At 41.5% G+C, this 118,252-nt stretch overlaps 6 protein-coding genes and 1 pseudogene across 6 annotated transcripts; 6 read left to right on the forward strand and 1 right to left on the reverse strand.

Moving 5' to 3' along the window:
• Positions 1 to 15,539: 15,539 nt before the first annotated feature.
• On the forward strand, positions 15,540 to 24,654 carry LOC139394571 (zinc finger protein 180-like). Its single transcript, XM_071142668.1, has 2 exons — positions 15,540 to 16,025; positions 22,929 to 24,654. The coding sequence occupies exons 1-2, from the start codon at positions 15,776 to 15,778 to the stop codon at positions 23,732 to 23,734; spliced, it is 1,056 nt and encodes a 351-aa protein (XP_070998769.1). The 5' UTR covers positions 15,540 to 15,775; the 3' UTR covers positions 23,735 to 24,654.
• A 24,422-nt stretch (positions 24,655 to 49,076) lies between these two features.
• LOC139394569 (zinc finger protein 664-like) lies at positions 49,077 to 53,355 on the forward strand. The gene is made up of 2 exons (XM_071142665.1): positions 49,077 to 49,657; positions 52,413 to 53,355. The coding sequence occupies exons 1-2, from the start codon at positions 49,174 to 49,176 to the stop codon at positions 53,120 to 53,122; spliced, it is 1,194 nt and encodes a 397-aa protein (XP_070998766.1). The 5' UTR covers positions 49,077 to 49,173; the 3' UTR covers positions 53,123 to 53,355.
• Positions 53,356 to 58,632: 5,277 nt separating this feature from the next.
• LOC139394564 (zinc finger protein 664-like) lies at positions 58,633 to 66,221 on the forward strand. The gene is made up of 3 exons (XM_071142661.1): positions 58,633 to 59,119; positions 65,594 to 65,767; positions 65,842 to 66,221. Exons 1-3 carry the CDS (start codon positions 58,711 to 58,713, stop codon positions 66,219 to 66,221), a joined length of 963 nt encoding a protein of 320 aa, XP_070998762.1. The 5' UTR covers positions 58,633 to 58,710.
• Positions 66,222 to 68,205: 1,984 nt separating this feature from the next.
• Positions 68,206 to 73,387, forward strand: LOC139394568 (zinc finger protein ZFP2-like). Its single transcript, XM_071142664.1, has 2 exons — positions 68,206 to 68,602; positions 72,417 to 73,387. Exons 1-2 carry the CDS (start codon positions 68,206 to 68,208, stop codon positions 73,385 to 73,387), a joined length of 1,368 nt encoding a protein of 455 aa, XP_070998765.1.
• Positions 73,388 to 79,710: 6,323 nt separating this feature from the next.
• Positions 79,711 to 88,106, forward strand: LOC139394565 (zinc finger protein 180-like; annotated as a pseudogene).
• Positions 88,107 to 92,904: 4,798 nt separating this feature from the next.
• Positions 92,905 to 96,173, forward strand: LOC139394566 (zinc finger protein 3-like). The gene is made up of 2 exons (XM_071142662.1): positions 92,905 to 93,552; positions 95,575 to 96,173. The coding sequence occupies exons 1-2, from the start codon at positions 93,147 to 93,149 to the stop codon at positions 96,171 to 96,173; spliced, it is 1,005 nt and encodes a 334-aa protein (XP_070998763.1). The 5' UTR covers positions 92,905 to 93,146.
• Positions 96,174 to 104,462: 8,289 nt separating this feature from the next.
• On the reverse strand, positions 104,463 to 116,223 carry LOC139394572 (zinc finger protein 180-like). Its single transcript, XM_071142669.1, has 2 exons — positions 115,685 to 116,223; positions 104,463 to 105,765 (listed from the first exon to the last, which is right to left on the reverse strand). The coding sequence occupies exons 1-2, from the start codon at positions 116,052 to 116,054 to the stop codon at positions 104,909 to 104,911; spliced, it is 1,227 nt and encodes a 408-aa protein (XP_070998770.1). The 5' UTR covers positions 116,055 to 116,223; the 3' UTR covers positions 104,463 to 104,908.
• Between the last annotated feature and the right edge of the window lie 2,029 nt (positions 116,224 to 118,252).

A 118,252-nucleotide genomic window follows, 5' to 3' on the forward strand; every position in this document is an offset into this window, starting at 1 on the left:
CTTGTCACTAGTTACTACAGCCACAATGTCAACATTGGCCATCATAAAAAATATATATAAAAAAAAAAAAAAAACATGACATGTTTTTGTCTTCATTTAAGGTTAGACACAAGGTTAGGTTTAAACATCTGATTTTAATAAGAGAAGTTGTAGAATTGAGAATTGGGCGAGGTTTAACCATAATTATGACTTTGTGACTTGGGTAACTAGTGACGACCGACTTGCTGTTGTTGTTTAAAGAAGAGTCCAGTTCACCTCCACGTCACATTCTGGCAGACTGGCCTGAAAGACTCACAGCGCCCTCTGCTGACTGGAGGGGGAAACGCAGTTGAGGGAATGTTTTATTTTATTTTCTGACTACAAGTTAAAACAATTTCAACGATTGGTTTTATTTTATTTCCAATAATAATGTTATATCACATTATATGAAAGGAACCTCAAAGTTCGTATTAATCATTTGAAACATTTAGGCTGTATCTGCTAAATATCATCCTATATTCCTCTCTGTCTCTCTTTGACCCTCTCTATCCATCTCTCTCTCTTTGACCCTCTCTATCCATCTCTCTCTCTCTGACCCTCTCTCAGAAGGAGAGGGAGAGAGGGTCAAAGAGAGAGGGCCAAATAATGTTATTCTTGAAAATTATTAACTTTTTGTCTGAAATAAAAATAAAATAAAATCCCTCAACTGCGTTACAAACTCGTCAGCAGATGGCGACGTGGATCTTTCATGGAAGTCTGCCACAGTCTGACGTGTTAGCAAAGATTGTTATAACTAAACCAAGATAGACCACAACCCGTCGTTTCAAACCGGAACAAATTATTAAATAGTGGGCAGAACAAGCAAGGAGGTGGGCAGAGCCAAACACAAGCAACCAAGATCCTATTGGCCCGTTCTAGCGTACATGCGCATGTTTCCGTTATGGAACGCCGACTCTATGAAGAGCGTGTGCGTAACAACCCAATTCGCCATTGCACTCCTTCTAAACAACGCATTTTGTTTAAAAACGTTGACAAAGGGTAACGTCTATAAAACTTATTCCACGATGTTTCATCGATTAGAAAATTAGCATATTATCGACCACAATCCATCTCGTTCCATATTTTCCCACTGCCGACCACATCAATTCAATTCAATTAAAGGGGCTTTATTGGCAAGGGAAAAATATTGTAATGAAACGGCAGGGAGCAGGTCTCGAACCCTCGACCATCAAGCCCGAAGTCCAGGGCGCCATCGATTGTCCCGTAAAAGCTTGCTCCAGCGGCAGAGTCGATATCCGCGCTTATAAAGCCAGGGTCGTTTCAATATGTTAACATTGCCAAAGCAAGTGAAGTAGATTATATACATAGATTATATACACAAGTGACATAAACAATAAAAATGAACAGTAAACATTACACGCACAGAATTTATAAAATAATAAAAAACATTACACTATTTTGTAGTGAGTGGAAACGCCAAGCGGATGCTTCATATTTATACATCCGGTGAATGATCTGTCTCATTGTTCTTTGGTGATAGTGGAAGGACCGCTTCTTACCACAGTCATAAAGTCATAATTATGGCAAACCCCTATCCATTTATATAACTTCTCTTCTTAAAATCTGTTTTTTAAACCTAACCTTAATCACACTGCTAAGATTATGCCTAACCCTAATCTTAAATGAAGAACAAAAAGTAGATTTCTGTTTTCATAAATGTTTTGCCAATGTTGACATTGTGGCTGTGGTAACTAGTGACAAGCCAACTAGTCAGCCATGTTCTTTTATAGTTAAGTGATAATGGTCAGCCACCTCGGTAGCTTGCTAGCTGAAACATCTAAGCTCTTTAGACTCGTTCATGTATATTATCCACTGTGTTTTAAACTCACTTCTGTCGTCTAGCTAGTTATCCCATTTAATTTCATATGTACTTTGTTGTTATTAGTCAGCTATAGTAGCTGGCTGGTTACGTTAGCATTAGCCTAGCTAGCTAACATCTCCGACCATGAGTTCACTAAGCTACTCTCCTCCTGATAAAGAAGAGGAGGTCTGCTGGACGGAGAAAGAGGGTCTGTGGCTGAACGTTGTTGTGAAAGAGGAGAAGGAAGAGGAGGATGTTACAGTAACAAAAGTAGAGGATGAGGATGTTGCAGTGAAAGAGGAGAAAGAGGAGGATCCCGTTTTTGAAGTGAAGGAGGAGGGAGAGATAACTGTCATATTGGAAGAAGAAGAGGAGGATACTGGACATCTGATTAACCCCAGTAAGTAACTTACTGTCTAACAACAGAAACACCCACTGCAGTTGTTGAACTAAAGGTAAAAGTCGCGCTCTCACTATCAAAACGGCCATATCTCTGAACCCTTATTCAAGTTCATGTGACTTTTCGTCAGACTAGATGTTGTTTTGCTGCCGGTCGGAGGACAGTTTTGTGTATTTTGGTCTGACAAAAATAAAAGGGGAATGACAACATTTAAAATTGCACCACCATCTTACCCTGTACCTATACACTCTACTATCTAACCCTGTACCTATACACTATCTAACCCTGTACCTATACACTCCACTATCTAACCCTGTACCTATACACTATCTAACCCTGTACCTATACACTATCTAACCCTGTACCTATACACTATCTAACCCTGTACCTATACACTCCACTATCTAACCCTGTACCTATACACTATCTAACCCTGTACCTATACACTATCTAACCCTGTACCTATACACTCCACTATCTAACCCTGTACCTATACACTCCACTATCTAACCCTGTACCTATACACTATCTAACCCTGTACCTATACACTCCACTATCTAACCCTGTACCTATACACTATCTAACCCTGTACCTATACACTATCTAACCCTGTACCTATACACTATCTAACCCTGTACCTATACACTATCTAACCCTGTACCTATACACTATCTAACCCTGTACCTATACACTATCTAACCCTGTACCTATACACTATCTAACCCTGTACCTATACACTCTACCATCTAACCCTGTACCTATACACTCTACCATCTAACCCTGTACCTATACACTCTACCATCTAACCCTGTACCTATACACTATCTAACCCTGTACCTATACACTCCACTATCTAACCCTGTACCTATACACTCCACTATCTAACCCTGTACCTATACACTATCTAACCCTGTACCTATACACTATCTAACCCTGTACCTATACACTATCTAACCCTGTACCTATACACTATCTAACCCTGTACCTATACACTATCTAACCCTGTACCTATACACTCTACCATCTAACCCTGTACCTATACACTCTACCATCTAACCCTGTACCTATACACTCTACCATCTAACCCTGTACCTATACACTCTACTATCTAACCCTGTACCTATACACTCTACCATCTAACCCTGTACCTATACACTCTACTATCTAACCCTGTACCTATACACTCTACTATCTAACCCTGTACCTATACACTCTACCATCTAACCCTGTACCTATACACTCTACTATCTAACCCTGTACCTATACACTCTACTATCTAACCCTGTACCTATACACTATCTAACCCTGTACCTATACACTATCTAACCCTGTACCTATACACTATCTAACCCTGTACCTATACACTATCTAACCCTGTGCCTATACACTATCTAACCCTGTACCTATACACTCTACCATCTAACCCTGTACCTATACACTCTACCATCTAACCCTGTACCTATACACTCTACCATCTAACCCTGTACCTATACACTCTACCATCTAACCCTGTACCTATACACTCTACCATCTAACCCTGTACCTATACACTCTACCATCTAACCCTGTACCTATACACTCTACTATCTAACCCTGTACCTATACACCCCATCTTTACATTCTGTCCCCCCTGCGTGTAGTAACCCCATCTTTACATTCTGTCCCCCTGCGTGTAGTAACCCCATCTTTACATTCTGTCCCCCCTGCGTGTAGTAACCCCATCTTTACATTCTGTCCCCCTGCGTGTAGTAACCCCATCTTTACATTCTGTCCCCCTGCGTGTAGTAACCCCATCTTTACATTCTGTCCCCCCTGCGTGTAGTAACCCCATCTTTACATTCTGTCCCCCCTGCGTGTAGTAACCACATCTTTACATTCTGGCCCCCTGCGTGTAGTAACCCCATCTTTACATTCTGTCCCCCCTGCGTGTAGTAACCCCATCTTTACATTCTGTCCCCCTGCGTGTAGTAACCCCATCTTTACATTCTGTCCCCCCTGCGTGTAGTAACCCCATCTTTACATTCTGTCCCCCTGCGTGTAGTAACCCCATCTTTACATTCTGTCCCCCTGCGTGTAGTAACCCCATCTTTACATTCTGTCCCCCTGCGTGTAGTAACCCCATCTTTACATTCTGTCCCCCTGCGTGTAGTAACCCCATCTTTACATTCTGTCCCCCTGCGTGTAGTAACCCCATCTTTACATTCTGTCCCCCTGCGTGTAGTAACCCCATCTTAATGGCATTAGATCTTTTACATTCTGTAAAAGTGGAGAAGAAATTAGAAACACATCAATTCTGGATCTGACAATAAAAAGGCTGCTCTAAAATCTGCAGTTTTGTCACACAACACAATGCCACAGATGTATCTAGTTTTGAGGGAGCGTGCAATTGGCATGCTGACTGCAGGAATTTCCACCACAGCTGTTGCCCGAGAGTTGAATGTTCATTTCTCTACAATAAGCCGCCTCCAACATCAGTTTAGAGAATTTGGTGTTGAATATTTATGACTGTCATTAAGCCCTTTTCTGGGGGGAAACTCATTCGGATTGGCTGGGCCTGGCTCCCCCAGTGGGTTGACCTTTGCCCTCCCAGGCCCACCCATTTTTACGGCCCTGCCCAGTCATGTAAAATCCATAGGTCAGGGCCTAATTCATTTATTTCAATTGACTGATTTCCTTATGGCACGTTTTGTTTATATTTTGTTCAGTAAATGTAGTAGATATCTAGCTAAGTGGTTAGCTTCTTCCAAGATCAAGCGTTGCTTGGTAACAGCAGAGAAACCTCTCCTGGATCAAGAGCCCTGCTGTCTAATATTTGTTTTGTGCAGCAAACTATGAGTGGCATTTTTTAGTTACTTATATAACTCTATGATCTGGGATATCTGTCCTCCAGATAGTTTAGTTACTTATATAACTCTATGAGCTGGGATATCTGTCCTCCAAATAGTTTAGTTACTTATAATTTTAGGATCTGGAATATCTGGCCTGGTCTTAAGACAATTGTTAAATAAATTTGTACACAACATCATGGGCATCACCTTTCAGCTAAAATAAACAGTGAATTTCTGCTGTTTGTGGGCCTTTAACCGTCTGTCTGACTTTGTTGTTCACACAGGAGAGAGACGTAACTATTGTGGATCCTCTAGAGAGCCTCAACAACATCATGAAGCAGAGAAGAGACTCTCCACATCAGAACACCTCAAGAATCCCCAACGGAAACCCACAGGGAAGAAACTTCATCGCTGCTCTGACTGTGGGAAGAGTTACTCCAGATCAGATTCACTTAAAGTACACCAGAAAATTCACACTGGCGATAAATCTCACCGCTGCCCTGACTGTGGGAAGAGTTACTCCAGATCAGATTCCCTCAAAGTACACCAGAGAATACACACGGCAGAGAAAACGTATAGCTGTGATCAATGTGGGAAGAGTTTTACTTCACCTAGCCAGCTGACTATACACCAGAGAACACACACAGGAGAGAAGCCTTTCCGTTGCTCTGACTGTGGGAAGAGTTTTGTTATCGCAGGAAATTTAAAATCACACCAGAGAACACACACAGGAGAGAAGCCTTATAACTGTAATCAATGTGGGAAGAATTTTGCTTACTCAAGCAGCCTGATAGCACATTTAAAAACACACACATGAGAGAATCTACTGCGTTGAATGTGGGGAGACCTTTTCAAAATCATCTACATTACAATCACACCAGAGAATTCACACAGGACAGACATCTTATAGTATTTTAATGATGTCACAATGTAGAATCCTAAACGTTTGTCCCCCTGTTCTATTGATTTCAGCATAATATGGATATTAGGGGGAAAATCCAGGCTCTGATTTGAAGGAGTACTATTTATGTGATTTAACAAAAAGTGACTAACAAAAGAAAGAGTTGCGTTACACTTACCATGTTACGTTGGTGACCCACTTGAATCAAAATGCAACACTTCAAAATGTAGCGAGCTGTTTTTCTACAAATTGTCCTCTAACTAATGATGTACACATTATTCCCAGATTCTGTGTGATATTTGATTTGAGTGATGCCAAGTAAGTGTTGCATTTCTCTTCGTTCTGGGGACTCCTAAATTTAAATGCATCACTCCAAAGTGAGGTAAAAGATATCTCCCATTTCCATGTTTTTTTTTTAGTTGTGTTAGTTTCAACAGCAACCTACAACCTGATTTTTTTTTATCCGATTGATGTCCGTAATTTATTGCCACTTTGTTAAAAGTGTTTTTGGTGCTCCTTTAAAAAATAATTCAAGGAATGTGATTATTATTGTGTTTGTGTAAATAGCACATTTTATGTTTAGGTTTTGAATATATCAAACTGTTCCTGCATATTGGTGATCGATTTGGACGCGTTAAAACTGTGTTTTCACTTTGGGGATATCCCCACTAGCGACGTTGGAAGAAAAACCGAAGTTCAATCTACGCGTTTGTTTTTTGTTTTTTTAAGTATTAAAGACTTATTTTTTTTCAACGTTTTTAACTTTAAGTTAGTTATTGCCAATACATATTAACAAAGGGGTATTTCATCATATTTACATTTCATGTAACATTTTAGTAATCATAATTATTTACGCAACCAACTGACAATTTGTTTTACTATCATATTGTTTTACTAAAATAAAACGAGATTATATTTCCGGTTGGATATTTGGTTTTGATATTTCATATTACATAAATGTAATTTAACATTTCGTAATCATAATTATTTACGCAACTAACTTACAATTTATTTTTGTATAATTATATTGTTTACTAACAATGTCGTAAATCAAGCTTATAGTTTGTGCCAGGAGTCAATACAACCTATTCTTACTATTTTAATCAATGGTCTTTTCCTTAGAATGATCATTAGTCTTTCAGTTTTTATTGTTATTCTTTAGTTTTTTTGTCCTCATTGTTGTACATATTTCAGTTTTTATTTTTTTATTTTTTTTTAATGATTTTTTTTTATTTGAAGCGCATTGATTTGCTTCCATGTCTAAAATGTGCATAAATATGTGTGTAAATAAAGCTTGATTCGATTTGAATCAACAGACTTTTTGCCAAACCAATGAACAAATATGTGTAAAAGCAACACATCTTGGTCCATCTTAGTATGAAAACACTCAATTCTGTTTCTATGTCTAAAATTGTGCATGGTATGTAAATGTATCACTTTCAATCAATCCAGTGCATTTTTCAAAGGATTCAACTACTGAAACAAACACATGGATCAAACAGATCAATCCCACTTTTCCAGCCTGCTGAAGGCGTGGTGGAGTGGTAAACACCACCCCCGGCTCTACCAAGGGCTTGAGGTGGTCTCCCACAGCTCTGCTTATGTCATGTTCTGTGGCCTTGCTGTTCTATTTCTTGACTGCCCCTGCAACACAGAAAGAAACACATTTAGTCATATTATATAAAACACTCAAGGTAATGGATATGGAGCATCTACAGCCTCAGTTACACCTGGCACCTCAATGTGACTTCTGTCATCTGATCACTCCAAGCTGCATTAGGTTCAGCACAGAAAGAAACACATTTAGTCATATTATACTGAACAAATAGAAACGCAACATGTAAAGTGTTGGTCCCATGTTTCATGAGCTGAAATAAAAGATCCCAGAAACTTTCCATACGAACAAAAAGCTTCTCTCAAATGTTGTGCACAAATTTGTTTATATTCCTCTTGGTGAGCATTTCTCCTTTACAAAGACAATCCATCCACCTGACGGGTGTGGCATATCAAGAAGCTGATTAAACAGCATGATCATTACAAAGGTGCACCTTGTGCTGGGGACAATAAAAGGACACTATGCCACAGATGTCTCAAGTTTTGAGGGGTTGTACAATTGGCATGCTGACTGTAGGAATGTCCACCAGAGCTGTTGTCAGAGAATTTAATGTTCATGCCTCTACCATAAGCCGCCTCCAACTTCGTTTTAGAGAATTTGGCAGTACGTCCAACTGGCCTCACACAACCACAGGCCACTTGCATTGCGTCGTGTGGTATATTCTAGAATTCATCCATGATGTCATAATGACAGTTTAACCAGGTTTATAGGATATATGGTATATTCTAGAATTCATCCATGATGTCATAATGACAGTGCGTCAGGTGGGCGAGAGGTTGTGAACAGAGTGCCCCATGGTGGCGGTGGGGTTATGGTATGTGCAGGCTTAAGCTAAGGACAATGAACACAATTGCATTTTATCAATGGCAATTTGAATACACAGAGATACCGTGACTAGATCCTGAGGCCCGTTGTCGTGCCATTCATCTGCCGCCATCACCTCATGTTTCAGCATGATAATGCACAGCCCCATGTTGCAAGGATCTGTACACAATTCCTGGAAGCTGAAGAGGTCCCAGTTCTTCCAAGGCCTGCATAATCACCCGACATGTCACCCATTGAGCATGTTTGGGATGCTCTGGATGGACGTGTGCAACATTGTGTTCCAGTTCCCACCAATATTCAGCAACTTTGCACAGCTATTGAAGAGGAGTGGGACAACATTCCCCAGGCCACAATCAACAACCTGATCAACTCTATGCGAATGAGATGTGTGACACATGGTGGTCACACCAGATACTGACTGGTTTTCTGATCCACAACCCTACTTTTTCTTTAGGTATCTGTGACCAACAGATGCATATCTGTATTCCCAGTCATGTGAAACCCATAGATTAGGGCCTAATGTGAATGAATGCATGTATTTTAATTGGCTGATTTCCTTCTATGAAATGTAACTCAGTAAAATCTTTGAAATTGTTGCATGTTGCATTTTATATTTTTGTTCAGATGTATTTTTGTTTGTTTGACCTGTTTTTGTTTTGATATTTATTTGTATTTCTGTATTCTTCTTCTTTGTATTTCTGTATTCTTCTTCTTTGTATTTCTGTATTCTTCTTCTTTGTATTTCTGTATTCTTCTTCTTTGTATTTCTGTATTCTTCTTCTTTGTATTTCTGTATTCTTCTTCTTTGTATTTCTGTATTCTTCTTCTTTGTATTTCTGTATTCTTCGTTGTATTTCTGTATTCTTCTTCTTTGTATTTCTGTATTCTTCTTCGTTGTAATTTCTGTATTCTTCTTCGTTGTATTTCTGTATTCTTCTTCTTTGTATTTCTGTATTCTTCTTCGTTGTATTTCTGTATTCTTCTTCGTTGTATTTCTGTATTCTTCTTCGTTGTATTTCTGTATTCTTCTTTGTATTTCTGTATTCTTCTTCTTTGTATTTCTGTATTCTTCGTTGTATTTCTGTATTCTTCTTCTTTGTATTTCTGTATTCTTCGTTGTATTTCTGTATTCTTCTTCTTTGTATTTCTGTATTCTTCTTCGTTGTAATTTGTATTTCTATTGCAAGATAAATCAATGTTGGAGTTTACATAAACTGGCCATAAATGGATGTTGCATGAGTTTTTTAATTTGATTTATTTGGGGCTTCTTCTAACCCAATGCTTTCTACTACAGATAATAATAGGATTCAGTATCTTTAGGCCTACAGAATAAACTGTCTGTCAGATTTCCAGTCTTCAAGAATAGGAAGTATTTGTATTTATTATGGATCTCCATTAGTTCCTGTCAAGGCAGCAGCTACTCTTCCTGGGGTTTATTATGGATCCCCATTAGTTCCTGCCAAGGCAGCAGCTACTCTTCCTGGGGTTTATTATGGATCCCCATTAGTTCCTGTCAAGGCAGCAGCTACTCTTCCTGAGGTTTATTATGGATCCCCATTAGTTCCTGCCAAGGCAGCAGCTACTCTTCCTGGGGTTTATTATGGATCCCCATTAGTTCCTGCCAAGGCAGCAGCTACTCTTCCTGGGGTTTATTATGGATCCCCATTAGTTCCTGTCAAGGCAGCAGCTACTCTTCCTGAGGTTTATTATGGATCCCCATTAGTTCCTGCCAAGGCAGCAACTACTCTTCCTGGGGTTTATTATGGATCCCCATTAGTTCCTGTCAAGGCAGCAGCTACTCTTCCTGGTGTTTATTATGGATCCCCATTAGTTCCTGTCAAGGCAGCAGCTACTCTTCCTGAGGTTTATTATGGATCCCCATTAGTTCCTGTCAAGGCAGCAGCTACTCTTCCTGAGGTTTATTATGGATCCCCATTAGTTCCTGCCAAGGCAGCAGCTACTCTTCCTGGGGTTTATTATGGATCCCCATTAGTTCCTGCCAAGGCAGCAGCTACTCTTCCTGGGGTTTATTATGGATCCCCATTAGTTCCTGTCAAGGCAGCAGCTAGTCTTCCTGGGGTTTATTATGGATCCCCATTAGTTCCTGCCAAGGCAGCAGCTACTCTTCCTGGGGTTTATTATGGATCCCCATTAGTTCCTGTCAAGGCAGCAGCTACTCTACCTGGAGTTTATTATGGATACCCATTAGTTCCTGCCAAGGCAGCAACTACTCTTCCTGAGGTTTATTATGGATCCCCAATCGTTCCTGCCAAGGCAGTAGCTACTCTTCCTGGGGTTTATTATGGATTCCCATTAGTTCCTGCCAAGGCAGTAGCTACTCTTCCTGGGGTTTATTATGGATTCCCATTAGTTCCTGCCAAGGCAGCAGCTACTCTTCCTGGGGTTTATTATGGATCCCCATTAGTTCCTGCCAAGGCAGCAGCTACTCTTCCTGGGGTTAAATATTGGTCCCCATTAGTTCCTGCCAAGGCAGTAGCTACTCTTCCTGGGGTTTATTATGGATCCCCATTAGTTCCTGCCAAGGCAGCAGCTACTCTTCCTGGGGTTTATTATGGATCCCCATTAGTTCCTGCCAAGGCAGCAGCTACTCTTCCTGGGGTTTATTATGGATCCCCATTAGTTCCTGCCAAGGAAACAGCTACTCTTCCTGGGATTTATTATGGATCCCTATTAGTTCCTGCTAAGGCAGCAACTCCTCTTCCTGAGGTTCAGTAAAACTAAGGGAGTTATACAATTTTAAAATATTACAATACATTCACAACAGATTTCACAACACAGGCCCCTAATCCACTACCACAGTGCTAAATCCATGTGTACTTGTGTGTTCAGTGCTTATGTTATTCTGTGTGTGTATGCATGTGTCTTGTGATTGTGTTGCTTCACAGCCCCTGCTGTTCCATACGAGGTATTTTTATCTGTTTTTTTAAATCTGATTCTACTGATTGCCTCAGTTACCTGATTTGGAATAGAGTTCCATGTAGTCATGTCTCTATGTAGTACTGTGGAATAGAGTTCCAAGTCGCACATTGACTCTGTACTAGTACCCCCTGTATATAGCCTCCACGTTGACTCTGTACCGTAATACCCTGTATATAGCCTCCACATTGACTCTGTACCGGTACCACACTCAGTTCAAAAGATGATGTTTTCCCTTTGTATCCCCTACTGAGGATCACCCCGCCCAGGCTGATGTCCCTTAACTTTAATACCATATAAGCTCATAATTAATAGTTGCTAATACAAAGATGTCTCTGCTAGGCGGAGTTCAGTTTATTGTTATTGGCAGTTAGTTTCCCAATCCTTCTTCCTCTTATTGCTGTCATGTGCTAGGCAGAAGTGAGAGGAACATAGTTTAAACAGGAATTGAAAGTATAGTTCCAACACACAGACCTCTGACTTTTGTACAGTTGACCTCTTCATGCACTTTACAAGATGTCTACCACTGATTCTTCATCTCAAAGCTAAAGCAAAACATTCATCATTGTACTTTTGTCACGCCCTGACCTTAGTTATCTTTGTTTTCTTTATATTTTGGTTAGGTCAGGGTGTGACTAGGGTGGGTATGCTCGTTTTTGTATTGTCTAGGGTTTTTGTATGTCTAGGGTTGTTGTATGTCTAGGGTTGTTGTATGTCTAGGGGTTTTGTATGTCTAGGGGTTTTGTAGGTCTAGGTGTTTTGTAGGTCTAGGCAATATGCATGTCTATGGTGGCCTGATATGGTTCCCAATCAGAGGCACCTGTATGTCATTGTCTCTGATTGTGGATCATATTTAGGTAGTAATTTTTCCTTTTGTGTTCGTGGGTTCTTGTCTATGTGTAGTTGCCTGTCAGCACTAATTTGTATAGCGTCACAGTTTGTTATTTTGTTTAAGTGTTCATTCGTTAAATAACTAAGAATGTACGCTTACCACGCTGCGCCTTGGTCCAATCATTATGACGGACGTGACAACTTTTGTAATTACAGGTGTTCGTATGGGACTCCCAATCACAGCCGGTTGTGATACAGCCTGTGCTGTAAGTGCCAGCTGTGCTGCCCTGTTCTGAGCCAATTGTACTTTTCCTAAGTCCCCTCTTCATGGCACCTGACCACACGACTGAACAGTAGTCCAGGTGGGACAAAACTAGGGCCTGTAGGACCTGCCTTGTTGATAGTGTTGTTTAAGAAGGTAGAAACTAGGGCCTGTAGGACCTGCCTTGTTGATAGTGTTGTTTAAGAAGGTAGAAACTAGGGCCTGTAGGACCTGCCTTGTTGATAGTGTTGTTTAAGAAGGTAGAAACGAGGGCCTGTAGGACCTGCCTTGTTGATAGTGTTGTTTAAGAAGGTAGAAACGAGGGCCTGTAGGACCTGCCTTGTTGATAGTGTTGTTTAAGAAGGTAGAAACTAGGGCCTGTAGGACCTGCCTTGTTGATAGTGTTGTTTAAGAAGGTAGAAACGAGGGCCTGTAGGACCTGCCTTGTTGATAGTGTTGTTTAAGAAGGTAGAAACTAGGGCCTGTAGGACCTGCCTTGTTGATAGTGATGTTTAAGAAGGTAGAAACTAAGGCCTGTAGGACCTGCCTTGTTTATAGTGTTGTTTAAGAAGGTAGAAACTAGGGCCTGTAGGACCTGCCTTGTTGATAGTGTTGTTTAAGAAGGTAGAGTAGTGCTTTATTATGGACAGACTTCTCCCCATCTTAGCTACTGTTGTGTCAATATGTTTTGACCATGACAGTTAACAACAATCTAAGGGTTACTCCAAGCAGTTTAGTCACCTCAACTTGCTCAATTTCCAAATGATTCATTACAAGATTTACCTGAGGTTTAGGCTTTAGTGAATGATATGTCCCAAATACAATGATTTTAGTTTTTTAAACATTTAGGAGTATAAATTAGCCAAATGGTTTTACCTAGTTAAATGGTTTTACCTAAGGTTTTACCTAAGTCAAATGGTTTTACCTAAGGTTTTACCAAGTCAAAAACGAAGGCTGTTTTAGCACGTCATGTAAATACATGTTACCGTGGAAACGATATCAACTCCTGCAGGTTGAATGCTCTGGCTTCAGTCAGCTCAGCTGTCCTACAACACAATATTCTATAACGGGCTAGTTTTGTCTTTTCGCTTCACCAGAGAGATGGAAGAGGAAGTGAGACATCCCACTCCCTCATTTCTTGTCTGTTTCAATGAAAAGTCAATGAACTTTGTAGACCATACCCAGCTGCTATCGCATTGGTGTCTATGGGAGAGCCACTCCCTTAAGTAGACAATGGTAAACGACCTGAGTGAGCTATCTTCATTTATCCACTAGTTTTATGTTGAGATATGTGGATCAATAGGCTGTAAGGCACATAGACTATACTAATATATTATATGCCACAGGACTATATATATATATATATATATACAGTACAAGTCAAAAGTTACTCATTCAAGGGTTTTTCTTTATTTTTACTATGTTCTACATTGTAGAATACATCATAACTATGAAATAACACATATGGAATAATGTAGGAAACAAAGCAAAAGTGTTAAACAAATCAAAATATATTTTAGATTCTTCAAAGTAGCCACCCTTTGCCTTGATGACAGCTTTACACACTTTGATCGTGTTAGGATATATATATTTTTATTTTATTTTATTTATTTATTTATTTTAATAATTGTATTTTGTCTCTATTTTATCTCTAGGACCCTCTGGGTGACAAATCGGAGCAGGATTACTAAATGATCAAAATCTAGAAAAGAGCCGTTAAATTCTACAACCACCTAAAAGGAAGCGATTCCCAAACCTTCCATAACGAAGCCATCACCTACAGAGATATGAACCTGGAGAAGAGCCCCCTAAGCAAGCTGGTCCTGGGGCTCTGTTCACAAACACAAACACACCCCACAGAGCCCCAGGACAGCAGCACAATTAGACCCAACCAAATCATGAGAAAACAAAAAGATAATTACTTGACATATTGGAAAAAATTAACAAAAAACTGAGAAAACTAGAATGCTATTTGGCCCTACACAGAGAGTACACAGAGGCAGAATACCTGACCACTGTGACTGACCCAAACTTAAGGAAATCTTGTACAGACTCAGTGAGCATAGCCTTGCTATCAAGAAAGGCCGCCGAAGGCAGACATGGCTCTCAAGAGAAGATAGGCTATGTGCACACTGCTCAAAAAATGAGGTGGAAACTGAGCTGCACTTCCTAACCTCCTGCCAAATGTATGACCATATTAGAGACACATATTTCCATCAGATTACACAGACCCACAAAGAATTTGAAAACAAATCCAATTTTGAAAAACTTGCATATCTATTGGGTGAAATACCAGTGTGACATCACAGCAGCAAGATGTGTGACCTGTTGCCACAAGAACAGGACAACCAGTGAAGAACAAACACCATTGTAAATACAACCTGTTTATGTTTATTTATTTTCCCTTTTGCACTTTAACTATCATTACAACACTGAATATAGACATAATATGACATTTGAAATGTCTTTATTCTTTTGGAACTTTTGTGAGTGTAATGTTTGATGTTCATTTGTAATTGTTTATTTCACTTTTGTTTATTATCTACTTCACTTGCTTTGGCAATATGTTTCGCATGCCAATAAAGCCCCTTATTTAAATTGAGATGGTCAAATAGAGAGGGAGAGAAAAGGTCAAATAGAGAGGGAGAGAAAAGGTCAAAGTCAGAAAGAGAGAGAGGGGGTCAGAGAGTGAGAAATGAAAATTAAATAAAACCAATCGTTGAAATTGTTTTAACTTGTAGTCAGAAAATAAAATAAAACATTCCCTCAACTGCGTTTCCCCCTCCAGTCAGCAGAGGGCGCTGTGAGTCTTTCAGGCCAGTCTGCCAGAATGTGACGTGGAGGTGAACTGGACTCTCCTTTAAACAACATCAGCTAGTCGGTCGTCACTAGTTACCACAGTCACAAAGTAATAATTATGGCTAAACCTCGCCTAATTCTCAACTTCTCTTATTAAAATCAGATTTTTAAACCTAACATAATGCCCAACCTTAAATGAAGACAAAAAAAATGTAATATTTGTTTTCATATATTGTTTTTACGATAGCCAATGTTGACTTTGTGGCTGTAGTAACTAGTGACAAGCCAACTAGTCAGCCATGTTCTTTTATAGTTAAATGATAATGGTCAGCCACCTCGGTAGCTTGCTAGCTGAAACATTGAAGCTCTTTAGACTCGTTCATGTATATTATCCACTGTGTTTTAAACTCACTTCTGTCGTCTAGCTAGTTATCCCATTTAATTTAATATTTACATTGTTGTTATTAGTCAGCGAACGTAGCTGTCTGGTTAAGTTCACTAGCCTAGATAGCTAACTGTTAGCTAACATCCCCGACCATGAGTTCACTGAGCTACTCTCCTTCTAAAGAAGAGGAGGTCTGCTGGACGGAGAAAGAGGGTCTGTGGCTGAACGTTGTTGTGAAAGAAGAAGAGGAAGAGGAGGATGTTACAGTAACAAAAGTAGAGGATGAGGATGTTGCAGTGAAAGAAGAAGAGGACGAGAAAGAGGAGGATTCAGATTTTGGAGAGGAGGGAGAGATAACTGGTATATTGGAAGAAGAAGAGGAGGAGGATCTGATTAACCCCAGTAAGTAACATACTGTCTTAAAACAGAAGCACAATGCAGTTGTTGAACTAAAGGGAAAAGTCACACGGTAAAGGAGTCACACTCCCACTATCAAATCTGCCATTTTTTGTTGTTGTTACAATCAGGGCCAAGTCTTGGTCTTTGGTGTCATAAGTGATCGGACCTCGCATCCACGACAGTGCGTGTGCTTGGCCAGTGAGCGCGTTCCTGTAAGACGTAGAGCCGCAAGGAGGGAGTAGTGTAACGTCACAACGACGTTGTATTGCTGCCTTTCGGGGGGAAGGGACAATTTGCACAATTTGACAACTGAAAAGGGGGGAAGGGAGAAAATGTTAAATTGCACCACCATCCCCCAAAACCCATCACCCAATCCCAATAAATTAACATTTTTATTTATGTATGATTTATGTAACCTTTATTTAACAAGTCAGTTAAGAACAAGTTATTATTTACAACGACGGCCACACCCGGATGATGTTGGGCCAATTGTGCGTCGCCTATGGTACTCTCGATCACGGCTGGTTGTGATACAGCCTGGAATCGACCCAGGGTCTGTAGGGTCACCTCTATCACTGAGATGCAGTGTCTTAGACCGCTGCACCACTTGGAAGCCAACCCATCCCACTACTTTAACCCTATAGGATCCTACACCATCCCACTACTTTAACCCTATAGGATCCTACACCATCCCACTACTTTAACCCTAAAGGATCCTACACCATCCCACTACTTTAACCCTAAAGGATCCTACACCATCCCACTACTTTAACCCTAAAGGATCCTACACCATCCCACTACTTTAACCCTAAAGGATCCTACACCATCCCACTACTTTAACCCTAAAGGATCCTACACCATCCCACTACTTTAACCCTAAAGGATCCTACACCATCCCATCCCACTACTTTAACCCTAAAGGATCCTACACCATCCAATCCCACTACTTTAACCCTAAAGGATCCTACACCATCCCACTACTTTAACCCTATAGGATCCTACACCATTCCGCTACTTTAACCCTATAGGATCCTACACCATCCCACTACTTTAACCCTATAGGATCCTACTCCATCCCACTACTTTAACCCTAAAGGATCCTACACCATCCCATCCCACTACTTTAACCCTATAGGATCCTACACCATCCCACTACTTTAACCCTATAGGATCCTACACCATCCCACTACTTTAACCCTAAAGGATCCTACACCATCCCATCCCACTACTTTAACCCTATAGGATCCTACACCATCCCACTACTTTAACCCTAAAGGATCCTACACCATCCCACTACTTTAACCCTATAGGATCCTACACCATCCCACTACTTTAACCCTAAAGGATCCTACACCATCCCACTACTTTGGCCCTAAAGGATCCTACACCATCCCACTACTTTAACCCTATAGGATCCTACACCACCCCACTACTTTAACCCTATAGGATCCTACACCATCCCATCCCACTACTTTAACCCTATAGGATCCTACACCATCCCACTACTTTAACCCTATAGGATCCTACACCATCCCACTACTTTAACCCTAAAGGATCCTACACCATCCCACTACTTTGGCCCTATAGGATCCTACACCATCCCACTACTTTGGCCCTATAGGATCCTTCACCATCCCACTACTTTAACCCTAAAGGATCCTACACCATCCCACTACTTTAACCCTAAAGGATCATACACCATCCCACTACTTTAACCCTAAAGGATCCTACACCATCCCACTACTTTGGCCCTATAGGATCCTACACCATCCCACTACTTTAACCCTAAAGGATCCTACACCATCCCACTACTTTGGCCCTATAGGATCCTACACCACCCCACTACTTTAACCCTATAGGATCCTACACCATCCCACCCCACTACTTTAACCCTAAAGGATCCAACACCATCCCACTACTTTAACCCTAAAGGATCCTACACCATCCCACTACTTTAACCCTAAAGGATCCAACACCATCCCACTACTTTAACCCTAAAGGATCCTACACCATCCCACTACTTTAACCCTAAAGGATCCTACACCATCCCACTACTTTAACCCTAAAGGATCCTACACCATCCCATCTACCTGGGAGGATGGAACCCCGTCTCTCCAAACAATAAATAACGTTTAGGGTAGAGAGCATCTTTCAGCTGTCCTTTTGCATTTATTGGTGGAAAGAAGAATGGATTGCCCGGACGTCAAGTGAATGTCTCAGTCTGACTTGAGAGTACTGACTGACTTAAACGCTGTGTTCTCAGGTATATTGCTACAATCAATTGACATTGATGTGGTCCTACTCTTTCTAAGTCAAATGAAAACACTACCAGTTCGCTAAATTACTCCTAACTCCATTGTCATTATTACATTCACACTGTTTTCTATCACCAGGTTCTTAAATGTTGTGAAAATGGGTTCATCATATTGATCACAACTACCTCGGTTTACAGCCTGGTCTCACAGACTAGACGTAACAGAGTAAAAATACATTCGGGACACTTAAATACTGAACAAAAATATAAACTTGCAAGAATTTTACCGATCTTACTGAGCTACAGTTCATATAAAGAAATCAGTCAATTGAAATAAATTCATTAGGCCATAATCTAGGATTTCACATGACTGGGCAGCCAATCAGAATACGTTTTCCCCCCACAAAATGTCTTTATTACTGATGAAAGTTCAGTTTCATCAGTTGTCTGGGTGGCTGGTCTCAAACGAATGTGGAGGTCCTGAGTCTGTGGTTGTGAAGCCTGTTGGAAATTCTACCAAATTCGCTAAAATGACGTTGGAAGCGGCATATGGTAGAGAAATTAACATTAGATTCTCTGGCAACAGCTCTGGTGGGCATACAGTATATATTTAACCAGTTATTCATATCAATGTATTTTGGTTTTCTTTTTTTTGTCATTTAGCAGATGCTCTTATGCATTTACAGGAGCACCATCTGGGACCATTCAACAGTCTAGATTTACCAGGATATTACTAAATAAACTGTTCACCATCTGGGACCATTCAACAGTCTAGATTTATCAGGATATTACTAAATAAACTGTTCACCATCTGGGACCATTCAACAGTCTAGATTTACCAGGTTATTACTAAATAAACTGTTCACCATCTGGGACCATTCAACAGTCTAGATTTATCAGGTTATTACTAAATAAACTGTTCACCATCTGGGACCATTCAACAGTCTAGATTTACCAGGTTATTACTAAATAAACTGTTCACCATCTGGGACCATTCAACAGTCTAGATTTACCAGGTTATTACTAAATGAACTGTTCACCATCTGGGACCATTCAACAGTCTAGATTTACCAGGTTATTACTAAATAAACTGTTCACCATCTGGGACCATTCAACAGTCTAGATTTACCAGGTTATTACTTCTAAATAAACTGTTCACCATCTGGGACCATTCAACAGTCTATATTTACCAGGTTATTACTAAATAAACTGTTCACCATCTGGGACCATTCAACAGTCTAGATTTACCAGTTTATTACTTCTAAATAAACTGTTCACCATCTGGGACCATTCAACAGTCTAGATTCACCAGGTTATTACTAAATAAACTGTTCACCATCTGGGACCATTCAACAGTCTAGATTTATCAGGTTATTACTAAATAAACTGTTCACCATCTGGGACCATTCAACAGTCTAGATTTACCAGGTTATTACTTCTAAATAAACTGTTCACCATCTGGGACCATTCAACAGTCTAGATTTACCAGGTTATTACTAAATAAACTGTTCACCATCTGGGACCATTCAGCAGTCTAGATTTACCAGGTTATTACTTCTAAATAAACTGTTCACCATCTGGGACCATTCAACAGTCTAGATTTACCAGGTTATTACTAAATAAACTGTTCACCATCTGGGACCATTCAACAGTCTAGATTTACCAGGTTATTACTAAATAAACTGTTCACCATCTGGGACCATTCAACAGTCTAGATTTACCAGGCTATTACTAAATAAACTGTTCACCATCTGGGACCATTCAACAGTCTAGATTTACCAGGTTATTACTAAATAAACTGTTCACCATCTGGGACCATTCAACAGTCTAGATTTACCAGGTTATTACTAAATAAACTGTTCACCATCTGAGACCATTCAACAGTCTAGATTTACCAGGATATTACTAAATAAACTGTTCACCATCTGGGACCATTCAACAGTCTAGATTTACCAGGTTATTACTAAATAAACTGTTCAGCATCTGGGACCATTCTACAGCCTAGATTTACCAGGTTTGTACTTCTAAATAAACTGTTCACCATCTGGGGCCATTCAGCAGTCTAGATTTACCAGGTTATTACTTCTAAATAAACTGTTCAGCATCTGGGACCATTCAACAGTCTAGATTTACCAGGTTACTACTAAATAAACTGTTCAGCATCTGGGACCATTCAACAGCCTAGATTTATCAGGTTTGTACTTCTAACCAAAAACACTATTTGGGGTTCTCAAAATGCTTACAATTGTTGTTTTGATTATTGCTTGAACAGTCTATAAGATAATTGCTAGCAAAATACCTGTTTTGGATGCAGCACTTGTTAGCTTGAATGCTAAATGCTCACTGTCAGGCTGATGGAAAAGCCACAGAGCATTTTACTGGTTGTAGTTAGTATTTTTTAAAGTCTAAAGCGGTTTATTTGAGACGATGGCACAAACGTTATATTAAGCAGGTGATTCAAACAAGCCTTACAATTATAATCCAAAAGTAGTGTGAACTGTACTCATAAGCAACCTTTAAATGGAGGCTGTTTTTTCTGTCAACCTATGAGAACTTCCCTGAGTTTTCCCCCACGATGGTGAATTAGTGAATAGCGACACAGAGCTTAACGGTAGCTGGAAATGGTTAACCTTCTCTGGGATATTCTGGACGGTAGCGTCCCACCCAGCCAACGACCAGTGAAAGTGCAGGGCGCCAAATTCAAAACAACAAGAATCTCATAATTAAAATTCCTCAAGCATACAAGTATTTTACACCATTTTAAAGATAAAATTCTCGTCAAAAAGGCTTTACAGTGAAAGCACCACAAACGATTATGTTAGGTCACCACCAAGTCACAGAAAAACACAGCCAAAGCAGAAATATAGATAAAATGAATCACTAACCTTTGATGATCTTCATCAGATGACACTCATAGGACTTCATGTTACACAATACATGTATGTTCTGCTCGATAAAGTGCATATTTATATCCAAAAATCTTATTTTACATTGGCGTGTTATGTTCAGTATTTCCAAAACATGCAACGATTTTGCAGAGAGCCACATCAATTTACAGAAATACTCATTGCCAAGTCAAAAAAACACAGACATTTTTCCAGCCAAAGATAGGAGTCACAAAAATGTTACACGATACATGTATGTTTTGTTCGATAATTTCAAAAAGGCTTTACGGCGAAAGCATACATTGTGATTATCTGAGAACAGCGCCTAGTCACAAAAAAACATACAGCCATTTTCCAGACAAAGAGAGGAGTCACAAAAAGCAGAAATAGAGATAAAATGAATCACTAACCTTTGATGATCTTCATCAGATGACACTCATAGGACTTCATGTTACACAATACATGTATGTTTTGTTCGATAATGTGCATATTAATATCCAAAAATCTCAGTTTAAATTGGCGCGTACAGTGCAGTAATGTTTTGATTCCAAAACATCCGGTGATTTTGCAGAAATATTCATAATAAACATTGATAAAAGATACAACTGTTATACATGGAACTTTAGATAAACTTCTCCTTAATGCAACCGCTGTGTCAGATTTTTTTTTAAACTTTACGGAAAAAGCATACCATGCAATAATCTGAGTACGGCGCTCAGAGACCAAAACAGCCAAGCAGATATCTGCCATGTTGTGCAGTCAACATTAGTCAGAAATAGCATTATAAATATTCACTTACCTTTGATGATCTTCATCAGAATGCACTCCCAGGAATCCCAGTTCCACAATAAATGTTTGATTTGTTTGATAAAGTTCATAATTTATGTCCAAATAACCCCTTTTGTTAGGGCGTTTGGTAAACAAATCCAAACGCGCGTGCAAGTCCACAAACAAGGTTCTAAAGACTGTTGACATCTAGTGGAAGCCTAGGAAGTGCAAGATGACCAATATCCCACTGTATCTTCAATAGGGGCTGAGTTGGAAAACCTACAAGCCTCAGATTTCCCACTTCCTGGTTGGATTTTTCTTAGGTTTTTGCCTGCCATATGAGTTCTGTTATACTCACAGACATCTTTCAAACGGTTTTAGTTACTTCAGAGTGTTTTCTATCCAAATATACTAATTATATGCATATTCTAGCTTTTATGTCTGAGTAGCAGGCAGTTTACTCTGGGCACCTTATTCTTCCAAGCTACTCAATACTGCCCCCCATGTCACCAAGAAGTTAAAGTGAGTTTCCTTGAGTAGCACTCCCGATCTTGCTCTAAAAGTCTGTGTAGTTTTTTCACAATGTATTCTGAATATTACCAATCTCGCCAATTTCTTTGCTATAGGCAGATATACTACATCCATAACTAAAGGTTTCTGCATTCTCAGGGAGGAGTTTCTGCATCCAAATTGCGTGCGCTTTGCACTCGTGCTGAAAGTTTAGTAAACACAGAAAGGGGCCAATATTGATGACCAAAAGTGGTCTGCTACACTGCTTTGAGTTTCTGTAATAACTTGTTTTTTTTAGCCTAGAATCATAAATGTTACTTCTGAAGTGAGAGAAAAATAAGACAATATTACTGTTGTTGAACCGACTGTCATATTATTTTAAACATTCATTACAGATGTAAATTGTTGTACTATAACAAGGGGCATCACCTTTCAGCTAAAATAAACAGTGGCCCTTTAATCATCTGTCTGAGTTTGTTGTTCACACAGGAGAGAGACGTGACTATTGTGGATCCTCTGGGGAGCCTCAACAACAGCACGATGCTGACGAGGCAGAGAAGAGTCTCTTCACATCAGAACACCTCAAGAAACACCAACGGAAACCCACAGGGAAGAAACTTCACCACTGCTCTGACTGTGGGAAGAGTTATTCAAGATCAGATTCACTAAAAGTACACCAGAGAATTCACACTGGAGAGACATCTCACTGCTGCTCTGACTGTGGGAAGAGGTTTACCTCTTCAGCAGACCTCAAAAGACATCAGAGAATCCATACAGGAGAGAAACCTTATAGCTGTGATCAATGTGGAAAGAGTTTTAATGTTCCAAGCAGCCTAAAAACACACCAGAGAACACACACAGGGGAGAAACCTTATAGCTGCGCTGACTGTGGGAAGAGTTTCTCAAAATTATATACATTACAATCACACCAGAGAATTCACACTGGAGAGAAACTTTATAGCTGCTCTGACTGTGGGAAGAGTTTTTCAAAATTATATACATTACAATTACACCAGAGAATTCACACTGGAGAGAAACTTTTTAGCTGTGATCAATGTGGGAAAAGGTTTACTCACTCAAGCTGCCTGAAGGTACATCAGAGAACACACACAGGAGAGAAACCTTATAGCTGTGATCAGTGTGAGAAGAAATTTGTTACATCTAGCAGTCTGACTATACACCGGAGATCTCACACAGGAGAGAAACCTTATAGCTGTGGTCAATGTGTGAAAAGTTTTACTTCATCTAGCCATCTGACTATTCACCAGCGGACACACAAGAGAGAAACCTCATAGCTGTAATCAATGTGGGAAGAGTTTTAGCCAAACATCCTGATATCACACCAGAGAACACACACAGGAGAGAATTCTTATAGCTGTGATCAATATGGAAAGAGATATGCTGGTAAAATTTTGAAAATACATACATGAAGTTGTTTCATGATATCAATAAAATGTCATAATGTAGAATGTTATTACCATTGTAGTAGGAGTATTATAACGATGTCACAATGTAGAATCGTAAACGTTTGACCCCCTGTCCTATTGATTTCAGCGTGATATAGATATTAGCCTCGGGATGAATCCAGGCCTCATCAGGGGAAGTAATGAGTACTATTTATTTGATTAACAAGAAAAATAGTTGTTACACTTGGCGCCCCAAGTGAATGAGAATGCAGCACTTCAAAATGTAGCCAGCTGTTTTCTACAGGTTGTCCTCTAACCAGTGATGTACACATTATTCCCAGATTCTGTGGGGTGTTTGAGCTGTTCGTTTTAACAGGATGTGCAACCTCATCTCCCTCCTTTCGTGCAATTTATTTCCAACTGATATTGATATGAGTGATGACGAATAAGTGTTGCATTTCTCTTCATTTTGGGGACCTCTACATTTAAATGCATCACTCCAACATGTAGCTGACTGTCTTCTGCAGGTTGTCCTTTAACCAGGGAGGTAAAATATATCTCCCACTTCCGTGTGTTTTTTTAGTTGTGTTAGATTCAACAGCACATACAACCTGATTTCCCCCCTAATAGATGTATTGCCAGTTGTCAAAACAACAGCGTAATTAATATACTTACTTACTTACTGACTTTATTATGGGGAGATTTACACATTTAAAGTGGTGTTTAAATACAAAACAAGATTGACAATACAACTTTCATAACAGTTACACACCTATAAAAATAATAATAGTAAGAAATAAGAAATAAAACTTTTTTTTTTATAGAAGAAAAGACTAGCCTGCTGGCCTTACAGGGTCAATGGGAACATTCACCCGAGCTATTTAGGAGGGATATCACACCTGGCATAAATTATTGTCTCGTTCTGTTTTTCCTGCTGAGGCCCTATACCTGCGCCCAGAGGGGAGTAATTCAAAGTCTTGGGGGTAGGCTTGGGGGTAGGCTTGGATCTAAAATGATGATATGATATGATTACTACTGTGGAACATGTTTGTGTAGATAGTACATTGTATGTTTAACTTTTCAATATCACAAACTGTTTCTACATATTGGTTATTGATTTGACCAGGTTATAACTTCTGATTTGGGCTCCTCCAAAATAGCAACAAACAAAAAAGTTAGATTTTTAAATTAATTATTAATTAATTTTAATTTTTTTAAATTAGGACTATGCCCGATGTCTAATTATTATTATTTATTTTTTTAAGTGAAAGTTTAAAATACTAGTGCATTATTGTCAATACATATTAAAAGGGGTGTGTGTTCGGTTTGATATTTCAACATATTTACATTTCATGTAACATTTAGTCATCAGAATTATTTGACAATTTTTCGGCACAATTATATTGCTTACTAACAATGTTGTAAAACAAGCTTATATTTTGGGTTGGATATTACATCCTATTCTTACTATTTTAATCAATGGATTTTCCTTAGAATGATCATTAGTCTTTAATTTTGTTTTGTTATTCTTTAGTTTTTTTTATCCTCGTATGTTGTGTAGTAAATATTAATTTTATATATATATTTTTTTTTGCGACGCAAAATTTCTGAAATGTGTTTATATAAATAAAGCTTGATTTGATTTGAACTTATTGCAAAAACAAATGAACCCAATGACTGACCAATCAAAACAAATGAACCCAATGACTGACCAATCAACACTCTTGCAAAACCAACAAAAAAATATGTGCTTGAGGCGTCACTGGTTCGAATCTAGGCTGTATCACAACAGGCCGTGATAGTGAGTCCCATAGGGCGGCGCACAATGGGCCCAGCGTCGTCCAGGTTTGGCTGTTGTTGGCAGTCTTTGTAAATAATAATTTGTTCATAACTGACTTGCCTAGTTCAAAAAAGGTTCAATTGAAAAAAAATAAATGTTTTTTTAAATGAAAAATAGTATCAATTCAGTATATCTTACACTATGTCAAAATAGTGCAAACTGTAAATTGTATCACTTTTCAACCAATCCAGTACATTTTTGTTGAAAATTTAGAAATTGTAGTGTAATATACACTGCTCCAAAAAATAAAGGGAACACTTAAACAACACAATGTAACTCCAAGTCAATCCCACTTCTGTGAAATCAAACTGTCCACTTAGGAAGCAACACTGATTGACAATACATTTCACATGCTGTTGTGCAAATGGAATAGACAACAGTTGGAAATTATAGGCAATTAGCAAGACACCCCCAATAAAGGAGTGGTTCTGCAGGTGGTGACCACAGACCACTTCTCGGTTCCTATGCTTCCTGGCTGATGTTTTGGTCACTTTTGAATGCTGGCGGTGCTTTCACTCTAGTGGTAGCATGAGACGGAGTCTACAACCCACACAAGTGGCTCAAGTAGTGCAGCTCATCCAGGATGGCACATCAATGCGAGCTGTGGCAAGAAGGTTTGCTGTGTCTGTCAGCGTAGTGTCCATAGCATGGAGGCGCTACCAGGAGACAGGCCAGTACATCAGAAAACGTGGAGGAGGCCGTAGGAGGGCAACAACCCAGCAGCAGGACCGCTACCTCCGCCTTTGTGCAAGGAGGAGCAAGAGGAGCACTGCCAGAGCCCTGCAAAATGACCTCCAGCAGGCCACAAATGTGCATGTTGTGACGGCCCTGAATTATTTTGAGCCGTCTCAGTGCTTATCCTTCCAATAGGGTGCTTTCCCTTTAATTCCCAATTAAATAGCCAGCATCAGCTGCGCAAAAGGGGCGTTTGTGATGGAGACGTGACTGAGGATGTGTTCCCGAAGCTTCTCTATTCCGGTTGTTTTGTTGCTGTTAAACGTGTGTTTTGTAGCCTGAGAGTTTACCCAGGATCGGATCCACTCTTTGCGTCCGTGGACTACTCCTCTCTATTCTTCGTGGCCTTTCTCCGCTGGAGATCTGTTGGCGGATTGGATTGTCTGACTGACCGACTGACTACCACCTTTTTTGTATACGGTATTTCATTTGTTTTGATATGATGTATACGGTGATGATTTATGTAGTTAGATGTAGTTGAGGAATTAGTAAGAGCAGATACGCTTTAAAGTTCTGTGGTAAAATGGTTATATTGATTGTATGATTTAATACTGGGTTTACGCTACACGGAATGAACGGACCAACATTGCGTGACAAAAGTCACTTGAGTTCACTGAACTCCTTTACCGGGCGGGACTCTTTTTAGGCCCGAGGTACAGGACATTTCTGGAGGAACCAGAACTCATTGTGTTATATTATTATGTGTGTGTAATCCATTGATGTTGCTAATACAACCCACGCAAAAGAATAGTTGTTTTTGAAGTTCTTTCAATGTTTTAAGGGTTTATGAAAAGTTGATTTCCCTTCTGACGTTTACATAAGTCCTTTGTAATGGTGTAGACTTGACGGACCAGATGGGACTCATTCCCTCCCAAACTAAAAGGAGAAACCAATGTTTTCTCTGGTAGGCACAACCTACCTGGCACCCCTATAAAAAAATAACCTCAAGTCAAAACCGTTACATAAAAAATGGCACCCCAGATGGGACAGCTCAACATTGAGAACTAACCAAAGCAAATATTTTGTGTGGAATTAAAACAATGGATTCACCCCAAGATAATGTGCTCATCCATGTCATACCTGTCAATGGGAATATACAGGGCCATTCTGACCATCAAGCTGACAATACAAATCATAATGTGAATGGAGATAATGGAGTTGATTTGGGCCAGAGCCCTGGGAATCTGAATGCTCGGTCTGAACCACAGGCCACAGGAGGTCTAACCAGTTACTCACTTATTGACATGGATCTGTGTGGAAGTACTGAGCTAGCCCTCCCTCTGACACCCAACCTTCTTCCATTGTCTGGTTTATCTCCAGAGGTGGGAGTCTTACAACTTCAAGGTGACATCCTTGATATTCGTCGGACTCAACAACATCTCCAAACTCTTATCCACGATAAATTTAAATGTCTGAGGGAAGAGCAACAACAGAGTGCCATGGAATTCAGAAACTCACTGAGCACTCTAACCCACACACTGACAGAGCTCAGTGAGAGTGGAAGATGGGAAATTACTGGTGCCATGGACAGGCAGTTTGACTACCAACGAAACCAACTCACTGCCACTCTCCAATGGCGCCTGCAACATCATCACACTGAGGTCCTCAAGGACGTTAATTCAGTTTTTTCTCCCATGGTTAACACTGTAGACCACTTGCAAACAGAGCTCTCTAATTGTGTTAAAATGTTGGATGACGTGTCTGTGGACATGGCCTCCATTAAACACAACTCCTTACACAGAGTTTCTCTAGTGTCCACTTCTGTTCAGACCACTGAGGGCCAAGCTGGCACCTCTGAAGAGCCAAGACAAGGCCATGCTACAGCCACCCCTTGCAGGATGCAATCCACCATGCATCCTGGTGTTCATTTTCATTGTCCGATAACTCCCTTCCCCTCTACTTCCTCAATCCCTCCTAGCTCGTTTGTTCATGGTGATTTGAGTAGACGTCATGTGGGGGCGATGCCCATTAAATTGCAATTTCCCACCTTTGGGAAAAAAGATGACAGTCCTGATCCGCTAATGTACCTAGAAAGATGTCGTGACTTTCTTGCCCTCAATCCCCTGGCTGACGAAGAACTCCTTGCCACATTGAGGAATGTGTTGCATGGGACAGCTCGAGACTGGTGGGATGTGGCACGTCTCACCACTACCTCCTGGGCTGACTTTGAGGCCAAGTTTTCCTCTGCATTTCTGTCTGAGGACTACACAGATGAGTTGGCAGACAGAGTCAGGAATCGAGTACAAAGAGAGAAAGAGAGTATCCGTGACTTTGCATACGGTTACCACTCCCTGTGCAGAAGGTGGAAACCTGGCATTGAGGAGGAAGAGGTCATTAAATTGATTTTGAAGAACATCAACCCACTACTAGCCAGTCAACTCCGAGAACGAGTCACCACTGTCGATGGACTGGTTCGCTTGGGACAGCAGTTTGAGAGGGACAGAGAATGCCAACAGCAATATGACCAAAGAAAGAAACAGACACCCAAACCGTTACCCAAGACAGACCATCAACAACAGCTAGAGTCTCCAGCCAAGACCCCTCTCATGTTCTGTTGGAGATGTAATCAAAAGGGACATTCTTCAGCTACATGTCCCAGACCGTATCAAGAAAACCCTTCCAGAAACCACAAATCACAACAGGCCAACACGCCTAACTCTCTTCGCAGGAATGACCATCCTTCTCTGGGTGCTTTAACCAGAGCTGAAATCCCAAGAGTCACTGCCTACGCCCCCCCATCGACATCCCCTTCCTTTCAGTTCATACCGCACCAACTGGTGTTACCCCTGTCCATAGGCCCATGGACAGGAAGAGCCATCCTGGACACCGGGTCATCCTACACACTGCTCAATGAGAAACTGTGGAAGGAGGTTAAAGGTCCGCAATACAACTTGAAGCCGTGGACAGAAGGTCCACTCTATCTGGCTGATGGTGAGGCTAAACGACCACTTGGATGGAGTGAGGTAGAGTTCCGCCTGTGTAACCGCTCCTATATGATTCCTTCAGTTATCCTACAAACCAAGAACCTTGCTTTTCCTGTCGTGTTGGGAATTGATTTCATGTACTTCAGTGGTGTCCAGATTGATATCGCACACAATTGCTACTGGTTTCCATACAATCCGAGCAAGAAGCATTTCTTCCAATCAGAAGCTACGAAGTTACATGATTGGGGTTCAAATGTGGCAGTCTTCTCTGCCGTTGCTCCGTTACCACTAACCCTTGATAATCCTTCTGACGATCTCCTTTTACAGGCTGTAAGAAGAGCTCAGCTGGAACATCCAGAGGAGTTAAGGCTGTTGGAACAGCTGCAGAATAATGCTGATGTATGTACTTCAAGGCTAGGACGCACCGGGCTCCTGAAGCACAAAATATTCCTTACACAGGAAATGCCGATCAAGCAAAAGCCATATCGTTTGTCCCCAGCGAAGCTAATCATCCAAAAGGGACTCATTAATGATATGCTAACACAAGATATAATAGAACGTTCCTCCTCTCCTTGGGCTGCTCCTGTTGTCCTCATCCCAAAAAAGACTGGTGGTCTTAGATTTTGTGTGGACTATAGGAAGACCAACAATGTTTCCCAGACTGATGCCTATCCTTTTCCTACCATCCACGAGATCCTGGAGTCATTGTCTGGCGCTGTTGTGTTCACTACCCTTGACCTCAATAGTGGTTATTGGCAAGTTGAGATGGACCAGGAAAGCAAGGACAAGACTGCTTTTGTCTGTGCTGAGGGCTTGTTTTCCTTTAAGGTGATGCCTTTTGGATTAAAGAATGCACCTGCCACTTTCCAAAGACTGATGGAGATTGCGTTAGGTGAGCTCAAAGGGAAGATCTGTTTCGTCTACCTGGACGATATAATTATCTACTCCCAGAACAGAGAACAACACTTTCAAGATCTTCAAGCAGTGTTGGACAAGCTAAGAGAAGCTGGTCTGACCGTGAATATGAAGAAGAGCAACTTCTGCCAAACTTCCCTGAAGTTCCTTGGCCATATTGTGTCTTTCGACGGCATTCATGTGGATCCTGAAAAGACCAAGGCGGTACAAGATTTTCCTGTGCCAACCACACTCAAGGCCCTTCAACGGTTCCTTGGGATGGCTGGATGGTACCATCGGTTTGTGTCGAACTTCTCCCAGGTGGCAGAACCCCTCAACGCGTTGAAGCGAAAAGGAGTGAAATTCCTATGGACGGCAGAGTGCCAGACATCCTTTGAAACCCTGAAACGACACCTCGTCACACCTCCCATTTTAGGTCATCCCAACTTTGATTCCCCTTTTGTTGTTTACACTGATGCAAGTGATGTTGGACTTGGTGCTGTCCTAGTCCAACAGACTGGACTTGGCACTGAAGAAGTGCTAGCGTTCGCCAGTCGGACATTGAATGGAGCAGAACGGAACTACTCCACAACCGAGCAAGAGTGCCTTGCAGTTGTCTGGGCTTTGGAAAAGTGGAGGTACTACCTGGAGGGAAGACACTTCACTGTGGTCACTGACCATTCCTCCCTTGTGTGGGTGTTCAAGACCAACAAACCAAGCACCAGACTCATAAGATGGGCTCTACGGTTGCAAGAGTTCACCTTTGCAGTAGAATACAGGAAAGGAAAATACAACACTGTTCCAGATGCCTTATCCAGGGCTCCTGCTTGTGATAACGGTGGCCCTCATTTTACATGTGCTACTGTCCTGTCAAGCAGTCGAGACTCGCCCAAAACAGACTTTCCCATCTCTGATGAGACCATATGGAAAGCCCAACAGGATGATCCAGAAGTACAGGCTTTGTACCAGACTATCCTGGAAGATGGAGAAAAGATGGTCAATCCTACCACAAAGCTGACCATCCTGGAAGACAAAGTCTACCGTGTTGTACAACTACCACACAGAACCCTCTACCAATTGTACATACCTGAAACTCTACGCCTACAACTGCTTCAACATTTCCATGAAGACCCATTAGCTGGTCATTTGGGCAGGTTCAAAACCTACAAGCGGTTGCAAGCGTTACTGTACTGGCCACATCTGAGCATGGATGTGAAGTCACACATCCGAAACTGTCAGGTTTGTCAAATGTACAAACCAGAAGGTAGAAAGCCTGCTGGCAAGTTGCAGCAAACGGTGGTTACCCGACCTTGGGAAATGCTAGGAGTGGATTTGATGGGTCCATTTCCTAGAAGCTCCAATCAGAATGTGTACATGCTTGTGTTTGTTGATTATTATTCAAAGTGGGTGGAACTCTTTTCCCTGCGTCAGGCCACAGCAAGGACCGTCTCTAACATCCTTACGAAAGAGATCCTGACTCGCTGGGGAGTGCCTGATTACATCCTGTCTGATCGAGGTTCCCAATTTGTCTCTGATCTCTTTGAGGAGACCTGCCAAAGATGGAACCTGAGACAGAAGTTGACCACGGCCTATCACCCACAGACCAATCTCACTGAGAGAGTAAATCGAACCTTGAAGACAATGATTGCTTCCTATGTAGGGACCCAGCACAAACACTGGGACAAGCACCTTCACGAGTTTCGATTTGCCCTGAATTCTGCTGTGCAAGAGTCCACTGGAGTCACACCTGCAGAGCTGAACCTAAGTCGTCCCCTCCGAGGACCCTTGGATATGGTGCTACAGCCCCAGCAGATTACTCCAGACGCTGCTTGCTATGACCAGGTAGTCCATCTCCATGACTTGAGAGCTCTTGTCTCAAAGAACATGACCCAGGCTCGACTCAAGCAGAAGAGAAATTATGATAAGAACAGACGAGACATGCAGTTTCAGCTTCGTGATCGGGTGTGGCTTCGCTCTCATCCTTACTCGAAAGCTGAACAATTCTTCTCTGCCAAGCTCGCTCCTAAATGGCAAGGACCATATAGGATTGTGGAGCAGATGGGCCCTTTGAACTACCGAGTGGTGAAAGAGGACACAGGTGAAGATATGCGCGTTGTCCATGTCTCACGCCTTAAGGCCTGTTACCCCTCGGCTGAGGAATTGGAGGCGATTGAGCGCCGCAAGATCTTGGATATCTTTGAAGAGGAAAGTGAGGAGACTTTTCTCGGATTCCCAGACCCAGAAGTCTCACACCTTAAGGCCTGTGACCCCTCAGCTGAGGAGCGTGAGCTCCAAAAAGTCATGAGAATTTTTGTAGAGGAAAGTGATGAGGAGACCTTTCTCGGTTACCCCGACCAAGATGTGCCTTCCAGGGCAATGGTCGGCTTTTTCCAGGGGAGGGGGTGTGTGACGGCCCTGAATTATTTTGAGCCGTCTCAGTGCTTCTCCTTCCAATAGGGTGCTTTCCCTTTAATTCCCAATTAAATAGCCAGCATCAGCTGCGCAAAAGGGGCGTTTGTGATGGAGACGTGACTGAGGATGTGTTCCCGAAGCTTCTCTATTCCGGTTGTTTTGTTGCTGTTAAACGTGTGTTTTGTAGCCTGAGAGTTTACCCAGGATCGGATCCACTCTTTGCGTCCGTGGACTACTCCTCTCTATTCTTCGTGGCCTTTCTCCGCTGGAGATCTGTTGGCGGATTGGATTGTCTGACTGACCGACTGACTACCACCTTTTTTGTATACGGTATTTCATTTGTTTTGATATGATGTATACGGTGATGATTTATGTAGTTAGATGTAGTTGAGGAATTAGTAAGAGCAGATACGCTTTAAAGTTCTGTGGTAAAATGGTTATATTGATTGTATGATTTAATACTGGGTTTACGCTACACGGAATGAACGGACCAACATTGCGTGACAAAAGTCACTTGAGTTCACTGAACTCCTTTACCGGGCGGGACTCTTTTTAGGCCCGAGGTACAGGACATTTCTGGAGGAACCAGAACTCATTGTGTTATATTATTATGTGTGTGTAATCCATTGATGTTGCTAATACAACCCACGCAAAAGAATAGTTGTTTTTGAAGTTCTTTCAATGTTTTAAGGGTTTATGAAAAGTTGATTTCCCTTCTGACGTTTACATAAGTCCTTTGTAATGGTGTAGACTTGACGGACCAGATGGGACTCATTCCCTCCCAAACTAAAAGGAGAAACCAATGTTTTCTCTGGTAGGCACAACCTACCTGGCACCCCTATAAAAAAATAACCTCAAGTCAAAACCGTTACATAAAAAATGGCACCCCAGATGGGACAGCTCAACATTGAGAACTAACCAAAGCAAATATTTTGTGTGGAATTAAAACAATGGATTCACCCCAAGATAATGTGCTCATCCATGTCATACCTGTCAATGGGAATATACAGGGCCATTCTGACCATCAAGCTGACAATACAAATCATAATGTGAATGGAGATAATGGAGTTGATTTGGGCCAGAGCCCTGGGAATCTGAATGCTCGGTCTGAACCACAGGCCACAGGAGGTCTAACCAGTTACTCACTTATTGACATGGATCTGTGTGGAAGTACTGAGCTAGCCCTCCCTCTGACACCCAACCTTCTTCCATTGTCTGGTTTATCTCCAGAGGTGGGAGTCTTACAACTTCAAGGTGACATCCTTGATATTCGTCGGACTCAACAACATCTCCAAACTCTTATCCACGATAAATTTAAATGTCTGAGGGAAGAGCAACAACAGAGTGCCATGGAATTCAGAAACTCACTGAGCACTCTAACCCACACACTGACAGAGCTCAGTGAGAGTGGAAGACGGGAAATTACTGGTGCCATGGACAGGCAGTTTGACTACCAACGAAACCAACTCACTGCCACTCTCCAATGGCGCCTGCAACATCATCACACTGAGGTCCTCAAGGACGTTAATTCAGTTTTTTCTCCCATGGTTAACACTGTAGACCACTTGCAAACAGAGCTCTCTAATTGTGTTAAAATGTTGGATGACGTGTCTGTGGACATGGCCTCCATTAAACACAACTCCTTACACAGAGTTTCTCTAGTGTCCACTTCTGTTCAGACCACTGAGGGCCAAGCTGGCACCTCTGAAGAGCCAAGACAAGGCCATGCTACAGCCACCCCTTGCAGGATGCAATCCACCATGCATCCTGGTGTTCATTTTCATTGTCCGATAACTCCCTTCCCCTCTACTTCCTCAATCCCTCCTAGCTCGTTTGTTCATGGTGATTTGAGTAGACGTCATGTGGGGGCGATGCCCATTAAATTGCAATTTCCCACCTTTGGGAAAAAAGATGACAGTCCTGATCCGCTAATGTACCTAGAAAGATGTCGTGACTTTCTTGCCCTCAATCCCCTGGCTGACGAAGAACTCCTTGCCACATTGAGGAATGTGTTGCATGGGACAGCTCGAGACTGGTGGGATGTGGCACGTCTCACCACTACCTCCTGGGCTGACTTTGAGGCCAAGTTTTCCTCTGCATTTCTGTCTGAGGACTACACAGATGAGTTGGCAGACAGAGTCAGGAATCGAGTACAAAGAGAGAAAGAGAGTATCCGTGACTTTGCATACGGTTACCACTCCCTGTGCAGAAGGTGGAAACCTGGCATTGAGGAGGAAGAGGTCATTAAATTGATTTTGAAGAACATCAACCCACTACTAGCCAGTCAACTCCGAGAACGAGTCACCACTGTCGATGGACTGGTTCGCTTGGGACAGCAGTTTGAGAGGGACAGAGAATGCCAACAGCAATATGACCAAAGAAAGAAACAGACACCCAAACCGTTACCCAAGACAGACCATCAACAACAGCTAGAGTCTCCAGCCAAGACCCCTCTCATGTTCTGTTGGAGATGTAATCAAAAGGGACATTCTTCAGCTACATGTCCCAGACCGTATCAAGAAAACCCTTCCAGAAACCACAAATCACAACAGGCCAACACGCCTAACTCTCTTCGCAGGAATGACCATCCTTCTCTGGGTGCTTTAACCAGAGCTGAAATCCCAAGAGTCACTGCCTACGCCCCCCCATCGACATCCCCTTCCTTTCAGTTCATACCGCACCAACTGGTGTTACCCCTGTCCATAGGCCCATGGACAGGAAGAGCCATCCTGGACACCGGGTCATCCTACACACTGCTCAATGAGAAACTGTGGAAGGAGGTTAAAGGTCCGCAATACAACTTGAAGCCGTGGACAGAAGGTCCACTCTATCTGGCTGATGGTGAGGCTAAACGACCACTTGGATGGAGTGAGGTAGAGTTCCGCCTGTGTAACCGCTCCTATATGATTCCTTCAGTTATCCTACAAACCAAGAACCTTGCTTTTCCTGTCGTGTTGGGAATTGATTTCATGTACTTCAGTGGTGTCCAGATTGATATCGCACACAATTGCTACTGGTTTCCATACAATCCGAGCAAGAAGCATTTCTTCCAATCAGAAGCTACGAAGTTACATGATTGGGGTTCAAATGTGGCAGTCTTCTCTGCCGTTGCTCCGTTACCACTAACCCTTGATAATCCTTCTGACGATCTCCTTTTACAGGCTGTAAGAAGAGCTCAGCTGGAACATCCAGAGGAGTTAAGGCTGTTGGAACAGCTGCAGAATAATGCTGATGTATGTACTTCAAGGCTAGGACGCACCGGGCTCCTGAAGCACAAAATATTCCTTACACAGGAAATGCCGATCAAGCAAAAGCCATATCGTTTGTCCCCAGCGAAGCTAATCATCCAAAAGGGACTCATTAATGATATGCTAACACAAGATATAATAGAACGTTCCTCCTCTCCTTGGGCTGCTCCTGTTGTCCTCATCCCAAAAAAGACTGGTGGTCTTAGATTTTGTGTGGACTATAGGAAGACCAACAATGTTTCCCAGACTGATGCCTATCCTTTTCCTACCATCCACGAGATCCTGGAGTCATTGTCTGGCGCTGTTGTGTTCACTACCCTTGACCTCAATAGTGGTTATTGGCAAGTTGAGATGGACCAGGAAAGCAAGGACAAGACTGCTTTTGTCTGTGCTGAGGGCTTGTTTTCCTTTAAGGTGATGCCTTTTGGATTAAAGAATGCACCTGCCACTTTCCAAAGACTGATGGAGATTGCGTTAGGTGAGCTCAAAGGGAAGATCTGTTTCGTCTACCTGGACGATATAATTATCTACTCCCAGAACAGAGAACAACACTTTCAAGATCTTCAAGCAGTGTTGGACAAGCTAAGAGAAGCTGGTCTGACCGTGAATATGAAGAAGAGCAACTTCTGCCAAACTTCCCTGAAGTTCCTTGGCCATATTGTGTCTTTCGACGGCATTCATGTGGATCCTGAAAAGACCAAGGCGGTACAAGATTTTCCTGTGCCAACCACACTCAAGGCCCTTCAACGGTTCCTTGGGATGGCTGGATGGTACCATCGGTTTGTGTCGAACTTCTCCCAGGTGGCAGAACCCCTCAACGCGTTGAAGCGAAAAGGAGTGAAATTCCTATGGACGGCAGAGTGCCAGACATCCTTTGAAACCCTGAAACGACACCTCGTCACACCTCCCATTTTAGGTCATCCCAACTTTGATTCCCCTTTTGTTGTTTACACTGATGCAAGTGATGTTGGACTTGGTGCTGTCCTAGTCCAACAGACTGGACTTGGCACTGAAGAAGTGCTAGCGTTCGCCAGTCGGACATTGAATGGAGCAGAACGGAACTACTCCACAACCGAGCAAGAGTGCCTTGCAGTTGTCTGGGCTTTGGAAAAGTGGAGGTACTACCTGGAGGGAAGACACTTCACTGTGGTCACTGACCATTCCTCCCTTGTGTGGGTGTTCAAGACCAACAAACCAAGCACCAGACTCATAAGATGGGCTCTACGGTTGCAAGAGTTCACCTTTGCAGTAGAATACAGGAAAGGAAAATACAACACTGTTCCAGATGCCTTATCCAGGGCTCCTGCTTGTGATAACGGTGGCCCTCATTTTACATGTGCTACTGTCCTGTCAAGCAGTCGAGACTCGCCCAAAACAGACTTTCCCATCTCTGATGAGACCATATGGAAAGCCCAACAGGATGATCCAGAAGTACAGGCTTTGTACCAGACTATCCTGGAAGATGGAGAAAAGATGGTGAATCCTACCACAAAGCTGACCATCCTGGAAGACAAAGTCTACCGTGTTGTACAACTACCACACAGAACCCTCTACCAATTGTACATACCTGAAACTCTACGCCTACAACTGCTTCAACATTTCCATGAAGACCCATTAGCTGGTCATTTGGGCAGGTTCAAAACCTACAAGCGGTTGCAAGCGTTACTGTACTGGCCACATCTGAGCATGGATGTGAAGTCACACATCCGAAACTGTCAGGTTTGTCAAATGTACAAACCAGAAGGTAGAAAGCCTGCTGGCAAGTTGCAGCAAACGGTGGTTACCCGACCTTGGGAAATGCTAGGAGTGGATTTGATGGGTCCATTTCCTAGAAGCTCCAATCAGAATGTGTACATGCTTGTGTTTGTTGATTATTATTCAAAGTGGGTGGAACTCTTTTCCCTGCGTCAGGCCACAGCAAGGACCGTCTCTAACATCCTTACGAAAGAGATCCTGACTCGCTGGGGAGTGCCTGATTACATCCTGTCTGATCGAGGTTCCCAATTTGTCTCTGATCTCTTTGAGGAGACCTGCCAAAGATGGAACCTGAGACAGAAGTTGACCACGGCCTATCACCCACAGACCAATCTCACTGAGAGAGTAAATCGAACCTTGAAGACAATGATTGCTTCCTATGTAGGGACCCAGCACAAACACTGGGACAAGCACCTTCACGAGTTTCGATTTGCCCTGAATTCTGCTGTGCAAGAGTCCACTGGAGTCACACCTGCAGAGCTGAACCTAAGTCGTCCCCTCCGAGGACCCTTGGATATGGTGCTACAGCCCCAGCAGATTACTCCAGACGCTGCTTGCTATGACCAGGTAGTCCATCTCCATGACTTGAGAGCTCTTGTCTCAAAGAACATGACCCAGGCTCGACTCAAGCAGAAGAGAAATTATGATAAGAACAGACGAGACATGCAGTTTCAGCTTCGTGATCGGGTGTGGCTTCGCTCTCATCCTTACTCGAAAGCTGAACAATTCTTCTCTGCCAAGCTCGCTCCTAAATGGCAAGGACCATATAGGATTGTGGAGCAGATGGGCCCTTTGAACTACCGAGTGGTGAAAGAGGACACAGGTGAAGATATGCGCGTTGTCCATGTCTCACGCCTTAAGGCCTGTTACCCCTCGGCTGAGGAATTGGAGGCGATTGAGCGCCGCAAGATCTTGGATATCTTTGAAGAGGAAAGTGAGGAGACTTTTCTCGGATTCCCAGACCCAGAAGTCTCACACCTTAAGGCCTGTGACCCCTCAGCTGAGGAGCGTGAGCTCCAAAAAGTCATGAGAATTTTTGTAGAGGAAAGTGATGAGGAGACCTTTCTCGGTTACCCCGACCAAGATGTGCCTTCCAGGGCAATGGTCGGCTTTTTCCAGGGGAGGGGGTGTGTGACGGCCCTGAATTATTTTGAGCCGTCTCAGTGCTTCTCCTTCCAATAGGGTGCTTTCCCTTTAATTCCCAATTAAATAGCCAGCATCAGCTGCGCAAAAGGGGCGTTTGTGATGGAGACGTGACTGAGGATGTGTTCCCGAAGCTTCTCTATTCCGGTTGTTTTGTTGCTGTTAAACGTGTGTTTTGTAGCCTGAGAGTTTACCCAGGATCGGATCCACTCTTTGCGTCCGTGGACTACTCCTCTCTATTCTTCGTGGCCTTTCTCCGCTGGAGATCTGTTGGCGGATTGGATTGTCTGACTGACCGACTGACTACCACCTTTTTTGTATACGGTATTTCATTTGTTTTGATATGATGTATACGGTGATGATTTATGTAGTTAGATGTAGTTGAGGAATTAGTAAGAGCAGATACGCTTTAAAGTTCTGTGGTAAAATGGTTATATTGATTGTATGATTTAATACTGGGTTTACGCTACAAGGAATGAACGGACCAACATTGCGTGACAAAAGTCACTTGAGTTCACTGAACTCCTTTACCGGGCGGGACTCTTTTTAGGCCCGAGGTACAGGACATTTCTGGAGGAACCAGAACTCATTGTGTTATATTATTATGTGTGTGTAATCCATTGATGTTGCTAATACAACCCACGCAAAAGAATAGTTGTTTTTGAAGTTCTTTCAATGTTTTAAGGGTTTATGAAAAGTTGATTTCCCTTCTGACGTTTACATAAGTCCTTTGTAATGGTGTAGACTTGACGGACCAGATGGGACTCATTCCCTCCCAAACTAAAAGGAGAAACCAATGTTTTCTCTGGTAGGCACAACCTACCTGGCACCCCTATAAAAAAATAACCTCAAGTCAAAACCGTTACATAAAAAATGGCACCCCAGATGGGACAGCTCAACATTGAGAACTAACCAAAGCAAATATTTTGTGTGGAATTAAAACAATGGATTCACCCCAAGATAATGTGCTCATCCATGTCATACCTGTCAATGGGAATATACAGGGCCATTCTGACCATCAAGCTGACAATACAAATCATAATGTGAATGGAGATAATGGAGTTGATTTGGGCCAGAGCCCTGGGAATCTGAATGCTCGGTCTGAACCACAGGCCACAGGAGGTCTAACCAGTTACTCACTTATTGACATGGATCTGTGTGGAAGTACTGAGCTAGCCCTCCCTCTGACACCCAACCTTCTTCCATTGTCTGGTTTATCTCCAGAGGTGGGAGTCTTACAACTTCAAGGTGACATCCTTGATATTCGTCGGACTCAACAACATCTCCAAACTCTTATCCACGATAAATTTAAATGTCTGAGGGAAGAGCAACAACAGAGTGCCATGGAATTCAGAAACTCACTGAGCACTCTAACCCACACACTGACAGAGCTCAGTGAGAGTGGAAGACGGGAAATTACTGGTGCCATGGACAGGCAGTTTGACTACCAACGAAACCAACTCACTGCCACTCTCCAATGGCGCCTGCAACATCATCACACTGAGGTCCTCAAGGACGTTAATTCAGTTTTTTCTCCCATGGTTAACACTGTAGACCACTTGCAAACAGAGCTCTCTAATTGTGTTAAAATGTTGGATGACGTGTCTGTGGACATGGCCTCCATTAAACACAACTCCTTACACAGAGTTTCTCTAGTGTCCACTTCTGTTCAGACCACTGAGGGCCAAGCTGGCACCTCTGAAGAGCCAAGACAAGGCCATGCTACAGCCACCCCTTGCAGGATGCAATCCACCATGCATCCTGGTGTTCATTTTCATTGTCCGATAACTCCCTTCCCCTCTACTTCCTCAATCCCTCCTAGCTCGTTTGTTCATGGTGATTTGAGTAGACGTCATGTGGGGGCGATGCCCATTAAATTGCAATTTCCCACCTTTGGGAAAAAAGATGACAGTCCTGATCCGCTAATGTACCTAGAAAGATGTCGTGACTTTCTTGCCCTCAATCCCCTGGCTGACGAAGAACTCCTTGCCACATTGAGGAATGTGTTGCATGGGACAGCTCGAGACTGGTGGGATGTGGCACGTCTCACCACTACCTCCTGGGCTGACTTTGAGGCCAAGTTTTCCTCTGCATTTCTGTCTGAGGACTACACAGATGAGTTGGCAGACAGAGTCAGGAATCGAGTACAAAGAGAGAAAGAGAGTATCCGTGACTTTGCATACGGTTACCACTCCCTGTGCAGAAGGTGGAAACCTGGCATTGAGGAGGAAGAGGTCATTAAATTGATTTTGAAGAACATCAACCCACTACTAGCCAGTCAACTCCGAGAACGAGTCACCACTGTCGATGGACTGGTTCGCTTGGGACAGCAGTTTGAGAGGGACAGAGAATGCCAACAGCAATATGACCAAAGAAAGAAACAGACACCCAAACCGTTACCCAAGACAGACCATCAACAACAGCTAGAGTCTCCAGCCAAGACCCCTCTCATGTTCTGTTGGAGATGTAATCAAAAGGGACATTCTTCAGCTACATGTCCCAGACCGTATCAAGAAAACCCTTCCAGAAACCACAAATCACAACAGGCCAACACGCCTAACTCTCTTCGCAGGAATGACCATCCTTCTCTGGGTGCTTTAACCAGAGCTGAAATCCCAAGAGTCACTGCCTACGCCCCCCCATCGACATCCCCTTCCTTTCAGTTCATACCGCACCAACTGGTGTTACCCCTGTCCATAGGCCCATGGACAGGAAGAGCCATCCTGGACACCGGGTCATCCTACACACTGCTCAATGAGAAACTGTGGAAGGAGGTTAAAGGTCCGCAATACAACTTGAAGCCGTGGACAGAAGGTCCACTCTATCTGGCTGATGGTGAGGCTAAACGACCACTTGGATGGAGTGAGGTAGAGTTCCGCCTGTGTAACCGCTCCTATATGATTCCTTCAGTTATCCTACAAACCAAGAACCTTGCTTTTCCTGTCGTGTTGGGAATTGATTTCATGTACTTCAGTGGTGTCCAGATTGATATCGCACACAATTGCTACTGGTTTCCATACAATCCGAGCAAGAAGCATTTCTTCCAATCAGAAGCTACGAAGTTACATGATTGGGGTTCAAATGTGGCAGTCTTCTCTGCCGTTGCTCCGTTACCACTAACCCTTGATAATCCTTCTGACGATCTCCTTTTACAGGCTGTAAGAAGAGCTCAGCTGGAACATCCAGAGGAGTTAAGGCTGTTGGAACAGCTGCAGAATAATGCTGATGTATGTACTTCAAGGCTAGGACGCACCGGGCTCCTGAAGCACAAAATATTCCTTACACAGGAAATGCCGATCAAGCAAAAGCCATATCGTTTGTCCCCAGCGAAGCTAATCATCCAAAAGGGACTCATTAATGATATGCTAACACAAGATATAATAGAACGTTCCTCCTCTCCTTGGGCTGCTCCTGTTGTCCTCATCCCAAAAAAGACTGGTGGTCTTAGATTTTGTGTGGACTATAGGAAGACCAACAATGTTTCCCAGACTGATGCCTATCCTTTTCCTACCATCCACGAGATCCTGGAGTCATTGTCTGGCGCTGTTGTGTTCACTACCCTTGACCTCAATAGTGGTTATTGGCAAGTTGAGATGGACCAGGAAAGCAAGGACAAGACTGCTTTTGTCTGTGCTGAGGGCTTGTTTTCCTTTAAGGTGATGCCTTTTGGATTAAAGAATGCACCTGCCACTTTCCAAAGACTGATGGAGATTGCGTTAGGTGAGCTCAAAGGGAAGATCTGTTTCGTCTACCTGGACGATATAATTATCTACTCCCAGAACAGAGAACAACACTTTCAAGATCTTCAAGCAGTGTTGGACAAGCTAAGAGAAGCTGGTCTGACCGTGAATATGAAGAAGAGCAACTTCTGCCAAACTTCCCTGAAGTTCCTTGGCCATATTGTGTCTTTCGACGGCATTCATGTGGATCCTGAAAAGACCAAGGCGGTACAAGATTTTCCTGTGCCAACCACACTCAAGGCCCTTCAACGGTTCCTTGGGATGGCTGGATGGTACCATCGGTTTGTGTCGAACTTCTCCCAGGTGGCAGAACCCCTCAACGCGTTGAAGCGAAAAGGAGTGAAATTCCTATGGACGGCAGAGTGCCAGACATCCTTTGAAACCCTGAAACGACACCTCGTCACACCTCCCATTTTAGGTCATCCCAACTTTGATTCCCCTTTTGTTGTTTACACTGATGCAAGTGATGTTGGACTTGGTGCTGTCCTAGTCCAACAGACTGGACTTGGCACTGAAGAAGTGCTAGCGTTCGCCAGTCGGACATTGAATGGAGCAGAACGGAACTACTCCACAACCGAGCAAGAGTGCCTTGCAGTTGTCTGGGCTTTGGAAAAGTGGAGGTACTACCTGGAGGGAAGACACTTCACTGTGGTCACTGACCATTCCTCCCTTGTGTGGGTGTTCAAGACCAACAAACCAAGCACCAGACTCATAAGATGGGCTCTACGGTTGCAAGAGTTCACCTTTGCAGTAGAATACAGGAAAGGAAAATACAACACTGTTCCAGATGCCTTATCCAGGGCTCCTGCTTGTGATAACGGTGGCCCTCATTTTACATGTGCTACTGTCCTGTCAAGCAGTCGAGACTCGCCCAAAACAGACTTTCCCATCTCTGATGAGACCATATGGAAAGCCCAACAGGATGATCCAGAAGTACAGGCTTTGTACCAGACTATCCTGGAAGATGGAGAAAAGATGGTCAATCCTACCACAAAGCTGACCATCCTGGAAGACAAAGTCTACCGTGTTGTACAACTACCACACAGAACCCTCTACCAATTGTACATACCTGAAACTCTACGCCTACAACTGCTTCAACATTTCCATGAAGACCCATTAGCTGGTCATTTGGGCAGGTTCAAAACCTACAAGCGGTTGCAAGCGTTACTGTACTGGCCACATCTGAGCATGGATGTGAAGTCACACATCCGAAACTGTCAGGTTTGTCAAATGTACAAACCAGAAGGTAGAAAGCCTGCTGGCAAGTTGCAGCAAACGGTGGTTACCCGACCTTGGGAAATGCTAGGAGTGGATTTGATGGGTCCATTTCCTAGAAGCTCCAATCAGAATGTGTACATGCTTGTGTTTGTTGATTATTATTCAAAGTGGGTGGAACTCTTTTCCCTGCGTCAGGCCACAGCAAGGACCGTCTCTAACATCCTTACGAAAGAGATCCTGACTCGCTGGGGAGTGCCTGATTACATCCTGTCTGATCGAGGTTCCCAATTTGTCTCTGATCTCTTTGAGGAGACCTGCCAAAGATGGAACCTGAGACAGAAGTTGACCACGGCCTATCACCCACAGACCAATCTCACTGAGAGAGTAAATCGAACCTTGAAGACAATGATTGCTTCCTATGTAGGGACCCAGCACAAACACTGGGACAAGCACCTTCACGAGTTTCGATTTGCCCTGAATTCTGCTGTGCAAGAGTCCACTGGAGTCACACCTGCAGAGCTGAACCTAAGTCGTCCCCTCCGAGGACCCTTGGATATGGTGCTACAGCCCCAGCAGATTACTCCAGACGCTGCTTGCTATGACCAGGTAGTCCATCTCCATGACTTGAGAGCTCTTGTCTCAAAGAACATGACCCAGGCTCGACTCAAGCAGAAGAGAAATTATGATAAGAACAGACGAGACATGCAGTTTCAGCTTCGTGATCGGGTGTGGCTTCGCTCTCATCCTTACTCGAAAGCTGAACAATTCTTCTCTGCCAAGCTCGCTCCTAAATGGCAAGGACCATATAGGATTGTGGAGCAGATGGGCCCTTTGAACTACCGAGTGGTGAAAGAGGACACAGGTGAAGATATGCGCGTTGTCCATGTCTCACGCCTTAAGGCCTGTTACCCCTCGGCTGAGGAATTGGAGGCGATTGAGCGCCGCAAGATCTTGGATATCTTTGAAGAGGAAAGTGAGGAGACTTTTCTCGGATTCCCAGACCCAGAAGTCTCACACCTTAAGGCCTGTGACCCCTCAGCTGAGGAGCGTGAGCTCCAAAAAGTCATGAGAATTTTTGTAGAGGAAAGTGATGAGGAGACCTTTCTCGGTTACCCCGACCAAGATGTGCCTTCCAGGGCAATGGTCGGCTTTTTCCAGGGGAGGGGGTGTGTGACGGCCCTGAATTATTTTGAGCCGTCTCAGTGCTTCTCCTTCCAATAGGGTGCTTTCCCTTTAATTCCCAATTAAATAGCCAGCATCAGCTGCGCAAAAGGGGCGTTTGTGATGGAGACGTGACTGAGGATGTGTTCCCGAAGCTTCTCTATTCCGGTTGTTTTGTTGCTGTTAAACGTGTGTTTTGTAGCCTGAGAGTTTACCCAGGATCGGATCCACTCTTTGCGTCCGTGGACTACTCCTCTCTATTCTTCGTGGCCTTTCTCCGCTGGAGATCTGTTGGCGGATTGGATTGTCTGACTGACCGACTGACTACCACCTTTTTTGTATACGGTATTTCATTTGTTTTGATATGATGTATACGGTGATGATTTATGTAGTTAGATGTAGTTGAGGAATTAGTAAGAGCAGATACGCTTTAAAGTTCTGTGGTAAAATGGTTATATTGATTGTATGATTTAATACTGGGTTTACGCTACACGGAATGAACGGACCAACATTGCGTGACAAAAGTCACTTGAGTTCACTGAACTCCTTTACCGGGCGGGACTCTTTTTAGGCCCGAGGTACAGGACATTTCTGGAGGAACCAGAACTCATTGTGTTATATTATTATGTGTGTGTAATCCATTGATGTTGCTAATACAACCCACGCAAAAGAATAGTTGTTTTTGAAGTTCTTTCAATGTTTTAAGGGTTTATGAAAAGTTGATTTCCCTTCTGACGTTTACATAAGTCCTTTGTAATGGTGTAGACTTGACGGACCAGATGGGACTCATTCCCTCCCAAACTAAAAGGAGAAACCAATGTTTTCTCTGGTAGGCACAACCTACCTGGCACCCCTATAAAAAAATAACATCAAGTCAAAACCGTTACAATGTGTCTACACAAACGGTCAGAAACAGACTCTATGAGGGTGGCATGAGGGCCCGAAGTCCACAGGTGGGGGTTGTGCTTACAGCCCAACACCGTGCAGGACGTTTGGCATTTGCCAGAGAACACCAAGATTGGCAAATTCGCCATTGGCGCCCTCTGCTGGGTTCCTCCTAATGCAAGACAATGCTAGACCTCATGTGGTTGGAGTGTGTCAGCAGTTCCTGCAAGAGGAAGGCATTGATGCTATGGACTGGCCCGCCCGTTCCCCAGACCTGAATCTAATTGAGCACATCTGGGACATCATGTCTCGCTCCATCCACCAACGCCACAGACTGTCCAGGAGTTGGTGGATGCTTTAGTCCTGGTCTGGGAGAAGATCCCTCACGAGTCCATCCGCCACCTCATCAGGAGCATGCCCAGGAGTTGTAGGGAGGTCATACAGGCACGTGGAGGCCACACACACTACTGAGCCTCATTTTGACTTGTTTTAAGGACATTACATCAAAGTTGGATCAGCCTGTAGTGTGGTTTTCCACTTTAATTTTGAGTGTGACTCCAAATCCAGACCTCAATGAGTTGATAAATTTGATTTCCATTGATAATTTTTGTGTGATTTTGTTGTCAGCACATTCAACTATGTAAAGAAAAAAGTATTTAATAAGAATATTTCATTAATTCAGATCTAGGATGTGTTATTTTAGTGTTCCCTTTATTTTTTTGAGCAGTGTACAAATCCCCATCGACTGGCTGAGTCACCATTTAGTTTGGAAATGATCCAACCATTATGTAGGTTGGTAGAAATGATCCAACCATTATGTAGGTTGGTAGAAATGATCCAACCATTATGTAGGTTGGTGGAAATGATCCAACCATTATGTAGGTTGGTAGAAATGATCCAACCATTATGTAGGTTGGTGGAAATGATCCAACCATTATGTAGGTTGGTGGAAATGATCCAACCATTATGTAGGTTGGTGGAAATGATCCAACCATTATGTAGGTTGGTAGAAATGATCCAACCATTATGTAGGTTGGTGGAAATGATCCAACCATTATGTAGGTTGGTGGAAATGATCCAACCATTATGTAGGTTGATGGAAATTATCCAACCATTGTGTAGGTTGGTGGAAATCCCCATCGACTGAGGATGAGGGGTCTCCATTTTGCAGTGTAATAATGATGTTGAATAATAATAAACTACAATCATCAATCTGACTCCATTACCATGTGAATGCTATAGGGCCCGTAATAGAATCCAGTGGGTATAGCCAAGGTTGTGAGTCTATCGTCACCACTCAGAATACTATAAGATGCAAGTGTCCAGGTTTACCATTATGCAACTATTATTAAGGCTGAGGAACAAGGAGCTAATATTGATGTCTTAGCATTAAATTATTGAGTTAACCTTAGCTCAGAGATGCACCGTTAGAGAATACGTTCTAATATGTGCTACTTTTTGGACAGTGCCTTCTGAAAGTATTCAGACCCCTTGACTTTTTCCACTTTTTGTTATGTTACAGCCTTTCTCTAAAATGTATTAAAACATTTTTTTTAAATCCTCATCAATCTACACACAATACCCCATAATGACAAAGCAAAAACAGATTTGTAGATCGTTTTGCAAATTTATATTTTAAAAATGTTTTATACTTTATCACATTTTTATATAGTACCAGTCAAAAGTTTGGACACGCACTCATTCCAGGGTTTTTCTTTATTTATACTATTTTCTACATTGTAGAATAATAATAATAATAGTGAAGACATCAAAACTATGAAATAACACATGGAATCATGTAGTAACGAAAAAGTGTTAAACAAATCTAAATATGACTCAAAATGTAATTCACTGAATGAGAGCTAGCTATTGAAACACTAATTGATATTTACAGTAGCTAGCTAGGCTATATATCAAGATAATTCTTATTGCAACTTTAATATTTCAAGTGCACTGTAAAACATATATTTATCTCATTTCAGTCTTTGGGAGCTAGATATATCTGTTTCTCTTCATCAGACAGCAGATCACGTTTTCACAAGAGGCTGTAGTTACATCGTAGATAAAAGCGGGCCATTGGCTGCCTACATCACCAGGGGTCTGTACGGGACCTCTGATTGGTTCCAAGTTTAGGAGTTCGGTAAGGTTGCCTGAGCAGACAGACAGACAGACCGTGTTAAAATATTATTTTTTATGAGAAGATGTGCAAGAATTGCAGGTGCCAACAAATGTTATAGTCATCATAACAATATTTGACTGTGCTATACAAAAAATCAGGATCCTCTCTCGACTGGGACCGATTAACTTCACTCTTTTTAGCTTCGGCCCACCACCTAATAATAAAAACTACAGAACAATGAGCCAGATGTTTCACCTGACGTATAAATGTGAGGCATCCGGTTGACGGTTTTCACTCCCAACAAATGTGGTGATGAGAGGAAGCCCAGTGGTAGAAGATAGAGCAAGATGGATTCTGGCCGACATTCTGCTGATTTTCCCATCGATGAAACGTTTGATCTCAATACAGTTTTCTGTTTCCATAACTAGAACCTGTAACTAACAGAGTGGACTACGTTTTGAAGACATGACGTTTTGCCAAAGTTTCAAAGTAATTGCATTGTTTAGAAGGAGTGCAAGGGAGTATTGAGTTATTTCACACCGGTAAACTTCACAGAGTAGGCGTTCCCTAAAGGAAATATGCAAATAAATACTAGAATGCGCCAATAGGATCTCTCTTGCTCGTCCTTGTCTCTGCCCACTAGGATTAATTTGCTCCCATTGGAAACGACAGGCTCTGGTCTATCTGGGTTAGTTACACAAATCTTTGGACACACAGTCGGTGAAGAGCATGATGTGTTGCTGACGTTAGCCACCGAGCTAGTATAAGACCTACATATTATATTATTATATATATTATAGGTAACCAGATCGTGACTACAACTAAGTTACTAAGTCTTTAACCACAATGTGTTGTTACATTGGTGAGTAAAAACTCATGCTTCCTACCGTTTAACATGTCTGAAAATATAATAGATACATTTTTCTCAACTACGTTACCCACTCCAGTCAGCAGATGGCGGTTTGAGACTTTAAGGCGATGCTGTTGGTGTGACGTATAATGTAGTGGACGGAACGCTTCTTTCAGCAGCAGCAACAGTTAGTCAGACACCTCCGTAGCTTGCTAGACAAAATAGACGAACCAATAAAGATCTTTAGACGCTTTAGTGTATGTTAGCCACTGTGTTTTAAACCCACTTCTGTCGTCTACTAAGTTATCCGATTTAATTTCATATTTACGGTGTTGTTATTGGTCATCTAGTTAAGTTTTATTAAGTTAAGTTAGCATTAGCCTAGCTAGCTAACATCTCCGACCATGAGTTCACTGAGCTACTCTCCTCCCGTTAAAGAAGAGGAGGTCTCCTGGACGGAGAAAGAAGCTCTGGTGAAAGAGGAGGCTGTTACACTAGAAAAACAAGTAGATGGTGAGGCTGTTTCAGTGAAAGAAGAGGAAGACTCGTTCAGAGTGAAAAAGGAGGCTGAAGAGGGGGATGTTACAATAGAAAAACAAGTAGAGGATGAGGCTGTTACAGTGAAAGAAGAAGAGAAAGACGTTTCAGTGAAAGAAGAGGAAGACGCGTTCAGAGTGAAAGAGGAGGAGGAAGAGAAAGAGGATGCAGTTTATGGAGTGAAAGAGGAGGAGGAGGAGATGACTGTTACATCGAAAAAGGAGGAGGAAGAAGAGGAGGAAACTGGATATCTGGGCCCGGTTTCCCAAAGCCATCTTAATGCATCCAGTGGTTCTAACAATGAAGTTAGCCGTGAAATGGTTTTGAGAAACCGGGCCGTGATTACCACTAGTAAGTATTGTCTTAAATACAGAGGCACAAACTGCAGTTGTTGAACTGATGTCTGGTGTTAAAGGGGAAATCTGTAGTTTCTACATCCATATTTGGACTTTTAAATTATTTATTTATAGCCATTGATTCTTGAAGAATATAACCCATGCCTTATTAGCTTAGTTCAACTGTTTACCACATCAGAACCCCAAATAAGCTTTTTTACTCCAATGTTTAGAAACAATGTAAATCAACACTGTATATCCTCAACATGGTTAAAACTATAATGTTGATATCATGGATGGTCAGTCCTTGCATCCATAGGTCTGTCTATGAATTTGAGAGTAGTTACATTTCTCCAGTCCCATCCATCATCTTATTACCTAAACAATGGCGGAATGACAACTTTGTTATTGTTTCAACTGCAGATTGATGGATGTGGCTTTTTTAGAGGGACAGGTTTTAAATAGAAAAAAATGTCAGCCCAGAGACTTGGTAAACAGCTGAGGGATGGGGGATGGAGAAATGTAACCACTCTCACATTCATAGAAAAAGCTATTGTAGGAACCATAACCCAACACCTAGTGACCTCATCAAGAAGTTCAGACATCTTGGCGTAACAGTTATAAGGTGTTGACTTGACAGTCGCTGGACCCAGGTTTGAGTTCAGCTCAGGGCCTCACCCTGAATTCACTACACTATGAATACAAGGACTGGCTGGCTATCCATGATGTCATAATGATAGTTTAACCAGGTTTCTAGGCTATATAGTATATTCTAGAATTCATCTATGATGTCATAATGACAGTTTAACCAGGTTTCTAGGCTGTATAGTATATTCTAGAATTAATCCATGATGTCATAATGACAGTTTAACCAGGTTTCTAGGCTATATAGTATATTCTAGAATTCATCCATGATGTCATAATGAGGCTATACAGTATTAGTTTACCAACAGTGGCGTTATACAAGCTCATGTTTAGGTTTCTGATGGGGAAATAGAGTTGAATCATTTGAGGCATTTATAAGTTCTGTTCTCTTCAAGAATCAACGGTTATATAGTAAATGGGTCTTTCTATAACTGACCCCATTCAGTCGACTAGACACATTTTCTTACGTTACAGCCGTATTCTAAAATTGATTAAATCCATTTTTACCCCATTTTTATCAATCTCCATAAAATACCTGATATATCACATTAACAGTATTCAGACCCTTTACTCAATACTGTTTTGAAGCACATTTGGCAGCGATTACAGCCTTGCGTTTTCTAGCCCTGAGTCTCTACTTTTATCCAATGTTAAAAACACCATTCCTAATGTCTCTACATAAGACAGAATCGAGCCAGTCGGTCACGTGTGTGATCCATTACAGAAAGCTGGGTGTTTGTCGCACGCCACTACTTCACAGGAGAGGCATTTGAACATAAAAAAAACGATAAAAAAATTATCAAAATGTCTCTTTTTTTGTCAGAAATTCCTCCTTGAACATGTGAACTTTCATGTGCTTTAATAACAAAGTCTTATGTTATCTGGAAATATAAATAAAATGTGATTTCACAAAGCTGTTTAGACATAGAGAAAATACAGAATGTATTATAGCCATGATTGGTGGAGATGATGAGGGGGCTGGGACATTCACTAGAAAGAGAGTCCATTCTGTGATTGGTGGAGATGATGAGGGGGCTGGGACATTCACGAGAAAGAGTCCATTCTGTGATTGGTGGAGATGATGAGGGGGCTGGGACATTCACTAGAAAGAGAGTCCATTCTGTGATTGGTGGAGATGATGAGGGGGCTGGGACATTCACTAGAAAGAGAGTCCATTCTGTGATTGGTGGAGATGATGAGGGGACTGGGACATTCACTAGAAAGAGAGTCCATTCTGTGATTGGTGGAGATGATGAGGGGGCTGGGACATTCACGAGAAAGAGTCCATTCTGTGATTGGTGGAGATGATGAGGGGGCTGGGACATTCATTAGAAAGAGAGTCCATTCTGTGATTGGTGGAGATGATGAGGGGGCTGGAACATTCACGAGAAAGAGAGTCCATTCTGTGACTGGTGGAGATGATGAGGGGGCTGGGACATTCATGAGAAAGAGTCCATTCTGTGATTGGTGGAGATGATGAGGGGGCTGGGACATTCACGAGAAAGAGAGTCCATTCTGTGACTGGTGGAGATGATGAGGGGGCTGGGACATTCACTAGAAAGAGAGTCCATTCTGTGATTGGTGGAGATGATGAGGGGACTGGGACATTCACTAGAAAGAGAGTCCATTCTGTGACTGGTGGAGATGATGAGGGGGCTGGGACATTCACGAGAAAGAGAGTCCATTCTGTGATTGGTGGAGATGATGAGGGGGCTGGGACATGGTGAGATAAATACTGTTAATGGTTTTCCTAATGGGGGAACCTGGTGATATAATGTTCAGAGAATCCATTTAGACAATTTGGTGAAAGTATTCCCTTTCTAAATAATAAAAGACCAAAAGTAATCTGACACACTGCTTCGTGTTTCAGCAACTGTAATAATGTATTTATAGCCTAGAATCATCCACTATACTACTGTGGAAACAATAATACAAAATAAGTCTATTGTTGCTCACTTGACTGTCTTTTTAAGATAATTGTCAAATAAGTTTGTAAAAGCATTTAAACATTCATTAAGGATGTAAATTGTTGTACAACATCATGGGGATCACCTTTTAAGCTCAAAACAGTGGATTTCTGCTGTTGTGGGCCTTTAACCATCTGTCTGACTTTGTTGTTCACACAGGAGAGAGACATGACAAACGTAGATCCTCTGGGGAGCCTCAACAACATCATGAAGCTGACGAGGCAGAGAAGAGTCTCTCCACATCAGAACACCTCAAGAAACACCAGCGGAAACCCACAGGGAAGAAATCTCACCGCTGCTCTGACTGTGGGAAGAGTTACTCAAGATCAGATTCACTGAAGGCACACCAGAGAATTCACACAGGGAAGAAGTCTCACCACTGCTCTGACTGTGGGAAGACTTACTCAAGATCAGATTCACTAAAAGTACACCAGAAAAAACACATTGGAGAGAAACCTCACTGCTGCTCTAATTGTGGGAAGAGTTGCACCTCTTTAGCAACCCTAAAAATACATCAGAGAATCCATAGAAGAGAAAAACCTTATAGTTGCTCTGATTGTGGGAAGTGTTTTGTTTTGTCAGGACATTTAAAATCACACCAGAGAACACACACAGGACAGAAACCTTATAGTTGTCATCTATGTGGGAGGAGTTTTAGGCACTTAAGCAGCCTGATAGTACACCAGAGAATACACACAGGAGAGAAACCTTACCAATGCTCTGACTGCGGGAAGAGTTTTGTTTCCTCAGGACTTTTAAAATCACACCAGAGAACACACACAGGAGAGAAACCTCATAGCTGTGATCAATGTGACAAGAGATACTCTGATAAAAGATCACTGATTAAACATCAGACAATTCATACATGAAGGAGTTGTTCAATGTGAGAAGAGTTTTACTGAATCTAGAGAGCTGACTTTGCACCAGAGAAAACACACGGGAAATAAACTTTAACACTAGCTCTGACTGTGGGAAGAGTTTTGTTTAATCAGGACTTTTTAAAACTACACCAGAGAACACACACAGGAGAGAAACACCATAGCTGTGCTCAATGTGACAAGAGATACGTTATATCAATGAAAAAAAAATGTCACAATGCAATAGGAGTAAGATAATGATGTCATAGTGAAGAACCCCTAAATGTTTGTCCTGTTCTATTGATTTCAGCTGTGGATTGAAATGAAAGAGTTTACCAAAAAGTGTTGCGTTATGAAAAGAAAACTACGTTGTAGTTGAAAATATTTCGTTTTTTTCAATGACTTGAAAACATCGTAATTTCAACGTACTTGCAGCCTATACACATGGACGAAGTATAATACATTAGTTTATAATCCATTTTTATTAACAATCTGACATCACTCCAGTATTTCTTGACAACATTCAAGCGCTAATTGTCTTTATTCCACTACTGAAGAAGCATGACTCAAATCACCTCATATTTCAAACATTCAGCCTGACAAAATATACATGTTTTATTATTCCATGCCTCACCATTAAGTGAAATATTGCCACTACATATTAACAAAGGGGTGTACATTCGGTTTTGATATTTCGTAATATTAGCATTTTTGTAACACTTAGTTGCGTAAATAATTATGATTAATAACTGAGTTTTTATTGGTACAATTATATTGTTTACTAACATTGTAGTAAAACAAGCTTATATTTCTGGTTGGATGTTACATCCTATTCTTACTATTTTAATCAATGTCTTTTCCTTAGAATGATCATTAGTCTTTTCAGTTTTTATTGTTATTCTTTATTTATCCTTATGATTGTTGTGTAGTAAATATTACAGTTATTGTTCATTAGTCTTTCAGTTTTTATTGTTATTTTTTTTCCTGTTTGTTTGGTTGGAAATATTGTTATTTTTATTGTCATCGTTTTTTTCATAGTTTTTTCCTCTGAAGCCCATTGTGTTGTATTCCATGTCTGAAATGTGCTGTATAAATAAAGCTTGATTTGATTTGAATATATTACCAAACAAATTAACCCAATTTCCAACTTTAACCAATCCAGTGCATTTTTTGTTGAATATGAAAAATGTTGAAATCAACAATACGTCAAAGGATTCAACTACTGGATCAAACAGATCAATCCCACTTTTCCAGCCTGCTGAAGGCGTGGTGGAGTGGTAAACACCACCCCCGGCTCTACCAGGGGCTTGAGGTGGTCTCCCACTGATCTGCTTATGTCATGTTCTGTGGCCTTGCCATTCCATTTCTTGACTGCCCCTGCAACACAGAAAGAAACACATATGGAGCATCTATGGCCTCAGTTACGCCTGGCACCTAAATGTGACTTCTGTCATCTGATCATTCCAAGCTGCATTAGCTCTGGATGCACAAAAATCACGATGTGCTGCATTAGGTTTAGATCTGCCAGGATGGGCATTGTGTTCGGAATTGCCAGAGTATCTGTGACCAACAGATCTGTATTCCCAAGGGGACATAAATATTTACCATCTAAACCATGTGTGACCTCTCACACCTCTGGCTGTAGAAGTGTCCTTCCTAACCAGTCCCTCAAAAGCTCTCAGACTGAGCTCCGCCCTCACTGGGTCAGAGGAGAGGAAGGCTGAGGATGGAAGGATGAATGGATCAATCAGTCAACAAGTCAGTAATATAAAGAGATTGTTGATCATCGGAAATGTCCATCTCCCACCCATGGAGAGACCTTTATACTGTATCCAGGGTTGGGTAGGCTACTTTCTAAATGTAATCTGTTAGTTACTAGTTACCTGTCTAAAAGTCTCATCAGTAATCTGTTAGTTACTAGTTACCTGTCTAAAAGTGTCATCAGTAACATAACTGTTGGATTCCCCAAACTCACTAACGTAATCGGATTACTTTTAGATGACTTTCTCCTCAAGAGGTTCAACTTAGTACCACAGTCATAAAATCTATAACCTTAACCACACTGCTAACCCTAATGGCTAACTGCTAACCCTAATGGCTAACTGCTAACCCTAATGGCTAACTGCTAACCCTAATGCCTACCTTGTCCCGGACTTTACCTTAAATAACCCTAACCTTTACCACACTGCTAACCCTAATGGCTAACTAACCCTTACCTTAAATAACCTTAACCATAACCACACTGCTAACCTTAATGGCTAACTGCTAACCCTAATGGCTAACTGCTAACCTTAATGCCTACCTTGTCCCAGACCTTACCTTATATTCATCATTGTGCTTTTGTAATTACAGGTGTTGCTATAATGTACAGATATTATAAAATTCCTTTCAGGATCAGTCAACAAGTCAGTTGATCAGTTTCAATGTCCATCTCCCATTAATGGAGAAGACCTGCAGTGCATTCGGAAAGTATTCAGACCCCTTGACTTTTTCCATATTTTGTTACATTACAGCCTTATTCTAAATTTGATTTAATAAAACATTTTCCTCATCAATCTACACACAATACCCCATCGTGACAAAGTGAAAACATGTTCTAGAAATGTTTGCAAATGTATTAAAAATAAAAAACAGAAAAAACTTATTTACATAAGTATTCAGACCCTTTTCTAAGAGACCTGAAATTGAGCTCAGGTGCATCTTGTTTCTATTGATCATCCTTGAGATGTTTCTACAACTTAATTGGAGTCCACCTGAGGTAAAGTCAATTGATTGGAAATTATTTAGAAAGGCACACACCTGTGCCACAGTTGAGAGTGCATGTCAGAGCAAAAAACCAAGCCATGCTAGGAGGAATCGTCCGTAAAGCTCTGAGACAGGATTGTGTCGAGGCACAGATCTGAAGAGGGTACCAACATACTCCCAGTGGATCAGAAGTTTACATACACTCAATTAGTATTTGGTAGCATTGCCTTTAAATTGTTTAACTTGGGTCAAATGTTTCGGGTAGCCTTCACAAGTTTCCCACAATAAGTTGGGTGAATTTTGGCCTATTCCTCCTGACAGAGCTGGTGTAACTGAGTCAGGTTTGTAGGCCTCCATGCTCGCACATGCTTTTTCGGTTCTGCCGACAAAATTTCTATAGGATTGAGGTAAGGGCTTTGTGATGGCCACTCCAACACCTTGACTTTGTTGTCCTTAAGCCATTTTACCACAACTTTGGAAGTATGCTTGGGGTCACTGTCCATTTGGAAGACCCTTTTGCGATCAAGCTTTAACTTCCTGACTGATGTCTTGAGATGTTGCTTCAATATATCCACATAATTTTCCTTCCTCGCGATGCCATCTATTTTGTGAAGTGCACCAGTCCTCCTGCAGCAAAGCACCCCCACAACATGATGCTGCCACCCCCGTGCTTCACGGTTGGGATGGTGTTCTTCGGCTTGCAAGCATCCCCCTTTTTCCTCCAAACATAACGATGGTCATTATGACCAAACAGTTCTATTTTTGTTTCATCAGACCAGGGGACATTTCTCCAAAAAGTACAATCTGTGTCCCCATGTGCAGTTGCAAACCATAGTCTGGCTTTTTTTGTGGTGGTTTTGGAGCCGTGGCTTCTTCCTTGTCGAGCGGCCTTTCAGGTTATGTTGATATAGGACTTGTTTTACTGTGGATATAGATTATTTTATACCTGTTTCCTCCAGCATCTTCACTAGGTCTTTTGATGTTGTTCTGGGAATGATTTGCACTTTTCGCACCAAAGTACGTTCATCTCTGGGAGACAGAACGCGTCTCCTTCCTGAGCGGTATGACAGCTGCATGGTCCCATGGTGTTTATACTTGCGGACTATTGTTTGTACAGATGAACGTGGTACCTTCAGGCGTTTGGAAATTGTTCCCAAGGATGAACCAGACTTGTGAAGGTCTACAATCTTTTTTCTGAGGTCTTGGCTGATTTCTTTTGATTTTCCCATGATGTCAAGCAAAGAAGCACTGAATTTGAAGGTAGGCCTTGAAATACATCCACAGATACACCTCCAATTGAATCAAATTATGTAAATTAGTCTATCAGATGCTTCTAAAGCCATGACATAATTTTCTGGAATTTTCCAAGCTGTTTAATGGCACAGTCAACTTAGTGTATGTAAACTTCTGACCCACAGGAATTGTGATACAGGGAATTACAAGTGAAATAATCTGTCTGTAAAGAATTGTTGGACAAATTACGTGTCATGCACAAAGTAGATGTCCTAACTGACTTGCCAAAAACTATAGTTTGTTAACAAGAAATTTGTGGAGTGGTTGAAACATGAGTTTTAATGACTCCTAAGTGCATGTGTAACAGACGTGAAACGGCTAGCTTGTTAGCGGTGGTGCGCGCTAAATAGCGTTTCAATCGATGACGTAACAATGCTTCGTGGGAGACTGTTGTTGATGTGTGCAGAGGGTCTCTGGTTCGCGCCCGGGTATGGGCGAGGGGACGGTCTAAAGTTATACTGTTACACTGGTATCGAGCATGGTGGCAACACAGTAAAGAGGTTGACATGTGACCAGGCACCAATTACTTATAAATGTTTCAACTGTTTTACCAACATCACAAAAAAACATTCTGCACTTGTCTCTCCACATCGGTCAGCTACATTGGTGAGCATAGTTAGTAGAATAATGAATGGTTTGGATGGTTTGGTAAGATTTTGGCACGTGTACTTTTAGAAGGTTAGTTTATATCCCAGGACAATTGAGCTAGCCACAGCAACAGCAAGCTATCTAAATTGCCATGAATGTTTAATGTTTTTCGACCAGTCCCACAATTAATATAGTTGGTTCATTTTGATATTTCAAAATGCTGATCGAGTCTGGATGGACAAAATTAACATGCTCGTGACAAACGCGCCAGGTCTTGTCAGCATGTAAAACGTTAGCATACAAACTCGGTAGCACAGAGTAAATCAAATTTACTGTTTATATATAGTAGATCAATATGACGTTGTGCCTTGTAGGTAGTTTAGAAGATATCGGAAGTTAATAAATATGTAGTGTAATGAAACAACAGGACGCAGGTCTCGAACCCTCGACCTTCTAGCCCGAGCGCGCTACCGACTGTGCCGCAAACCGCTCTCGAGAAAACACAACAGTTTGCACATATAGGTAACCAGATTGTGACTGCTTCTACGTTACTAAGTCTTTAACCACACTGTGTTGTTACATTGGTGGGTAAAAACTCATGCTTCCTACCGATTAACTTTTTGTCTGAATATAAACTCGACATTTTACTCATCTGCGTTACCCACTCCAGTCAGCAGATGGCGGTCTGAGACTTTAAGGCGATGCTGCTGGTGTGACGTATAATCTAGTGGACGGAACGCTTCTTTCGAAAGCAGCAACAGTTGGTCAGAAACCTCGGTAGCTTGCTAGACAAAATAAACGAACCAATAAAGCTCTTTTGACGCTTTAGTGTATGTTAGCCACTGTGTTTTAAACCCACTTCTGTCGTCTAGTTAGTTATCCGATTTAATTTCATATTTACGATGTTATTGGTCTGCTCATGGCAATTTAGATTGCTGTTCATTCATTAGCCTAGCTAGCTAACATCCACGACCATGAGTTCACTAAGCTACTCTCCTCCTGCTAAAGAAGAGGAGGTCTGCTGGACGGAGAAAGAGGATATGTGGCTGAACGTCGTCGTAAAAGAGGAGAAAGAAGAGGAAGCTGTTACCGTGAAAGAAGAAGAGAAAGACGTTTCAGTGAAAGAAAAGGAAGACGCGTTCAGAGTGAAAGAGGAGGAGGATGTTACAGTAAAAGAAGAGGAGGAAGAGAAAGAGAAGGATGTCGTTTTTGGAGTGAAAGAGGAGGAGGGGGGGATGACTGTCACATCCAGAAAGGCGGAGGAAGAAGATGAGGGAACTGGATATCTGGGCCCTGTTTCCCAAACGCATCTTACGGCATCCAATGGTAACGATGAACTTAGCCATAAAATGGTTTTGGGAAACCGGGCCCTAATTAACACTAGTAAGTACTGTCTTAAATACAGAGGCACAAACTCTGCAGTTGTTGAACTGATGTGTGGCTATAAATGAGTAAATCTACAACTGCCTCATCCATATGTGGACGTTTAAATGATTCAGACCCATTGGCTTTTCCCTCATTATGTTACAGCCTTATTTTAAAACGGTTTAAATATATAGATATATTCCAACATCAATCTACACACAATGACAAAACAAAAACAGATTTTTAGACAGTTTAGCAATTTTGCAAAAAACAATAACAACTAAAATCAGATTTAATAAGTATTCAGACCCTTTCCTCAGTACTTTTATGGCAGCAATTACAGCCTTAAGGCTTCTTGGGTATGACACTACAAGCTTGGCACACTTTGGGGACTGTCTCCCATTGTTCTCTGCATAGAAAAAAGTATTCAGAGTCTTGTCCCAGAGCCACTCCTGCGTTGTCTTGGCTGTGTGCTTAGAGTCTTTGTCTTGTTGGAAGGTGAACCTTCACCCCAGTCTGAGGTTCTGAGCGCTCTGGAGAAGATTTTCATCAAGGATCTCTCTGTACTCTGTACTTGCTCTGTTCATCTTACCCTCAATGCTGACTAGTTCCCTCAAGCCTGACGAGTCCTCCAGTCCCTGCCTCCGTAGGGATGGTGCCAGGTTTCCTCTAGACGTGATGCTTGGCATTCAGGCCAAAGAGTTTAATCTAGGTTTCAACAGATCAGAGAATTTAGTTTCTCATGGTCTGAGAGTCAGGAAACAGGATGCACCTGATCTCAATTTAGGGTCTAAATACTTATGTAAATAAGGTATTCATGTTTTTTTATTTTAATAAATGTGCAAAAAAAAGTTTTTCATGTTATCATTAGAGTGTATTGTGTGTAGATTAATGAGGAAAACATTTTATTTAATCGATTTTAGAATAAGGATGTAACGTAGCAAAATGTGGAAAAAGTGGGTCTGAATACTTTCCAAATGCACTGTATATATTTATAGAAACAATGTGAACCAACACTGTATTTGTAAATTATTTATGTATAGCCATTGATTCTTCAAGAACATAACACATGCCTTATGAGCTTAGTTCAACTGTTGTACCCCATCAGAACCCCAAATAAACTTGTTTTACTCCAATGTTTAGAAACAATGTAAACCAACACTGTTTCGCCTCAACATGGTTAAAACTATAATGTTGATATCATGGATGGTCAGTCCTTGCATCCATCGGTCTGTCTATGAATTTGAGAGTAGTTACATTTCTCCAGCCCCATCCATCATCTTATTACCAAAACAGTGGTGGAATTACAGCTTTATTATTGTTACAACTGCAGATTGGTTAATTGTGGCTTTTTTTAAAGGGAAAACCTTGGATTTAAACAGCAACAAAATGTCAGCCATGAGACATGGTTTGGTAAACAGCTGAGGGATGGGGGCTGGAGAAATGTACAGTGAGGGAAAAATGCATTTGATCCCCTGCTGATTTAGTACATTTGCCCACTGACAAAGAAATGATCAGACTATAATTTTAATGGTAGGTTTATTTGAACAGTGAGAGACAGAATAACAACAAAAAAATCCAGAAAAACACATGTCAAAAATGTTATAAATTGATTTTAATGAGGGAAATAAGTATTTGACTCCCTCACAATCAGAAAGATTTCTGGCTCCCAGGTGTCTTTTATACAGGTAACGAGCTGAGATTAGGAGCACACACTTAAAGGGAGTGCTCCTAATCTCAGTTTGTTACCTGTATAAAAGACACCTGTCCACAGAAGCAATCAATCAATCAGATTCCAAACTCTCCACCATGGCCAAAACCAAAGAGCTCTCCAAGGATATCAGGGACAAGATTGTGGACCTACACAAGGCTGGAATGGGCTACAAGACCATCGCTAAGCAGCTTGGTGAGAAGGTGAGAACAGTTGGTGCGATTATTCGCAAATGGAAGAAACACAAAATAACTGTCAATCTCCCTCGGCCTGGGGCTCCATGCAAGATCTCACCTCGTGGAGTTGCAATGATCATGAGAAAGGTGAGGAATCAGCCCAGAACTACACGGGAGGATCTTGTCAATGATCTCAAGGCAGCTGGGACCATAGTCACCAAGAAAACAATTGGTAACACACTGAAATCCTGCAGCGCACGCAAAGGTCCCCCTGCTCAAGAAAGCACATATACATGCCCGTCTGAAGTTTGCCAATGAACATCTGAATGATTCAGAGGACAACTGGGTGAAAGTGTTGTGGTCAGTTGAGACCAAAATGGAGCTCTATGGCATCAACACAACTCGCCGTGTTTGGAGGAGGAGGAATGCTGCCTATGACCCCCAAGAACACCATCCCCACCGTCAAACATGGAGGTGGAAACATTATGCTTTGTGGGTGTTTTCTGCTAAGGGGGCAGGACATCTTCACCGCATCAAAGGGACGATGGACGGGGCCATGTACCGTCAAATCTTGGGTGAGAACCTCCTTCCCTCAGCCAGGGCATTGAAAATGGATCTTGGATGGATATTCCAGCATGACAATGACCCAAAACACACGGCCAAGGCAACAAAGGAGTGGCTCAAGAAGAAGCACATTAAGGTCCTGGAGTGGCCTAGCCAGTCTCCAGACCTTAATCACATAGAAAATCTGTGGAGGGAGCTGAAGGTTTGAGTTGCCAAACGTCAGCCTCGAAACCTTAATGACTTGGAGAAAATCTGCAAAGAGGAGTGGGAACAAATCCCTCCTGAGATGTGTGCAAACCTGGTGGCCAACTACAAGAAATGTCTGACCTCTGTGATTGCCAACAAGGGTTTTGCCACCAAGTACTAAGTCATGTTTTGCAGAGGGGTCAAATACTTATTTCACTCATTAAAATGCAAATAAATTTTTTAAATTTTTTGACATTCGTTTTTTCTGGATATTTTTGTTGTTATTCTGTTTCTCACTGTTCAAATAAACCTACCATTAAAATTATAGACTGATCATTTCTTCGTCAGTGGGCAAACGTACAAAATCAGCAGGGGATCAAATACTTTTTTCCCTCACTGTAACCACTCTCAAATTCATAGAGAAAGCTACTGTAGCAACCTTAACCCAAACCTAGCGACCTCGTTAAGAAGTTCAGACATCTTGCGTAACGGTTTTAAGGTGTTGGCGTGACAACAATACTACTACTACTACTCCAGTAGGAGAGATGACTACTAGTATGAGTTTGTAGTTGCCTTTAACCAAAGCCAGTGTGAAATAGTTACACCTTTAAAGTTCACATGTAATGTTATATATATCTATTTTTTAAATGTATGGCACAAGAGGCCTGTCTGACACACGCCTGTCTCAGAGCTTCTCAAATATATATATTTCACCTCAAACAGGAAGTAAACAAAGTGTGTTTTTACATCCATTGAGAATGACAATAGTTCCTCAATGGAGCAGATTGGAAACATCTTTCCAGCTCTCTCCCTTTGATAACCACTCAGCATGATTTTAACATTTTAATTAATCCTCTGATCCAATGGAAACGTCATAAAATAGCCCTACCATGTCTGACATAAGTCTTTTTTTTTTTTTAAAGCCCTACCTAATTACTAATTATCCCTTGGCCTTCAGCTGTGTCTGTCTGTCCAGAGCTCACTGGGGCAGGAAACTCTGACGGCCCAGAATATTTAATACAATGTTGTGAGTTCACCATCTTCTGGGCCAGACCAAGTTAATCCAATGTTTCCAGTTCCTAGCAGACAGGCCATGTGTAGCCAATGTTTCCAGTTCCTAGCAGACAGGCCATGTGTAGCCAATGTTTCCAGTTCCTAGCAGACAGGCCATGTGTAGCCAATGTTTCCAGTTCCTAGCAGACAGGCCATGTGTAGCCAATGTTTCCAGCTACTAGCAGATAGGCCATGTGTAGCCAATGTTTCCAGCTCCTAGCAGACAGGCCATGTGTAGGCAATGTGATTTATAGGAGATTTATTTTTATCAGGATATTTTCTAACTGCAGTCTGCAATGTTTTTATTTGTTGGCTTTATGTAGGTTATTTTTACATAGTTGGCAATGGCAATAAAAGTTACTTTAAAATTGGTAGAATTTTCATTTAGATATAATATAGATTAACCACAAACAATGATGTTAAGATATAAGGACTAAACTCAGCAAAAAAAGAAACATCCTCTCACTGTCAACTGCGTTTATTTTCAGCAAACTTAACATGTGTAAATATTTGTATGAACATAACAAGATTCAACAACTGATAGATAAACTGAACAAGTTCCACAGACATGTGACTAACAGAAATGCAATAAAGTGTCCCTGAACAAAGGGGGGGTCAAAATCAAAAGTAACAGTCAGTATCTGGTGTGGCCTCCAGCTGCATTAAGTACTGCAGTGCATCTCCTCCTCATGGACTGCACCAGATTTGCCAGTTCTTGCTGTGAGATGTTACCCCACTCTTCCACCAAGGCACCTGCAAGTTCCCTGACATTTCTGTGGGGGAATGGCCCTAGCCCTCACCCTCGATCCAACAGGTTCCAGACGTGCTCAATGGGATTGAGATCCGGGCTCTTCGCTGGCCATGGCAGAACACTAACATTCCTGTCTTGCAGGAATTCACGCACAGTACGAGCAGTATGGCTGGTGGCATTGTCATGCTGGAGGGTCATGTCAGGATGAGCCTGCAGGAAGGGTACCACATGAGGGAGGAGGAAGTCTTCTCTGTAATGCACAGTGTTGATATTGTCTGCAATGACAACAAGCTCAGTCCAATGATGCTGTGACACGCCGCCCCAGACCATGACGGACCCTCCACCTCCAAATCGATCCTGCTCCAGAGTACAGGCCTCGGTGTAACGCCCATTCCTTCGATGATAAACGCAAATCCGACCATCACCCCTGGTGAGACAAAACCGCGACTCGTCAGCGAAGAGCACTTTTTGCCAGTCGTGCCTGGTCCAGCGACGGTGGGTTTCTTCCCATAGGCGACGTTGTTGCCGGTGATGTCTTGTGAGGACCTGCCTTACAACATGCGTACAAGCCCTCAGTCCAGCCTCTCTCAGCCTATTGCGGACAGTCTGAGCACTGATGGAGGGATTGTGCATTCCTGGTGTAACTCGGGCAGTTGTTGTTTCCATCCTGTACCTGTCCCGCGGGTGTGATATTCGGATGTACTGATCCTGTGCAGGTGTTGTCACATGTGGTCTGCCACTGCGAGGACGATCAGCTGTCTGTCCCGTCTCCCTGTAGAGCTGTCTTAGGCGTCTCACAGTACGGACATTGTGATTTATTGCGCTGGCCACATCTGCAGTCCTCATGCCTCCTTGCAGCATGCCTAAGGCACAATCATGCAGATGAGCAGAGACCCTGGGCATCTTTATTTTAGTGTTTTTCAGAGTCAGTAGAATGGCCTCTTTAGTGTCCTAAGTTTTCATAACTGTGACCTTAATTGTCTACCGTCTCTAAGCTGTTAGTGTCTTAACGACCGTTCCACAGGTGCATGTTCATTAATTGTTTACGGTTCATTGGACAAGCATGGGAAACCCTTTACAATGAAGATCCGTGAAGTTATTTGGATTTTTATCTTTAAATAATCTTTAAAAACAAATTATCTTTGAAAGACAAAGTCCTGAAAAGGGGACGTTTCTTTTTTTTTCCTGAATTTATTATAAATGTTGGTTAACAATGTAATTAGAGCAGTCTGATATACCACGGCTGTCAGCCAATCAGCATTCGGGGCTCGAACCACCCAGTTTATAATGTAAATTAACCACAGAGAATGATGTTGTATCTCAATATTTGTTAGCTTGAATGCTAATGCTCCTTGACAGACGGGTAGCAAAACTAACCAAAGAGCATTTTACTGGTGTTTTTAAGTATAAAGCAGTTGAATTGCGATGATGACACAAACAATTATATTAACCAGGACTTTCAAACGAACCGTACAATTATAATCCAAAAGTAGTGTGAAAGGCAATCATAAGCAACCTGTAAATGGAGGCTATTTTTGCTGTCAGTCTATGAGAACTCCCCTGAGTTTTCCCCCACGGTGGTGAATTAGTGAATAGACACAGAGCTTAATGTGAGTTTCCTTCAGTAGCATCCTGATCTGTGATGATAATGTGTGGTAATATTCAAAATACATTATGAAAAACTAAAATCTTCATTCACCATTTTTGCTCCAGGCAGATATACTACATCCATACCTAGTCGTTTCCTCATTAGCAGATATACTACATCCATAACTAGTGGTTTCCTCATTACCAGATATGCTACATCCATAACTAGTGGTTTCCTCATTAGCAGGGAGGAGTTTCTGCAACCAAATTGTGTGTGCATCGGCCCTCGTGGCGAAATTTTAGCGAACACAGAATGGGGCCTATATTGGTGATCAAAGTCGTCTGGCACACTGCTTAGGATTTCAGCAACTTTAAAAACGTATTTCTAGCCTACAATCATCCACTTTACTACTAAGGTGAAGAAAAAAATATTCTGTCTGACTTTGTTTTTGTTGTTCACACAGGAGAGAGACATGACGATCGTGGATCCTCTGGGGAGCCTCAACAACATCATGAAGCTGAAGAGGCAGAGGAGGGTTTTTCCGCATCAGAACATCTCAAGAAACAGAAGCGGAAACGCACAGGGAAGAAACCTCACCGCTGCTCTGACTGTGGGAAGAGATTCACCTCTTCAGCAGACCTCAGAGAATCCATACAGGAGAGAAACCTTATAGCTGTGATCAATGTGGGAAGAGATTTACTGACCTAAGCAGCCTGAAAAGACACCAGAGAATTCACACTGGAGAGAAACCTTATAGCTGCACTGACTGTGGGAAGAGTTTTAATGTTCCAAGCAGCCTGAAAACGCACCAAAGAATTCACACGGGAGAGAAACCTTATAGCTGTGATCAATGTGGGAAGAGCTTTGTTTCATCTAGCCAGCTGACTGTACACCAGAGAACACACACAGGAGAGAAATGTTATAGCTGTGATCAATGTGGGAAGAGTTTTGTTTCATCTAGCCAGCTGACTGCACACCAGAGAACACACACAGGAGAGAAATCGTATAGCTGTGATCAATGTGGGAAGAGATACTCTGGTAAAAGATCTCTGATTAGACATCAGAAAATACATGAAGGAGTTGTTCCATGATATCAATAAAATGTCACAATGTAGAACCCTAAACGTTTGCCCCCTGATCTATTGATTTCATCATGATGTGGATATTAGCCTCATCAGGTGAAAAGTCCAGGTTCTGAAATGAAAGAGTACTATTTATGTGATTAACAAAAAGTGTTGCGTTACACTTATCTCGTAGGTGATCCACTTGAATCAAAATGCAACTCTTCAAAATGTAGCTAGCTGTTTACCACAAGTTGTCCTCTAACCAGTGATGTACACATTAAACCCAGATTCCATGTGGTTTTAGAGCTGTTCGTTTAATCAGGATGTGCAACCTCATCTCCTCCCTCTCGCGCAATTGATTTCAACGTGATTTCGATATGAGTGATGACAAATAAGTGTTGCATTTCTCTTCGTTCTGGGGACCGCTACATTTAAATGCATCACTCCGAAATGTAGCTGACTGTCTTCTGCAGATTATCTAACCAGTGAGATAAAAGATTTTAAAATTCCAAAAGATATCTCCCATTTCCATGTGGTATTTTAGTTGTTAGTTTCAACAGTAGTTTCAACCTTATTTCCCCCCAATATATTTATTGCCAGTTGTCAAAACAGCGTTTTTGGTGCTTATAAGGAGCTCGTTTAAAAAAAAAAAAGATTTGTTTCACACTTTGTTGGTTACTACATTCCATATGCGTTATTTCATAGTTGTGATGTCTTAATTATTATTCTACAATGTAGAAAATAGTTAAAATTAAGAAAAACCCTTGAATGAGTAGTGAGTGTGTCCAACGTTTGACTGGTACTGTATGTCTGAACTATCAAATCAAATGGTATTATGTTTATTTGTCACATGCGCCGAATACAACAGTGAAATGCTTATATTTCGATGCACTCAAAACATTCAGACATTTGTGTTACTGTCGTCAATAAAAAGTCCTCACAAACAGGCATCTTCTCCCTTCGGACAACGACAACACTGACCTGAGTGGGCGGGTGTAGTGTCCAGATGCGCATTTCGAAGCGCTCTGATTGGTTGGGAATTGCAGGGCTATGATGGGTGAAGGATTAGGTAGGCTGAGCAGCCAATCTAACGGGACTGTGAGGGGACGTTAGGGGAAATTGAAGGGACTGTGAGGGGACGTTAGGTAGAGCGGAGAGGAGCAGGATGTACTTTTTACTCACTACCAAATATGGCGATGAGAGGAAGCCCAGTGAAAGGTGAGTGGGAGATGATAAAGTGAAATGCATTTTGTCCAACATTCTGCACATTTTCTCATCGATGAAACGTTTGATCTCAATACAGTTTTCTGTTTCCATAACTAGAATCTGCAACAAACGGAGTGTCCTACGTTTTGCGTTAAAATGGCGTTAAAAGGAGGGCAAGGGCGAATTGAGTTGTTGCACGACCACACTTCACGCAGTGGGAGAAGTTATGAGATGGATTCTGGCCATATGAACTCGGTAGCACAGAGTATATCAATTTGACATTGCAAAATTGTGCATTGTGGGTAGTTTAGAAGATATCCGGAAATAAATGAATAAATATGTAATAACTCAAAAACATAACTTTGTACTTAATAGGTAACCAGATCGTGGCAACAACTAAGTTACTAACTCTTTAACCACACTGTGTTGTTTCATTTGCTTCCTACCCTTCAACTTGTCTGAAATCAAATAGATACATTTTACTCCACTGCGTTACCCACTCCAGTCAGCAGATGGCGGTCTGAGACTTTAAGGTTATGCTGTTGGTGTGACGTATAATGTAGTGGACGGAACGCTTCTTTCAAAAGCAGCAACAGTTGGTCAGACACCTCCGTAGCTTGTTAGACAAAATAGACGAACCAATAAAGCTCTTTAGACGCTTTAGTGTATATTAGCCACTGTGTTTTAAACCCACTTCTGTCGTCTAGTTAGTTATCCGATTTAATGTCATATTTGCGGTGTTGTTATCAGTCAGCTAGCGGGCTGGTTAAGTTAACATTAGCCTAGCTAGCTAACATCTCCGACCATGTGTTCACTAAGCTACTCTCCTCCTGATAAAGAAGAGGATGTCTGCTGGACGGAGAAAGAGGGTCCGGTGAAAGAGGAGGGGGAAGAGGAGGCTGTTACAATACAAAAACAAGTAGAGGGTGAGGTTGTTACCGTTAAAGAAGAGGAAGACTCGTTCAGGGTGAAAGAGGAGGATAATGTTACAGTAAAAGAAGAGGAAGAGAAAGAGGAGGATGCCGTTTTTGATGTGAAAGAGGAGGAGGGAGAGATGACTGTCACACTGAAAAAGGAGGAAGAAGAGGAGGAAACTGGATATCTGGGCCCGGTTTCCCAAACGCATCTTAAGGTGTCCGATGGTTCTAATGATGAAGTTAGCCGTAAAATGGTTTTGAGAAACCGTTCCTCGATTTACACTAGTAAGTACTGTCTTAAAAACAGAGGCACAAACTTTGCAGTTGTTGAACTGATGAGTGGTGTTAAAGGGGAAATATGCAATTGCTACATCCATATTTTCACTTTTAAATTATTGATGTATAGCCAGTGGTCAGTCCTTGCATCCATAGGTTCAAACATCTTGGCATAACAGTTATAAGGCGTTGGCTTGACAGTCGCTGGGCCCAGGTTTGTGTTCAGCTCAGGGCCTCACCCTGAATTCACTACACTATGAATACAAGGACTGGCCATCCATGATGTCATAATGATATTTTAACCAGGTTTCTAGGCTATATAGTATATTCTAGAATTCATCTATGATGTCATAATGATAGTTTAACCAGGTTTCTAGGATATATAGTATAACCCTAGAATTCATCCATGATGTCATAATGAGGCTATACAGTGTTAGTTTACAAACAATGGAGTTATACAAGCTTATGTTTTGGTTTCTGATGGGGGCAATACAGTTGAAACATTTTGAGGCATTTCTAAGTTCTATTCTTCAGTAGTCAATGGCTATTATGATGTCATAATGATATAATGTCTGACCCCATTTAGGCGACTGGTCGATTGTTTGGTCGACAGGCTGTTGGTTGACCAAGATTGTTTTTGTCCCAACAGCATCAAATATGTCCAGTATGTACGTACGGTCACTGTTACGACGCCGTCGATGCACTTATTAATGAAGCCGTTGACTGATGTGGTAAACTCCTAAAGGCCACCGGATGAATCCCTGAACATATTGCATTCTGTGCTAGTGAACCAGTCATGTCGCTTAGCAACCGCTTCATCGGATCGCTTCCTTATTGAACCTGTACTTCCTGTTTCCGTTTTGACTTATAATCAGGAGGATACAGTTATGTTGCTATTTACCAGATGGAGGCTGAGGGAGGGGCTTTGTATGTGTCTCTGTGTGTGGAGTAAAGGTCGATCTAGAGGTTTTTGCCCTCCTCTAGTTGCACAGGCAGAAATAACATGAAATCACCTGAGTGGCCTCTGGATGACTGTTTTCTTGTTTGCTTTTGGCCCTATACAACGCGTTGAGTGTGGTGTTAGTGCCAGCATTAGTTTGTGGCGGTAAATAGACAGCTAAGAAAAATACAGATGTAAACTCTCTTGGTTTATAGTCTGGTCTACACATACAATGAGGTATTCAACTCAGGTGAGCAGAACCTCAAGAGGTTATAATAATAGTAGAGATGGTCCACCATACAAATTAAATTCAGGTGAGCAGAACCTCAAGAGGTTATAATAATAGTAGAGATGGTCCACCATACAAATTAAATTCAGGTGAGCAGAACCTCAAGAGGTTATAATAATAGTGGAGATGGTACACCATACACATACAACTCAGAATAATAAATACACAACACTTAAAAAAAAAAACTTTATTTAACTAGGCAAGATGTTTACCTTGTCAGCTCGGTGATTCGATCTAGCAACCTTTCGGTTACTGGCCCAACGCTCTAACCACTAGGCTACCTGCCGCCCCATCAGATCCTTTGAGTAACTTTGGTTATGATATGAACAAATTCATCTAACCCGAAAGCATATTTTTTCTGCCCTTTGGACCAGGACATTTAATGTCCGTGGTCTCTTCATTTAATGTCCGTGGTCTCTTCATTTAATGTCCATGGGCTCTTCATTTAATGTCCGTGGTCTCTTCATGTAATGTCCGTGGTCTCTTCATTTAATGTCCATGGTCTCTTCATTTAATGTCCGTGGTCTCTTCATTTAATGTCCATGGTCTCTTCATTTAATGTCCGTGGTCTCTTCATGTAATGTCCATGGTCTCTTCATGTAATGTCCATGGTCTCTTCATTTAATGTCTGTGGTCTCTTCATTGCAAAAGTCCTGATCTTAAAAACTGGGGCGGCAGGGTAGCCTAGTGGTTAGAGCGTTGGACTAGTAACCGGAAGGCTGCAAATTCAAATCACCCATCCTGACAAGGTTCAAATCTGTCGTTCTGCCCCTGAACAGGCAGTTAACCCACTGTTCCTAGGCCGTCATTGACAATAAGAATCTGTAACTGACTTGCCAAGTTAAATAAAGGTAAAATAAAGAATATATAAGCCTAGGTCTAGATATTGTTTTGACCTTCTTGTGTTCTAGGTTTTTCCTAATTGTAATATACTTGAAGTTAATAAAGTATTTTATTGTTGACATCTTTGTTTTTTTAGGCCTCACTGCTTCATTCTCATGTTCCAATGTGAACTCTTTGAGAGAAGGGCGGGTCTAAGGCTCTAGAGGGTGTGAAGGATGATAAATGGGCGTGAACAAAGAGCAGCACTGAAGATATACAACAATAGACAATGTAGTAATGATAATGGTTTGCCTAATGGGGGAACCTGGTGAGATAAATACTGTTAATGGTTTGCCTAATGGGGGAACCTGGTGATATAATGTTCAGAGAATCCATTTAGGCAATTTGGTGAAAGTATTCCTTTTCTAAATATATGTTTCTCAATGATTAATGTAGAGCAAGTGTGAAAACCACAGAAACATTTGGAATGCCCTTTTGTCCTGAATGGGATTCTAAGTGTAATTAAAAAAAAAAAAATCTACATTACTTCCTCATGTTTCCTCCAATCACAGTGTATGATACCATGTAGAAGCTCTGAGTCATTACTTCCTCATGTTTTCCTCCAATCACAGTGTTTGATACCATGTAGAAGCTCTGAGTCATTACTTCCTCATGTTTTCCTCCAATCACAGTGTTTGATACCATTTAGAAGCTCTGAGTCATTACTTCCTCATGTTTTCCTCCAATCACAGTGTTTGATACCATGTAGAAGCTCTGAGTCATTACTTCCTCATGTTTTCCTCCAATCACAGTGTTTGATACCATGTAGAAGCTCTGAGTCATTACTTCCTCATGTTTTCCTCCAATCACAGTGTTTGATACCATGTAGAAGCTCTGAGTCATTACTTCCTCATGTTTCCTCCAATCACAGTGTTTGATACCATGTAGAAGCTCTGAGTCATTACTTCCTCATGTTTCCTCCAATCACAGTGTTTGATACGCTATTTAGAAGCTCTGAGTCATTACTTCCTCATGTTTTCCTCCAATCACAGTGTTTGATACCATGTAGAAGCTCTGAGTCATTACTTCCTCATGTTTTCCTCCAATCACAGTGTTTGATACGCTATGTAGAAGCTCTGAGTCATTACTTCCTCATGTTTTCCTCCAATCACAGTGTTTGATACCATGTAGAAGCTCTGAGTCATTACTTCCTCATGTTTTCCTCCAATCACAGTGTTTGATACCATGTAGAAGCTCTGAGTCATTACTTCCTCATGTTTTCCTCCAATCACAGTGTTTGATACCATGTAGAAGCTCAGTCTGTACTTTTATCCAATGTATAAAATAAACACCATTGAAAAGGTTGCTACATAAGACTGAATAGAGACGGCGGGTCACATATTTGGTTGTGAAAGTTGTAAAATACCTATTTTGGATGCAGCAGTTGTTAGCTTGAATGCTAAACGCTCATTGACAGGCTGGTAGCAAAGCTGTTAGCTTGAATGCTAAACGTTAATGTTATGTATAAACGCTCATTGACAGGCTGGTAGCAAAGCTAGCCAATGAGAATTTTACTGGATGAAGTTGAAGTGTTTTTTTAAAAGTATAAAGCAGTTGATTTGCAACAATGACACAAACATTATTATTATATATATATATATATATATTATATATATATATTATATACCTTAACATTACCTTAGCTCAAATAAACAATGGATTTCTGCTGTTGTGGGCCTTTAACCATCTGTCTGATTTTGTTGTTCACACAGGAGAGAGACAGAACTACCGTGGATCCTCTGGGGAGCCCCAACTACATCGTGAAGCTGACGAGGCAGAGAAGAGTCTCTCCACTTCAGAACATCTCAAATTCCAGCAGAGACCCACAGGAATGAAACCTCACCACTGCTCTGTCTGTGGGAAGAGTTACTCAAGATCAGATTCACTAAAAGCACACCAGAGAATTCACACTGGAGAGAAACCTTATAGCTGTTCTCAATGTGGGAAGAGTTTTACTACATCTAGCCGTCTGACTATACACCAGAGAACACACACAGGAGATAAATCTTTCCACTGCTCTGACTGTGGGAAGAGTTACTCAAGATCAGAGTCACTAAACACACACCAGAGAATTCACACTGGAGAGAAACCTTATAGCTGTTATCAATGTGGGAATGGTTTTACTACATCTAGCAAGCTGACTATACACCAGAGAACACACACAGGAGAGAAATCTTTCCACTGCGCAGACTGTGGGAAGTGTTTTCTGATATCAGGACATTTAAAATCACACCAGAGAATACACACAGGAGAGAAGCCTTATAGCTGTGATCAATGTGGGAAGAGTTTTAGTCACTTAAGCAGCCTGATAGTTCACCAGAGAACACACACAGGAGAGAAGCCTTATAGCTGTGATCAATGTGGGAAGAGTTTTACTCAGTCTAGTCAGCTGACTAGGCACCAGAGAACACACACAGGAGAGAAATATTTTAGCTGTGATCAATGTGGGAAGACTTTTACTGAGCCTGGTAACTTGACTAAGCATCAGAGAACACACACAGGAGAGAAACCATATAGCTGTGATCAATGTGGGAAGAGTTTTACTGAGTCTGGTAACTTGACTAAGCACCAGAGAAGACACACAGGAGAGAAGTCACATAGTTGTGATCAATGTGACAAGAGATACTCTGATAATCGATCTCTTATTAAACATCAGAAAATACATGAAGGAGTTGTTTCATGATATCAATGAAATAATGTCACAATGTAGAATGTTTTAACATTGTAGTAGGAGTGTTCTAATGATGTCACAATGTACAATGTTTTAACATTGTAGTAGGAGTGTTCTAATGATGTCACAATGTACAATGTTTTAACATTGTAGTAGAAGTATTTTAATGATGTCACAATGTAGAATGTTTTAACATTGTAGTAGGAGTGTTCTAATGATGTCACAATGTAGAATGTTTTAACATTGTAGTAGGAGTATCTTAATGATGTCACAATGTAGAATGTTTTAACATTGTAGTAGGAGTATCTTAATGATGTCACAATGTAGAACCCTAAACGTTTGTCCCCTGTTCTATTGATTTCAGCATGATATGGATATTAGACTCATCGGGGGAAAAATCCAGGTTCTGAATTGAAAGAGTATTATTTATTTGATTAACAAAAAAAGGAGTTGTTACCACATTGGCATCACACTATTTTAGTTTTTTAAATCATCTTATGTTTGTTGTGTAGTAAATATTTCAGTTTTTATTTCCATTGTTTTTATTCGTACATGTCTGAAATGTGCTGTATAAATAAATCTTGATATATATTTTCAAATTGCAAAACAAATTAACCCAATGACCGACTTCAACGAATCCAGTGGATTTTTTGTTGAAAAGGAAAAATGTTGAAATCAACCACATGTCAAAGGATTCAACTCCTGAAAAACTGAATCAAACAGATCAATCCCACTTTTCCAGCCTGCTGAAGGCGTGGTGGAGTGGTAAACACCACCCCCAGCTCTACCAGGGGCTTGAGGTGGTCTCCCACAGCTCTGCTTATGTCATGATCTGTGTCCTTGCCGTTCCATTTCTTGACTGCCCCTGACACACAGAAAGAAATACATTTAGTAATATTATATAAAACTCTCAAAGTAATGGATATGGAGCATCTATGGCCTCAGTTACACCTGGCACCTAAATGTGACTTCTGTCATCCGATCACTCCAAGCTGCATTAGGTTCAGATCTACTAGGATGGGCCTTTGACATAGTCTGGATGCAGTCAGGCGTTGTGTTCGGAATTTGAGTCTGGCCACTGAATATGACAGTCTGGACGCAGTCAGGCCACCATGTCAGCATAACCAATGTAAAGAGATGGGGTGAATGAGTGGCGGAAAAGTATGTTTTACACCAATATCAGTGGACAATTTGTACTAATGTAAATAAACATGGATGATGGAACATATTGCCTTTTGCTGACGTGATGAACCGCTAAGGGGACATAAATATTTACCATCTGTGACCTCTCACCTCTCTGGCTGTAGAAGTGTTCTTCCTAACCAGTCCCTCAACAGCTCTCTGACTGAGCTCCAACCTCACTGGGTCTTCAGAGGAGAGGAAGGCTGAGGAGGGATGGAAGGATGAATGGATCAATCAGTCAACAAGTCAGTAATATAAAGAGAGTGTTGATCATCTTAAATGTCCATCTCCCACCCATGGAGAGACCTTTATACTGTATCCAGGGTTGGGTAGGTTACTTTCTAAATGTAATCCGTTAGTTACTAGTTACATGTCTAAAAGTGTCATCAGTAATCTGTTAGTTACTAGTTACCTGTCTAAAAGAGTCATCAGTAACATAACTGTTGGGTTCCCCAAACTCACTAATGTAATCAGATTACTTTGAATTACTTTCTCCTTAAGAGGCACAGGTTTGTACCTCCAACAAATCTGATTTGCTAACCCTAATGCCTAACCCTAACCTTAACCATAATGCCTAAACCTTACCTTAAATAACCCTAACTTTAACAACACTGCTAACCCTAATGCCTAAACCTAACCTTAACCATACTGCTAACCCTAATGCCTAACCCTAACCTTAACCATACTGCTAACCCTAATGCCTAAACCTAACCTTAACCATACTGCTAACCCTAATGCCTAAACCTAACCTTAACCATACTGCTAACCCTAATGCCTAAACCTAACCTTAACCATACTGCTAACCCTAATGCCTAAACCTAACCTTAACCATACTGCTAACCTTAATGCCTAAACCTAACCTTAACCATACTGCTAACCCTAATGCCTAAACCTAACCTTACATTGTTGTGTTTTCGTGAATTGAATGCAAGAGTGTGCAGAGCTGTCATCAAGGGAAAATGAAAAGTCTCAAATATAAAATATATATATTTTGATTTGTTTAACACTTTTTTGGTTACTACATGATTCCATATGTGTTATTTCATAGTTTTGATGCCTTCATTATTATTCTACAATGTAGAAAACAGTAAAAATTAAGAAAAACCCTTAAATGAGTAGGTGTGTCCAAACTTTTGACTGGTACTGTATGTCTGAAAGCTATCAAATCACATTTTTACTTGCTTACTTACGAGCCCCAAACCAACAATGCAGTTTAAAAAAATACAGATAAGAATAAGAAATAAAAGTAACATGTAATTAAAGAGCAGCAGTAAAATAGAACTGTCTATGACTGGGGTGGCTGGAGTTTTTGACAATTTTTCGGGCCTTCCTCTGACACCGCCTGGTATAGAGGTCCTGGATGGCAGGAAGCTAGGCCCCAGTGATGTACTGGGCCGTTCGCACTACCCTCTGTAGTGTATTGCGGTCAGAGGCCGAGCAGTTACCATACCAGGCAGTGATGCAACCAGGATGCTCTCGATGGTGCAGCTGTAGAACCTTTTGAGGATCTGAGGACCCATGACAATTGTTTTCAGTCTCCTGAGGGGGAATAGGTTTTGTTGTGCCCTCTCCACGACTGTCTTAGTGTCTTTGTGCTTGGACCATGTTAGTTTGTTGGTGATGTGAACAATAAGGAACTTGAAGCTCTCAACCTGCTCCACTAAATCCCCGTCGATGAGAATGGGGGCGTGTTCGGTCCTGTAGTCCACAATCATCTATTTTGTCTTATCACCTTGAGGGAGAGGTTGTTGTCCAGGCACCACACGGCCAGGTCTCTGACCTCCTCCCTATAGGCTGTCTCGGGCACTATGGTGTTGAACGCTGAGCTGTAGTCAATGAATAGCATTCTCACATAGGTGTTCCTTTTGTCCAGGTGGGAAAAGGCAGTGTGGAGTGCAATAGAGATTGCAACATCTGTGGATCTGTTGGGGTGGTATGCAAATTGGAGTGGGTCTAGGGTTTCTGGGATAATGGTGTTGATGTGAGCCATGACCAGCCTTTCAAAGCACTTTATGGCTACAGACGTGAGTGCTACGGGTCGGTAGTCATTTAGGCAGGTTACCTTAGTGTTCTTGGGCACAGGAATTATGGTGGTCAGCTTAAAACTTGTTAGTATTACAGACGTGGACAGGGAGAAGTTAAAAATGTCAGTGAAGACACTTGCCAGTTGGTCAGCGCATGCTCGCAGTACATGTCCTGCTGATCCGTCTGGCCCTGCGGCCTTGTGAATGTTGACTTGTTTAAAAGCCTTACTCACATCGGCTGCCGATAGCGTGATCACACAGTCTTTCAGAATAGCTGGTGCTCTCATGCATGTTTCAGTGTTATTTGCCTCGATGAGAGCATAGAAGTAGTTTAGCTCGTCTGGTAGGCTCGTGTCACTAGGCAGCTCTCGGCTGTGCTTCCCTTTGTAGTCTGTAATGGTTTGCAGGCCCTGCCACATCCGACAAGTCCTGAAGCTTAGCATCTGATTTAAGTTTCCCTGCATTAAAGTCCTTGGCTACTAGGAGCGCCACCTCTGGGTGAGCATTTTCTTGTCTGCTTATGGCGGAATACAGCTCATTCAATGCTCTTAGTGCCAGCCTCTAACTGTGGTGGTATGTAAACAGCTACAACAAATACAGATGAAAACTCTCTAGGTAGATAGTGTGGCGAGAAATAGCTCTAGACTTCCTTAGATATCGTGCACCAGCAAAAATACATAGTCCCCCACCAGATGCTGCATAGTCTTACCAGATGCTGCTGTTCTATCCTGCCGGTACAGCGTATAACCAGCTGTATGTTGATAGAATTTGTTCTTAACTGACTTGCCAGGTTAAATTAAAAAAAATACAAAATAAAATATTTTTTACACTTTCAGTCAGCTGAAAGCTTAGATGCAGCAGGTCTCACGCAAATTATAATTGATTGCCTTGAAAAACATGGTCTGGACTACAGAAATAATATTGTGGGGCAAGGCTATGACGGTGCATCCGTTGTGAGCAGGAAAGCATTCTGGTGTGTCTGCACGGATTAAAAACAGTGCAAGATTTGCAATTTATGTGCACTGTAATGCACGTTGTTTGAACGTGGTTCTTGTCGATGCTGTAAAATCAGTGCTTGAGGCAGTTCACTTTTTTTTGCTCTCCTGCAGAAGCTTTATAACTTTGTGTCAAGTGGCTTGCAGTTCAGAAAGAGTTGTATCCACAACAGCAGCCTGGGGAACTACGGAGACTTACGGATGGAAGGTGTGCATGCAGATACATGGCATGCCGTAATCTGAGGGACAGGCTTCCAGCAGTTTCTTAGAGTGATACAGGATATCACACTTGAAAATAGTGGTGATAGATCAGTGGAGGCAAGGAGCCTTCTTTCTCAGATTTACATTTCATAGGGCTTTTGGTTACCTTTTGGTTACTTTTTGGTTTCCTTTTGGTTTTCTTTTGGTTACCTTTTGGTTACCTTTTGGTTACCTTTTGGTTTCCTTTTGGTTTCCTTTTGGTTACCTTTTGGTTACCTTTTGGTTACCTTTTGGTTACCTTTTGGTTTCCTTTTGGTTTCCTTTTGGTTTCCTTTTGGTTACCTTTTGGTTACCTTTTGGTTACCTTTTGGTTACCTTTTGGTTTCCTTTTGGTTTCCTTTTGGTTACCTTTTGGTTACCTTTTTGTAAAGTGCTTGGTGACGCCAAATGTCTTTCTGACATGCTCCAATCAAGCTCTCTTGAACTAGCAAGGGCTGTGGATCTAGTAGGTGCCCTTACAGACACATTACAGGACTATAGAAGTGAGGGTTACTATGGAGAACTATGGGAAAAAGGTTGAAGACATTGCAGAGCACTGCAAAAATAAGTGTACAAACAGTGTATAAAAGACAGGCTAAAACAAGCTTGTGATTTCACAACTCATTGATGATGAGCACTGTAGGACAGAAACATAGTGACCAAAGGGATGGTGAGAGCTTCCAAAAGAGCTGTCTTTTATCAGGTGCTTGACAGTCTCACCGTTGAGCTGCAGAGGTGTTTTTCATAGAAGAATTGTGAGATAATGCAAAGGGGTCCAGTCTCTCAACCCAAAGAGGACAACATTCTTGAATGAGGAGCCTCTGTTTTGCCTTTGCTCAGACCTTTGAGTCAGATTTAGAGGACCTCAAAACACGAGGTTCATCAAAACCAAGCGGCTTCTTGATAGGAGAGAGAAAAGTGGAAGGGACAGACCGTCTCCTCTCCTTGACTTTGCTGTGTTTCTAGAACCTTCTAAAAAGGTCTCCCATTTTGACTCCAGTCCGCAGTGCTTCCTGCGAGAGAAGCTTCTCAGCTTTAAAACGGATTAAAACCCATCTTAGGACAACAATGGTTGAAGACAGGTTAAGTCAGCTCAGAATTCTCCGTGTTGAGTCAAGGAGGACACGCTCCCGTCAACATGGATGAGGTTGTGAAACATTTTGCCAGTTCTCACCAGAACCGCAGAATTGTGCTGTTTTTAAATCTACTCTGTTCATGGATCCCTCTGTTCGTGATTAAAACCTGCACTGTGTACTAGCTAGTACACTGACATTCTGAAATGATACATCCAAAGGATATCACAGATTGCCAGCGTCAGCATACGCCCTCGGTAGCACAGAGTAAATCAATATGACGTTGAAAAATAGTGTATTGTGGGTAGTTTAGAAGATATCCGGAAATAAGTTAATAAATATGTAATAACGCAAAAAAACATAACTGTTTGTACTTATAGGTAACCATATCGTGACGACAACTAGCTTACTAAGTATTTAACCACACTGTATTGTTACACTGGTGAGTAAAAACTCATGCTTCCTACACTTTAACTTGTTATCTGAAGATAAAATATACATTTTTACTCGACTGCGTTTCCACTCCAGTCAGCAGATGGCGGTCTGAGACTTTAAGGCGATGCTGTTGGTGTGACGTATAATGTAGTGGACGGAACGCTTCTTTCAACAGTAGCAACAGTTAGTCAGACACCTCCGTAGCTTGCTAGACAACATAGACGAACCGATAAAGCTTTAGATGCTTCCGTAGAGCCACTGTGTTTTAAACCCACTTCTGTTGTCTAGTTAGTTATCCAATTTAATGTCATATTTACGTTGTTGTTATTAGTCAGCTAGCTGGCTTCTTAAGTTAGCACTAGCCTAGCTATCTAACATCCCCAACCATGAGTTCACTAAGCTACTCTCTTGCTAAAGAAGAGGAGGTCTGCTGGACGGAGAAAGAAGCTCTCGTGAAAGAGGAGGAAGAAGAGGAGGCTGTTACCGTGAAAGAAGAAGAGAACTACGTTTCAGTGAAAGATGTGTTCGGAGTGAAAGATGAGGAAGATGATACAGTAAAAGAAGAGGAGGAAGAGAAAGACCAGGATGTAGGGGAGGAGGGGGAGGTGACTGTCACATCGAAAAAGGAGGAGGAAACGGGATATCTGGGCCCAGTTTCCCTAATGCATCTTAAGGCATCCAATGGTTCTAACGATGAACTTAGCAATACGATGGTTTTGAGAAACCGTTCCCTGATTAACACTAGTAAGTACTGTCTTAAAAACAGAGGCACAGTTGTTGAACTGATGTGGTGTTTGGTGTTTAAGGGACAATCTGCAATGCTACATCCGTATTGGGACTTTTAAATGATATATTTCTAGCCATTAATTCTTGAAGAATATAACACATGCTTCATGCTCTGAGTTCAACTGGTGTACCCCATCAGAACCTCTAATGTTTAGAAACAATGTAAATGAACACTGTATCGCCTCAACATGGTTAAAACTATAATGTTGATATCATGGATGGTCAGTCCTTGCATCCATAGGTCTGTCTATGAATTTGAGAGTAGTTACATTTCTCCAGCCCCATCCATCATCTAATTACCAAAACAGTGGTGGAATGACAGATTTGTTATTGTTTGAACTGCAGATTGGTTTATATATTTTTTTTTTAAAGGACAACCTAGGTTTTAAATAGCAACAAAATGGCTGCCCTTAGACTTGGTTTGGTAAACAACTGAGGGATGGGGGCTGGAGAAATGTAACCACTCTCAAATTCATAGAGAAAGTTATTGTAGCAACCTCGTCAAGAAGTTCAGACATCTTGGCATAACAGGTATAAGGTGTTGGCTTGACAGTCGCTGGACCCATGTTTGATTCTCGCTCAGTGCCTCCCCCTGAATTCACTACACTATGAATACAAGGACTGGCCATCCATAAGGTCAAAATTATAGTTTTAACCAGATTTTGAGGCTATATAGTATATTCTAGAATTCATCCATGAGGTCATAATGATAGTTTAACCAGGTGTCTAGGCTATATAGGATATTCTAGAATTCATCCATGATGTCATAATGATAGTTTAACCAGGTTTCTAGGATATATAGTATATTCTAGAATTCATCCATGATGTCATAATGATGGTTTAAACCAGATTTCGAGGATATACAGTATATTCTAGAATTCATCCATGATGTCATAACTGATGGGGAAATAGAGTTGAAACATTTGAGGCATTTATAAGTTATATTCTTCAGGGTGGCTATAAGGGCTGAGCCTGAGTGGTAGGTCGATAGGCTGTTGTAGAAGTCTTTATCCAAATCAAGGTTAGTGAAAACTGTTCTGATGTCTATAAGCTCTCTTTGGTCATAGGAAATGATGGTGGAAACATTATGTACCAAAAAAAAGTTATGATCAGTGTAATATACATATTTTTTAAAACACAAAATACCACAATTGGTCAGGAGTCCTTAAAACGTCTGCTTTCCAATGTAGCACCATTCTAGATAACATTCTAAATAACATTCTAAATACCATTATAGATAACGTTATAATAACATTCTAGATAAAATTCTAAATAACACTCTAAATAACATTCTAAATAACATTAGCATGAATTAGCCTACGTGAACAAGAAGCACAACATATTTTCAGAGATGTGTGATAATTAACTCCTCTGTAATATAGTAAAGCTTTGCAATCGTGACATTATGTACTTTCGAGGAAAATAGGCTGATTTTTCTTGACTGGTTTTTAGAAGGGATTTCGTGACTATTAGCTTAGCAACCACGTGACGCAGCAAGGTGAACCCGATTGGTCAACAGTCTGTTAGTCGTTTGAAAAGTTTTTCCTTTTAAAACATTTTTGTTTACTAGCCTGTTTAATTTGGATCCCGTGATGCGGTTAGCCTCAGTCCTGTGCTTGTGGATATTTAAATCTCTTCTGTTTGATGCGGTTTCCATCGGCTTTACGAGCTGTGCCTGCTGGAAAAGTGTGGTGTACCAGCGTTAGTCTACGTCGCATCCATCATGCCGCCCAAAGTTAAAGAAGGGTTGGAGGAATGTAGAGGACGGTGTTTAACTATGACAGGTACATGATCTTTTACATCAACACAAAAATGTCTAGAAGCATTTGTTACAGCAACAGGAAAATAGCTTCAAGAGCCTTTGTCCAAATACTGGTGGATTGAACTAACAAAAGATTGGCCGATCTGACCAGAGAGGTTTAAGACCTAAAGAACAGTTTGCAGTTCTCCCAGGGAGAGGTGGATGTCCTGAAAGAGACTTGCAGCAAGATGGCAACAAAGTCCCTGTGAGATGACATCATCACTGTCTGTGAATTATTATTATTACAGATGACTGGGGAAGCAGACTATCTAGATCACGTCCCCGTGAGATGACATCATCACTGTCTGTGAATTATTATTATTACAGATGACTGGGGAAGCAGACTATCTAGAGCACGTCCCCATGAGATGACATCATCACTGTCTGTGAATTATTATTACAGATCACTGGGGTAACAGACTATCTAGATCACGTCCCCGTGAGATGACATCATCACTGTCTGTGAATTATTATTACAGATCACTGGGGAAACAGACTATCTAGAGCGCGTGTCAAACACGAGGCCCGCAGGCCCAATCCGACCCGTGACACATTTCTATCCAACCCGCGCAATTATTTGGGTTGTCAATTCAGTTTGGTTCAGCTTCAGCTTGTAGTCCGCGATGCGCTGCACTACAAGTCCCAGCAAGCACTGCCAACGTGCTACACGCCAAACATCAGTGGATTGCCACAGACACACCCCTCTTCCCAGATCCACACACAGACCCACACACGAACCAGCCAGTGTGCTGTATCATATATACAGTTGAAGTCGGAAGTTTACATACACTTAGGTTGGAATCATTACAACTCGTTTTTCAACCACTCCATACATTTCTTGTTAACAAACTATAGTTTTGGCAAGTCTACTTCTACTTTGTGCATGACACACTACATTTTTCCAACAATTCTTTACAGACAGATTAGTTCACTTATATTCACTGTATCACAATTCCAGTGGGTCAGAAGTTTACATACACTAAGTTGACTGTGCCTTTAAACAGCTTGGAAAATTCCAGAAAATTATGTCATGCTTTAGAAGCTTATGATAGGCTAATTGACATCATTAAGACCTCAGAAAAAAATTGTGGACCTCCACAAGTCTGGTTCATCCTTGGGAGCAATTTCCAAACGCCTGAAGGTACCACGTTCATCTGTACAAATAGTACGCAAGTATAAACACAGTGGGACCACGCAACCGTCATACTGCTACGGAAAGAGAAGCGTTCTTTCTCCTAGGGATGAACATACTTTGGTGTGAAAAGTTCAAATCAATCCCAGAACAACAGCTAAGGACCTTGTGAAGATGCTGGAGGAAACAGGTACAAAAGTATCTATATCCACAGTAAAACGAGTCCTATATAAGCTAAAAGGCCACTCAGCAAGGAAGAAGCCACTGCTCCAAAACCGCCATAAAAAAAGACAGACTACGGTTTGCAACTGCACATGGGGACAAAGATTGTACTTTTTAGAGAAATGTCCTCTGGTCTGATGAAAACCAAATAGAACGGACCATCGTTATGTTTGGAGGAGAAAAGGGGAGGCTTGCAAGCCGAAGAACACCATCCCAACCGTGAAACATGGAGGTGGCAGCATTATGTTTGGAGGAGAAAGGGGGAGGCTTGCAAGCCGAAGAACACCATCCCACCTGTGAAGCACGGGGGTGGCAGCATTATGTTGTGGGGGTGCTTTGCTGCAGGAGGGACTGGTGCACTTTACAAAATAGATGGCATCATGAGGAAAGAAAATTATGTGGATATATTGAAGCAACATCTCAAGACATCAGTTAAAGCTTGGTCACAAATGGGTCTTCCAAATGGACAATGACCCCAAGCATACTTCCAAAGTTGTGGCAAAATGGTATAAGGACAACAAAGTCAAGGTATTGGAGTGGCCATCGCAAAGCCCTGACCTCAATTCCATAGAAAATTTGTGGGCAGAACTGACAAAAAGCGTGAGCGAGCAAGGAGGCCTACAAACCCGACTCAGTTACACCAGCTCTGTCAGGAGGAATGGGCCAAAATTCACCCAACCTATTGTGGAAGGCTACACGAAATGTTTGACCCAAGTGAAACAATTAAAAGGCAATGCTACCAAATACTAATTGAGTGTCTGTACACTTCTGGCCCACTGGGAATGTGATGCAAGAAATAAACCCTGAAATAAATAATTCTCTCTGCTATTATTCTGACATTTCACATTCTTAAAATAAAGTGGTGATCCTAACTGACCTAAAACAGGGAAATACATGTCAGGAATTGTGAAAAACTGAGTTTAAATGTATTTGGCTAAGGTGTATGTTAACTTTAGACTTCAAATGAATATATATATACACTATACGACTAATGTCTACCAGACCGAAAGTTTAAACATGTTGTAGGCTTAACAATGAATAACCAAAAAACTGAAAACTAAACTATTTTATTTTACATATTAAACCTGTTTTTTAGGCACCAAACAACTTCTAAATACTGTAGACTTCCATTAATTTATTAGACTGGTACCAAACTACCTTCAGACCAGTCTTGTCTGGCTTCTGGGCCTCCTAGAGCAAAACAATGTAGGTGTTGATGAGAGACTCCTCCTCCTTTCAACAGAGGGGTCATATTAGTGTTGTAGTCACCAGAGACTCCTCCTCCTTTAGGCACCAAACAACTTCTAAATACTGTAGACTTCCATTAATTTATTAGACTGGTACCAAACTACCTTCAGACCAGTCTTGTCTGGCTTCTGAGCAATCGACATTTACCAGTCAAAAGGTTGGACACACCTACTCAGTGCAGGGTTTATTATTATTATTTATTTTTACTATTTTCTCCATGTAGAGTAATAGTGAAGACATCAAAACTATGAAATAACACAAATGGAATCATGTAGTAACCAAAAAAAGTGTTAAACAAATCTAAATATATCTGAGATTCTTCAAAGTTGACACCCTTTGCCTTGATGACAGCTTTGCGCACTCTTGGCATTCTCTCAACCAGCTTCATGAGGTAACACAATGGAATGCATGTCAATTAACAGGTGTGCCTTGTTAAAAGCGAATTTGTGGAATTGATTTCCTTCTTAATGTGTTTGAGCCAATCAGTTGTGTTGTGACAAGGTAGGGGTGGTATACAGAAGATAGCCCCATTTAGTGAAAGGCCAAGTCAACATGGCAAGAACAGCTCAAATAAGCAAAGAGAAACAACATTCCATCATGATCTATGATGAAACTGGCTCTCACGAGATCCGCCACAGGAAAGGAAGACCCAGAGTTACCTCTGCTGCAGAGGATAAGTTCATTAGAGTTACCAGTCTCAGAAATTGCAGCACAAATTAATGCTTAAGAGTTCAAATAACAGACACATCTCAACATCAACTGTTCAGAGGAGACTGTGTGAATCAGGCCTTCATGGTCGAATTGCTGCAAAGAAACCACTACTAAAGGACACCAATAAGAAGAAGAGACTTGCTTGGGCCAAGAAACACTGGACATGAGACCGGTGGAAATCTGTCCTTTGGGTCCGAATTGGAGATTTTTGATTCCATTTGATTTCACTACGTGAATCAGGCCTTCATGGATGAATTTATGAAAAGAAACCACTTCTAATGGACACCAATAATAAGAAGAGACCTGCTGGGTTTAAGAGACTTGAGCAATGGACATTAGACCGGTGAAAATCTATGTTTTGGTCTGATGAGTCCAAATTTGCGATTTTTGGTTCCAATCGCTGTGTCTTTGTGAGACACAGAGTAGGTGAATGGATGATCTTCTCATGTGTAGTTACCACCGTGAAGCATGGAGGAGGAGATGTGATGGTGTGGGGGTGCTTTGCTGGTGACACTATCTGTGATTTATTTAGAATTCAAGGCACACTTTACCAGCATTCTGAAGGGATATGCCATCCCATCTGGTTTGCGCAACACAACAATGACCCAACACACCTCTTGGCTGTGTAAGGGCTATTTGACCAAGAAGGAGAGTGATGGAGTGCTGCATCAGATGACCTGGCCTCCACAATCACCCGACCTCAACCCAATTGAGATGGTTTGGGATGAGCTGGACTGCAGAGTGAAGGAAAAGCAGCCTGCAAGTGCTCAGCATATGTGGGAACTCTTTCAAGACCGTTGGAAGAGCATTCCAGGTGAAGCTGGTTGAGAGAATACCAAGAGTGTGCAAAGCTGTCGTGAAAGGCAAAGGGTGGCTACTTTGAATAATCTAAAATATAAAATCTATTTTGATTTAATACTTTTATTTACTATATGTTTCCACATGTGTTATTTCATAGTTTTGATGTCTTCTACAATGTAGAAAATAGTAAAAAAAAAAATAAATAATTAAAAAGCCCTTAAATGAGTGTGTCCAAACGTTTTACTGGTACTATATATATATTATTATATACATGGCTTAATGCATCATTACATTAGCCATTTAGCCCCAGTATGAAACTCAACTAGTCTCTCACTGTTTAACTAGAATAACATCAGTTGTGTCCTTCAAACTGTTAGACTGTTAGTCCATAATCAACTGATAAGTGGTACTTTTTTGGTGCTGTACGTGTTGGTGAGAGGGATGATATTAGAGGGTTCAGGGTATGGAGATTGGGCCATGAGAGGGTCTTGAGCTGGTGGTCCTCCATCCACACCTTGATTGACCTGGCTGTGTGACATGGAGCATAATTGTCCTGCTGGAAAAAAACAATCCTCAAGAGTTTTGGTGAACATTGTCAGAACAGAAGGAAGCAAGTTTTCTTCCAGGACGACCTTGTACGTGGCTTGATTCATGCGTCCTTCACAAAAGACAAATCTGCCCCGATTCCAGCCTTGCTGAAGCACCCCCAGATCATCACCGATCCTCCACCAAATTTCACAGTGGGTGCAAGACCTGGAGAGGCCTACAAGCCACAGTGTCTCGCACCCACTGAAATTTTGTGGAAGATTGGTGATGATCTGGGGGTGCTTCTGGAAGGCTTGAATCGGGGCAGATTTGTCTTAAGACAATTGTCAAATAAGTTTATCAAAGCATTTAAATGTCATTACAGACGTGAATTGTTGCACAACATCATGGGCATCACCTTTTTAGCTCAAATAAACAGTTTCTGATTTCTGCTGTTGTGGGCCTATAACCATCTGCCTGACTTTGTTGTTCACACAGGAGAGAGATATGACTATTGTGGATCCTCTGGGGAGCCTCAACAACATCATGAAGCTGATGAGGCAAAGAAGAGTCTCTCCACATCAGAAACCCTCAAAAAACACCAGCAGATATCCACAGAGAAGAAATCTCAACGCTGCTCTGACTGTGGGAAGACCTTTTCAAGATTATATACATTACAATCACACCAGAGAATTCACACTGGAGAGAAACCTTTCAGCTGCGATCAATGTGGGAATAGTTTTGTTACATCTGGCTGTCTGACTATACACCAGAGAACACACACAGGAGAGAAACCGTATAGCTGTGATCAATGTAAAAAGAGTTTTGTTACTTCGAGCTCTCTGACTAAACACCAGAGAACACACACAGGAGAGAAACCTTATTGCTGTAATCAATGTGGGAAAAGTTTTGTTTCATCTAGCCGTCTGACAATACACCAGAGAACACACACAGGAGAGAAATCTTATAGCTGTGATCAATGTGGGAAGAGTTTTGTTTCATCTAGCCATCTGACTATACACCAGAGAATACACACAGGAGAGAAAGCTTACCACTGCTCTGACTGTGGAAAGAGTTTTTCTATCTCAGGAAATTTTAAATCACACCAGAGAACACACACAGGAGAGAAACCTTATAGCTGTAATCAATGTGGGAAGAGTTTTGCTCAATCAAGCAACCTGATAGGACACCTGAGAATACACACTGGAGAGAAACCTCACTGCTGCTCTGAGTGTGGGAAGACCTTCTCAAAATTATATACATTACAATCACACCAGAGAATTCACACTGGAGAGAAACCTTATAGCTGCTCTGAATGTGGAAAGATATTTTCAAAATTATATACATTACTATCACACCAGAGAACACACACTGGAGAGAGGCCTCATAGCTGTAAGCAATGTGGGAAGAGTTTTATTCGCTCAAGCTGCCTGATGGTACATCTGAAAAAACACACAGGAGAAAAATAATTTAGCTGTGATCAATGTGGGAAGAGATACTCTGATAAAAGATCTCTGATTAAACATCAGAAAATACATGAAGGAGTTGTTTCATGATTTCAATGAAATAATGTCACAATGTAGAATGTTTGTAACGTTGTGGAAGGCGTATTTTAATTAATAATGTGACAATGTAGAACCCTAATATTTTGCCCCTGTTCTATTGATTTCAGTGTGATGTGGATATTAGCCTCATCAGGGGAATCCAGGTTCTGAAATGAAAGAGTACTATTTATATGATTAACAAGAACTTGTTGCGTTACACTTACCTCGTTGGCGACCCACTTGAATCAAAATGCAACACTTCAAAATGTAGCGAGCTGTCTTCTACATGTTGTCCTCTAAACAGTGATGTACACATTATTCCTAGATTCCGTGTGTTTTTTGAGCTGTTAGTTTTATCAGGTCGTGCAACCTCATCTCCCCCTCTTGTGCAATTGATTTCAACGTGATATTGATGTGAGTGATGCTAAATATGTGTACTGTTTCTCTTCGTTTTGGGGACCCCGAAATTTCAACACGTCACTCCAAAATGTAGCTGACTGTCTTCTGCAGGTTGTCCTCTAACCTGTGAGGTAAAATATGTCTCCCATTTCCATGTTTTTTTTGTTAGTTTCAACAGCACCTACAACCTGATTTCCCCCTTAATCGATATCAGTGATTTATTGCCAGTTGTCAAAACAAGTGTTTTAGTTTTTTATTTTTTTATTAATTTATTCAACCTTTATTTAACTTTGCAGGTCATTTAAGAACAAATGTTTATTTTCAATGACGGCCTAGGAACAGTGGGTTAACTGATTTGTACTTTGTCAGCTGTATTTCTGTTTGTAAATATGCTAATTGTCTTTATCCCACTACTGAAGAAGCATGAATCAAATCACCTCATATTTCAAACATTCAGCCTGACAAAAGATACATGTTTTATTATTCCATGCCTCACCATTAAGTTCTCCAATACATATTGGAGATCATTTGGTTTTACATTTGGTTTTGATCATAATGTCAATGTAATGTAACATGTGACATAGTAATCACAATTATTTATGCAACCAACTGACTATTTCTTGGTACAATATATTTTGGACGGCATATCTATCGTATCCTATTCTTACTCAAATGAAATCAAATGTATTTATAAAGCCCTTCTTACATCAGCTGATATCTCAAAGTGCTGTACAGAAACCCAGCCTAAAACCCCAAACAGCAAGCAATGCAGGTGTAGAAGCACGGTGGCTAGGAGAAACTCCCTAGAAAGGCCAGAACCTAGGAAGAAACCTAGAGAGGAACCAGGCTATGAGGGGTGGCCAGTCCTCTTCTGGCTGTGCCGGGTGGATTTTTATAACAGAACATGGCCAAAGATGTTCAAATGTTCATTAATTTCAACCTGAAAGGATGTCAGTCCTGTCTGGTCTTACTATTTTATTCAATGCCATTTTCTTAGAATGCTCATTAGTCTTTCAGGTTTTATTATGTTTGTGTTTTTTATTAGTATTTTCCTGTGAAGTCATTACATTCATGTCTGAAATGTGCTGTATAAATAAAACATGATTTGATTGAAACATATTAACCAATTCAGTGCCGGGGTAGTGCGGGCGGCAGCAAAACTCAGCAAAAAAAGAAACGTCCTCTCACTGTCAACTGCGTTTATTTTCAGCAAACTTAACATGTGTAAATGTTTGTATGAACATAACAAGATTCAACAACTGAACAAGTTCCACAGAAATGTGACTAACAGAAAATGCAATAATGTGTCCCTGAAAAAAGGGGGTCAAAATCAAAAGTCACAGTCAGTATCCGGTGTGGCCACCAGCTGCATTAAGTACTGCAGTGCATCTCCTCTTCATGGACTGCACCATATTTGCCAGTTCTTGCTGTGAGATGTTACCCCACTCTTCCACCAAGGCACCTGCAAGTTCCCTGACATTTCTGGGGGGGAATGGCCCTAGCCCTCACCCTCCGATCCCTCCAACAGGTCCCAGACGTGCTCAATGGGATTGAGATCCGGGCTCTTCTCTGGCCATGGCAGAACACTGACATTCCTGTCTTGCAGGAAATCACACACAGAATGAGCAGTATGGCTGGGGGCATTGTCATGCTGGAGGGTCATGTCAGGATGAGCCTGCAGGAAGGGTACCACATGAGGGAGGAGGATCCTGTCAGTCCTGTCTGGTCCAGCGACGGTGGGTTTGTGCCCATAGGCGACGTAGTTGCAGGTGATGTCTGGTGAGGACCTGCCTTACAACAGGCCTGCAGGCCCTCTGTCTAGCCTTTCTCAGCCTGTTGCGGACAGTCTGAGCACTGTTAGAGGGATGGTGCGTTCCTGGTGTAACTCGGGCAGTTGTTGTTGCCATCCTGTACTTGGAATGTATCCTGCCGAGAGTAAGGACACCATATTGGAGTGATCCAATAGCTCACATAACCATGGTTACATAAGTAATCATCGTTGGTAGTTTACAGAAATGGCAGAAGACATGGCAAACGACCCAGCAGCAGTAATGGAGTAATGGAGTCCGGGCCAAGAGGAGAACCTCAGATTTTCCTACATCACAGTAGAGAGAACAAAGGGAGTTAAAGTGATTCAAACGACCTGACCCAGCAGCAGTAATAGACTCCGGGCCAAGAGGAGAGAGTGAACCTCTGTTCACTCTACTGTGTGTAGGGAAATCTAAGGGAGTTAACAGTGATTCAAACGGCCTGACCCAGCAGCAGTAATAGACTCCGGGCCAAGAGGAGAGAGTGAACCTCTGTTCTCTCTACTGTGTGTAGGGAAATCTAAGGGAGTTAACAGTGATTCAAAACCGACCCATAATTAGCCTTTATTCTGCTGAGACGGTAAGACATAACCTTTGTCACGATGCTGGCCTGGGGGTAGGTTTATGACAGTCATAAATACCTCTCCCCCCTTTTTCCTCTCTCTACCCAACTGATGTGACATTTGAAAATCCCTTGGTTAACATAGAGATTCTGGGAACATCAGAAGGTGGGGGGAAATTAAACATATTTTGGTAATACAATCAGTTGGTACTTAAGGAATATTAAGCCATCTGAGACATTCTCATCAATGATAAGGTGACATAACTTGTACAGTGGAAAGTCTACACATTATAGTATCAGATTCACATGGAATTGTTGTGCAATTTAAATGTTTGAATATGAAATTATTTGTGAGGGGATGAAATGTGATTTTAGCTTCTAAAATGTGAGAATTGGGTTTTCATGAGTGAATTAGGCCCGACTCAGTGTCCCGCCCACGTGAAGAGACATTGGTTATAAACTATGAGACACGCCCTCCTAACCCTTCCTATATAAAGCCTTGACGACAATATAACCTCCTGTTCCGGGTACATTACGATGACGATCCGATGTCCAGAAGGGTTCAGATAATAACTACAGAATGAAGCCAACCTCAGCGTGAGCTTTGGTTGCGAATGGTATGAACTTTGAACTCTTATTCGCTACAGAAGTGATACCTCCTAGCCGTTGAGTTAGTAACAGCAGCTGCAAACGTGGGCTAGGAAAGAACAGACAGAGTAACCTGTCTACCACACAACGACGTTACTACAACGTATCCAATTTACCACCAGAGACATTCTTCCGAGGATAGGAAGATCTCTGTTGGCCAACACGAACAGCATCTACGACCAACCTAACGAAGCGCCGCTCAGAGAAAATATTTATTGCATTTTCCTTTTCCAAATGGGCGGTAATTTAGAATGCATAAGATTCTGTATTTACGATAGAGTAGCTGCCTACGGCCCAATAGAGACATCGCTTCTCCCTTTGTTCTTCAGTCTTCCCGCTCTTTCACTCAAACCCAGCCCCCTTTTCTTTGTGTAACCAGCTGTCATATCTGTTCCGCCCGCTAGGGACATTTTCCTTTATGACATAATTTGTAATCAAGGTATGATTAATTCTGTGTATATGTAATTCTGTGTGATTAGTTAGGTATTTAGTAAATAAATAATTAAACCCAATTTTGTATTGCTGATTCAACTTGTTAGCCAGGGTTCATGAAGATAACCAAGAATTTACAACTTTCAGATGAGACTGAATTAAGGTGACGATTAATATTGACTGCTATTGATGTAAAATATTACTAGGTCTTTAAGAGTTTATTCGGAAGATAACAGCTCTATAAATATTATTTCGTGGTGCCCGACTCTCTAGTTAATTACATTTACATGATTAGCTCAATCAGCTAATATTAATTACAGAGAAAGGATTTTATAGAATAGCGTGTCATATCACTTAATCCGACATAGCCAAAGACACGACACTTAGTTAGATAATATATCTGACTAGGTATAAAGTGTAATGTTCCTTTAGTTGTAGATATGTATGCAAGTGCTATATTTTTGATGACTTGTTTTGATTGTGTTACAGCCGTGCATAGTTCATATTAGCTAACTAGCTAGCTAGCTTGTTAACTAACTGCAACATTGGACTGTTTTATGTGAATGTACATTGTGGCTTCACTAGTTAATCGTAACTATCTAATTCATGTGTATAAAATGACTTGACCTTGTGTTATATTTCTGTTTGTGCTCTGAAAACCACGCTGATTTTGACTAACTACTTCAGTTCCAGTGTACTGCCACAGAATAGACGAAAAGCTCAGTTCAGATGTCATTTTTCACCCCATCCATTGTATAAGACTGGTTGTGTTGTTGATACGGTATATTATTTAATAGTTGAGAATTTAAATAAAAAAATTCCTCAACTGCTTTATCCACTCCAGACAGCAGATGGCGATATGTGTATTTCAGGCCATGCTGCTACTGTGACGTATAATCTAGTGGACGGAACGCTTCTTCAACAACTGCAGCCACCTCGGTAGCTCGCTGGACAACAACGTCGGAACATTCAAGTTCTTTGGGACAATTTCGTTGTTTATATGCCGCTATGTTTTGAAAACACTTCTATGCCTAAAAAGAACACACTCAGTTACCCCATTTAATGTCATATTGACGTTGTTATTCAGCTAGCTGGCTATTTAAGTTAGCACTAGTCTAGTCGCTAATGCTAACTAGCTAGCTAACATCCCCGACCATTAGTTCACGAAGCTACTCCCCCCCTGCTAAAGAGGAGGTCTGTTGGATGGAGAAAGGAACTCTCTTAAAAGAGGAGGGAGAGGAGGCTGTACCAGTGAAAGAAAAAGAGGAAGAAGCTTACAGAGTGAAAGAAGAAGAGGATGATGTTACTGTGAAAGAAGAGGAGGATGGAGTTTTGGGGGTTGAAGAGGGGGAGATGCCTGTCGCAGTGAAAGAAGAGGAAGACTGTTTTGGCGTGACGGAGATGCCTGTCGCAGTGAAAGAAGAGGAAGACTGTTTTGGCGTGATGGAGATGACTGTCGCAGTGAAAGAAGAGGAAGACTGTTTTGGCGTGACGGAGATGACTGTCGCAGTGAAAGAAGAGGAAGACTGTTTTGGCGTGACGGAGATGACGGTCACATTGGAAGAAGAGGAAGAGCAGGCTGGAGATCTGATGAACACCGGTACATACAGTAAGTACCATGTTAAACAGCGGTGTTTTTTGTTGTTGTAGCGCTCCTGTCAATATTTAGTAAGGACGCGCAACCATAGAATTACAATGCTGCACCAACCAACCAAAACTATGAATCAATTTTAGCAGCACCCAATCACATCAGACCTTATACCTTCCATTCCGTCCAGCCCTGGACTAAACTAGCTAGTCATTCCACATGAAGGAAAGCTTCCACTCAACATTCCATAGCAGTCTGAGATGTAGCTACACATTTTTTTGTGTGTAATAAGTCAAGGGATGTGAATACTTTCTGAAGGCATTGTATGTAGTTTCAGCGAGTCATTATCAACTGGGCAGACAACGGTTGTAAATTATTTAGCATAGGCCCTTAGTGGAGCAGCGGTCTAAGGCATTGCAGTGCTTGAGGCATCACTAGAGCCCCGGGTTCGATCCCAGACTGTGTCACCGGGAGACCCATGACGACGACGCACAATTGGCCCGGCGTCGTCCGGGTTAGGGGAGAGTTTGGCCAGCCAGGATTTTCTTGTCCCATGGTGCTCTAGCGACTCCTTGTGGTGGACCCGGGTGCCTGCATGCTGACTCTGGTCGCCAGTTGAACGGTGTTTTACCTCCGACACATTGGTGCAGCTGCATTCCGGGTTAAGCGGCTTTGGCAGGGTCGTGTTTCGGAGGACGCGTGGCTCTCGAACTTTAGCTTCTCCCGAGTCCGTACGGGAGTTGCAGCGATGGGACAAGACTGTAACTACCAATTGGATATCACAAAATTGGGGAGAAAAATGTGTAAAAAGTACAACAAACAAACAATAATAATAATATTCCTCATCCCCAAATGTATTATAATTATTTTATAAATCCTGAACCAACACAATTGCGCTTGACACCCCAACCCCTCCCCTGACTTTGTTGATAGCTACTTTATCGAGGAAAAGTGTACTTCGAATACTTGTGATATGTGGTAGTCCCACCTAGCTATGAATGCACTAACTGTAAGTGGCTCTGGATAAGAGAGTCTGCTAAATGACTCACTAATGTAGTGGCTCTGGATCAGAGAGTCTGCTAAATGACTCACTACTGTAGTGGCTCTGGATAAGAGTGTCTGCTAAATGACTCACTACTGTAGTGGCTCTGGATAAGAGAGTCTGCTAAATGGCTCACTACTGTAGTGTCTCGGGATAAGAGTGTCTGCTAAATGGCTCACTACTGTAGTTTCTCTGGATAAGAGAGTCTGCTAAATGACTCACTACTGTAGTGTCTCTGGATAAGAGTGTCTGCTAAATGGCTCACTACTGTAGTGGCTCTGGATCAGAGAGTCTGCTAAATGACTCACTACTGTAGTGTCTCTGGATAAGAGTGTCTGCTAAATGACCCACTACTGTAGTTTCTCTGGATAAGAGTGTCTGCTAAATGACCCACTACTGTAGTTTCTCTGGATAAGAGAGTCTGCTAAATGACCCACTACTGTAGTTTCTCTGGATAAGAGAGTCTGCTAAATGACTTACTACTGTAGTGTCTCTGGATAAGAGTGTCTGCTAAATGACTCACTACTGTAGTGGCTCTGGATAAGAGAGTCTGCTAAATGACTCACTACTGTAGTGGCTCTGGATAAGAGAGTCTGCTAAATGGCTCACTACTGTAGTGTCTCTGGATAAGAGTGTCTGCTAAATGACTCACTACTGTAGTGGCTCTGGATAAGAGAGTCTGCTAAATGGCTCACTACTGTAGTGGCTCTGGATCAGAGAGTCTGCTAAATGACTCACTACTGTAGTGGCTCTGGATAAGAGTGTCTGCTAAATCACTCAAATGTAAATGTCAAATTGACTGGATGTCCTTTGGATGGTGGACCATTCTTGATACACAGGTGAAACTGTTGAGCATGAAAAACCCAGCACCGTTGCAGTTCTGGCCTCAGGTTATTGAGGGGCCCAGTCTAAATTAAACCTCATAGGAAGACAGTTTTATGATGTGGCGATTTCATTTAGGTCTTTGTTTAGTATTTAACTAAATGCTCTGTCTTTGGCAGGAGAGAGACCAGACTCTCACTCTGACAGCGAGAAGAGTCCTTTAGGGGAACCAGAGCCAGAGACGTCCAAACCAGCAAGACCACACCACTGCTCCCACTGTGGAAAGAGTTTTACTAATTCACGGAACCTAAAAGAGCATGAGAGGATACACACAGGAGAAAATGCTTTTCAATGCTCCCAGTGTGAAAAGAGTTTTAAAGAGTTAGAGAACCTGAAAATACACAAGAGAACGCACTCTGAAGAGAAGCCTTACCACTGCTCCCAATGTGGAATGACATTTAGGTGGTTACAAGGCCTGAAAAGGCATGAGAGAATACACACAGGAGAAAAGCCCTACCGCTGTTCCCACTGTGAAAATAGTTTTAGGTGGTTAGAAGGCCTGAAAAGGCATGAGAGAATACACACAGGAGAAAATCCCTACCAATGCTCACAATGTGGAAGGAGTTTTACTCAGTTAGCGAGCCTGAAATCACATCAGAGGATACATACACAGGAGAAGACATACCACTGCTCTAATTGTGGAAAGACATTTTCCCGGGCAGAGGACCTGAAATCACATGAGAGAATAGAGAGGCTGTGTTCTGACTTATGTTTTTGACCTGAGAATTTGTGTTTTATGTTCATGCCAAATTAAATCATATTGTTTAAATTAAATAATTCTAAAAAATAGGCCTGTTTTTTCATCTCGAGACATGATCATGTCTAAAATCAGATTAAATATTTGTAGATGTGTATTTTGTTTTCTTTGAGCTTTGATTAATTTGATACAATATAAACCCTCTGTTGTTCATTATATTATTTGGATATTGCTAAATGTAAATTATATAAGTAGGTACATAGCCTTGCACATGGCATATCTTGTCCAAAATGACTCATAGTAGCAGGAGCCTATTTCCTGTTTCTGTAGTGAGGAAGCTTGATGTAGAGTGCTTCCCCTGGACAGGACTCTAGTCTATACAGTACCACAGTATAGTAACAGGACTCTAGTCTATACAGTACCACAGTATAGTAACAGGAGTCTAGTCTATACAGTACCACAGTACAGTAACAGGACTCTAGTCTATACAGTACCACAGTACAGTAACAGGACTCTAGTCTATACAGTACCACAGTACAGTAACAGGACTCTAGTCTATACAGTACCACAGTATAGTAACAGGACTCTAGTCTATACAGTACCACAGTGTAGTAACAGGACTCTAGTCTATACAGTACCACAGTACAGTAACAGGACTCTAGTCTATCCAGTACCACAGTATAGTAACAGGAGTCTTTCTCCTGGTTGTTTGAGGCAGCTTGATGTACATTACCAGGCAAAAGTTTTAGAACACCTACTCATTCAAGGGTTTTTCTTTATTTTTACTATTTTCTACATTCTTGAATATTAGTGAAGACATCAAAACTATGAAATAACACATATGGAATCATGTAGTAAGCAAAAACGTGCTGAACAAATCAAAATATGTTATATTTTGGATTCTTCAAAGTAGACGCCCATTGCATTGCCCTCATGCGGCGATGTTTGCAAACACGGCAAGGTGTTTTACACATCTACATAAAGATGACTTGCGTTTGCGTCACAAATCACCTAGCAACCGCACCAGGCGCCATGTTGGAACACCAGTCAGCCCGTTAGAAGTCCTCCCATCACGACTGGCTGCGTTTAGACTATCGCCGGAAAACTTCGGGAAGACTGCCCATTATTTCATTTTTTTTGTAAGGACCCCAGAGAACGGAGGCAGTGGGAGAACCTATTCAAGTAAGTAAATATATTATGGAAAATGTTAGCCTGCATACAAAATTCCTATAGCTTACTCAAATGAGCTGCTGGCGTATTGTTCACTAGTGTTCTAGTGTTCTGACAAACGGAGGGAAAAACAAACAAACGGAGAACTAGTCAAAAAGCTCAAACCAAGTTTATTTACCCACTGGGTCAAACAGCTGTTTACACAGAGGCACATAGAATTACACTCTTCTTCCAGCTGGACCTTTGGCCTCTTTGCACCTCTGGACAGCCAATTACATCTCTGTTGCTAGGCAGGAACTTAAGTGGTGACTGTTCCTTCACATTTCATCTGACCTCGGCCCACATTCCTCACCTCTGGACAGACCAATTACATCTCTGTTGCTAGGCAGGAACTTAAGTGGTGACTGTTCCTTCTCACTTCGTCTGACCTCGGCCCACATTCCTCACCCTAATCCACGGCTATACAACCGTATCAGTGACTGAAACAATGACCGTTGTCCTTCTCCTCTCCATAGGATACATGAGATTTGACATGACTGAAAAATAGAGGTTGACCGATTTATGATTTTTCAATGTCGCTACCGATTATTGGAGGAACAAAAAAAGCCGATACCGATTAAATCGGTCAATTTCTTTTATTTTATATATATTATATTTGTAATAATGACACGTAAAATCAATTTGGTCTCAAATAAATAATGAAAAATGTTCAATTTGGTTTAAATAATGTAAAAACACAGTGTTGGAGAAGAATGTAAAAGTGCAATATGTGCCATGTAAGAAAGCTAACGTTTAAGTTCCTTGCTCAGAACATGAGAGCATGTGATGGTTCCTTTTAACATGAGTCTTCAATATTCCCATGTAAGAAGTTTTATGTTGTAGTTATAGAAATTATGACGGGTTGACTATTTCTCTCTATACAATTTGTATTTCATATACCTTTAACTATTGGATATTCTTACAGGCACTTTAGTATTGCCAGCCTAATCTCCGGAGTTGATAGGCTTGAAGTCATAAACAGTGCTAAGAGCTGCTGGCAAACGCAGTAATGTGCTGTTTGAATGAATGCTTACGAGCCTACTGCTACCTACCACTGCTCAGTCAGACTGCTCTATCAAATCATAGACTTAATTATAATAACACACAGAAATACGAGCATTTGGTCATTAATATGGTAAAATCCGGAAACTATAATTTCGAAAACAAAACATTTATTATTTCAGTGAAATACGGAACCGTTCCGTATTTTATCGAACGGGTGGCATCCCTAAGTCTAAATATTCCTGTTACATTGCTCGACCTTCAATGTTATGTCATAATTACGTAAAATTCTGGCAAATTAATTACGGTCTTTGTTAGGAACAAATGGTCTTCACGCAGTTCGCAACGAGCCAGGCGGCCCAAACTGCTGCATATACCCTGACTCTGCTTGCACTGAACGCAAGAGAAGTAACAATTTCCCTAGTTAATATTGCCTGCTAACATAAATTTATTTTAACTAAATATGCAGGTTTAAAAATATATACTTCTGTGTATTGATTTTAAGAAAGGCATTGATGTTTATGGTTAGGTACATTTGTGCAACGATTGTGCTTTTTTCGCGAATGTGCTTTTGTTAAATCATCACCCGTTTGGCAAAATTGAAGTAGGCTGTGATTCGATTATAAATTAACAGGCACCGCATTGATTATATGCAATGCAGGACAAGCTAGTTAACCTAGTAATATCATCAACCATGTGTAGTTAACTAGTGATTATGTGAAGATTGCTAGTTTTTTTTATAAGATAAGTTTAATGCTAGCTAGCAACTTACCTTGGCTCCTTGCAGCCTCAAGTTCCTTTTGATGCTGCACTCGCGTAACAGGTGGTCAGTCTGCCGCACAGTCTCCTCGTGGAGTGCAATGTAATCGGCCATAATCTGCTTCCAAGAAGGTCGATTACCAATTGTTATGAAAACTTGAAATCGGCCTGCAAAACTTAACGAAGAACTGCAGTTACATTCAGATTAAGTAAATTGGTCCTAAATATTTCAACAAATAAAAGCTTATTTGTGACAAATCATTCCCTAAATCTTGTAATGAATAATGTGGAAATTGAGCAAGTTGAGGTGACTAAACTGCTTGGAGTAACCCTGGATTGTAAACTGTCATGGTCAAAACATGTTGATACAACAGTGATGCTTTGCCTTCTTAACAAAACTATCAACAAGGCAGGTCCAACCGGCCCTAGTTTTGTCGCACCTGGACTACTGTTCAGTTGTGTGGTCAGGTGCCACAAAAAAGGACTCAGGAAAATTGCAATTGGCTCAGAACTGGGCGGAACGGCTGGTCCTTGGATGTACACGGAGAGCTAACATTAATAATATGCATGTCAATCTCTCCTGGCTCAAAGTGGAGGAGAGATCGACTTCATCATTACTTGTATTTATGAGAGGTATTGACATGTTTAAAGCACCGAGTTGTCTGTTTGAACTACTGGCACACAGCTCAGACACCCATACATACCCCACAAGACATGCCACCAGAGGTCTCTTCACAGTTCCCAAGTCCCGAACAGACTATGGGAGGCGCACAGTACTACATAGAGCCATGACTACAAGGAACTACAGTATATTTCACATCAGGTAAGTCATGTAAGCAGTAAAATAATTTTTTTTTTTAAACCGATGAAAATACACCTTATGGAACAGTGGGGACTGTGAAAAGAGACACATGCATACACGATAACATACGCACTTTATACACAAACACGTGGATTTTGTGTTGTAGTGTAGTAGCCAGAGGGCGCACACTTAGTGTGTTGTGAAATCTGTAATGAATGTATTGTTTTTTAAAAATTGTATAACTGCCTTAATTTTTGCTGGACCCCAAGATAAGAGTCGTTTCTACCTTGGCAGAGCTAATGGGGATCCTTAATAAATACACATGGACGTGGCGGTGGAGTGGTGGCCTGAGGGAACAACACTGAATGTGTTGCGTAAGGTGTTGTGAAATGGAACTGTCTTATGTTGCTGGAACCCAGGAGCTGTTGCCTTGGTAACAACTAATAGGGTTCCGTAATAAATACAAGATGCTGATATAAGAAGGATTTTATCAAATTAATTTTGACATTGACTGTGTGTGTGTATATATGCTAATTTATCTTAGCTTAAGGACAATACCAGGTGCAAACTGCCAGCCGTCATATACAGTATGGGGTTCATGTCGTGGGCGTAGGCGTGAACCTATATACAGTAAGTAAATACCTTTGGGAAATGTTAAACGCTGTATTGTGAGCTAGCTAGCTATCTGCAGCAGGCCACTGTGTGTAGACTAATGAGCTGCTTGTTAGCTAGCTATCTGCAGCAGGCCACTGTGTGTAGGCTAATGAGCTGCTTGTTAGCTAGCTATCTGCAGCAGGCCACAGTGTGTAGGCTAATGAGCTGCTTGTTAGCTAGCTATCTGCAGCAGGCCACTGTGTGTAGGCTAATGAGCTGCTTGTTAGCTAGCTATCTGCAGCAGGCCACAGTGTGTAGGCTAATGAGCTGCTTGTTAGCTAGCTATCTGCAGCAGGCCACTGTGTGTAGGCTAATGAGCTGCTTGTTAGCTAGCTATCTGCAGCAGGCCACAGTGTGTAGGCTAATGAGCTGCTTGTTAGCTAGCTATCTGCAGCAGGCCACAGTGTATAGACTAATGAGCTGCTTGTTAGCTAGCTATCTGCAGCAGGCCACAGTGTAGACTAATGAGCTGCTTGTTAGCTAGCTATCTGCAGCAGGCCACAGTGTATAGGCTAATGAGCTGCTTGTTAGCTAGCTATCTGCAGCAGGCCACAGTGTATAGACTAATGAGCTGCTTGTTAGCTAGATATCTGCAGCAGGCCACAGTGTATAGACTAATGAGCTGCTTGTTAGCTAGCTATCTGCAGCAGGCCACAGTGTATAGACTAATGAGCTGCTTGTTAGCTAGCTATCTGCAGCAGGCCACAGTGTATAGACTAATGAGCTGCTTGTTAGCTAGCTATCTGCAGCAGGCCACAGTGTATAGACTAATGAGCTGCTTGTTAGCTAGTTATCTGCAGCAGACTAATGAGCTGCTTGTTAGCTGGCTATCTGCAGCAGGCCACAGTGTGTAGGCTAATGAGCTGCTTGTTAGCTAGCTATCTGCAGCAGGCCACAGTGTATAGACTAATGAGCTGCTTGTTAGCTAGCTATCTGCAGCAGGCCACTGTGTGTAGGCTAATGAGCTGCTTGTTAGCTAGCTATCTGCAGCAGGCCACAGTGTATAGACTAATGAGCTGCTTGTTAGCTAGCTATCTGCAGCAGGCCACTGTGTGTAGACTAATGAGCTGCTTGTTAGCTAGCTATCTAGTCAACTTTACATACTATAGCTAAGTGAAATATCATCAACTAGTTAACTTTATATTAGCTTCTTATCTTGATATAGGCCTATTTATCATTGTAAATTAAAAACTCATGCTCCAAATAACAGCAATGGAATCAGGGTGAAAGGATGTTCTGCTCCAGCTGTCAGCTAGGGGAGTATTGGTACTAGTTAGACAGGGTAAAGGTAGTATTGGTACTAGTTAAACAGGGTAAAGGGAGTATTGGTACTAGTTAGACAGGGTAAAGGGAGTATTGGTACTAGTTAGACAGGGTAAAGGGAGTATTGGTACTAGTTAGACAGGGTAAAGGGAGTATTGGTACTAGTTAGACAGGGTAAAGGGAGTATTGGTACTAGTTAGACAGGGTAAAGGGAGTATTGGTACTAGTTAGACAGGGTAAAGGGAGTATTGGTACTAGTTAAACAGGGTAAAGGGAGTATTGGTACTAGTTAGACAGGGTAAAGGGAGTATTGGTGCTAGTTAGACAGGGTAAAGGGAGTATTGGTACTAGTTAAGACAGGGTAACGGGGGTATTGGTACTAGTTAGACAGGGTAAAGGGAGTATTGGTACTAGTTAGACAGGGTAAAGGGAGTATTGGTACTAGTTAGACAGGGTAAAGGGAGTATTGGTGCTAGTTAGACAGGGTAAAGGTAGTATTGGTACTAGTTAGACAGGGTAAAGGGGGCATTGGTACTAGTTAGACAGGGTAAAGGGAGTATTGGTACTAGTTAGACAGGGTAACGGGGGTATTGGTACTAGTTAGACAGGGTAACGGGGGTATTGGTACTAGTTAGACAGGGTAAAGGGAGTATTGGTACTAGTTAGACAGGGTAAAGGGAGTATTGGTACTAGTTAGACAGGGTAAAGGGAGTATTGGTACTAGTTAGACAGGGTAAAGGGAGTATTGGTACTAGTTAGACAGGGTAAAGGTAGTATTGGTACTAGTTAGACAGGGTAAAGGGAGTATTGGTACTAGTTAGACAGGGTAAAGGGAGTATTGGTACTAGTTAGACAGGGTAAAGGGAGTATTGGTACTAGTTAGACAGGGTAAAGGGAGTATTGGTACTAGTTAGACAGGGTAAAGGGAGTATTGGTACTAGTTAAACAGGGTAAAGGGAGTATTGGTACTAGTTAGACAGGGTAAAGGGAGTATTGGTGCTAGTTAGACAGGGTAAAGGGAGTATTGGTACTAGTTAAGACAGGGTAACGGGGGTATTGGTACTAGTTAGACAGGGTAAAGGGAGTATTGGTACTAGTTAGACAGGGTAAAGGGAGTATTGGTACTAGTTAGACAGGGTAAAGGGAGTATTGGTGCTAGTTAGACAGGGTAAAGGTAGTATTGGTACTAGTTAGACAGGGTAAAGGGGGCATTGGTACTAGTTAGACAGGTGTTAGGGAAGATTCAGAATTTGTTGGTAACATATGTAAGATGTTTTATATTCATCAAATATGTGTAAGTTAATTCTCATCAGAATGGTATTTTTCTGTAATTCTGTGGTGAGGTTGCGTCTGTTCTATGTCAAAACTAAGTTGCCTGGGCCGCTGAGAGGGGAGAGGTCAAAGTGTCATCATGTGTAAACATATCTTTCACTATCTACCTTTCCCATAGTGGGGAAAGGAAGGTTGCAGTGTCTGGAATCATTCTATGCTCCCTCTTATGTTGTTTCTATCTTAACCTATAGCCTCACCCTCCTCTCCGTGAGTTTGTCCAGGAGTTTGTATTTAGAGTGGGTTGTATCTAAATGACTATTTGATATATGCCTGTTGATTTGGAGGATTGGTTTATGGTTTGGGAAAGGAGACAAAGCTGAACGATGAGTTATGTCTATGCTGTCTGACTATGTGTGTCTTTGCTATTAAAGGAACTCAGTTGCATTGTAAGGGGGCTCTCAGAGGATTCACTGGGAGACACTGAATCAATCTGAGAGTCACAGGGTTGTGATAGAGCTCATATAATTAAAGATGGACTTTTATAACTAACTCTGACTTGTGTGTGTGGTTTGCTCCCATGATTTGGTAAATAGAGGAAATTTCCACGACACAGGGTAAAGGGAGTATTGGTACTAGTTAGACAGGGTAACGGGGGTATTGGTACTAGTTAGACAGGGTAACGGGGGTATTGGTACTAGTTAGACAGGGTAAAGGGAGTATTGGTACTAGTTAGACAGGGTAAAGGGAGTATTGGTACTAGTTAGACAGGGTAAAGGGAGTATTGGTACTAGTTAGACAGGGTAAAGGGAGTATTGGTACTAGTTAGACAGGGTAAAGGTAGTATTGGTACTAGTTAGACAGGGTAAAGGGAGTATTGGTACTAGTTAGACAGGGTAAAGGGAGTATCGGTACTAGTTAGACAGGGTAAAGGGAGTATTGGTACTAAATAAATTAAGACTAAAAAAAATATTATTTTATTACAAAGAAGCGTCCCGTCCACTAGGTTATACGTCACGCTAGAAACATCGCCATCTGTTGTCTGGAGTGGGTAACGCAGTCGAGGAAAATATTTGATTTTCAGACAAAGTTTCTTTCAAAAGTTTAATATTATATTGAGACTTACAAAGAGAAGCTTTGGTTCATCAATTAACTTTTGATGAGTGAGAATTTTAATATCAACTTCACATCTACTACACATCTGTATTCTATGCAAATTCTGATTCATTCAGTCAACAGATAATATCAAAATAAACAACTCTATACTGCTTCTACATGGTGGAATTGGTGGGAACATTCATGTTTTTCATGTCAACAACTTATCAATGTTGTTATAAAAACGCCACCACATTTTCATCGTCCTTTAGCTTGACGACTAGTAAACAAATGAACTCAATGAAACAAAACGACTAAATTCAAGAGGTTTCAAAGTTCAAAATCAAGAAATGCTCATTCTATTAATCTATTCCATAATGTACATGGTGCAATATCTAAATCATGTATTCAATCAAATTCATTTAGCGAAAAGCCAGATCCCATCACATCCAAGAGGTTAGAATCAAGAAATCCAAAACTCTATTAATCTATATAATAATATCCCCAAATTATAATGAACAACAGAGGGTTTATAGTTGTATCCATTAAAGTTCATAATCAAAACAAAATACAAATTGTGTTTAATCTGATTTTAGATCAGGTCTCCAGATAAACATTTTTTTTTTTAAAGTTGGCATATTTTTAATGATTTCATATAAACAATATGATTTAATTTGGCATGAACAAAAACACAAATTCTCAGTCAAAAACACAAGTCAGAACACAGCCTCTCTATTCTCTCATGTGATTTCAGGTCCTCTGACTGGGAAAATGTCTTTCCACAATGAGAGCAGTGGTATGTCTTCTCCTCCTGTGTATGTATTCTTTCATGCTTATTCAGATGTCTTAATCGGTTAAATGTCTTTCCACACAGGGAGCAGTAGTATGTCTTATCCCCTCCTGTGTGTGTCCTGTCATGCCTATTCAGGGCCCCTAACTTGGTAAAACTCTTTCCGCACAGGGAGCATTGGTAGGGCTTTTCTTGTGTGTGTTTTGTCTCATGCTCTTTTAGGTTCCCTAAGCGGGTAAAATTCTTTCCACAAAGGGAGCATTGGAAAGGCTTTCCCCCTGTGTGTATCTTCTCATGCTCCTTCAGCCTCCCTAACTTGGTAAAACTCTTTCCGCACAGGGAGCATTGGAATGGCTTTTCACCTGTGTGTATCTTCTCATGCTCCTTCAGCCTCCCTAACTGGGTAAAACGCTTTCCACACTGGGAACATTGGAAAGGTTTTTCCCCTGTGTGTGAACTCTCATGGGTTTTCAGGCTCCCTAACCTGGCGAAAGTCAATCCACACTGGGAACAGTGGAACGGTTTCTCTCCAGAGTGTATTCTCTTATGCTCCCTTAGGCTCCCTAACCAGGTAAATCTCTTTTCACACTGGGAACATTGGAAAGGCTTTTCTCCTGTGTGTTTTCTCTCGTGCTGTTTTAGGTACCCTGACCAACTAAAACTCTTTCCACAGTGGGAGCAGTGGTGTCGTCTCGCTGGTTTGGGCGTCTCTGGGTCTGGTTCCCCTGAAGGACTCTTCCTGCTGTCAGAGTGGGAGTCTGGTCTCTCTCCTGCCAAAGACAAACAGATTATTTTAGTTAAACAGAGACCTGAATGAAATCTCCAAATGATAAAACTGTCTTCCTATGAGGTTTAATCCAGACTAGACACCTCAATAGAATAGTGTCTGTAGTGGTCTGTAGGCCAATAAAAACACTCTTCAACTTGACTATTGTGAAGCAGTATTAGACCTAATGGATAAATAGACTGGTCAGTATAGGATACATGTAATAGACTAGTCAGTATAGGATACATGTATTAGACCTAATGGATAAATAGACTAGTCAGTATAGGATACATGTATTAGACCTAATGGATAAATAGACTAGTCAGTATAGGATACATGTAATAGACTAGTCAGTATAGGATACATGTATTAGACTAGTCAGTATAGGATACATGTAATAGACTAGTCAGTATAGGATACATGTAATAGACTAGTCAGTATAGGATACATGTAATAGACTAGTCAGTATAGGATACATGTATTAGACTAGTCAGTATAGGATACATGTAATAGACTAGTCAGTATAGGATACATGTAATAGACTAGTCAGTATAGGATACATGTATTAGACCTAATGGATAAATGGACTAGTCAGTATAGGATACATGTAATAGACTAGTCAGTATAGGATACATGTAATAGACCTAATGGATAAATGGACTAGTCAGTATAGGATACATGTATAAATAAGTATATACTATTAGTTCTTTCAGATGAGCATACTAGAGCTTTTCCCGTCTATCGGAAGTTGATGCTGTTGCTATGCAACCTCTTCCTAGCTAATTAGCATAACACATAACTAGTTAGACATTTTACGACTTAAATTATGCTTCTTTGCCGACATTTACTGACAGCGGCCACATTCAATGGGTGTTGAGCATACGAGCTGTATCACCACCTGGTACGGCAGCTGCACCACCCACAACCGCAGGGCTCCGCCCACAACCGCAGGGCACCGCCCACAACCGCAGCTGCACCGCCCACAACCGCATGGCACCGCCCACAACTGCAGGGCTCCGCCCACAACCGCAGAGCATACGAGCTGTATCACCACCTGGTACGGCAGCTGCACCGCCCACAACCGCAGGGCACAGCACACATAATGGAACACTGGTCACTTTAATAATGGAACACTGGTCACTTTAATAATGGAACACTGGTCACTTTAATAATGGAACACTGGTCACTATAATAATGGAACACTGGTCACTTTAATAATGGAACACTGGTCACTTTAATAATGGAACACTGGTCACTTTAATAATGGAACACTGGTCACTATAATAATGGAACACTGGTCACTTTAATAATGGAACACTGGTCACTTTAATAATGGAACACTGGTCCCTTTAATAATGGAACACTGGTCACTTTAATAATGGAACACTGGTCCCTTTAATAATGGAACACTGGTCACTTTAATAATGGAACACTGGTCACTTTAATAATGGAACACTGGTCACTTTAATAATGGAACACCGGTCACTTTAATAATGGAACACCGGTCACTTTAATAATGGAACACCGGTCACTTTAATAGTGGAACACTGGTCACTTTAATAATGGAACACTGGTCACTTTAATAATGGAACACTGGTCACTTTAATAATGGAACACTGGTCAGAATGGTTCCATTTTGCTTTACTCATCTCATATGTATATACTGTATTCTATTCTACTGTATTTAAGTCAATGCCACTCTGACGTTGCTCAACCTAATATTTGATATATTTCTTCATTATTATACTATAGATTTGTGTGTATTGTTGTGAATTGTTAGATACAACTGCACTGTTGGAGCTGGAAACACAAGCATGTCTCCACACCTGCTAAATATGTGACCAATGAAATTCATTTGAAGTTATTCTACCATCTCTACTGATCTGCGTGACAAGTATGATTTTCATTGGCACATTTTTTCATGGAACAGTTTCATTTAATTTATAATAAAATATTTAATCTCAAAATCATTGTCATGTGATTAATCAAGATGGTATCTAAATGAAAATGATACAAACCTAAAAAGTAACTTATTTTGCCAAATATGTAAAAAAAAAAAAATACCTACGTAAAGACAACAAATAAAAACATTGCAGACTGCAGTTAGAAAATATCCTGATAAAAATAAATCTCCTATAAATCACATTGGCTACACATGGCCTGTCTGCTAGGAACTGGAAACATTGGCTACACATGGCCTGTCTGCTAGGAACTGGAAACATTGGCTACACATGGCCTGTCTGCTAGGAGCTGGAAACATTGGCTACACATGGCCTGTCTGCTAGGAGCTGGAAACATTGGCTACACATGGCCTGTCTGCTAGGAACTGGAAACATTGGCTACACATGGCCTGTCTGCTAGGAGCTGGAAACATTGGCTACGCATGGCCTGTCTGCTAGGAGCTGGAAACATTGGCTACACATGGCCTGTCTGCTAGGAACTGGAAACATTGGCTACACATGGCCTGTCTGCTAGGAACTGGAAACATTGCCTACACATGGCCTGTCTGCTAGGAGCTGGAAACATTGGCTACACATGGCCTGTCTGATAGGAGCTGGAAACATTGGCTACACATGGCCTGTCTGCTAGGAATTGGAAACATTGGCTACACATGGCCTGTCTGCTAGGAACTGGAAACATTGGCTACACATGGCCTGTCTGCTAGGAACTGGAAACATTGGCTACACATGGCCTGTCTGCTAGGAACTGGAAACATTGGCTACACATGGCCTGTCTGCTAGGAGCTGGAAACATTGGCTACACATGGCCTGTCTGCTAGGAACTGGAAACATTGGCTACACATGGCCTGTCTGCTAGGAGCTGGAAACATTGGATTAACTTGGTCTGGCCCAGAAGATGGTGCTAGTGAACTCACAACATTGTATTAAATATTCTGGGCCCTCAGAGTTTCCTGCCCCAGTGAGCTCTGGACAGACAGACACAGCTGAAGGCCAAGGGATAATTAGTAATCAGGTAGGGCTATTTTCTGACGTTTCCATTGGATGCCGTAAGATGCGATGGATAATTAGTAATCAGGTAGGGCTATTTTCCGACGTTTCCATTGGATGCCGTAAGATGCGTTGGATAATTAGTAATCAGGTAGGGCTATTTTCTGACGTTTCCATTGGATGCCGTAAGATGCGTTGGATAATTAGTAATCAGGTAGGGCTATTTTCTGACGTTTCCATTGGATGCCGTAAGATGCGTTGGATAATTAGTAATCAGGTAGGCCTTTAAAAAAAAAGACTTTTCCATTGAATCAGAGGATGAAAAATAACAAATAAATCACCCTGAGTGGTTCTCTAAAGGGAGAGAGCAGGAAAGATGTTTCTAATCTGCTCCATTGAGGAACTATTGTCATTCTCCATGGATGTAAAAACACACTTTGTTTACTTCCTGTTTGAGGAGAAGAAAAAAAAGACTTTTTGAAGCTCCACAGTTTATTAGTGGTGGTGGTGAGTTAAAACTATCAGATCCCCAAAATGGGCACATTTATATCCCTACATTTGAGGGCCAGGTAGTCTACAGACCTGCTTCTATCAGGTGAGTGTCCTTACTCAAGATTGACAGGAGAGCGCCAAACTAAATTAATAAAATTGACAAAAACTCATAAACGGAATGAAAATACACCAACGTTTGCTTCTCACAAGTGTAGCATAGGTTATAAGCTCTGCAAACAACGTGTCCACTCTGACAACGACACGGGTAATAATATATTGAATGCATTAACAGAAATGACTGTAACCAAACAAACATTGCAGATAATAAATGATGATAATTAAGGGTAAATGTAGAACTGGTGAAATATTTATTGTGGAATTAATAGGTAAATATCCTATAGGTGATATATGTATTGGGGAATTGATAGGTAAACATCCTATAGGTGATATATGTATTGGGGAATTGATAGGTAAATATCCTATAGGTGATATATGTATAGGGGAATTGATAGGTAAATATCCTATAGGTGATATATGTATTGGGGAATCGATAGGTAAATATCCTATAGGTGATATATGTATAGGGGAATTGATAGGTAAATATCCTATAGGTGATATATGTATTGGGGAATCGATAGGTAAATATCCTATAGGTGATATATGTATTGGGGAATTGATAGGTAAATATCCTATAGGTGATATATGTATTGGGGAATTGATAGGTAAATATCCTATAGGTGATATATGTATTGGGGAATTGATAGGTAAATATCCTATAGGTGATATATGTATTGGGGAATTGATAGGTAAATATCCTATAGGTGATATATGTATTGGGGAATTGATAGGTAAATATCCTATAGGTGATATATGTATTGGGGAATTGATAGGTAAATATCCTATAGGTGATATATGTATTGGGGAATCGATAGGTAAATGTCTTATAGGTGATATATGTATTGGGGAATCGATAGGTAAATGTCTTATAGGTGATATATGTATTGGGGAATTGATAGGTAAATATCCTATAGGTGATATATGTATTGGGGAATCGATAGGTAAATATCCTATAGGTGATATATGTATAGGGGAATCGATAGGTAAATATCCTATAGGTGATATATGTATTGGGGAATCGATAGGTACATGTCTTATAGGTGATACTGGTGTACCACCCCCACGACCTCTGAAATGGATTAGTCCACTCAGACAGGTGTCTAGTGTGACACATTTGTTATCATATATTTGCCACTGCTCAACTAACAAAAAATATATTGGTTGACCAACAGCCTATCGACCAAATCAATGGACCAGGTGACTAAATGGGATGAGCCCTAAAAACAATGGACCAGGGGACTAAATGGGATCAACCCTAAAACAATGGACCAGGGGACTAAATGGGATCAACCCTAAAACAATGGACCAGGGGACTAAATGGGATCAGCCCTAAAACAATGGACCAGGGGACTAAATGGGATCAGCCCTAAAACAATGGACCAGGGGACTAAATGGGATCAGCCCTAAAACAATGGACCAGGGGACTAAATGGGATCAGCCCTAAAACAATGGACCAGGGGACTAAATGGGATCAGCCCTAAAACAATGGACCAGGGGACTAAATGGGATCAGCACTAAAACAATGGACCAGGGGACTAAATGGGATCAGCCCTAAAACAATGGACCAGGGGACTAAATGGGATCAGCCCTAAAACAATGGACCAGGGGACTAAATGGGATCAGCCCTAAAACAATGGACCAGGGGACTAAATGGGATCAGCCCTAAAAACAAATACACATAATAAATACCAAATCAATAAATGCAGATCAAACAGTTTACATAACATACAATATTACAAGCAATTTAAGAACAAACACATTCCTCAACAATGAGGTGGAACACTGACTATGAGGAAACCGTCAGGACTACAGACACAGAGAGAGGATGGTAGAACACTGACTATGAGGAAACTGTCCAGACTACAGACACAGAGAGAGGATGGTAGAACACTGACTGAGGAAACTGTCCAGACTACAGAGACAGAGAGAGGATGGTAGAACACTGACTATGAGGAAACCGTCAGGACTACAGAGACAGAGAGGATGGTAGAACACTGACTATGAGGAAACCATCAGGACTACAGACACAGAGAGAGGATGGTAGAACACTGACTATGAGGAAACCATCAGGACTACAGACACAGAGAGAGGATGGTAGAACACTGACTGAGGAAACTGTCCAGACAGTCAGGACTACAGAGACAGAGAGAGGATGGTAGAACACTGACTGAGGAAACTGTCCAGACTACAGACACAGAGAGAGGATGGTAGAACACAGACTATGAGGAAACTGTCAGGACTACAGACACAGAGAGAGGATGGTAGAAAACTGACTGAGGAAACTGTCCAGACAGTCAGGACTACAGAGACAGAGAGAGGATGGTAGAACACTGACTGAGGAAACTGTCCAGACTACAGACACAGAGAGAGGATGGTAGAACACTGACTGAGGAAACTGTCCAGACAGTCAGGACTACAGACACAGAGAGAGGATGGTAGAACACTGACTGAGGAAACTGTCCAGACAGTCAGGACTACAGACACAGAGAGAGGATGGTAGAACACAGACTATGAGGAAACTGTCCAGACTACAGACACAGAGAGAGGATGGTAGAACACTGACTGAGGAAACTGTCCAGACTACAGACACAGAGAGAGGATGGTAGAACACTGACTGAGGAAACTGTCCAGACAGTCAGGACTACAGAGACAGAGAGAGGATGGTAGAACACTGACTGAGGAAACTGTCCAGACAGTCAGGACTACAGACACAGAGAGGATGGTAGAACACTGACTATGAGGAAACTGTCAGGACTACAGACACAGAGAGAGGATGGTAGAACACTGACTGAGGAAACTGTCCAGACTACAGACACAGAGACAGAGAGAGGATGGTAGAACACTGACTGAGGAAACTGTCCAGACTACAGACACAGAGACAGAGAGAGGATGGTAGAACACTGACTATGAGGAAACTGTCCAGACAGTCAGGACTTATTGTCTAAGTTGTTTGGCATAGTGGTCAAAGTAGCCGATTTGTGTTTACAACAATGTTGGAAGTGATGACGTCACAACGGGCCCTTTTAGAATAGTGAGGAAGTGATGACGTCACAACGGGCCCTTTTAGAATAGTGAGGAAGTGATGACGTCACAACGGGCCCTTATGGAATAGTGAGGAAGTGATGACGTCACAACGGGCCCTTTTAGAATAGTGAGGAAGTGATGACGTCACAACGGGCCCTTATGGAATAGTGAGGAAGTGATGACGTCACAACGGGCCCTTTTAGAATAGTGAGGAAGTGATGACGTCACAACGGGCCCTTATGGAATAGTGAGGAAGTGATGACGTCACAACGGGCCCTTTTAGAATAGTGAGGAAGTGATGACGTCACAACGGGCCCTTATGGAATAGTGAGGAAGTGATGACGTCACAACGGGCCCTTTTAGAATAGTGAGGAAGTGATGACGTCACAACGGGCCCTTTTAGAATAGTGAGGAAGTGATGACGTCACAACGGGCCCTTATGGAATAGTGAGGAAGTGATGACGTCACAACGGGCCCTTATGGAATAGTGAGGAAGTGATGACGTCACAACGGGCCCTTTTAGAATAGTGAGGAAGTGATGACGTCACAACGGGCCCTTATGGAATAGTGAGGAAGTGATGACGTCACAACGGGCCCTTTTAGAATAGTGAGGAAGTGATGACGTCACAACGGGCCCTTTTAGAATAGTGAGGAAGTGATGACGTCACAACGGGCCCTTTTAGAATAGTGAGGAAGTGATGACGTCACAACGGGCCCTTTTAGAATAGTGAGGAAGTGATGACGTCACAACGGGCCCTTTTAGAATAGTGAGGAAGTGATGACGTCACAACGGGCCCTTTTAGAATAGTGAGGAAGTGATGACGTCACAACGGGCCCTTATGGAATAGTGAGGAAGTGATGACGTCACAACGGGCCCTTTTAGAATAGTGAGGAAGTGATGACGTCACAACGGGCCCTTATGGAATAGTGAGGAAGTGATGACGTCACAACGGGCCCTTTTAGAATAGTGAGGAAGTGATGACGTCACAACGGGCCCTTTTAGAATAGTGAGGAAGTGATGACGTCACAACGGGCCCTTTTAGAATAGTGAGGAAGTGCCGTGAAAGTGAACGAAGACAAAAACGTTTAATAGTTTAAGAAGTAAAAGACACCAAAGAGGTGTAGCCAACCAGCCACACTATTCCAGACCGATCTGCACGTTTTTAAAGTTTATATGACGTTTCCAGCTTAAACGTGAAGGAGTAGCGTTCCTAATTATAATAATAACTAAATGGTCATTTTCCATTACGAAAAATTGTGTGACTTGCTTCAGGTCTTTTAAAAGTGTTTATTAAAAAAAGAAAAAAAATCCCTCAGTGGAAAATGTATATAGTTACACTGTAGTTGAATAGCCTGAACATGTGAAAGATGGTTTGGTGTCTCTAGCTTGAAAGGTATCCTGAGTTACATGTAATGTTGGTGGGTATAAAAAAAGGCAGGATAATGTGGACTCTGAATCACTCTGAAAAGGCAGGATAATGTGGACTCTGAATCACTCTGAGAAGGCAGGATAATGTGGACTCTGAATCACTCTGAAAAGGCAGGATAATGTGGACTCTGAATCACTCTGAAAAGGCAGGATAATGTGGACTCTGAATCACTCTGAAAAGGCAGGATAATGTGGACTCTGAATCACTCTGAAAAGGCAGGATAATGTGGACTCTGAATCACTCTGAAAAGGCAGGATAATGTGGACTCTGAATCACTCTGAGAAGGCAGGATAATGTGGACTCTGAATCACTCTGAGAAGGCAGGATAATGTGGACTCTGAATCACTCTGAAAAGGCAGGATAATGTGGCTTCTGAATCACTCTGAAAAGGCAGGATAATGTGGACTCTGAATCACTCTGAGAAGGCAGGATAATGTGGACTCTGAATCACTCTGAGAAGGCAGGATAATGTGGACTCTGAATCACTCTGAGAAGGCAGGATAATGATTAGTGATTAGAAAAGCTTTAGGTTATTTGGGGAGAGAAATAGTGATGAGTATTTTTTATGGTCGTTGAAGAACCATGTAGAATAGGTTCCTATGGAGACCTACTGATAAACTAACAGTGATCACTGAAAAGTACTGTACATTTTTTCCTGAAGACAATGTGTTGTTTTCTAGCTTGTTTTAATGTATGTATGGCTGCGATATACATGATAGTAGTGGTAGTGACTGGTTATAGTAGTGGTAGTGACTGGTTATAGTAGTGGTAGTGACTGGTTATAGTAGTGGTAGTGACTGGTTATAGTAGTGGTAGTGACTGGTTATAGTAGTGGTAGTGACTGGTTATAGTAGTGGTAGTGACTGGTTATAGTAGTGGTAGTGTCTACAGTAGTAGTGGTAGTGACTGGTTATAGTAGTGGTAGTGACTGGTTATAGTAGTGGTAGTGACTGGTTATAGTAGTGGTAGTGACTGGTTATAGTAGTGGTAGTGACTGGTTATAGTAGTGGTAGTGACTGGTTATAGTAGTGGTAGTGACTGGTTATAGTAGTGGTAGTGACTGGTTATAGTAGTGGTAGTGTCTACAGTAGTAGTGGTAGTGACTGGTTATAGTAGTGGTAGTGACTGGTTATAGTAGTGGTAGTGACTGGTTATAGTAGTGGTAGTGACTGTTTATAGTAGTGGTAGTGTCTACAGTAGTAGTGGTAGTGACTGGTTATAGTAGTGGTAGTGACTGGTTATAGTAGTGGTAGTGTCTACAGTAGTAGTGGTAGTGACTGGTTATAGTAATGGTAGTGACTGGTTATAGTAATGGTAGTGACTGGTTATAGTTGGAAAAGTAGGTGGATGAAAAGGACAGCTGGAACATATGAAAATTGGTTTGTTGTATCTAGCTTGAACGGTTCAATAGTTTACTGGTAGTGGGTTATTTTATGTAAATGTATGCACATTTATATAGGTTAGTCGATAATGGATTGAAGTCAGGATAGCCTAAACATGTGAACATTGGTTTGGTGTATGTAGCTGTACTTGTGGTGGTCAGTAGCTTTGTGGTTGTGGTCAGTATCTGTAGTCAGTAGGTGTGTTCTGTGGTAGTCAGTAGTTGGCGTCAGTAGGTGAGGTCTGTGGTAGTCAGTAGTTGTGGTCAGTATCTTTGTGGTTGTGGTCAGTGTCTCAGGTTCAGCCTAATCGAACTACCTCCATGTTTTGAGGATATACAGTGTTATTTTACAATTACATTGTTCACAAACAAAGGAGTAAAAAACAAGCTTATATTTTGGGTTCGGAGTTCAGTGGACATTTATAAATTGTATTCTCCAAGAATCAATGGCGAGGCCCAGAGCCAGATATTAAAACGATATATTAATTAAATAAGGGCAGTTTGCGGCCCTGCTTTTAAGACGGTACTCACTGGTGTTAATCAAATCTTCAGTCTTCTCTCCTTCCTCTTCATCTCCCAAAACGTCTTCCTCCTCTTTTCTTAAGATAGCCACCTCTGCCACTACAAAGGGTTCTTTCTCTTCTTCCACTGTGACAGTCTCTATCCCCTCTTCATCTTTCACTCTAAAATGTTCTCTCTCTTCTTTCACTGTAACATCATCCTCTTCTTTCAATGTGACACTGATCGCCTCCTCTTCCTCCTCTTTCATTCTGAAAGCTTCTTCCTCTCCTTTTACTGAAACATCCTCCTCTTCTTTCATGACAATGTTCATCCCCAGAGCCTCTTTCTCCGTCCAGCAGACCTCCTCTTCTTTAACAGGAGAGTAGCTCAGTGAACTCATGGTCTGGGATGTTAGCTAGCTAGCGGGTTAGCATTAACGACTAGCCTGGAGCTAATCTAATTTATCCAGCCAGCTAGCTACCCGATTTACAACGTAAATATGAAATTAAATGGGGCAACTAGCTATACGAAAGAAGTATGTTTTAAAACACAGAAAAATATACACTGAACGCGTCTAAAGAGCTCCAATGTTTCGGCTATGTTGGCTAGCAAGCTACCGAGATAGCTAAACAAGCGGTTGTTAATAAAGAAGCGGCCCGTCCATTAGATTACACGTCACACTCGGCAGCGTCGCCTTAAAGACGAATAACAACATCCAACATGGCGCCTGGTGCGGTTGCTAGGTGATTTGTGGCGCAAACGCAAAGCCCTCTATATGTAGATGTATATAATGACTGTCCAATAATGGTGCATTCTTTCCACATTTTATTTCCATTCAGACAGAAATATGTTCCATTAATTAAATCATTTTTTAACATTTTTTTTTTTTTTTTACAATCAGCACATTTTACAATCTGACATGGTGGAAAAATACTGATGGTAAGATTCATGAGATGGTGAATGTTTTTTTAAGTCAACAATTTATCAATGTTGTTATCAAAACAACAGCACCCTATTTTCATACAACAACGACCTCTGTCATTGCCAACAAAGGGTATATTGTGTATTGTGTATTGTATATTGTATATTGTGGGGCGGCAGGGTAGCCTAGTGGTTAGAGCGTTGGACTAGTAACCGGAAGGTTGCGAGTTCAAACCCCCGAGCTGACAAGGTACAAATCTGTCGTTCTGCCCCTGAACAGGCAGTTAACCCACTGTTCCCAGGCCGTCATTGAAAATAAGAATTTGTTCTTAACTGACTTGCCTGGTTAAATAAAGGTAAAATAAAAAAATAAATAAATATAACAAAGTATTGAGATAAACTTTTGTTATTGACCAAATACTTATTTTCCACCATAATTTGCAAATAAATTCATAAAAAATCCTACAGTGATTTTCTGGATTTTTTTTCTCCTTTTGTCTGTCATAGTTGAAGTGTACCTATTATGAAAATTACAGGCCTCTCATCTTTTTAAGTGGGAGAACTTGCACAATTGGTGGCTGACTAAATACTTTTTTGCCCCACTGTATATTTTTTAAAAACAATTAAATATTGCATTGGTCATGTGACCTAGTGACTTCAAACAAGGTTCAGAATGTCCCTTCAATAGGCCTACACATTGCACACCCTTTAGTTGGTCAATTCTCATCTCACGCGATTTTACATTAATTTTGTAAACTTTCAAATTTCAATAGCCCCTTGAGCCTCAAACTGCTGTCAAACTACCTATCTACCGAAAATCTGCATGAACCCTTCTAGTCAGAAGAGGTGATAAATAGGTATACTCTCTCTGGGCTGAAGAGGTGATAAATAGGTATACTCTCTCTCTCTCTGGGTTGAAGAGGTGATAAATAGGTATACTCTCTCTCTCTCTGGGTTGAAGAGGTGATAAATAGGTATACTCTCTCTCTCTGGGTTGAAGAGGTGATACATAGGTATACTCTCTCTGGGTTGAAGAGGTGATAAATAGGTATACTCTCTCTGGGTTGAAGAGGTGATAAATAGGTATACTCTCTCTCTCTGGGTTGAAGAGGTGATAAATAGGTATACTCTCTCTCTCTCTCTGGGTTGAAGAGGTGATAAATAGGTATACTCTCTCTCTCTGGGTTGAAGAGGTGATAAATAGGTATACTCTCTCTGGGCTGAAGAGGTGATAAATAGGTATACTCTCTCTCTCTGGGTTGAAGAGGTGATAAATAGGTATACTCTCTCTCTCTCTCTGGGTTGAAGAGGTGATAAATAGGTATACTCTCTCTCTCTGGGCTGAAGAGGTGATAAATAGGTATACTCTCTCTCTCTCTCTGGGTTGAAGAGGTGATAAATAGGTATACTCTCTCTTTCTGGGTTGAAGAGGTGATAAATAGGTATACTCTCTCTCTCTGGGTTGAAGAGGTGATAAATAGGTATACTCTCTCTCTCTCTGGGTTGAAGAGGTGATAAATAGGTATACTCTCTCTCTCTCTGGGTTGAAGAGGTGATAAATAGGTATACTCTCTCTCTCTCTGGGTTGAAGAGGTGATAAATAGGTATACTCTCTCTGGGTTGAAGAGGTGATAAATAGGTATACTCCCTCTCTCTGGGCTGAAGAGGTGATAAATA

The sequence above is a fragment of the Oncorhynchus clarkii genome, unplaced genomic scaffold (assembly GCF_045791955.1).
Source record: "Oncorhynchus clarkii lewisi isolate Uvic-CL-2024 unplaced genomic scaffold, UVic_Ocla_1.0 unplaced_contig_110_pilon_pilon, whole genome shotgun sequence".
NCBI classification, from domain to species: Eukaryota; Metazoa; Chordata; class Actinopteri; order Salmoniformes; family Salmonidae; genus Oncorhynchus; species Oncorhynchus clarkii.

Excerpts from the sequence above, each read along its gene's own strand:
- LOC139394566 (XM_071142662.1), top strand. The coding sequence starts at position 93,147 with ATGGAGAAAGGAACTCTCTTAAAAGAGGAGGGAGAGGAGGCTGTACCA. Across the intron at positions 93,553-95,574 it reads GATGAACACCGGTACATACA|GAGAGAGACCAGACTCTCAC; the intron begins GTAAGTACCATG and ends TGTCTTTGGCAG.
- LOC139394564 (XM_071142661.1), top strand. The coding sequence starts at position 58,711 with ATGAGTTCACTAAGCTACTCTCCTCCTGCTAAAGAAGAGGAGGTCTGC. Across the intron at positions 59,120-65,593 it reads CCGGGCCCTAATTAACACTA|GAGAGAGACATGACGATCGT; the intron begins GTAAGTACTGTC and ends TTGTTCACACAG. Across the intron at positions 65,768-65,841 it reads GAGATTCACCTCTTCAGCAG|GCCTGAAAAGACACCAGAGA; the intron begins ACCTCAGAGAAT and ends CTGACCTAAGCA.
- LOC139394568 (XM_071142664.1), top strand. The coding sequence starts at position 68,206 with ATGTGTTCACTAAGCTACTCTCCTCCTGATAAAGAAGAGGATGTCTGC. Across the intron at positions 68,603-72,416 it reads CCGTTCCTCGATTTACACTA|GAGAGAGACAGAACTACCGT; the intron begins GTAAGTACTGTC and ends TTGTTCACACAG.
- LOC139394572 (XM_071142669.1), bottom strand. The coding sequence starts at position 116,054 with ATGAGTTCACTGAGCTACTCTCCTGTTAAAGAAGAGGAGGTCTGCTGG. Across the intron at positions 105,766-115,684 it reads TGAAGATTTGATTAACACCA|GAGAGAGACCAGACTCCCAC; the intron begins GTGAGTACCGTC and ends TGTCTTTGGCAG.
- LOC139394571 (XM_071142668.1), top strand. The coding sequence starts at position 15,776 with ATGAGTTCACTGAGCTACTCTCCTTCTAAAGAAGAGGAGGTCTGCTGG. Across the intron at positions 16,026-22,928 it reads GGAGGATCTGATTAACCCCA|GAGAGAGACGTGACTATTGT; the intron begins GTAAGTAACATA and ends TTGTTCACACAG.
- LOC139394569 (XM_071142665.1), top strand. The coding sequence starts at position 49,174 with ATGAGTTCACTGAGCTACTCTCCTCCCGTTAAAGAAGAGGAGGTCTCC. Across the intron at positions 49,658-52,412 it reads CCGGGCCGTGATTACCACTA|GAGAGAGACATGACAAACGT; the intron begins GTAAGTATTGTC and ends TTGTTCACACAG.